A 102,210-nucleotide genomic window follows, 5' to 3' on the forward strand; every position below is an offset into this window, starting at 1 on the left:
CTCCAGTTCCTTTGGAAATGAGGTTGTGGATGAAAGGTCCGGGGCAAGGGGAGTAAAAAAAAAAAAACTGCCTTAATTGCAGCAACCTGTCCTCACTGGGAGATTGATGTGTCAGCTTTATCTCTCAGGAAACTGGTGTCGCCACCACTCCTGAACTTGCACCGGATTTTACACTCTTGGTGTGTAAAATAAGCATAACTGCCCTCCGTACATAGCACAATCCCCTCGGCCTTACTAGGTTGTCCTCCTTCTAGGAATTATGTGGTTAAAAGGAACGGTGCTTTGTGACAGGAGGCTGCTTCATTACAGCTCTCTGTTAATTGCTGTCTCTGCTAGACTGCCTTCCCATTCCTGCTGTGTGTTTTGTTCCCAGCTAGTGCCAAACACCAAAATAGATGTTTGTCGGCTTGGCCTTTCCACATTGCACTTGGCCCGGAGTTTAAAAACACAGTAAGCCTGGTTTTCACATTCCTAGTACCTGATCAGAAGCAAGTTTTCTCCGTGTGTTAATTCATCTAAATGTCTTCAGAGTGTCTAAGTAGGTTAAATTAGTACTGATTGACTTTGTTCTGGTTCAGGTTTTCTCTGCGGTACTGGTGTGCTTTTATGCTAGGCCAGGCATTCTCTGTTGCCTTGCAGCTGGCAGGAGGCCACATAAAGCTGGCATAAACTCCATTTTGGGGGTTCTGGTTAATTTTAGAAAAACTAAACTGTGTGCCCACACCTGATCTGGATCAAACTGGGCTATTGGGTGACCTAGCGTTGGTACTTGTGTAGGAGTAATTTTGGATAGCGTGAAGATGAACCTGGTATGTTCCAGCTGCGACTGTTGATGTTTTTTTTCCTCCCGTAAACAAGTCTGAAAATGTATTTTTCATGAGAAAAACCTCACATAGGATGAGATAGTTGCAACATTATATTTCTCTAGCATTATTTAAACAAAATATCTACAGACAAATGCTATGGTGATAGCACTGATTAAGTACTTTAAAGCCACCTCGTGCAGTTGTTCAGCCTTTGTCTCTGCAGAGTGTAATGTGTGCATTTTTTTTTTCTTTAAACAGAAGTTTTATCTCTAGGTTAAGTCCATTTGAAACTGTTTGAGGCATCGACACACAGCAACCACGGCAGGAGGGGTCATCTCTGGCACAATCAATGGGTTTGGACTAGGATCCTTGGGAGAAATCACAGCCTGGCACCCTTCCAGCCCTCCCTGCTCTGCTCAGCTTCAGGTTTTAAGACCTTTATCCTGAGTAAAGCCTGAGTAAAGTATGTGTAGAAAGAAAGGATTGTAGCTGACAGAGGGTAATTAAAAGGACGTAAATAGAGGATGGATTTTTCCAAATGACCTTTCTTGAAAAGCCACTCGCTGTCACTGTCTCTTTGCACTGATTTAGGCCAGTTTGCCAGTGCAAGGCTGCTATCCTCGTTAACACGGATGCTGCTTCAGGCCATCTCTGCACTCATTCGAAGCATTCTTCAGACTCCTGTGGGAGTGCAGGCAGCTTCAAAGAGTGCTTGGAGAGTGCAGGGCGGTTGTTGGTTCATTTCTAAGCTCCATGTAAGTTTGCAAGGAAGCGCGTCTTTCAGACTCATTTTAGGGAATTGTAAACATATTTTCCTCCTAAGAGTATTTTTGCATTTCTCCCATCCCAAATTTATTCTTGCTGTTTAAAGTTGGTTCTGAGTTTAATTCAAGCAGAATGCTTTCATCTAAAAATAGTTTTCCTGCATTTTTTATCCATTAGCCCAAAAAGAGGCTGCGGTGCTGTTCTCCCACCTCATCATACTGTTCTTCCTCAGAGGGCAGCAGCAGTGCCAAGCTGTAAAGATCCATTCCAGTGCTTGTATATGGCCTTGTAGAAAAGTCACACATAGTTCTGCTGGCAGTGTTAAAACAGCCTCTGGGGCTGTGATGTGGTTAAACCTATTGACAAGTCTCTGAGCTGTCTAGTGATGGTGTTTTCAGTTACTCTGTTGTGTTCATTCAGACTACTGTAAAAGCCATTGCTGTTGCAGCACCGTTTCATGGAAGTCCCTGGTAGTATTCCCTAAAGACAAACTGTGGAAGGTGGGATGTCTGGGGGAAGACTGGGAGGCAAATGCTGTAAGGAAGGAAATCAATCACTAGGAACCAAAGATACTGATGTTTGTACCGAACGAGATTTCCCAGGAGCGTTGTGACAGGTTGCCTGGAGATCAGGGAACCAGGAAACCCATACAGCAGACAGGAGAACGGATGAAGAGAATCTGGAATGCAAACGATCAGGAAGTTCGAGCAGAAAGCAAGCAAGGCAGGAGACAGGCTTGGAAGAGGGTCCTACAGAAGGGCCTACAGGGCCTGCACCTTCATGTGGTAGGCCGAGGAGTGGATGACGGCTGGTAGGTTTATTTTGTAACGGAGTAAACAACCAGTGGAGCCTGCTGACCAGTCTGTAGCTCCGCTTTGCTCTGGTCTCAGTTGATTAGGTACCTTACTACTGGGAAGTTGGTTGACAGCTTGTCAGATGCAGGGCTGGAGCCCAGGCAGACCCTGACAGAATCTGAGGACCATTTACTGTCAGTCTCAGTTCCTATTGATAAGGTGACAGCACAGACATTGCTCCAAAATTCCTGCTTTTCTGCAAAGTGATGCTCAGAGAAGTTTCATTCTTTTGAAGAACGTTTGTATTCCCTGTTGATGCAAGTTTGTCATAGGCTTACATGAGAATTCAGCTTAGGGTTTTTGAGGGGGGATTGTTCCTTTTGTTCTGCTAGCACCAAGTTTTCCAGTTATTCTCCAGTTGCTATCACTAATGTCTTGAGGAAATACTCAATTCATTGAACCCACCAATTTTTGTGCTGCTTTATTGGACATGGCTGCCAAAGTTGTACTTCATAATTTCAGCTCATGTGAACCCAGAGTCATCTTTAAATGATATCAGTAACTTAATGATTTCAGACCTTGAAATGTGAAAGCTGAGGTAGCATGAAGGGTAATTCCAAGGCAAAAGTGTCTAAACAGCTTTGGCTTTTGCCAGAGCATTTGTGTTTCATTGACTAAGGGCAGCTACAAAGGTGTTGAGCAAACCTGAGTATAAATTGACATTTACATGACTGGGGGGGGGGGGTAAATGATAGCATCAGAAGGTGGCAGAGGAATATCTTGGATGGCGACGAGATGTTGCAGGAGAAGCTTCCAATGGCCATTGCCATGTCAGGTCTGTGGCTGTGTTTCACGTGGCTACGGTCTGTAGAGTTAAGCAATCATAACTGTGGTCTTGCTAAACATGTTAGTGCAGTTGGTTGGCTTTGTTATGACTTATTCTTTTTTGTCACAGCATTGCAAAGCACCTCACCCTAATTTAAACCATATGGACTGGGATCATGTCATACTTGGAAAGAAACCAATCAAACAAGACATAAGAGGGTGGGCAGGCCTCACTTGTTTTAACAAACTTAAAGAAAACATTTCAAAGGGAATATTCCAGAAAAACATGCTTGCTTACCAAAAGGCCTTGGAACTGATGTTTCAGCACATGGATTATGCTGCTCAGATATTGTGGATCCCTCATAGGTACAACTAGCTTAGAAAAACTTTAGAATGACGTGACCTTCATGTCTTCTGTCTTTTGTTGAAGATTCCTGATTTCTGCTTCAAAATATAGGAATAATGGATAAAAATACAGGAATAAGCCTGAGCACCATAGCCTTCACACACAGTTTACAAACTATAACGTCAAACAGAGATATTGCTGTTAATTCTGTTGATGCACATGGTCTTATGCCCAGCTGGATCAGAACAAACGGAGGAGAATCCTCAGAGTTTTTCCACTGAAATCACTGAAGTAAATAGATGCAAAAAGCAGGAAATTGGTGCTGGGGGTTCTTGAAGGCCTGATAATCCCACCAGCAAAAGTGAAAAAGAGAAACAAAATATAGGCTAACGTTGTATTTACCAGGTTTAAAATCACTATTTATAGAGAACTTTCTGTATATATTATATGCAGAGGGTTTTGTGTTTTTTTGTTGTTTGTTTTTTTTGTTTTTTTTTTTTGTTTTTTTTTTTTTTCAAATCATATCCTTGTCTTTGAGGCCAAACCACTATCCAACATTTGAAAAGTCTCTTTCACCTTTTCTGAGCATTTTGCCTCGATTTGTTCTCGCATCAACTTCTTCGTCATGAAGGAATAAAACTATTTGTAAGATGCTGTAAAATTATTTATGTAATACTTGGCAAAGTGATGTCTAGCATTTGTATGTAAATATATGTATACATTTATAGGAAATGTTATTTACCATTTGACAAATAACTAGAAACATTTCACTCCTGGGAGGGACAGCAGGGAAATTCACCACCAGAAACAAATTTTATTACTTGTAGATTTCCAACTTTTTCAATGTTAATGAAATCTACCTAGTATAATAGTAGTGTTATATAAAATCGGAAACCAGTAAAATGTGCAGATATTTTTGCCATGAATTAATTATTTTTTCACTAAACTCCCAGCATACAAGCAAACCACCAGGTGGATATTATACAGTCCGGAATATGTTTTTGCATTCAAATTAACAACTTTCAAGTGTGTTTTTGCATTTATTTTATTTTTAATGCTGAGATTTTTATCTCTTACAAATTCAGCCTTTTTTTTTTTTTTCTTACCACTTCTGACTGCATCTACAATATGCCAGGTGCAATATGCCAGGTGGTTTATAGTTACATTTTCAGTCTTTTGAGCTGAATCTGCCTATCCCTTGTTATCATCTGTGTTCTTTTAATTTTGTGGGTTTACTATGTCAACTTACGACTTTGTAAGTCTTATGCCTTTCTTCTCAGGAATTATTTCCCACAAATGAGTAGCCATACCTTGATTTATGTTGAGTACTTCTTGATAATGGCTATAAAAACGCACCTTTTGGCTCACAACTTATAATTCCTAGTCTAGTATATCTGTATTTAAATCTTGAACTGATTAGAAAATATGTTTAGATATATTTTTATTTTTTAATTTTTTTCTCTTTGGGTTTTTAGACTCAAATATCTGCTCCATAGCTGTTTAATGTTGCCATTAGCTTATATGCAGGCTCTTGGTAAAATCCTTGACCGCAGCTTGATTGTCAGGAACCGCATTGGAAAGTTCTTCCTATCGTTGTCAGGTCTTTGAGTGTCTGCTTCAGCCTGAGCCTGTGCCTTATCAAACTTAGAAATACATTTGATTTCATGAAATACGATACAAGACTTCTGGTAGCACCCCAGTTTATATTAGAAGACTTGAGCTTTCCAGTCCCAACAATTCTTTCAAGTAATCAACAAAACAGAAAGGGTGATCCCATCCCAGGTGGTGGTACAGTAGCTTGAAGCATTTTTTTTGGTCCAAAGTAAAGCCTGTTTTGACTTGTTTAGATGGGTGCCAACCAAGAGGAGTTCCACTGATGTTGCTGGATTTCCATCAGCATAAACAAGGTCAGGAGGAGGCCCGTTGTGTTTTAGAACTGTCATGAGCACAAGGCATGGCACTGTAGTGCTTCTGCACTGCTGCTGCCAATTTTTAATAGCATTTCTTGGCAAGTTGGTGAAACTGGATAACACTGCAGTTCCAACAGGGACATTGTAATGGCTTTAAATGTTGCTTATATTTGATATCATCAACAGATACCAGATTCCCCAAAGTAACACGTTCAAAAATAATTTGCTATCCTGTCCAGACCTAATCACCATAGAGTCCACGTGTTTGAGCAGGAAGAGACAATAGCTCAGAGAGAGAAGCCACAGCCCTTCAGCAAAGTGTTAAGCAGCTCTACAAAGAAGTGTGTTGGTATTGTGCTCAGGCTGCACATCGTGTGGAAAACAGCTCTTGTTTCCTGGAGTCCGTTTGATATTTGTTTTTGCTTTTTTTCTGTGACTGAGTAGAGGTAATTATTCAATGTTACTCGTTCCAACAGAATGTGCATTATAAAGACCTTAAGATTATTTTTTTTCCTGGGTGAATATTAATTCCCCTTTTCCATATTTTCTAGAAGGCTTTGTTGGCAGTTCTTTTCTAGCTAGAGAGGATTCCTTGTTGAGTGTTAGCCCCAGATGTGCTCCTTGATAACCAGATTTGCCTCCCCTGAGTGCAGTGGGTGGAATGACGGACTAGTCATTGTGGTGACAGAATTGAAGAATTCTTGGTCACCTCAAATTGTTTCATGATAAACTTGCAATAAATTTTGCTGTATTCTTAAATGACCTAATCCTTTTTATGGCAAGCTCAAAGCATAAATATCTTCAACAATAAAAAGTCAAAATACTTAATTTTGTTATCCTGACCCTCCCTCCTCCTTTCCTTTGAAGATAGATTTTTCAGCCAATTTACTGTTTGCTTCTCTTTCCAGATTCAGAGTATAGAATAACTATGTAGTTTGATTAATTTTCAACTGGCAAGATTATATTTCATTTATGTATACACTTGAGTGTGCATTTTCTATTCACTTATGTCAGAGCTTGGACCAAAATGACGAGAGGTAAATTACTGTTCACAACTGTTTCAGTGCTCCTGCTGTGTATATTCACATCAATGAACCAGGAGCAGCATTGGTTTTTCCACCTCTCTCTGGGTCAAATACTCTTCCCAGTTAAACATGAGTTTAGCAAATACTTTTTTTCTCACCTTTGTGTAACAAAGCTGGTCTTAACAATGAGTCAGAGAAGATGAAGTACAAACCCAGTATTTGGTTAATTCTAAGGAAAGACTGGGTTGTTGGGATGAGCAGGTAAGAAGAAAACTTAAAATATAATTTTGAGGTCTTGCCTCTGCTGTATGTTGTCGAAAGTACATTAATTGAAAATACTTGCATGTACTTGAAGTGCAGTTGAAAGGTCACAAAGCGATTCTCACAGAAGTGGAGCTTTCACAACGTTATCTCTGCCAAAAAGTTGTTTCCCTCAAACGTTGTATGATGTGTTTTCAGTTGCCACTGTCTGCCACAGAAGTGGCTCTGTTTCAGTGGCACCATAGCAGTTTGTGAGTGTTGGAATGAAATGCTTGGTAGAAAAACACCATTCTGACACCAGGCAAATTAGTCATTGACTTGTTTGGGGATGTGGTTATTGCCAGTTCGCACTCACTCACGGTAACTGCAAAGGAACTTTATGTGCTGCCTTAACATTTCAGCAATGCTAAGCAGCTGGGGTTTGACCAGGTGGAACTAGAAGTTCTGCATCTCTTGACACACAGTTTTAGTTTTAGCAAAGCTCTTCTTATCCTGCCTTAGATAGAGGTGAAGGCGTTTTCTTTAAAAATTCTATGTTGGTTGTTTCCAGTACAGTCCGTGGAAACCTTTTGTATGTTAAACATGCACCTTCTGGCTAAAGGCAGTACTAGCACGATGGTGTGGGTGTTTATTAGTGTTGGGAGGGGGGTTATCAAGGCATTATAAGAAACCCTACCTAAGAAAGATTTTTCCTAAATCTTTTCCTTCTGTAGGTGCAGAACTTTACAGTGGGTACCTCTGCCTCCAACAGTGTTTTCCACTGCACTGTTAAAGGGTACTTATTATGTGAACATGATCCAAAAGTTTCTTCATTAAATGTTTCTTTTTGTCGTCACAGCTCTTAAAAGGATGTCTTCCTCCTATCTTTGCCCTGGCTTTAGCACGTAATGGGGACAGCATTGCTGACCACGTTCTCTTTTGTTATCGCTGTCAGTGAAGGAGTGAGAGCACACCAGCATCTCAGGTGATAATTAAGAGACATGAATGTTGTAGATGATGGTCTGTAGCTGTAAATATTTTAATGATAAATTGCCAGCAAGGTAGAGAAATTTGAAAACATATTATCTGGGTGCCAACTAATTTAAGAGGCTGTTTTCAGGCTCCATTGGAGCTGGAAAATACCAATCACCAGAGCAAGCAGTCTCTGTCACTGTTCTGTTTCCCAGCTGCTTCTCTTGGGCTGTAAATGCCAACACAGAATTTCCTTGCGAAGTCTGAAATCCAAAGCATTATCTGTCTTTCTGTGATTTCAGATCTCCTAAGGACTCAAGAGGGAAACTAATTAATTTCAGGCTACATGTCCTCATCACCTAAAAGAAAGAACCAAAATCATAGACAATTCATAGGCCAACTGCCTGTCACTAGGAGAAATCACCAGAACTTCTGAGAAGAGGCAAAAGCCATTTAATGGTTAGAAACAGCAACTGCTAAATAAAGAAGGGGAATAAAAATCTTCAAAGCCTTCTCTTCAGCTTTGTACTTGAAAGCTGCCTAACACAAGGCCACCTCCCTGGCTATCACCCTGCCCATTTCCACCTGTGCCTGGTCATTTCTACTGCAGATTAACGGAAGTTTAAGGTAATGGAAATAAACTGTACAGTACAGCTATGGAGGTTTTAATCCTGTCTGCACTCTCATTTTCTCTCTTGTGGATCTATCATATAAAAAAATCAAAGTATTTTAAGAAAAAGTAGAAAAGACAAAGTTACAAAAAAAAAAAGTTCAAACTGATACAGCTCCAAGTGGAATGAAGATACTATGCTGACAAAGGCAATAGGGTTTTATTTTGAATATTTTGTCATCCCAAGCAAAGTTTATCCTTTAAGTTGAATGACAGTGTTTCATTTTTTCATCTTTTGCTATTGTCTTCAATGGCAGTTGTGGTCTATACGTCTGCTTCTGTACGATGGGGCTCATTTGATAGGTATATTTTTTCACTGATGCCATCTTAAAAGAAAATATTCCTCTAATTTGGGCTGCTGGAGTGGAGGATATGTCAACAATTAGCATCATGGTGGTCTTTTGAGTGCTGAGAAAGCACTGAAAATGACATGGAACAGACAGATGTAGAAAAGCCACTGCTGCCATTTGGCTTTTGAACTTCATCTCATGACACAAGCACAATGCAGTGTACTGTAACTATAAATCCAGCTCTGGGCCCTTCTGATCTCTGGACAGGTCCAGCTCCAGGCTGTGCAGGTAACTCCCACTTCGTGGGACACCAAACTGAAGCTTGAAGTAAGAATCCTCAGCTGACTCTGGAGTCAGTTACTGGACCACCTCTCATTGTACATTTTCATTTAATATCTTCCTTCAAGCTGCAAAACCTTGCTAAGCCATAGCATGTGCATGGATCTTCCCCTTCTGGTTTAGCTGCAGAGCAGAATTGCTCACGTTTCAATGTTGTTGTTGACCAGTGCTATGAACTTCCTCACCTCACCTGGCAGGCTCTCAGGCGGGAGCTTTGGAGTTCGATTTTCACAGTGTATTTTGGATAAAGCAGAAAGAAGTGAAGGAATGTTCAGACATGTTGAAGCTTTGTGTCATTTGCTGAGGTGCTTGTATGCCTGATTAATTGTTGCCTAATTGTAAACCCTTGGGATCATACTTTTCACCAGTGAGAAGAAAATGTTACACAGACTGCCAAGAAATATCAGATTTTCCATCCCAGCTGTTTTCTGATTAAATGGCTACACCATGAGTTTAAAAGAGCTGTTCAGCTGCACTTTGGGATGTTTTGCCTTTTGTTTATCCCTTTAGTGCCATGCCAAACAGAACCTCTGCTTCACCTCTCTCTCTCAACAGAGGATTTTTGGTATCTAGCAGCAGCGGATAGGTACAGCTGAAAGGACGTGCTTGGCTTTCACTTTTTCCATCTCAGGATGTTGCTGTGTCCACTCCAGGGGAAGGGGTCAGAAATAAAGTAATGCTTATACTATGTAGCTAGGCAAAGGAACAGTGAATGCAGTTGCATTTCAAAACTTTTTTTTTTTTCTTTTTATCTTTGTCTTCCATTTAAAACAAAAAGAAAACTGTTCTTGGAAATAGTTCAGATGGTCAAACTAGACAGTATTTCTCCTGTTCTTAATTTCACATCTTTTCAAAAGCAAAGCAGCTCAGTCCTTGGTGTCATAGTTCACGAACACCCTACAGTCTTTTGGTGATGCGCATGTGGTTCATGGAGTGCCATTTGGGAACCACAAGTAAGACGGTAGCAGAATTACCATTAGCTGCATGAAATATGGGCACTTGCTTTGGTCGTGGCCTATGGAGACCTACGTGTTTTGGGGCCTTTGGGGACAACCTAAAGTTCAGGTTTGGTCCTTTTTGGTGTTATATTCAAGAGTGAAAAGAGGATTCAGGCTGGAGAATGAGTAGCTGAGCAGCTCTTCTGGCCTGCTGGAGGCTGAGGATGACTTCCAGCCAGCTGTCTGGCTTAATGTTACTTCTGAATGTTGCAGGTGTTGCAATCAGTATTGGCGTATCAGGGGTGAGCTAATTTGCTCTGAGACCCAGATCAGAGGCAGGTACAATAGGAGAAGATGCAAGGGAAGGGAGGGGAACAGCAGTGAGGAGTTAGCGACCAGAGCAAAGAGCAGGTGAATGTGGCTTTTGGAAGCAACACGCAACATGTGTGGGACTTGTGTGGGCCTGGATGATAGAAGCTCAAACTGCAGTTCTTGATTTGACTGCAACCTGTAGGAAGAACTGACAGAGCACTTGAAAAGGTGGAGAGAAGGTAAGAGAGATTGTGCTAAGAATTTGTGATAATAATAATAATAATAATAATAAAGTAACCCTTAAAAGCTCAGAATTCTCAATTTCTCATTGATCTCTGTTACCTTGCATTGACGCAGAAAGTACTCATGATCTGGTCTGTGAGATGTATCCAAAGTGAGGTAGCTATGAACTTGTGGTGGTGGTGTTTCCTACCACCATGTGCCTCTGTCCCAGCAGTAGAGTTTGCTATGAATACATGGAAGCTGTGAATTAATGTTTTTGTAATTAGTCTTTTTTCTATCACACACAGATTATTTTCAGTGCAAGTAGAATGTGCAGCTTAAGTGGGTTGCTGTTCTTTTCTGAAGGAAAATGCTGTTGGGTTTTATGTGGTTTTTAGGCATGTTTATGGAGGTAAAAGCAGGTTGCAAGTGATTTAGTGATTTTTCTTTAGGAAACAAAAATAGCCCAAAGAAAAGGTGGGGAGAAAACAACGCAAAAAAAAAAAAAAAAAGTAAGAATTATTTTTCTCATAGCAAAAATAAACTAACTATTGTTATTAATAGATAGCATGTGATTCCTCAACTGCAATTTAAGTATGTAGTTTGTTTATAGCTGAGTTTTACGCTTTGAAAAAAAGGAATTTCCTTTAAAGGAATAACTGTGCTAGAAATAAAATGCCACTGTAAATATCAATGCAATTACTTTTTTTTTTTTTTTATCAGAGAGTCATGACAGTGACTTGATATTTCAAGTGTGTTTTGTATGTGGCCTGCCATATCATTTGTGCTTTGTTCCAGGCATTAATTTTGTAGTGTGCTCCAGCTTTGAGGACTGGCAGGACGGAGACCAGCTTAAGGGAGGTTGTAATTGGACTGATGGATTTGTTCCCACATGGCTGTTACCACTGGATCCCACTGAGAGGGTGATAAAATGCAAAAGGGGCTGCTTACACACACAACACTGTTAGAGACTGCATCTTTTCTCCTTTTCACCAGAAAGGTGAGACATTTTTGCTGATACTCAGTTAAGAAAACATGCCAATTCCCTGTCAGTTCTCTGTGCCGTCACTTTGCCAAGCACCTTCTTTCTTGTGCTTAAATCTGGTAAGCTCTTCACGCAAAAATATTCTATCCATACTTCTACATGAGCCCTTACTCATGTATTTTTGCCTGGAACCCATTAGTGGGAGCATCGCGTGCTTGCTATGGGAGCAGAGAACAGCTCCCTCCATGTGGTTTCTGCTGCTGAGCACTGAACAGCGACAGGGAGCACGGGCAGTAGTGCCTTCTGTAAGACATTTATACATCTTCAGCCATTTCTTAACAGCTGTTTTCTCTCTTAGGCAAACTGTAAACAAAGATCCTTTTTCTGCTCCTTAACAAGTGTAAAAAGTTCAGTGCTGTCTCTAATATTTGCTCTTAATTCCCTACATCTTGTTCTGAATTTAGTCACGGTGTTGTTGGTAGCTTTTGCAATGGCATTAGGACAATCCAGGAGTATACCTGGATTTACCGGTGGGGGGGGGGGGTCATTATTCCTGGGTGAAGACTGGGTATGCTTAATCTCAAAACTGATGCAAAGGAAAATAAATCACTGAAATGAGCACTGGCATAGCTAGATTGTTCTTTTTGTTTGGCCAGTGTGATTACTATAGACTGCAAGTAAAATGATTCTGTTACAACGCCCTCTCTTTTCTTTTCCTTCTTTTTCTTTTTTGTAATATTTCAATGATTTTTTTTTCCTGAAAAGAACAGTATTTTTGTGTTAAAAGATTTTAAATTGACCTGTTCCCCAAAGGTATGAGCAATAGGCTCGTGGTTTCTTCCACATGAATTTGATACTGCAAGCTGAGCTCATCTAGAGCAAGTCCTTAGTCACAGAACAGTCTGTTTTGACAGTCCTAAATGATCCATACAAGTCACCCTTGCTGTACAAGAATTAAGTAATGTCTCTGTGTCAACACTTTGTAAGAGTATGCTGAAGTTAATTTGCACCCCAGGTCAGAGCCCAGATTCTTTCAAAAGAGTGACATGGAGCATAACTTTTTGGATTTCTGTAGACCTTGGCTAGGATCTATATTAAGATCTTGGCAGCACAATGCATGAGTGTCCTATACAAGACCAATGAGAAATCATAGCAGCTAGCTGTTCACAGACTTCGTTTTTTGACTTATGACTAGTCACAGAAATTGTCCAAATTCATTTTACTGCTGTACAAATCAGCAAGTTGAGATCTACTTAATTACTAGTGGTAATTGCCATCCCTTGTTTCTGATGCTCTGTATTCAAAAAAGTAAAGTAAAAATCCTTACCCAGAACTACATTCTTTTTCCAGTGTGCTATATGTGACAGATGAGATCCACAGTCACAGTTTTCTGGTTTCAGTGTCAACCACGTGAAGCCAGAGGCTTCGTGTAATGAGCTGAATCAAATTCTCTGCAAAAAGTAAAAATCAATGACAAACATCACTGCTGTAACCTTAGTGCAATTTTCCTGTCATTTACCCCATTATGATGCTTGGAACTAAGATGCAAACAAATACAATCTTGAAAGGAGAAAATAATTGTGCAGAGTCAAGTCTCTTATATGAATCATCTTTTAATTGCCTGCATTAAACAATTCACTTCATGTGGAAAATATTATAAGAGATTTCAAAAAGAATAGTTAGCTATATGCGCCTCCTTCCTACTGCAGTACCTGCAGTAGCCACTTCCAGCTGCCTAGATTGTAAATGTTTAAAATTTATCTAGATAAAACATAAAAACTCTGAATTGTTACTGCTACTCACCACAGAGAGAAGCTGGAGCTGATAAGAACAGGTCCACTCATATATCTAATGTGGCCTTACCTAAAAGTGAATGGGTAGATAAAAAGAGTCAAAATCAAGTACTCTTTTTCACGTCTGCCTTTGGAATAAAAGATGCTTAGAAGTAAAAATAGTTGGAAGAAAAAGGGTATTATCTTCTAGACTTATAGCATGCTTTTGGATAACTTTCCATTCTGCTTAATTGCATTGTATAAGGCAGGAGCATTAATGGCCTTCTCATTGTTCCTTCCATTATAGTTTCAGATTCTGGACACCAGCTTTTGGGTGTCTGTTCCAGATCATCTTTCTGGATCATTTCATTTGTGACCAAGTTTAACCCAGGTTTCTTTGGATGAAAAGACAGTGTTAGGTATCACAGGTTCAAAGCACGCACTTGATATTTGTTGTTCTCGATTATTTTTTTAAATTTCTAATAAATGATATTAACAATTTTCTGGATTGACACAGGTAACCACTAGTGCCAGTGGCACTGTTAAGAGCCACCTGCATTGTTACATTAGTTGAACATTCTTCAGACTTTGTATAGGATCTGTGTTGCCCAGAAGCCCTGCAAGGAAGTTAGCTACCGTTAGCTATGTTTTACAGGTGAGAAAACTGAGAGAAGGGACTTCACAAAGCCACAGTCAATAGACACGGACATCCTGTTGTGGTCAGTCACTCCCCTTCACTGATGTGAAGCTTGAAGGATTCCGCGGTCTGTTTCCAGATAGCTCTTTGTTAGGGCACTGTCATTTGGAGCTAACCACGAAAATGTACAGATGGACAGTTGCTCCTAGGCAGAACACAAAGAGGATCTTTAAGATATTTCTGTGTTTATATGAGCTTCTTTCCTTCCTCTTACTCTTCAATATCCTTTTGAGAATTTGTAGCTCTAGGATTGCAGAAAGCAGGGTGCTGAAATGGCATCAAGAGATGGCATTGCAACTGAACATGACCTTGGCGATAAAAGCATACCCTGCAAGTAATGATAGGGTGAAAACTCATCCAGCCTTGAGTAATTGGGTGTATTTGCAGCAAAAGCATGCACGTACACCGAGATCACACCTCTTAAAAGAATTCCAGCTAGTGGTATGTAACTTTCTTTCTTTTAGAGTACATTTTCTTAATGTACAAGGGGTCATAACCACTTAGTTATGGATGTCCCTTCCTTTGAAGTGTTTAAGGCTGCATTGGGTGGGGCTTTGAGCAACCTGGCGTAGTGGGAGGTGTCCCTGCCCATGGCAGGGGGATTGGAACTAGATGATTTTTTTAAGTCCCTTCCTACCTAAACCATTCTGTGATTTCAACCCCTTGTACCTATTCCTTATTGACTATTTCCATTACATTTCTTCATCATCATTCCCCAGCTTTGCTGGACTGGAACACATAAGACCAATCCATCTCGTCCTCTCCTCTTGCTGCTCAGTGATGCAAACATTCTTCTCACGGTTAGCACAGCTGTAGAAAAGAGGAGCAAAGCCAGAAAGAGAAAGGAGAAGGAAAAAAAAAAAAAAAGGCAAATAGGAAATCAATAAGATGGCAAAAGCTGACGAGTAAGGAAGAAAGACACAAATAAGCAAAATAAGATAGGTGGGGTTGAACGATCACAGAAAATAAGGGATGGGTGGAGAAGAAAACGATGGTGGTCCTAAAATATGTGCTCCATACAATATTTTCACAAAATAATTGAGTCACTGCAACCTAGGGGTGATGCTTCCATGCATGACACAAGAAACCACCCATGAGCTGAGCTGGAAAAGATGTGACCCAGGAAGAAGGTAACATTCTGGTGGCAAAGGAGAATGTTTTATTTGCAACTGGGGAGCCTTGCTGGCTCTTAGGAGTAAGGAAAAAACAGGCATGATTCATACGCGTCTCCCCACCACCAAGTACTTGCCACCCAGGTCTGGTTGTTGATGAGTTTTAGGACAAAGCAGTTCAGATGTTGTCTACGTCAAAACTCTGGAGGAGCAGTTAAGATTTTCTGAAATCAGATGGAAAACAGGCATGTTTCGTGTTTTGGGCAAAATAATACACTCTTAATAATAATGATAAAATGCACCTAGCTTACATCCCCAGTGCTTAATATCCAATACAAAAATACAAAATGTTACTTAATGAGCTTAATGTTTACTTGCCTTATATGCTTTGGAGTTATACTGTATAAAACAAGTTTAAAACATTCTAATATAATATTTAGTATTAAATAGCTCCCTGAGTTGCCAGCTCAGTGGAGTAGTAGGTCTTAGCACTATCCATCTTTTGCCCTGGAGGACCCCAGTTGACTTAACAATATTTTGTGGAATAAAACAGTGGAATAAACAATATCTTCAGGGATCCAATCAACTGTCCCTTAAACCAGTGCTTTCCTTGGTCTTTACTCAAAATTTGTCGTAAGCATAAAACTATGCCATGGTGGGCTAAGACTAGATAAAAACATACATATATATGTATGTATGCATGGCAAAAAGGAGTATGATTGTGTTGGATGTATGGGAACGTCCCTTTGGCCATCCATGATGTGTGGGCTGTTTGACCCTCAAAAGAAACAATGCAAATGCTACTGCTTGTTAGGTGGGCTGTTGTGTTTTTCTTTTATAAGCATCCATAAAGCTTTAATTACTGGGGGAAAGGGCAGGCTTTGTTATGAGAAGCAATCACAGAGACTCACTTTTTCCAAAAGGTATGTTGTACTTACTTGCAGATTGTTACACAGTGTGGTGATGAATAACACTTGGAAGCAGATGTCAAAGGCATCAGTGTTGAGTGGAAATGTTACATTTTTTCCACTTGTGTCTAGTTTAGACTATATTAAAGAGAAGGGAAAATTTTAAAAGCTGAAAACATGTTGAAACACGTTATGGTTGTGACAGAATTGACGACAGCCAGGAAATTCCAACGTAGGGTCCTCACTCCATCTCTGCTGGGCACTCAGACTAGATGTCCAACATCCAAGCTCTTGAGTTAGTGTTGGTCACAGAAGTTGTATCCTTGTTATTTGTTATTACATGTATGCTTGTCTGATGCTGGCTGATTTCCTCTCTTCTTTTGATCCTTCATAAAACTTTATAAAGTCCATGTTCTGCATCATGTGCCCTCAGACCTACTCAAAGCTGTTAGGTAACAAGGAACTTTTTAAAAAATTATTTTGAATAGTCTGCATCCCAGAAAGATCACAGAAGATTTATTCAACAGACAAGAATGAATACAAATATGAACTTATATCACTGTTTATAAAAGCATGTGATATTCATATAAACCTCACATTAAAATATTTTCTTTGCATGTGTTAGTAATAAAACCTTTTGTATTATTAGAATATGAATATTTAAATCAAGTTTTTTGTGTTTTTTGTTGTTTTTTTTTTTGCTTTTTTTTTTTTTTAACTTGAAGCTAATGCCAGATTATATTTTGCTCAAATGTTAACAACAAAAATAACTCTGACTGAGCTCCCTTGGATCCTCCTGTCTGAGATGCCCGAATGGTACAGAAGTGTGCTGCACAGACACAGTGTGGCACAACCCTGGCTACATATTAATACATAAAATATAACCATGCTAACCTTGATGCTTATGTTTTGTGTACCCTGCTTCTCTGTAGTGGCCAGATCGTGCATTTCTCCCATGTGTTAGTCTAGAGAAGGTGCTATGTCCCAGTGACCTATAGATCATAAAGATTGTAGTTAAAAGTAGGCTACTGTGCTTGTGCAGAATGACCACGGAAATTAATTCTTCGAATTGAACTAGAAGATTCCCAATCTTACAGTTCCACTGATTAAACATAGTGTATCTTCAGTTATTCCAACAGTTGGTTACCAGAGTGTCTGAATTTGCTGCTTAACTCCTGGTCCCTGTTTGTGGACTTTCTACCCAGTGGAGTTGCAAGTGTCCTTGTCTCAGACTGAAATGCTTCTGCTCTTCGATCTCTTCATTTAGGTACTTACAAAGTTAGCTCTGAATCCTCCACTTAGGAGCTACACTGGTTTAACTTCCTAAACACCTGTCCCCAAAGCATCTTTAATAGTCCTGAACCAAAGTCAGAAAGCATAAGTCAGAACGTGTAGGTGCCAACCGTGTGGTGGTGCTGGAGGCACCTGCACAGGTGTCATACCATAGGTTGATGTCGCCACATTTTCTATATTGGATGTGTTCTGGTTTTAGCCGTGCCATTGCATTTCAGAGTTCTTGTTGCACTGTTTATCCACTGAGCCCTGCACAGGATTTGGAGCCACGATGTAGCAGATGAAAGCCCCTGAAGCATGGCTGTAGACAAAATATATGACATTACCTTTGGCTGTAGTTTGGCTGAAGTTGATATTGTTGGCCAGGCTACCAAGTGATCCAGATCGCTCTTTATCAGTGACCAAGCTCTTTCCATTTTCTGCTCTCATAATGTTTTTTACATCAATCCGTGGTGAATATTGTTTTTGTTTCTTCCTAGTCACCAATACGATATTTTAACACGGTGCCAAGATCTCTTTGTGGTTATCAGCAAGCAAGTGTATTTCTGACCATCTGTTTATATGCAAAGAGTTGTCATTTAGCTAATTTTAATCCTGATATGTGTGGTGTTGACTTTTTATCTCTCTGGTTTCACAGTAAACATATATTTTTTAAGTTTGGCCAGAGTCATCTTCTGTAAGCCCATGTTGATTTGGATTAAGTATAAATGTTCTTTAATTGAGTTGAACAGGTTGAAGCCCTGTGCTTGTTGCCTTCGCTATACTTCCTTGTCTGGGAAGTGAAGCTGACCAGGCTGTATTTGGCCAGGCTGTCCAACTTATCCTTTTTAGAGAACTGGCATACCATCAGCTTTCTTTTAGTCCTCTGGAAATTCTGCTGTCTTTTAAGAATTCCAAGTATTCCAAGACTTATGATGTCGTGCGATCTCGAATCCAAACTCTCTACCACATTTCCCTTCACAAAAATAACTATGAACTTTCTAAATTCAATTTATTTCTTTAAAGCATTTCCAATGGTATAATGTTTTGTAGAAGTCTTTTATTGCAAAACCTAAATTTGAAGCTGAAAAGCTACTTTAAAAACATGTTTTTAAAAGATCCTCATTGTTCTACGCAAGCCATTGCAGTCTGCGGTGCAGTTAATTGTTAGACTATTGTGCTATAAAGCACTGCGTGAAGCATGTAAAATTCAAAGTGGGTGCATGTAGATAACTAATTTTAAGGCAAGTTGTTTCCTGAGTACACCACGGCTTGAATCTTACTGGATTTTCTATTGGAAGTAAAATCTTTATTTAGCTAAACACAAAGAACTACCGAGTAGTCAGTGAAGGAAAGTGATGAAAAATGTGCTGTGGAAGAGGTTAATTTTTGAAATACAGAGAATTTTAACATCCATGGGGTGTTTGACAGCAAGCCAAAAGTTATCAACTCCAAACTGCTGGGAGAAAAGGGAAGATCATAAAGGGCGAGGGTTAGAAAAGCCCTGGGGTCTGCTGGAGTTATTTGCTAGACCCAAAGCAAGGTTGTGGCCATTCTGAGATTTGGAGGTTAAGCGGAAGAGATTACATCTATTATGGAAAGAACACGGTCAGCGAGTTGAGGACATCCAAGTACTGTATTCTTGTGGACCAAGTTGTAGGAAAGCATGGTCGGTGGTTTTCAAGGCATGTGCAAAAGCATCTCATTTGGATCTGATCTTGTTCTCTTGTCCTCTTGATATGAATGGAAAGTATTTTAGGGCTTGAGTACCTGTCAGGCCATGGACTGCTGTTTGTCCAAGCGTGCTGATGGATCTATATGCATTTTGGCAACATGAACTGGTTTTAATGTTGGACTATCTAATGTGATTTGACAGGAAAGCTTAGGGACCACCCTTGCAGAGCATGCATCATCTCCAGATTGCACTTTGGAAGGCAGAGTTGAAAGTAAAATTGAAGAACAGTATCTACCAGCAGAAATGTTGTCTTGTGCTTGATAGCACCGTTTGTTCCACGCCCCCCACCAAAAAAAAAAAAAAAAAAAAAAGGATTTAAAAAGGATTTTAGAGATATAACAAAGGCCAGATGCTTGTTCCTAGTAACATTGGTTCATGCTCTAAGATTTTAGTCATTTTTCCAAAGTTTGATACCTTCAGTGGTGTGTTTTTTCTAAAATGTCAATATAAATTTTCACACATTAAACTAATGGTGTTTAAAAATGAAACCACCTCAGCAGAGCATATATATATATATATATATATATGGCTTATACATTTAAAGCTATTTTAAAAGCACTAACCTATTAAATACAGAAGAGTTTCGTAGCATTAGTATCACTTTCTCTGTTTTACAGCCAAGGGAAGCTGATGAATAAAATAAGCCCATGGCAGAACTGATGTGAAAGCTGTGGAGAGGAGAACATCAGGATACCTTCAAGTACCCAGTTCTTCCCCTCATGTGGCTTCTATTATTTCTAACACTTAACTTTTTTTAATCAGTGGTTTTAATTTTTATTTTTTTTTTCCTGTAAACTTCTGTTTAGCAAATGTGCTTTCTGGCATCAATCCTTTCTGCATGCAACCAAAAGCTCACAAGATTATGGCCAAGTTATAAACCCCTATGAAAACAGGCAAAACAACCACCAACAACCAAAACTATAGCCAGGCTCTGTCTTCCATGCCTCCCCCCCCCCCCATAATTTTTTTGTTAGGGAACACAGGGACAGAATGAACAAGCCCCTGGTGTGATTATCTATAGATGGTTTCCAAGATGACTTTACTCCTTTCTAGAGCAAGAAGTCTTCCCATGTAGTTCTGTAAGTATTTGCAATCCCCCAGGATAATACTCTGCACTATTACAGTGATGCATTTTTCCAGGAACCAAGTGCAAATTCAGTCAGTCAATCAATAAACAAATCTCTTTTTTGTTTTTATCTTTGGTTCTTGTAAACGCTACGGTCAAAATGCTGCCTCTATTGGAAACTTCTTTTACGAGTGCTGTAAGAGTTTGGGAAATCTGTCAAACATTGTGAGCAGCTGCTGAGCAGAGCCCTCCGATCCGTGTGTGCTTTGGCATCGGCGGGATGCACAGGAGCAAAGAGTGAGTGGAGGAACTGGGCTTTGAAGTCTGCTTGGTGATGTTATATTATTCTTGGCTCTTTGTGCTTTGGAAAATACACTACATCAAGTTCTCATCATTGCTGTAGTGCACAGTTTTTCTTGAGGCTGTGGAAGGGTGGTTTTAGCATTACGTTCAGCTATGAAACACCTCAGACGTTTCACTGCTGAGATTGTTATTTTATTAAATTCTTGTTAGTTTTTTCCTTTATATGATTGGACTGGCTCCCCGGTTTGTTTCTGGGGGTGTTTCGTGCTTTCACCACAAAACTTATGCGTACCCTCATCTGCATTTGCGATAGTTTCATAATGACTAAGTCACAGCTGAATTTCCTGCTTTGTAGTTGGATTCACCTGCACCCCACGCCCCGAAACCACAGTAATTTCCCCATGTTCCATCTTCCACCCCCAGCTGCAAGAGCTCTTTACAACCTTTAACGCTCTTGAGCTCAAAAACCCCAAACCACAATTTTGGGATACTTAAGAATTGGAACATGGGATGTTTTTGTGGATGTATCCGATCCTGATCCTGTCCACCTTTCGGAAGGCAGGAGCTTATGGGTTTTGCATGAGAAAGATGCTCTGCTACCAGTACTGTTTCTGCATTCGTGTAGGTAATAGCAACCTGTGCTTTTGGGACAGGTGCATCTTAAATGCACTGCCACCCTGCAGCTGGCTAAGTGACCTTGGTGACAGCCACTGGGCAAGGTGTTAGCTCTACTGGGCACCAGTGTTTTTCCTTCTGTTAAGATTAAATGAAGAGCAGGGAAGATTTGTTAACTAGGGGCAGGGGTGGGAGAGAGGGGAGAAAAGTTTACAGGATAAAAGCTTTTTCAACAGTGACTTGAAAACCCATATGGCTGCTCAAGAGATTCTTACTCCCTCCAGCTGCATCCAGAAGATTCATCCTTCTCTGGTACAAATAGTATAGTTTGCACTCTTAACTAGAAAAGCATGTTGATCCCAAAGTGCCAAATTCTGCTTGCCAAATATTGCTACAGATCTAGAGCTTTTTTCTTCTTCTGTTTTAAATTTTTTGTTTGCTACTCCCTGGCTTGGTAATGCTTTCCTACATGCAGACTCGCATTCAGATATGTAAAAATGCAAGTCTTTTGTCTTTTGTTGTTGTTATTTCAGTGAATGCCTTACAGCTAAATTCCTCTACACTGTAAACCGCAGCACAGAATTAGTAAGTCCATTACCTTAGCTTATGACCTGACTGAGTGGAGCAACGTATTGTCTTCAGACCCTTCTTTATGCCTCCATGCCTGAAAACAAATAATCTTATGCCTCAAATCCCAAACTAAGCTCTTGATAAACATGTTATTACCCAGAACTCAGCTTTGGTAGTGCTTTAAGACAAGTAAAATTAATAAGGGATGAAGGAATTCTTGTGGACTTGTAAATCTGTAGTAACTCTTCGATGTCAGCATAAAGCACAGCTTAATTCTAAACTTGTAGCAAAATCACAAAAAAATTTGGAAAGATTTAAACTTTGTAAAAGGCTTTACAATCTGACTGTTTAAGCATTTGAAGTGTTCCTGCAAATGAGCCATATCTAATATGAGCAAAGGGTGTTGAAGCAGGCTTTAACAGATTACTTTTTCTTTCTCTCATTTTGCCTTTTTTTTTTTTTGTCACGCATTAAAATGATCAGAATTGGTTTTCTCCCTTGAATACTGAAAATTTAATAAGTGCTGTTACTGATAATGTCCTCTATGATTGTAAAACAGGTCACCAGCTCCGTGTTGGCATTAATTGTCGTCAGAGGGAGGTTCAGCACCTGCTGGTTTGAGCTGTGACTCCAGCTGAAGGAGCCTGGGTTGGGCAGTTACCGTCCCACTGCTGCCTCGCCAGGGTTTACAGAGCTTTGCTCAGGTGAGTTTAAATAGTCCTTACTGGTGGGCAAGGAGAAAAAGAAGGAAAACAGGAAAAACAGCATGAATGAAGACCTCAGAGCAATTACAAGTTTCTCTTTGACTTTCTACTGAAATTGCTTCTTCAGTTCACTGAAGTCCAGTTGATTATTTCCTTTTCCAGAAGAGGTAGGGGCAGAAGTAGAAGGGTTCCTAGGCCTCCAGAAAGAAAGAAGTTAAGGGAAAACATGAGAAGCTTTGTGGGAGATGCTGAAGGCATCAGATCCCAAAGGCAGCAGGGCCTGGTGGGGAGGTGAAACGGACCTTGTGTTACCTCTGTCTGGGGCAGTCTCTGACCACCTGCAAGAACAGGTAGCTGTTAAATGTAGCTTTGCCGCTGGCATTGATTTTTAAATAAAGCAACTAAACTAACTTTCATGTCCTTCTAGCACTGCAGTGTCACTGCGGTGCTCTGCAGTTGCTGGTAGCTGATGGTGACACACTGTTTATTACAGCGAGGTTACATTGAGTACATTTTACAGGCACGTTGCCTATCTTTTTAGAGGAAAGAGTCAAAATAGCTACTGGATGCCAGGCACTGGAAGATATGAATGAATTTCTGTGTGCCCCTACATCCAGCAGGAGTAAAGCAAAGGAAATGTCCTTCTGATAAATACCCTTACATGTTCCATTTGCAACAACGCTTGCAAAGTCAACTGTAGAAAGGGGAGGAACTGCTAGTGGGAAGAATGCAGGTTGATACCAGGTTGCTTTTATTCGGCCAAAGCCAGCAAACAAGCATCAAACAGCTCCTTTGAACTGGCTAGCAAGCTGCAAAAGTTCTTCCATCATTGCTCTTTTAACTCCATTCTTATCAGTGGTACTTTCTTCTTGCAAGAGTGGGATGTTGTCAGAGCTCAGCATTTCTTTTAGACTGTTACACATGCTTAACGTTATACTACTTATTGAAAATGCAGTGAGGGTAATGTAGCTCCACGGGAGAGCTGCAGAATGCTTTCTCAGGTACCTGGACCTGGGCTATGTGGAGCTGACACTAATTCCAGGTACTACGTGTGCTGTCTTCACTCATACGTTACTGGATTCAATCCCTCTTTCTTCAGTCATCATTGAGCACTGGGCTCTCAGTCACTGAGATTCTACAGAAAGGAAAAAGAGAAATGAAGTTAGAAACTCTTACAGAAGGCAAATTATCACCATGTTCTTAAAATGGTTTCATTAACCTTTTAGTTCGTTATTTGAAAGACAAGCAGTGTGATATGAGGAGTTTCAATAAATGGCAGATATAAAGTGGCAAAGCAGAAAAGAGTACATGTTCCTTCTTCACCTTCTACTCGTTCATTTGAGAATTTGCTTCTGTCACTATCTGTTTCTCCTCCTGACAGAGAAGTGGCCATACCAGCATGCAGCTGATGCTGAGCTATGAGCAGAGGGCACATCTGAGTGTCTTAGACGACAGAAAATAGATGAACCAGTGCTCACAGTGGGAACACAGGTTTGCAAGTGTGCCACCAGCATCAACAGAACTGCTTTGTGTGCCACAGCATCTGGCCTTTCACCAGCACGTGCAAATGTTTCACTGGTTCCCAACGAGAGGTTACGGCCAGACTTCCTCAGCAGCCACTGGTCAGTTCCTCTGGGATTCATCCCAGCGCCCTCGTCACGTTATCCTGGTTGTCTCTGGAGCAGAGACTCATGCAGATAGCCCGCTTCTTTTAAGCTTGGTATGTGTTAGAGACTGCATCCCATCCGGCAGTGGCCCTGTGCTTTCTCAGGTCCTCTTGCAGACTGGAGCGTAACACTCCTGGAAAACCTTGCATCTCGTTAAAGTCTGCGTTTATTTCTGAAGGGCCTTTTCTGCTACTGAATGAATGCCCCTCGCTGCACAGAAACTCAGCAGATGGGGTTTGCTGCTTCAGGCAGTGAGACCGTGTAATTGAGCGTGCAGTAGCACCTCTCTCTGAGCATGTGTGCCAGGCAGCCAAAGCTCCAGAAACTCGATGCTCCACGTGAAGGACACGATGTTCACCTGGACCTCGCTGCCAAGCCTTGAACCGTGATTCTCAAGGCCAGGGCAGCCCATAAACTAGCACATTAGGCTGAGTCACTATTCTGGCAGGATAGGTCTAATTTCTCTTTCTGTAAACTTATCTCCAGAGTACTTTATCATCCTGCAGCTATTCTAACACAACAGCCTTTGAATGACTGGATGTTGCAGAAGCAATGATTTACATCAGGTAGGGGAAACAACTCTGTGGTAGGTCTTTCAAAGAAACGAAGCAAAAACAAATTAGATATTTTATTTTTGTGTTTTGTCTTAATACTCAACTCCCCTTTGGATCATTAAGATCTTTCAGTTTTCTTCACCAATTTGTCTTATCCTTCCCAAGAGCTTTGGGTCAGTTCATGTAGCTTTTAATAAAGGCTCTGTCTCTTACATAAACACACACGTACTGACACAACTCAGAAATCACCACTGGTAAACAAGAATGTTAATTGCTGGGTAATTATACTCTGCAAGGCAGAGGGGTGGGAAGCATTGAAAAGAAGCTGCAGGCTTTTCAAGACAACAATTTGTAGTTGGATTAAGCTGGAACAGACCCAGGCCCCAGAAGTGAAAAGACAGCGCTTCTAAGCCTAAAGCAACACTTCTTTGCCAGTTAGCTTTAAGTATGCACTGCCCAGTCATAGTTCCAGCCTCTCTGGAAACATTTAACACTTTAATATGAAGGGGACAGAAGCTTAACCCTCGCATTCTGTGGACCTGAATTTTATTTAATGTATATGTACAGGCCTAGAAGGGTTTTTAAAACCTTGTAACTTAACTATAACAAAAACTATTTTTCCTGTAGCATCTCACAAGCATCATTGTTAAAACCGCCACTTTTAGCAGTTAAAACAATTAAGCTGAAGTTCTTTGATTTCCCTGGAAGGGCATCCAGTCCCTATCCATCAAAGTCTTGGGCTGCAGCAGTTTTGCCAGAGGTTTTGTTCCACAGAATGATGGATGGGTGAACGCTGGTAAAACTGTTTAATGTAGGTTTTTCTAGCTATTTCTTGGTAAAAGTGCATGTTGGCTGCAGTGCTCATCTTGAAAGATGTCAGAGGAGGGCCTTATTCCGACAGGTATGTTGTCATTTTGGACGAGCAAGTGCTTTGCAGAACTTCTCTTTCCCACAGTGTTTGTACTTCCAGATCCATAGGGGATTGCTAAGGGTCAAAGTTTCAAAGAAATTAATCCCTGTTCTGGACTGTCCAAGTGTCGATGTGAAATGGCACAGACCATTTTGCAGTGCATGCTTCGTGCAGTTGGCCGGTTATCCCCTTTCTTCTTTTCTGGCTAGGAATGCAAATAGTATATGCAAATCTGAGGTTTCACAGGATTAAAAAAAAAAAAAAAAAAAAAAGTTGTCCTCACAAAACCTGGGCAAACTTTGGAAGGGAATGTCAAATAATTGGCTCTGTTGGCATAACTCAGAACTATTAGATAAATATACACAGCAAAAGTGTGTTTCAAATCAAAGACGTTTCTCTCTCTCCAGCTACAGTGCCCTGTGTAGGACTCCCTGCAGCAGCTGATGCCATTGTGGGCTCTGAAAGGAAAATACTTTGTCCCTGGTTAGTCCTTGCAAGACCCAAGGGACTTGGTGCCTCGAGGTAGCATCCTGTGATCTCCACTCAAACAGCCTGCTTAGTGCCAGGCTTCCCCATCCCCTCTTATCCCTGCTGGGGCTCAGGGCTCAGCCCTGCAGCCAGGTGTGTCGCAGGGAGGGAGCTGACCAAGGGCACACACAGGGTGGGCAGAGGAAGGTGGTACACCCTCAGCTCCTGGTTGTAAACTATTAGTGATTCCATTAGAAAGATGCAGGATAAGGCTTGGCAGAGAAGGATCTGCCTGTCTGAAGCTTTGCGTATTTATCTGAATCTGTGGGACTGTCTGCCAGGCTTTGCACACACACTTAATTTTAAGCATGTGAGTAACCAGTGGGATTGCTTAATTTTAAGCATTCCCCAAATTATGTTACTCTGTTTGTTATCTTTTTTCCATATACCCCAAAATATTCTTAGATCTATGAGGATTACTTGGGGTCTTGTTACATATTCACTTTCCAAGAAAACGAATGCAACAAATTAAATAACTTCAGGCTTAACGTATTCTGGTTTGTTTTACAGTTGTCTCAATTAAATCTGCTCAAGTTTTCCTTTAAAAATGGCAAGCTGATTAATCTTAGCTGCTTTCCCAGTTCTAGCAGCCTCTTCCAGGGTTAAAAGAAAAAGCAACAATTGCCAGATCTTTTAATTTCTGGGCCTCACTGGATGTAATGCCTGTTAACCCCTAAGGACTGCTGAAACATTTGTGCTGCGTAGGCCCTTAGCCAAGCTTAGCATGCCACAGATGAAGTAATGCCATACCTGTCCATCTGTTTGGCCTATTGCTTTACAATATTTGGAATAAAAATTTAATTTCATATAATTTTCTGTGACATTGTTTAGAAATAGACCATTTGTACGTGTCAGAATGAAATGCAAATCACCCCTTTAGCAAACGAAAGTGTGATTTCTGACTGATATTTTGTAAGGCCTGATTGTTATGATTGCTACCCAGTTGTATATCCTCGCCTTCCTCCAGAAGAAAATGTAATGGAAAACGTAACCCTAACAATTACATACAGATGGCACCATCCGCATGATTTCAGCTCTGTGTGATGGCTTATGTTTCTCTAGTACAACTGGTGTAAATTAAATTGTAGTCATCTTCTGCACATGTATTATATTGTATCTTCACCAGCACTAAGAGCAAGAACTGCACATCTGCTGGGTGAGAGGACGTGTCGGCAATATTCTGTTTATTTGGCTATTGCACATTGCTAGTGCCAGTGAGAACCCGGGGATCTAGCTGAATTTGTTGGAAACCATATTACACTTCTCAGATCACCCCATCCACAATTTATTGTCTTCTCACTGTGACAGAACGGGCTGTGGTGTAAGTTTTTCTTCATCTTCTTGCATGCTGTAAGCAGCAGCCATTTCCAGCTGGAGTTTCGGGATCTGTTAGGGGATCTGGATGTTCAGGGGGAGAAGGAGTGGGTCTGAAAGAGGAGGACGTGAGGAGGGGAGATGAGAGTATGTGCACTTTACTCACACTTGAAAATCAGTACTCTTTTTTCTTTCTCTTTCACAGACTCAAATAGGCTTCTGCAAAGAAAACAGAAAAGGCCTCATAGTTCATTCAGGCCATCATCCTTCAGAGCTGCAATTAATGTAAGTTGATAAACAGTACCCTTGTGCTTCAGTTCTTAACCACTGTCAGCAAACATGGGCACCCACAAAACCCCCGGGCTGGGCGATGCAGATGTGAGCTCTGCCCAGCCTCGGGGCTGGCTGCAGCCCAGGCAGCGTGGCCGCCTGCCCACAGAGCCACACAGGCCTGGGGAGCTCTCCTCTGCCTGCACCTGTCTGTGCAAACCTACCCTGAAATTGATGTTGCTCCCTGGGCTGGAATTGTCTTTCTGTTTTATATTTCATGCTGCACCGGCCATAGGAGAGTGCAGTGCGGCGCCGGGGTGCCTTAACTGCAGTTGGGATGCAGCTGATAGCTGTAATATGTGCTGCACTTGCCAGATGCAGTGCTGCTGTCGTTGCCCCTGTTTAAATCTGGCATAATTCTGCAACTTTAGTGGACTTAGTCTTGATTTAAGCTGAGGTAAGTGAGAACATCTTTTAGAGGCAATATAAAATGATTTAGGGGCTTGTCAGAAGAGTCAAAACATTAGCAATAGGCCCTTACCTGCTTTATTCATTGGCATTCCCAGGGCTCTTGCTGCAGTGATTCAGCTAATTAAAATTCCTTTTACCTACATTTTCCTTTACAGCTTCAGGTGGCTATAAGAACTTTCATTTCATGTCCCAAACCATTATAATGTGTAAAACAGATGCTGTGTTCCACTCTGCGGTGGCAGCATTTCAACGGTAGATCAAATGATCCTCCTGCATAATATCTATTACTGGCTTGTGCCACTAAGATTGGAGAGAGAGTTTTAATCAAATGTCTGAAAAGAATGTGAATTTTTCAGTTGTGAAGTCTCTGTGAAGTACAAAGCACTGCTTTTATTTTATCTTACCTTCTTTCCATTCCCTGTGTGTGCCGTGCGTGTGTTTGTGTGTATATATGAACAGATTAAATTAGGAGTTCTTTCTGAATATCTAGCCAGTTGATTCATGCATGAAATACAGACAATACCAAACATGTGAGTCGTTAGTTACTGTGAGATTACGGGTCCAATCTTATTCCCAGGGAAGTCAGTTTAAAGCAGGGTCTACGTCCTTAATGTTTTCTACAGAGAAGCCTGAGACAGTAACCTTAGGAGAATGAAATGTGAAACCCCCATGGCAATTTAAGTAGGGCCACAGTTGAAAAGCAATGAGAACAGGTTCCCTTTGTACTTCTCTGAGCTGCACTTGGCATCCCTTGGGGCAAATTGGGAGAGTTTCAGCCTTCAATGTCTACACAATCCCTCATTTTTCAGGAGCAAAGAGGCTTGTTACAGAAGAATGCTTTCTGTTCCTTGTAAGCCTAGAGTGGAAGGAGATCACTGATTAAAGCAGAGGCTTTTGATTAAATGATGAGGCTACTTTCAGTGATTAAACAAAAAAAAAAAAAAAAAAAAAGGTATTTTGGGGCCCGCTTTCTGCTGAAGCTAAAATAGCCATCTATTGAAGCACACAGGAGAAAGCAAGCTGCCCAGTGGTCATTTGGAGGTTGGGAAGGTGCAGAGCAAGGAAGGGGAAATAGCAATTTTGGGATTATGCTAGTATTCATCTGTAATTGGATCACTGTTTATTTTTGTTTCTTGAGATGCTGTCACAGGCATGTATTGTATTTATCTTGGTAACTCAAGACACACAATGCTCTGTCACTCATCGCAGATAAAAGGCTTCAGTGTCCTCAGATAATTATGGAAATTTTATTAGCTACAATGAGACAATCATAGAAGGTATCAGGGCTTTGATTTCATCTTTTGGACATGAGCCTATTTTTTAGTCTCTATTTTCCATTTATTTGGACAATTTTTAAAGCACTGTTAATCTTTTAAGTCAGTCAAACTACCCATTGCTTTGAAGCTTTTACCTGCGTTCCCAAGACAAGCATTTGTAATACGTGGCATTACAACACACCCACTGCAGTGAAATGATTCAGTGGCAGGCCAGGACCAAAATTTCGTATTCCTTCATCTTTGTCAGTCCACGCAGTCAAAGCCAGTCTGTTTATCCGGGGCTCTGGTTTATGTGCAACTCTGCTTTGCTTTGCATCTGCGTTCCCAGGTCTGTGCAGCTCCTATAAAAATGTGAAAAAGACTGGCCTGTTCGAATCTGTTTCTATGTATTTCACAGAGTTGCTATGCTTGCATTTTTTAGTGTTTACATGCTGCAGTCATGTAAAAAGCACAAGGTTATGTGGAAAAGGGCAGGGCTTGCTTCAAATTATCATTGAAAGAAATAAAAAAAAAAAATGCAGAGAAATGTCAGGAGATCTTGATGAACATGTTTCTGCGGGAACTGGAAAAGAGACCAAGCCACAAAATTAGGAACTAGATCCAGATTCCATATCCTTCAGCCTCACCCCTAAGGGAATGAAAAATTCAAAACTGAAATACCACAAGTTTGGATTAAGTTTTTATTTGAACCTCTCTCTCCGTAGTCTAGTTACACTGACAGTCTCTTAATAAATGTTAGTGTGAGCTATGCCCATACCTGATTGTTATACCTGAGCACACGCAATCATATGATGCATAAGTGCAATTTCTTCCTAATTTTTTTCCAGGATTTTAATGCAATGGTGGAAGCTGGCAGTTCTGCTAAATATTACTGAGCTGCCTACAAATATTGCAAGATGTTTCCTGCTTTTAAATGAAGTCTGAAAAAATCAGAGAACTTGTTTCCACTCTGGCCCTTATACTGAGAAAACGTAAATTACTGGCTGAAAGAGATGGGTAAACATGTCAACCTTTGCACTTAAGGGTTTTTTAGTTTGAAACGTGAATTTGATTCCAAACCAAGCCAACCACAAGATAATACCAGAAACTGCATTTAACTAAATAATTGAACCCTTTATCCGTGCTATTGGGATTTCTGTAGTGATTAATATTCATGTCAGAAACTTGTGATATGTCTTTTTATTTCTAAATATCACTATGATGTTATGTGAAAGCAAGTTGTAACACACCTTTCTGGGGTAACAGAGTATCTCCCCTTCTTTCCTGTGCGTTAGTACTGAAGATAAAATACTTCTTGTAAATGTAAGAGACGCTTTAATATGGTTATAATAATTGAATTAAATACATAGATATTCAGTGGCAATATATTCTGCCTGCCTTGAGTTGGCGAGAAGCACATGCACCATACAATAAGATGTGTTTATGCCAGAAGCATTTGTTTATGATACAGCGCCAGTTACCTGTTGCGTTTTAAGCAGTGTGATTAAAACAGAGTGATATAAACTTTCTTGCCCTTCAGTGTTCTTGCAAGTAAAATTTTACTCCCTCTGAGTGCTTAGAATTTTTGCTAGGTCACCTTTTAACTGTGACTTTCAAGAGCTATAGTCATTTAATTTATTATATAAAACTGTGCTAATTATTTTCACATTCAGAACGTCTCTTCCCAGTTTTCCTCTTCTGGCAGAACTCCCCTGATACAATCAAGCTGGTACATCGATTTAACTATATGATGATGACGGGAAGGCGGAGCTGCATTTATTGTTGTAAAGGCAGCCAAGATGTAAAGGCTGAGATAAAAGGAGTCATGCAGAAGGATACATTTACATCAGCCTGAATCTGGCATTCTGCCTTCTAGGGTTTTCTCACTCCTTTTGCATATTGGTACCTGCTTGTCTCTCTATTATCTTTAAGTCAGAAGTGTCGTGTCACTGTTCTGGTGTCAGCTCAGCTGTGATGAACGATTGCTTTCTTTCTGTAAAGAGAAAGTAACTGCCAAACAGGCTCATTACATATTTCAGACAAATAAATAAGATAGAGAACATTTTGATCAGAACTAGGCGGTGGTTGCTGCACAAGCTCAGTTGCTTCAACCATACCTAGTCTCAAGCATTGTAAGTGGCTTTCAGTGACTACCAGTTATTTCTACCTAAAATATGAATCCTAGTTCCTTACCTTAGCAGAGGTCAATTAGTTTATTGATTTGGCTTAGAAATATTTTAGCCTTTGAGGAAAAAATCTGACAATATTTTTGCTCTGTTCAAACTCTTCATTGAATTTAAAGGGACTGCATCATCTAGCAGATAAAAGTGATACTTAGGTAAGGTTGAACTCTTTTATGTAACGCTACCTTCTCTTCATTTGTCTGCCTCAAAAGCAGGAATACAGAACTGTCAGTGCATCGGACCAGGAGTAATTGAATTGTGAAGCATCTGAAGTTCCTCACTATCTTCAGCCTCTTTCTCTGGTTTGCCTGTGTTTCGACAGGACTCCCGCTAATATATAGAAACTCTGCCATCATAATGAAAAACAATCAGGATTTTAAAGGACTTTTTTAGTGATGTATCTTGTGGTGTTGTATTCAGTTGGAGTTGGCAGAAGTACTCAGCAGACGTAGACACGTCATTGGACTGCTGTGTTTAGAGGTTCCCTCAGACAGAACATGAGGGATGGAGGCTGTAGGCTCTGTGCAGCAAGAAGATCCCACTTGGGTTTGGCCGGGTGAAGCACCAAAGCACCTAATTAAGCTCATGAGAACCATTTAAACGATAAGGGTCTTGTGATGCCAGAAATGGCTGTTTGGGAAAGGCTGGCTCCTGCCTGCCGAGGCAGCATCCAACCATTGACCTGCATGTCACCCACCAGAAACTTCCCCTCCTTTGCAGACCGTCAGCTCTGCCACAAGTCCTTCTGGTGGCATCAGTCCCTGCCTTCTCCTTTGAGCCAGGGCCGGCGTGTGGGGAGCTGGGCTTTGGCTTGGCAGTGGCAGGCAGGAGGCGGCGAGGTGCGGTAAGCCGGGTGTGGGCAGGATGGGGCGGCCGGAGGGAAAACACGCCGGAGAGGGTCAGGGAAGACAGGATCGCTCCCCGTAGCAGCAGCCAAGAGAGAAGAGCAAGGTCCGGTTGGTGGGGCACAGGAAGGGAAACGGCTGAAGGTGTTCGGAGAGTTAAATCATCACAGCTGCCTTTTTCCATCCGCTTTTGTTTTGCCTCTTCTGAATTCCGACACCTACACAATACTCTGTCTTTTAAAAACAATGTTGGAGTTCCCGACATTGAACTCTGCAAACAAGTGTGTTCTCAATTAAGTGAAGAACTTCTCCTGCCCCCCCTCGCTTGATACGAGTGCTTGGCTCAGATGTGCTGGCCTCTAGAGGAATCACACGAGCACATTTTTCAGAAGGTTTCCCCCTCCCAAAATCCTATCGAATGGCTGTTTCTTATAAACCAATGGAGGTAATTTCATGGCTTTTCCCTTTCATGGCCACCCACCTCCTCTTCCCAGCTAGCTTTGATACAAAAAGACAAATCCTTTCCCATTCACATCAAAAGCAGGAGGGTCGCTCTGTGTCACCTACCCTGGGATTTTGACTCAAGCTATTCGGAAAAAAAAAGCTGGAAAGAGCAGCTTGGTTTTAACTCAACCGCAGTGTGTGTCACCGAGAGTTTTCAGGGTCACTGACAGATCAGTTTCATAGACCAAACAGATAAATAGGCACAAGTTATTCTTTATTATTATTGTTTATAATTTGTTCATGCCATAAGTGTGCTGAGTGTACTACAGAGGATACGAGCCCTTCCCCAGGGAACATACGGTCTAAGTTAGCCATATGTTTTGTATATTTTCAATGTGTATTCAAGCACCTCCAGCACTGGGTAGGCACTTTTAAAAACAAATTTAAAGTAATAACAATAACATGCTGAGTGATAACAACAGGCATGGGGGTGAGAGGAGGACGAGGGTTACAAAAATAAAGATCATGTGAATTGTTTTCTTTATGTCACACACGAGGCTTGGGATTTCTCTGTTTTTCTTTGAATGCTTTTGTCATTCCTTTCTCTTTGGCAACAGAAGATGACAGACTTCAGAGGCTGAGGAATTGCTGCTGGAGAAATGAGGCAGAGGAAAGGGGCTGATCCCCCCCCTTAGTACCTGAGAACCTCTGGGGCTGTTAGGGAGAAGCGTTGCTGCCCGCTAGGGGACTGACTATTAGTCCCTTAGTGGGAAGGGGAAAGAAGAAATTCTGTCCCAGCTGACCAAAATCTCTACCACCACCTCTGGTGTGTGAGGTTGTCCCTAGTACAAGGCATAACACTGATTTTCTTAGGCTAAATCCTGAAAGACCTTTCTTAATTCTTATTTCAGCTGTCTCTAATGGCAGTGGGAGTTTGTGAATTCAAGAGCAAAAAGTGAGTGAGGTTCCCAGGACTCAGCCCTTAGAGAATGAGATTTGTGGTTATAGTTTAGTTCTTGTTCTGATGTTAGCTCTCATGCACCCAGAGCCTTTCAGTGCAACTGGTCAGTGGGCTCCTCAGTGCTTGGAGCAATCACTGCCAGCAGCAGGTATTTCTGTAACACTTCAGCTCCAAAAAACTGCTTGAGCTTCCTGTTCTGAATAGGCTGGTTTCTATTAGATCTGTACCTGAGCATCCTTTCTGGTGCATCATATTGGAACCTCCCAGTTGTTACTGTTTGCTCATTAATTTGTTGGAAACTTGCTGAAGGGAAACCACAGTAGGGTTGCTGTCACACTCAGGACTTCAGGTGGTGTCTCGAGTATTACACGGCAAACAGGTTTCTAAAATTCAGCAGTGGACCTAATTTTGGTCTGTAGCAAAGAAGTTAACTTCTGAGAGTTGTTTCAGATTCAAGGCAGTGCTTCTGATATCCCAGTTTACAGTGCCTGAAAGCTCCCTGTTCTAGGGAGAATCCAAGGATCTGTAGGCTCTGCCACCCTGTGTTTGTTGTACATGGGGTCAAGAGGCTCTGAAGAGCTGCCTGCAAATTGGGGATATTCTGGGGAGCACTAATCTGCTGCATACCACCCTCTGTCCCCAGAGAGGCAGAGGGGAAAGCCCCAGATAAGCACATATTTGTGCTTACATTGCCACTTGCCCCGGTTGCTGGCACTGCTCTGGGTTATTGTACTGCCTGTTGGGGTTCGGGAGAACCTGGAGGTAGTTGGGCTCGCAGTAGGAATCTCTGGCCCTTGTCTCGAGAAGCGAGCTGTAAACCTATGATTCCTAAATCCAGAGAAAGGAACGGTTTGGCTAAACATATGAATATGGCCTCCTCGGCATTGTCAATGCCTCTTACAGTAGCCCTACAGCAAGGCTTTCATTAGCACCAGCACCTTTTCGCCTGTGTTTCATGTCCTGCAAATCCCTTCTACTAAATCCCTTCTACTCCACCGTCGTTCTACCGCCGCGTTGCCCATGCCAAGCTATGTGCCCGCTGGGAGATGTGGTCTGTACATGCTTTTGTTGCCAGTTAAGCCCTCTTCTTTCCTGGTAAGCATTTGAGAAATGCTGTGGCCTGTAGAGATAGAACAGATTTTGCATTTTGTCCATTGTGTGAGTTGTAAGTTAGTTGTTAATAAAGCCAATTCCTTTATCAGATGCTGTTTGCGAAAATATGTTACACATGCTGGAACTAATTTTTCAGCAGTTATTTGCTTCATGTGGGGATTACAATAGGCTGGGTTTCATCCGATAACTTTTGCAGCTTATTAGATGTGAATTTACTAGCTGTGAACAGTTGAATAATACGGAGCTCACAGAAAAAACGAGCTCCACCATCCACAGTACACCGAGCTTTCTAAATTAGCCCTGGCCAAAGTTCGTATTTCACAATCCACTAAATAGCTTTCTTATGGATCATAAGATGAACATATACTGAGTGATGCAACCGAGTTTATAATATCTTCAGTATAAGGTGAACACTTTCTAACAGATCATGACATTATCAAAGTGCTATTTGAAATTAGCTCCATATGCTGTAGCAAGGCTGTAAGATTTCACCCAGAATTTCATTTTCAAATGTTTTTCATTCAAGTTCACTGAGGGTAAATTGGAAACACTTGGGTATATCCCACTTACGGATCTGTTAAGACCCACTTAATTTTAACACGTGGGTGTGTGGAGAGAGAGGCAGGAGAGGAAAAGTGTAGGATGGGGTGAGTGGGAATAACTCTATCTACTGATGTCTTCTGAAAAGCCGGACAGCGTGTATTTGCTAACACTTGCACGAGTGCTGCTGTGCAATCCACACTCTCTAGTTCCAGGGCTTTTTGAGAAAGGTGAGATCTTCTCGTGGAGAGGCTGGGAGCCAGCCTTTGGTCTCTGCCGGGTTGTGGCAGGGGGTTAAGCGAAGGAGTTCGCTCTGAGCTCCGCCACGGTTCAGGAGCCAGTTGGCAGAGGCCACCGGAGAAGAGCCAACGTAGAAATACGCTGGGTCTGTGCTGTTGCTGGCAGGGCTCCTGGCTGGGTTTAAGCCTGCCTTGCCAAGCAGAGGTCTGCTCAGGAGGGCTTGCGAGCCGTGTGGGGAACTGCTCACTTCGCCTTATCGGGCTCTGCAAGAATCATAGAATCATATAAGAGAAACGTGGTGGGGTTTTGGTGTTTGCTGGGCAGTAAGTGCATCAGAAATTCTAACTGGCTTTAAATTATTTATTCTCTTTTAAAGATCCTTTATGAAGAGGATGTTGCATTGAGGAATTCATGTTTCTTCCCTCAGCAGCTTGAGCAGCTATGGGTTCAGGCTATAATATTTAATTATGGACAGAAGGACTAAGTATTATTAGCATGAAGTGTCTCGGTACCCTTCTAGTCCTATTAAATATACCCAGCTTCAGTGGTGCTGATAGTATTTTTGTAGGTTAACTAATTTCCTAAAAATTCCGGGTTTTCATCACATTATTTCTAGCCGATTTTCTGTCCTAGACAAGATATTCTCCTAAGGGGAAAATGTAGAAGAGAGCTATCGAAGGCATAATCTAGCTGTTTTAGGGAAGCACCAGGAAATGCTGTGCAACAGCTATTGCAGTTCCAACAGCACATCAACTGGCAGAAACAAGAATGTCAGGGGAGTTGATTGCATAGCTTATCCATGTCTAGAAGGATATGGTTTTCATTTCGAAAATGCTATTCATCTAAAATCTGAAATTCTCATACCCACAGCATGAGTGTTTCTGAGTTTCGCATCAGAGCCTGGAGTTAAACACACGTGTGCACCTTTACATCTGGTGCTTTTATGAATCATTTTGAGGAACTGTTACTAAGCAGCAGCAGCTATAGCGGGGCTCCATTTTATAAAGAGGAAGGGCTGTGTTACTCATTTTGTTTCCAAAAAATTCATTTGTTTTGCATTCCCAGAAGGTACTTTTATTCTCCCAGAAAGGTCAAGCAGAAACATTGATGTAAGTCCTGTTTATGGCAATCTTGTTAGATTTCCAGCAATTGCAATGGAACATATTTATAACAAGTATGTTTCCCTCTAGGGTGATACCATTAGTCAAAATATGCTTTCTCATATTTCCACTACATAAACACAAATACCTTTCAAGATTCAAACTTACTGGTCTTGAGGATTCCCACAGCCACATCTCATTAGTGGTTCAGAAGGCCGTGCTAGCCATGGTTTCAATTTGGGATGAAAAGGTTTTGTTAGGAGAAATAACTTCAACCAAACTAGAAGGTTGAAAAACAGGATAATATTCCATGTGTGGGCTGTTGTCCTGAGCAAAACAGCAACCCTGAGAAGTCTGATACTTTAAAACATACAACTCGTGATTCAACGTGCTACGGATCCAGCCAGGTTTGATGCTTCAGTCTGTTATGGTATTGTGCCATTTCCACAGCATTTAGCATCTCACAAACTTATGCTCAATGCACTGGTAATATATCTGTCATCCCTGGTGCAGCGTAGCCACTGACTCTGTATTTGGTCCTCTAGAAGCATTCCTAAATCTGTTGGTTTCCTAGCAGAAACTGTAAAGAAGCAAACTTTCCATAGATACTACAGGAACAGATTTGACAAATATAACCCAAACTGCATTACTGGGAAGACTGCAGAGTTCCTGATTAACATAGCCATGATGACGAATGAGCTCTGTGTCCCCGCTTGCATTTCATTTCTTCATTCGCAAGACTTATGTTGAAATAATGTGACAGCATTAATCTAGAGAGTGTCCAGATAGAGGCAAATACCAATTGAGATGAAATGAAATTTTAGATCTCAACATAATAATCAACTGAGTATGAGCTAATTATTGAAAGAAAAGCAACAGGCTCTTAGCCTCCTGTGAAGTCTCAGGAGGATTTGTCTACAGTGTGTTTCAGCTGTCTTCTTGCAAATTCATCTCAGTCTGAATAGAGCCGGATAGAGACACAGAAACTGTTTTGGTAAGAATTTCAGAAACAGGACACTCTGAATGCTACTTTTAAGTCAATCTCATTGATATACATGGAACAAAAGTGATTAAGACTTGGAAGTGCAAAAATGAGTTTTCTTCCTGCTGCTGCAGTTGAAGTGCAGCTGTTTGAAATGCAGACCCCCTTCTCAGGGTCTATCAGCAAGTTCATTAACTATTTGGCAGCAACAGTGCTAGCTGATCTTCGTGTCCTAGGATTGAAGGGAGTTGAAACACAATTTCAGGATGAAGTTCCAAGGAATAGCATTAAGGTCGTTGTTATGTATCACTATGTTAAAAACACTAACTATAATTCAACAGGAAAAAACTGGCAAAATACTGCCTACTTCAGTCTGCCAATATTTATAAGCACTCCTGGGGCTCATCGGCATTAGAAGAGAAGAGTGAATCTAGTGGTTATGTTATGTTCCGAAAAATTTGGGCCAAAACTTGTTTTTCACACAGCATTTCAAGAAAATTATTTTGTTTTTCCCACAGATTATAATGGACAATTGACAATAAATTGCATTTTTCTCAGGGTCATCAGCCATAATTCACAACATCCATTACATCCGTAGCAGTCAGAATGGAGACTAGGCAGAGCTTGCATAAGGCAAGAGAAAAATGATTTGGACGGTCAACAGCAGGCTTAACCGCTACACTTGTTTTTTTGTACGCTGAAGACAGAAGGTGGTAATTGTAGGTATTTTCTCATGTCCTGTTTTTAGATGGAATAGATTTGGAGATTAATGATAGGGTGAAGAGGTCATTTGACCCTGATACAGCTTTATTGCTTTCATAAAGCTGCAGCAGGACTCAGTTGTGTCCCAGTGAACAGAAGTTGCTGTAACTTTGGGCTGAAGCTACTTTCACAGAATCACAGAATTTCTAGGTTGGAAGAGACCTCAAGATCATTGAGTCCAACCTCTGACCTAACACTAACAGTCCCCACTAAACCATATCCCTAAGCTCTACATCTAAACATCTTTTAAAGACTTCCAGGGATGGTGACTCCACCACTTCCCTGGGCAGCCTGTTCCAATGTCTAACAAGACTTTGTAACTTTGGGTTGTATGCCAGTGTAGAGGAGAGAAATAGTCTCTGCTAGGAATTAAGACCTGAGTTTGAAAATGAGCTGCAGTGCAAGCAGACTTTCACCAGCACTTTGCCAGTTGAAAAAACAGGAATAAAACAATGTGGATAATGTGGTCTTTCCTTCTGATTGCTTCAACGATATTTCATCAGCTATAGACTTCTCTATACCCATAGCTTCTCCACCACCAAGTCTTTATCCAGATAATCAAAGTGAAGGAGATGTACACTGGAATTGAAGGCAACATAATAAAGAAAATGGACGTTATCTTCATAACATAAATAAAATTAATTATCTGGTAGAATACTGTGTAGAGAAAGAGCCAAAGAGCAGTGCAGTTAACTAGAGCCTGCTAAGGACATTTGGGAAGAGGTGCCTCTGGGTGCTTACCGCCAGAAAATGATGCCCTGCACGCATCGCAGTCATTGCTGGAGTATGTCTGTTACTGCTGAGGTGGCTGAGCGTTGTGAAAAGTAAAACAGTAGGGAAGAGCTCATGATTGATTGACTTTTGAAAGAGATTAAAGGATTAAATAATTATAACTTGGATAAATGACAATTAAGGAGGAAAAAGACTTCGAGAAGTAATTGCAGTTGAGCTCCGCAGAGGGAGTTAGAACTCTTCAGTATTTTCTATGGGGCTACAGGTAGGAAATTGAGAAAAGAACTTGAGGGTGGAATCAGAAATTTGGCCCTTTCCAGTCAATCTAGTTAAGGTGGCACAAACTTCATCACTGAGTCCTTTATAGTTCAATGTTGTATATTTTTTATATTGTAGAGGATGATCTGTTGCTGCCTGGCATGCAGACTAATCCTAAGGTACTTAATAGATGGGTTTTGTCTTCTGTGTGTCTGCAATGCTTTCTATGCATATGCTGCTTGTAGATGAGGAAAAAGCTCGTGGAATTGAACATTCATAAACTATGTTATGTTTTGTTTTAGGAATTATCTGATAGGTGTATTAGTAGATGCTTATGGAATTTTTCATGCATTTTCTGAATCAGGAGTTAATATAGTTATATGTTACTTAAAAGAAAGCACCACAAAATTGCTTCTAGGACCAGCTAAACTTCTGTATACCTTGGAATTGTAGTTTTAGAAAAAAAAAAAAAAGAAAACAAAACAAAACAAAAAAAGAAAAAAAAAACAAAAAACAAAAAACAAGCAATTCCGGTATCCTAGCAATGGCCACATAGCTGATTACAAATATCAGACTTCCCGGGGTATTATGGAATTCATTCTACTAATCTAATTTAATTAATTCTGTCTTCAAACTGATTTCCAGACTGACACATGTTCTGAAGCTGGGAAGAAACATCAGATGCAAATGAGGCTGGAGCCTCCTCCAGGAGATGGGTATGCATTAATGGAGAAAAGAGTAAGAAAACACATCAAGTCAGTAATTATGGTACTGATTTTTAAAAAATACCTAAAAATGAAGCTCATTTTTCTTACAAAGCCTCTCTTGGCAGTTTGTGGAGGAGGTAGCAGTATGTTTGAGAGGTTTCTACAGCACTGGCATTTATCATGTAGTTGAATGCAGTGGAAGATGTGAGGCAGCTAGCTAGGCAAGTATGTACGTTAGTGCTCAAGAGAGCTCTATCTCAGGAATAGCAAAATCTGATAAATCTTTCCAGCACAGAGGTTCACGTTGTGCTTTACTTTCACAGGTTGAATACCAGTGTGCTGCTGGGGTCACACCAGATCAGTTCTGTGGTATATCTAGGTGTTTTATCGGTATGAAACCATGAACAGGGGAGAGGGAGGAAGAGAAAAAAAAAAAAAAAAAGTGCAGTAAGACAAAATAACATAAATAGAAAAAGATAATTGCCTTTTTCATGTAACTAGTTCTGTAGACTAGAGAACATTGACTTGAGTGTTAAAAATGCCTCCCTTTCAATTCATTATAGACAGTTCCTTGCAGTGATTAGTCCAAAACAGTGTGTTCTGTGCCAGTGATCATTAATGTGCGCTCATCAGGTCATCAGACTTGAAATCCACATTGCTGGATTTCTGGCATCTCGATCCTGTGCAAGTGACTGGCTCTTCTTTAAGCCTTGACTGGTAAACATGGTGCTCTTGATGATCTTCCCCCAGACTAAGCTTTCACCAGGAGAGTAGTTACCCTAGACCAAAATAAATTTGTATTCTGTATTTTGCAAAGGAAAATACTGCAAGGCCCATGAATACTGTACTCAAGTCTATACCTTCAGTATGAACTAAAAACACAGTTGTGCTATTCTCCTTATTTACTTGAGAGTTGTCCTTTTTAACTGCCCCAGGGACAAAAGTAGTAATTTGAAATTTGCATCCATATTATCTGTTGCCTTTCCTATCCATATGCACTGTCTCCAAGAGCCCAGGGCAAAGATGCCATTATGCTCAGTCACCAACAGGCCAGGTGCAGTCAAGAGATCTAACAGAATGTTAATAAAAGACCTGATGAAGAAGAAAAAACAAACAAACCTGCTATTGTGCCTGTAAGAATTGCTGCTACCAGGAAATTAAAACATTACGCATGGCATATGCTGCCTGCCTACAGTCAGCACTGCTGTGCAGGTCTGAAATCGTGTCTGCCATGGCCAAAGATCTGCAAAACAATCAATTTGCAAAACCTGGTGAGTTTACACATTGCCTGTATCTCATTCTTGAAAGATGGTGTTGATTTAAGTTTAAAAAAAAAAAATAATAATGTTTTGCCAACGCTTCACTGCTTTCAGAAGACCCAAAACTTCACAATATTTTCTTTTAAAAGTTAAGGAAATAATTAACTGGCTACAAGTGTGTTTATCTGGTTTCAAAGCTCATCAGTGAGAGGGAAAATAGATACCAGGGGTTGACTGAAAAAGATATAAATGAAAAAATAAAACAAACACCATAAAATACAGCTATTTAAGAAGCCAGAAACTGGTGTCCTGCTACAGTACACATGTATGAACTGGGTCAACGTAAGAATCAAGGATCAAAAGGACTGTACTTCTGTTGGAGGTTCAATGACATTGTTCCCATTTCTGTCTGCACGTCCTGGAACAGAACTGGGCTCTGATTTGTAGGGCTGCTGGTTGGGATCGTGTGGGCCAACACGTTGTAAGAAGCCATGAATAAACTTCAGGAGCTTGCTCAGCATGCATCATGGCTGAGGACCGGTGAAGCCATTTGGCTTGGGAAATGCTTCTGGTTTGGTTTTGAGAACTGCACTGACACTTAACTGATTTAAGCCACCAGAAAGGAAGCTTTTCTTTTATTTGTATTCTCCTTGTGAAATTACCTGTGCTGCAACTATTACGTGCATGCCCATTTTGAAGTCCAAGGTTTGTGTAGCACCAAAGCAGGAGCACATCGTGCTCTTGGCATTGCTGGAGCTGCTGTACAACAGGTCCGTACCCGGGTTTTGTCCCCAGCCTCCCTTTCCTTCTTCTGAGGGTGCCACACAGGGCAAGGACTCCATATACTGGAAAAATGCAGAGACTTAGTCATTGTGGTGTCAAATAGTAAATGTCTGTGATAAAAGTTTATGGTTCACTTGATAATTTCAGGGGAGGAAGGAGGATGGGGATGACGGGTTTGTTGTAAGTATCTGGAATTAAATCTGTTTTGGTATTTTGCCCTTAAAAGATAAGGCATGGTATGTATTAACTGTCCTATTAAAAGGATGCTATTTAGGGTGCAAAATGAAGAACTCGAAAATAGGGAATGTCGCATTTGTAGCACTTCATGTGACTTTTTACCTAAACCTGTAGCACAAATGTGTTTATTAAGATTTCTGATCTCTCTGGGTTATCTGAAGAGAAGAGTTGAGGGGAAAATATTTCAAACGATATTTGGGCAAGGCTCTAAATGTGATACAACCAGCTTATGATTTTTCCTTGAAACCTTTCTTATGACTTATCTTTCTGTAGTCACCAGCACGGAGACCCATATCAGAGCGCTGTCTGTCCCTCTGGAGAACGAGCAGCTACAGAACTGGCTGGCCTGCAATGCAGATCGGTATCATGCGGACTCCGGCACCCTCTAATGGTGTAAGCACTCGTTCACCATATGTTCCTATATAGTTGCAGACAAGATGCCTGCACTTGTAGTAACGAGACAGATTTTGCTGCAAATGGCTGCTTTTTCACTTGGTGATCATTACGAGTTTTGTAATATTCGAAACGGCTTTGCTTGCAATCTGGGCTGATAGACCCTGTTACGTGCTCCGGATACCCTGCACGTATTTCCACATCACGTTGTGATTAAATGTTGAAGTGGTGGCTGAGGCATCTGAGAGAGCAGGAAGCTGGCGATGACTCAGAGCAACGATACCATGCAAAGGCAGGGCAGATACTGCCCTGCCAAAGGAAATTGGGAAACCTATGGGGTGTGGGGGGATTCAGTCCACTTTGGTTTTAATATTAGTGATAGGCTAGTTGTCCAAATGCCTGTTGTCCCAGAGCTGTAGAGAGAGATCTTAAGCTGGAATGTACAACCACGGCTCTACTCACTTCAGCAGAGCTTTTCAGATTTATATTAGGTGAGAACTTCCTAACAGTTTCCTTAATTTACTTTATCTACTGCAAGATAGTATCAGAATGCTATCTTATTATGTGGATAAATGTATGATGAGACCATTGTATGTGTGCACAAACTCACGTAAAATGCAGAAGTCACAGTACAGAGCTGCAGAGTCCTTCCAAATGCAATGAAAAATAGGTTTTCCCAGGATTTCCAGGAAAGGAGAGGGCATTGATACGTAAATATGACATCTTAGGACATGTGGAGAGTTCTTAGTGAATATGGCAAAGTGCATTTTTCTGGTAGACTAGTACCAATCAATTCTCATTAAACTTTAGCCCTCTCCCACTACTTAGCTAGAAAAATGGGAAAGAGAAGGGAAAGCTTTTGTAAAATGTGACTCTCTGAGAATTCACCAGTACAAGTAACAGGATCTCTTTTGAAGTCTGAAGATGATCAGTTGCGTGCAATTTTTCTTTTTAAAAGTGTTCTGTAATCCCGTCTCCTTGGCCGATTAGACCTTTGAACTTTTTCATATGACAGCAGTCGGACAGAATTGCTGAGTCCCAGCCTGTTTGCAACAAACCATGAAGGCTGCCAGGAATTTCCAACCATGGCAAAAAGCTGCTCCTGCCTTTGTGAACCATGTGAGCTGTGGTTCACGCTGCAGTAACTACACACAACAGTCTGGACAACAGCCAAAATGTTAATTAGCAGTTACAGAGCCTGTATGGGCTGGCCCTGGACCAACACTATTTTTTTTCCCTCTCTGTAATCAGCTGTTTCATTTCCATTTCTTTCTGAAAAATCCTAGTCTAACTATTCTGCGGAAGCTGGGGTGCAGCATTCCTGATATAAAGCCCAGATCAGATAGGATTGGTCTTAGTGTGCCTTGGAAGATTGATCTAGTTACTGTGGTCCATAAGTAAATGATAAAATGGGCCAGCTTTCAGGCCTGCTGGCCCTTTTCAGATCACAAGGGCAGGTGGGAATGTGGGGCTCTCAGCTGACAGCCACGGTTGTCATTGGTTCTGTTTTAAGATTGTGGATTATCACAAATTCTTGGATGTCTCTATTACTGATAAGCAATGGATAATATACCTGGATATAAATCTCTCTGACGGTAACAAACATTTTGTGTTTATTTTACACACACCAGGTCAAAAGTAGTTTCAAAAGTGAAATCTTCACAAGCCTTGGCTTATTGCTATTTATGACTGCTTTTTAGCTATCTTTCCACATACCTACAGAGCTTAAATTAGAAAGTTATGCAAGGTTTTGAAATGAACAGCAGTGGAAGTAACTTACCTGACTTTGATTTTCTGGAGTTGGGTGTCATTTTGAAATATCTACTGTAGTCTGTGCTCAATTTCATGTTCAACACTGAAAATATAAACTACAGTTTGTAGTCATGACTTTTAAAAGGGCAACACAATTAAGGATTTTCTTCCATATGTAGGTTTTCCTTGGAGCTTTTCCTCATATGAGTAACAGCCATTTTGGTGAAATTGGAACATGTAGTCCTTTAGAGTTTTCTGCAGTAGAAAAGTTAAGTTTAAAGCTGTTTTAAATTACCCTAAAGCTGCTAGTACTTGATTTTTTCATCTTCATTAGTTAGTGCTGGATTCTTTGACACTAGTTTTAAATAGTCTAGTCATGCAGGTGGATGAAATCACAGCTTTTTGAACTCTCAAGAAGTTTGCTTCCCTGTTTAGAGTTGTGTGGTGTATATTATCAGAAAACTGCTCGTGGTCAGAATGCAACTTTATAGATTAAATATAAATATGGGTTAGGATAATTCCATGTTTCCTAAACCACTCTTGTTAATCAGGCTACTTGTAGCTGTTGTAGTTGCTATGGAGCCTGATTATGCTGCACATCCAGAGAGTGCTTTCTTTACTGTATAAAATTGGCTGTAACTCAACTTCAGATTCAACACTTATTTTGAATAACATCTCTAGTGTTGATTTCTGAAAAGGGCACAAGGTAGCTTGTACCAGTTATAAGCAACTCCAGCTGGCAATTTCAAGTGGGGAGCTATTATTTGAAATACACATTAAAAAAAAAAAAAAAAAAGTATAAAAATTGCAAGATTTCAAGGTCGCATTATTATTTTTGTTTTAAAGAGCTGTATTTGGGAATCTCAAACCTCAGATGAGCTTGTGTTTATATGACTAAGTCTCCCCTGGAACCCCATGAAACAGAAGAATTTTGAAGACGATCCATGTGGATCTTAGAACACATAGAAAAACTGGCTGTTGAACAAAAAAAATAGTCTTAATTTTATTTACAGAGGTATTATCTGAAAATGTCTGCTCACTTTTACAGAGTTCCACTGCTATCTGTTGGGCAGGTTGCCTTCCTGCCTCATAAAAACAGGCATGAAAAATGAACCATGGATTTGCTGTGCCTCCCATCTATATGATCGGTAGTTCTGAGATTTAGGGAGAGGAAAGATTCAACGTGTTGTTTAAGGTAGAGATTTAGCTCACAAAAGCTGTTTTTAAGTCTTACTGTTGGAAAAATATATTGCTGGCAAAATTGTTGGCTTCTCAGTTCTGTGCAGTGTGTGGAAGGAGGAGGAGGAGGCAAGCAGGTGTTCACATCAAATGATTCAGAATCCTCAGAGCATCTTGTTTGCTTGTCCCAAATCTCCTCCTGAATGCCCTTGAAGGGGGCATTTCTCTTTCCACTGACTTTAGCTAGGACCTAGACTGTGGATCTCAGTTGTGGGATGCCTGAGATTCAGTGTTTACGGTTACAGGCAGCTCAGACCAATGAACGTTATGATCTCTTCAAATAATTTTTGATAGTAGGGATTATCCAAAAGGCTGGTTAGGCTGGACCACAATCAGAAATTTAAAACAAATACCAGAAAGTTCAGATTTGTACTGAGCACAAAGTTTTGTAGCCTGGACAAGAAAAGAATAATGACCTTATAGACTCTGAGTGGGGCAGAGAAGGAGATTAAGGTAGCTGTCACCTCATTACTGATCAAATTTTTTAACAAAGGTTGTAGGTCATCTTCATCTTAAAACATTAAAAGAAATAAATTTGAGACTACAAGTGTGGTCCAAGGATTTGTAATTGATGTTGAAAGTAGGATTTTGGCAGGAGAATGGCAAATGCAGTATCTACACTCAAAAAGAGGGAAAATTTGATAGAGACAGACTGCAAGCTTGATACCAACAATAGGCAGTCTATTCCAAGGGGGGAAAAATAAAGAGGTGACTGGAAAGTGTGGCAAATTGCACCAGGGCTTTATCAGCAGTACATTCTGTTTGATAAATCTCTCTTGATGAGAAAACTAATTTCCTTAACAGGGGCAATACAGTGGATTTAATTGACTTGAAGCATTAATTCAGAACACGTTGCTGAATGTGGAAATGACAGATTCCTATGGGAGTTCAAAGGTGGTTGTGGAACAGGCTTGGGTGAAATGTGGGGAGCTGAGATGGTGTTTTTGTTTTTTACATCAAATGCCATGTTATCAGCTTGTAGAGGGGATGCTAGTTCTGTTCCACAGGTTATCTTGAATCTCATGTTACTGTGTAATCTGGCTTTGAGCTGAGAAGTCTGAGAGTACAGAGTTGGTGGTGTCAGCATAAGGTATTCCACAAGAAAAACTAGATGAACAAGATGAACAAAGTACAAGTTGCGTAATTACCAATAAGAAGAGCTTTTACTATAAGGACTCATCCACCACAACACACAGGAACGACACCTGAGTGTATGAGGCCTATGAAGTGCCACAGGGATGCCGTGTGAAGAAAACAAGATGTACGAGGAGCTGCTGAAGGAACTGGAGGTGTTGAGCCTGCAGCAGAGGAGGCTGAGGGGACCCCTTACTGCTCTCTACAACTGCATGACAGGTGGCTGCAGCAGGAGGGTGCCGGTCTCTTTTCTCAGGTGATAAGCTATAGGACACGAGGCAATGGCCTCAGGCTGCGCCAGGGGAGGTTTAGATTGAATATGAGGAAGAATTTCTTCCCAGAGAGGGTTGTTGGGCATCAGAAGGGGTAGCCCTGGGAGGCGGTGGAGTGCCCTTTTGGAGACATGTGGATGTGGTGCTTAGGGACATGGTGTAGTGTTGGACTTGGTAGTAAAAGACATTTGGATGTAGAGCTTAGGGATATGGTTTAGTGGGGACTGTTAGCGTTAGGTCAGAGGTTGGACTCGATGATCTTGAGGTCTCTTCCAACCTAGAAATTTTGTGATTCTGTGATTCTGTAAGCTGACGGCCGGGCTTGATGTTAGGGGTCTTTTCCAAACTGAACGCTTCTGTGACTCTAGGACAGGCTGCTCTGCTTCCCGGGGCTCTCCTCACAGGCAGGGGCGAGGACATAGCGCGGGTGCGCAGACATAGCGCTCTGGGCTCCTCGTCTGGCCTTAAACTAGGGCAAAAACAATAATAATAATAATAATAATAATAATAATAATAGTGTGTGCAGCGACTCGTGTAACTCCACCAGCACCACGCGTCCCTCAGCGCCCCTCAGCGCGGGCCCGGCCGTTACCGCCGCTCCCCTCACGCCTCAGCCGCGCCGCCAGGGGGAGCCCTGGGCTTCAGCGCCCGCTGCCGCCCGCCCCGGCTGCTCGGGCGGGGAACATGGCCCTGTCGCGGGGGCTGCGCTGCTGCCAGCGGGCCTTCGCCTGGCTGCCCGTCCTCATCATCGCCCTCGTCGTGCTCTGGTCCTACTACGCCTACGTCTGCGAGCTCTGCCTGGGTGAGCCGCGCTGGGGGCGGGCGGGGCGGGGAGGGAGCGGCCCTCAGCGGGCCCCGGCCTTCGGCGGGGGGAAGGGGGGACCGAGCCGGGCTGTCAGCCGCGGGCCCGCTGTCTGTCGGTCTGTCAGTGTGTGTCTGTGTGTCTGTCGGTGTCGGGGGGCACCCCCCGCTCCTTGTCGCCTGTCCCCCGGGGGCTGCCGGCAGCGCTGCGGCCTCTGGGGGAAGCTGGGGGGATGCGGGGCGCCCTGAGGAGCCGCGGCGGTAGCACGGGGACAGCAGGGACAGGCGGAGCTGCAGCTTAACGCAGCCCTGAAGCCGCAGAGTAAGTTGTGAACTTTCTGCTGGTTCTTGCGCCCTGGCACGGGGTGGGTGCAGAAAGCCTTCCCTCGGAGGGGCTGGAAGAGGGGGAGGCAAAAAGCTGGGGGGGGGTCCCCTTGGGCAGGGCGCAGTCAGGGAATGGGGCAGAGGCTCTGGGAAGGGCACCTTGGTCTGTGTCTGGCACAGCAGCCTGGAAGGAGGTGACCACAGGGGTGGTGCTGCAGGGAGAGCTATTGTTTCTTCTCCATGGGGACAAAAAAAAAAAAAAAAAGCTTTCATCTGGTTTAATTTGCAGCTGAGAACTCCCAAGTACTCCGTGACGTTTTACTCCATCTCTAAAACTGGGGGCTTTTCCTGTTGGGAATTGACATGGAGCAATTCCTCCAAAACGCACAGCAATATCCAGCAGCTCTACAACCATTGACTAAACCACGTGACAAAAAATAAAAAAGATGCACTCCTGAAACACTGTGTAAATACAGCACTATTTAACACTGCTTAATTCCAAGTCTCAGTGCAGCCGTCAGACAAGACTGCTGAATTAAGTGGGATTTGGATTGGGATTGTGTTATTCTGAAAATACGCCTTAGACTGGCAGGAGCCCAGCTCATTGCCTAGGCTCACAGCTGGAAGTCACTGCTTTACCCACAGCTGTCTGCTTTTTTTTTTTCTTTTTTTTTTTGCCTCACCCTTCTCTCTCAGGTATTTTATTTGCATGTGGAAGAGGTTATCTATACAGAAGTCAAAATGAGTAAATTGAGTTGTAGGATTTGAACCTTAACTATTGGCATATGCAGTTACCTGAAAATCAGTGCTCAGGATGTTCCCTCCTGCCAAAATACCCAACATAAGGAAATTTATATAAGGGTTTCTCTGGTGGCTTTTCTTTTTTCCTTCAGATTCCCTTTGTGTATTGCCATTTTAGCTGTTGCAGGCATGCAAACTGCAGACACTCTGTTTTACTTCCTGATCTTCATCTTTAGCAGCGCATACTGCTGAGGGTTGAAATCAGTGCGAGGTGATGTCCTGAGATGCCTCATGGTGCTGGGATTTAAATGCTCGGTGACTGGTACAGCCAGCAGCTGACACTCCAGAGCAGGCCATGGCTGCGTGGTGGTTGGTGCCACAGTGGCCACAATGACCTCAAGTCCTGGGATAAAACTTCCGTGTAATCTTTGCTTTGGAGTTTGCTCTTTTCTCAGGAGAGCTCTGCAGCAAGTATGGTGTGAACTTCAGGAGGGAACAGAGCAGTATTTGTGAAAATCTGATGTGCTCTTTGTAGGTTGATTTGCAACAAATGAAAGGAAAACTGAGTTTTCTGACACTCTTGTTCATCTGTAATTGAGTGCAGAGAGGCACAACAAATATTTGGTCTCTTTTCATTTCCATTTTTGTATCACGAAGATTGCAGATCAAAGTTGTTTATTAGTGTGGTTTTGAGGACAGCTACTTTTATTAGTTATTATTCTGATTTACCTTTTCCAAGGTTATTTGTTTTCAAGTAGGATGACAGAGTGAGTCTTGAGGGGTAGAGTCTCTGCAGGTGCTGGCCACAGGCTAGAAATGAAAAGCTGCGATCTCAATCTTTTTTTTTTTCTCATTGGTGTTAAAAAAAAAAAAAAAAAAAAGGGTCATCACAGGTAGGTGAAAATCTTTGGGTCATTTAACAGTACCACCTTGTTTCTCTAAGATCACTATGACTCTGGGAAGTGAGCTGTGGTCACTGTGTCCTTATCATTTCTGTTAAACTTGGATGATGGCTTTCACTGACTTTGAAAATAGTCAGGATGAGTAGCTGCGGAGCAGTGCACGCGTTGCTGCTTGCTCTAGGTAGCTTTGTTAGTAGGGACTGTTAGGATTACAGTCAGGCAAGGAGGAGTTGTAAAAACTGCGAGTAGGAGCTGTGAAAACTGTTGTGTTGTTACCACGTATCCTTTGTGTCTGATAAAGCAAAGCCAAGACAACAGCTAATTTATTTTTATGCTGATGGAGAAATGAATTGGGACATGGCTTACTGTGGAGGATCAAGACCACTGAGAGATCAGTGGAAAGCAGGCTTATGAGCACATCCATACAGATGCTGCTTGGGCAGTTGCTAGATAATCTTGGCAGTATCAGGGCAACAGGACTGTCACCAGTGGATTTGTTTCTTTGTTTGTGATACTTTTAATATACAAATATACATGTGTGTGTGTTTTATATCAAGGGACATTGCAGCGTAAGTAGCAGTGAATGAACATCTTGTGGGTGTCATTTGTGAGTAAACAATTCTTATGGATACTTTGAATGCTAACCAGTAGGATTTTTTAGTCTGCTGTGTTGAATTTGAACTTTTTTTTTTTTTTTTTTAAATAAATCCAAGTTTTTATAGTTAGAAATGTCATTTGGCACAAACCTTACTGGGAATACTATTTGCTCTGTAATCAGTTTTTTTTTTTTCTTTTTCAGTGACTCTCAGCAACCCTGTGGAAAAAGGTATGTACATTTAATTTATAACGTGATATTAAGTGCTTGTGTAAAAAGATTCATGAATATTTTAAATAAAATGCCCAAAATACAGTCCAGGAATTTTTTTTCAACTTACATATTCTCGCAGTGTTTCCCTTCTGTAATTACACATCATTATGACGTATATACATCATGCGTTGTTAGAAATGCTGTAACTTTTGGATATATTGGGAAATACCCCAGTTTAGTTGCAGTATATGAACAACAACATGAAAAGGCTGTGATCTACTTAAAAAAATATATAAATAAATAAATTAATTAAAAACAACTATACACATCTGTCCCTATATGCCCACACATCTCTTCTTCCTTTCTATTTTAGGTTTCCAGAGCTGCTTTTACAAGCTAAACAAAAAAGATCAATTCTGTTCTGTGGCTTGCCTTTTTTTTTTTTCCCTTGTTTTATTTAATCTTGCATTGAAAGCTATTTCTTATGCTTTGTTTAGGGCAGCTTTTGCAAAACCAAATGTTTTTGGTTTCAGTTAGCCAATAACCATACATCAGTAGGAACATAGTAACTGAGTTACTGCCACAGGGGAGTTGGAGCAAAGGTTTCTGTGCCATTACTGCTCGACCTGTGCATTTCCCAGGTGCAGGTGGTCATGCACCCCTGAAAGCCCTGAGACAGTGTCAGGTGGTCACCAAACGCCTCGGGCAGAGCAGCAAGATTGCTTGCTGAGACCTTTTCTAGTGCTGCATTGTTGGAGGCCACAATGTGTTCTAAGGGTAAGGAGTTAGTGGCCATTTTCGTATTCATCTGCTCTCTTTGGCATTAGGCATTTGGCTCCTATCAGTGGCCTCTTACCTCCATTTCCTTTGGCATGGTTGTGAAGTGTAGCAGAAGGTGTTGCCGTTTTCAGATGGCAAACTGTTCCGTGGAGAACAGTGCCAGCTAACACTTCAAGGATCTTCTGGATTCCTGCATTAAGTAAATTCTCTTTCCACTTGAGGGCTGTCCTAGTACTTGAAACTCTTACAGAAAGTGTGATGTTAATGATTGTTCAGCAAAAAAAGTTACTAGTTGCCAAATATTTTCATGCTTCTCCAGGTCAGCTTCCTGTAATATATGCTGTTTTGCTTTATCAGTTAAACAGTTGTAAGATTTTTCCCCTTAAATACTGATTTAAAAATGATTGGGTTCCATCTACACTTAGCATGAGGATTACATCTCAAACTTAAGAGCGCAGTAATGAATTATCATTGATTCACGTGATTAGTCCCACAGCCCATCACATTCCTGTGAGGTGTACTTTGTGAGGTGTGCCATCTCTTCAGAAACTCTCAAACTATTTTCACACAGTCTGCAAAATTAGGAATTTTTTGGATTTTAGGTTTCTCTTTCCACTAGTAGTAGTTACTTTTAATCTTAGTTTGCTGAATTTGAAATTTAAAAGAAACAAGGGAAATGAAGATATTACTGTAATTACGTAGTGTGTTTAAATAAAACTGTTTGAGATGTCTTAGTGAGTCTTCACTATTAAAGAAATAAATAGTTTGTGTAGCTGAAGGATAGTTGTCCTTTCTGAATGTGACTTTCTGAACCACAATATGCCTTGCGCCTGCCCAGAGGTTTGGTATATTGAAATAAGGTTACTCTGAGGCATGCCGGATTTCATGTGGCCACGTTGTGTCCAGTGGATTACAATTGTTTCTCAGTAATCACAAGACATGTTTTCCTTATTTTGAGGGGTGTTTTCCTGTTTTATCGTATCAACTCTGACAGGCCAAAAGATGTTGAATAGGACATTTGACTTCTCTGGTAATCTAAAGCTCTGCTGGAGCATGCTATTTCTTTCAAATATTGTAAGTGGTGAAAAATGCGTTGCATGGATGAGCAGTACAGGGATAACAGGGTACTGTGAGTATAAGTGCATTCAGTAGCAACGGAACCCAAAACTTGGAGATGCTGGAGTATCGCCGTATTTAGCCTTCATGCTGCTCAGCACCAGCCAGTTCTGTTTTGCCTGTGCCCAGGATGTGGAAAAGAGGCAGGAATCCTGCAATGCCTGGTGGCAGTGTTGTCGCCTGCCCTGTGGGTTGACATCTCTCACAGCTGTGTGCTTCTCTGCCCATACAAGTGGGCTGGCTGGAGATGGGGAGGTTTGTGAGATTGGTGTCCCCTCACTGCAGCCGCAGAGCCCTCAAGTTCTACTGACCTCTTGGCCCTAAGGTTTAGCTGTGCAATAATAATGGTTGAAATACAAACCTTCTTTTTTTCCTCTTTTTTTGTCATTGTTTTGAAAGATTGGAATTGTGCCCATTGTAAATGGAACTTTTGCTTAAGAAATTATTGTTCTGCTTTTGTTTTTTTGTTGTGTTTTTTTTTTAGTGGCCTATCTTATAATATTCCATATTCTCTTTGTGCTCTTTGTGTGGACGTATTGGAAGTCTATTTTTACTCTCCCAGTGCAGCCAGGCAAAAAGGTAAGAATCCAAACACTTCGCATTCATTGTTGAGTGAAGCAGGGATACTAATGAAAACTCAAAGAAGATAACCTAGAGTTATCCATAAAAACTGAGTAGTTTACTGTTCTGAGAATCCTTTGACTCCCCAAAGAGCATGATTTAAATCAGACATGGTGTTAAGTATAAAGCTACACTTTTTTAGGTATTCCAGGAACAGGTAGGATTTTTAATGTTGAGAATAGGATTTATGATTATTACCTTACATATTTATAGTGGCTTTGATCTCTAAGCATTTAACAAGTTGGAAGTGAAATCCTGAGAACGTTGCTTAACCTAGCCAGACTGGAGTCCTGTGAGTAAGGAGCTATGGCTTTATTTTTGTCTTCCTTGAAGATGTCACAGCACAAGTAGAAACGGGTGCATTTTTAATGGCAGTGGGGTTTCTTGATCTCCACAGCTGCATTGTTGTGGTGGGAACATTCTGTGTGCTTCCAAGGCTCAGCACTGCCTGTAGCCCTTTGCTAGTTGGGAGTAGGCTTCTTTACAGCAGTTAAGCTCGTCCCATTTGTCAGACTTGTTCTTGTGACAGTGAGGAATAGAAGAATCAATTTAATTTTAAACATGATGAAATTCTGATGTGACATGGCTGTGACGGTGAGGACTGTGGCTATGTGCATAGCATATGCTAGGTGATGGATAGCTCCAGTAACCACCAGTACTTGTTACCTCCCTGGTCAACAGCATCATAAAAGATAAATACAAGAATATACTACAGTGAAGAGAAACGGGTGCACGGTGACAAAACCACATTATTTCGGAAGTTATACTTTAGCTAAGGATGTGGTATTGTTTTTTTGATGTAGATAGCTTATTTTAGGGCAAGAGTCTGATTTAGGGCACAGGACAGTCAGGTAGACATTTGCTTCTATTGTTTTTCTGCCGAATATTTACTTTTTTTCGTGGAGGTCAGATTGAACTATTTTGCATTTTGTGTTACTGCTTTATAAAATACCAATAAAACATTGTGTTTAGAGCAATGGAAAAGGTGTGTGACTCTTGAAATATTCATGGCCATAATCTAATCCAAATTACAAGAATATGAGTTTATAAATAACTAATTCCAGTGTTAGAAAAATATAGCTGGGGGACAGGTTCTTGCTCACAAGGAAAGTGCTTGAAATGTCATTATCACTGTTATTAATGCTATTTGTGAAAAAGTCGAAAGCAGTAACAGTAGTAGCAATTAGAGTATGTTGCTTTGTGATCTTAATTTCACTTCTGCATTTTTTCCTGATGTACTGTGTAGTATTCTGCCTGTCCAGCACTTACGTTCTCACTCTATCTCCTTAACCAATATATTTTCCTCTTAGATTAATCCTGTTAGAAGGAGTGTGAGATAAAAATGTTTCCAAACTTGACTAGATTTGAAAAATTCTCTCCTCTACCCATGAGTAACTGGTTCTCTCATGACTTCTGCTTTTAGTATCATATGTCCTATGCTGACAAAGAACGCTACGAAAATGAAGAAAGGCCAGAGGTGCAGAGGCAGATTCTTGCCGAAATTGCCAGGAAGTTGCCAGTGTACACAAGAACAGGGAATGGAGGTCAGCTAAGCAGAGTTTTGTTTCTCTAAAACAAGCAAATCAAGCAGCATATGCTGGTAATGCAGATTATAGTACATCCTGATGCCATTGCATACACTGCATAGCTTTTGTACTAAGAATTTTCACATCTTTCTTGTCAGGTTTTATGTTTGGGAAAACCAAAAAAAGCCTTTAACACCTGGTTCATCTTCAGTGGAGTACCAAGTTCTGGCTCTGAGTAGCAATATGTTACCCTTTGTACTTAGAGTTCAACAGCCTGCTTACATTGTCTGAGTTTAATAGTTGCAGTAGTAATAATAATATACCAAAATCTGTAGTGATTTTTACTTTAAAAAGAGTGTAGCTTACAGATGCAGGGCATACGGTCCAAACATCTGTTCATTGAATTGTTCTGTGAGTAAATGTATCCTGCAGTCCTTTCCAAGTGTTTTTCAGACTGGAAGTTCTGGCCTGTTCATTTCTGTCAGACGAACCAAAGAATTCTGAAGTAAGGAGCTGCAGTATAGCCGATTATCAACATGGAATGTACTGAAAGTCCGAGTAAATGTAGAAGCCAGAAGGAAGTGTACAGTTCCATTTTAGTTGTTTTATGCTGATCGCATGCTTTTTGCAGTGAGGAGAGTTCCCTGCGTGTACAAATCTCTAGAACTGCGAGCATTGCTTATCTGATTATGACCTGGCAGCAAATCTCAGCTGCAAATGCACTCATCTTTTACAGAGATAAAGGGAAAGAATATAGATAGTTTGAAAATGAGCAGAATATTAACAAATATGAAAAAAAAAAAACAACTATTATTTGCTATTAACGTGTCTTTAATTACAGGTATTCGATTCTGTGATAGATGCCAGCTGATAAAACCAGATCGTTGTCACCATTGTTCTGTTTGTGCTATGTAAGTTAATGGATTGTTTGTCACTGAAATGAATGTACCCTCTAAGTTATGCGAATGTGCTGGTTCTTCACGTATCTTTTTGCATACTTGGATGTAAAGGTACGCGAGTACCTCTGTTCCAGCTGCAGCCAGCAGCATATGTACATGTGTGACAGCATGAAGGTTTGCATTCTGCTCTTTGTGGCCCTGAAGTGTTTGCAGTTCCCACACCTACAAATCTGTGAGCGTTAAGGTGATAGGAAGCTTGCTGTCTGATAAAAGATTAACTGATTGCCTGTAGCAGGTTAAGTAAAGTGCAATTTTTACTTTTTAATATAGTAGGCCTTTACAAGTGGTGTTTTGCAAAAGTTTTAAGTGCTCTGGGGCGGGAACCATTTTTTTTTTTTTTATCTTGCAGAATACCAAAGACATTGGCAGATCTTGAACAAATAATAAATGTTCCATCTTAAAATTATACCTACCTTAAAAAAAAAATCAGCGAGAGTATCATCTTGAGTTTGTGTCATGTGGAAATCTGCCCAAAAAAGGGGGGGGCTTTTGCTACTGATCTGCAGTTGCCAATTATGTACCAAATATAAGTCTTCCATTTTTCCTTTTTGTCCTTTTGCAGATGTGTGCTAAAAATGGATCATCACTGTCCATGGTATGTCCTAGATTCTGGTTTGTAATTTTCTGAAAAAGGAGGCTGTTTAGATAGATTTATTCTGTAGAATAGCGTCTGTATGCCTCTTTCAGTTTACACCATATTGGGAGATTTATAAAATAATTACACTTTGAAATCGCCTGAAACATTTTTATTTTTGAAAGACAGATCGTTCATGTTTGTTCTATTAACTACATGTAAAAAGCTGTTTTATAGATGTAATTTAAAATCCATCTGCTAATTCACTGTGACTATTACTCAAATTGTAAATGGACTTCAACTAACCCCTTAATTTTGTTATGTAGTACTTTGAGCATGCAGTTGGTGGTTGCTTTCAATAATAATATTTGCATGCAATTTGTTTGTGAAATGAAGCCTGCCACCTGTGCATGGTCAAAGATACTTTGTGTAGAATGGTGCATGGAAATATTAAGCTTTATTCTTTTTGAGAATTGCTGCTACTAAATCTCTTAGAGTTCTCCTTTTTAAAAAGGGAAGATCTCAGAAATCAAAAGCAATGCAGACACTTCCCCACCTGAACACCCACGGCATTCCTAAATTTAGGGGGTTTTTCAAACATGAGTTGTGAAAGAAATGCCTATGTTTTTATCTGCACTCCCTTGTTTCATTTTAGAGTTGCCCTGTGCATGGAGAATTAGAATCAAATTTGTTTGATTTGTTTCATATGTAATCAAACAAGTGGTGAATCTGGTTTCTGAGCTGTGCTAATGAATAGAAGTAAAACAGAAATCCCAGATCTGATTACCGCTGCAGATCAGAAACAGACACGAGCAATTAGGATCTGCCTCTGTGACAAATTTACCAGAGTTACCAACTTTAAAACAGCTCTCGACAGTACAAACTGTGTTTTTACTTGGCAAAGTCTTCAAGTGAAAAGCAAAACGACTTCAGTTATATTTCGTTTAGACCACTAAGGGGAGCTGTTTATTGATGAAATTACATTGTATAATGAAGAGGGTTAATAACCTCCCCCACAATGTAGTACTTGCTGTGTTATAACTGTGCTGCGCATATCCTGATTCTAACATTGCTTTTGTTCCCTAGGGTGAATAACTGCATTGGATTCTCTAACTACAAGTTCTTCCTACTCTTCTTAGCCTATTCTTTGTTGTATTGCTTGTATATTGCTGCAACAGTCTTCAAGTACTTCATTAAGTATTGGACAGTAAGTCATGGAATCTGATTACTTTTTTGTATCTTCTGAGCTGGTGGGATTTAGGCACTCTAGTTACTTGTTTGTTTTCAGTCAGTGGAGGGTTTGTGTTTGTTCTATAAGGTGTGGGGTTTTTTTGAGCCCGTATTTGAGTGTAACTCCCAATATGTCTGAACTCCACACAGTGAGGAGAAAATAGACTTTGGGAATTTCTAATCACAGGGATAGCTTCTGAAAAACAAGTTCTTTCTTGTACAAATGTATATGAACATGTGTATCTTAGATTCTTTTGAATTTATCACAAGTTTATTAGCTTAGAAAACTCAAATATCATTCAAAATAAGATATACTTCACTGAAAGAGAGCCTAAGATTGCAGTTTACTAAAATGTTCTGGTGATTTTTCAATATACATCAGGGTATATCGTCAGCCCTATCACCAGAGTTGGAGGTGGGGTTAGACAGAGTTAGGGGTAAACATAGCCTGAGTTAGGTTAGCCTCTTCTTAGACGTAAATGTGGTTAATCTTCCCACATCAAAATACAGCTGTTGTTGGCCGGTCAGACCTCCTTATTGGGGAGGGAGAAGGACGGGTGTAAAAAGCCAACAACCACCAACTTCTACTGATTATAGAAATAGTTGTCTTCTAGGTAGAAATTCTTAGCTGTCAACATTTGATGCCTTTAAAGTGGTTGCAAGAATACCTCCTACGTAATTCTGTCTTATTACAGGAAACCATTAATTGTGGGTGGGTGTTTTTCTTTTATGTTGTTTCCTGAATTGCCTGGGCATATTTCTTTTATCTTTGTCTATATTCCTATCTTAAGGATGAGGTCCCTTGCCCATAGGGATACAGCAAGTAAAGAAAGGTGTAGACTGCAGACCTGTAGACTAAACCTGGGGTTGCCACCATACTACTCACTCTTAACTGATGGTTTCCAGCAGCTTCGTGTTTTGAAGAGTGTCAGCTCCCTTCTCTGTTCTGATATCAAAGCATAACATCCTAGCACTGATATGTACATATTTACTGAACGATGTCAAAAAAAAAAAATTTTTTTTCTAATCCCCATATGACTCCTTTCTTGATTTAAAAGTTGATGGAAATAAAACATGTTTCTTACTCAGTTATCAATGGTCATTTATATGAAGGCAATACCACCTGGCAACTAAGCTAAGGGAGACCTTATGTCTCTGGTCTTTTTTCTTTAATGTCCCCTGTGCTGTCAGCTCTACATGACAGTGTTTAAGTAACATAACTTTGCTGTGCATTAACTTATTAATTCCTCTTTAAAAAAAAAAAAAAAAAGTCTAATCACCTACAAAAAATGCCTCCTGAGATATTCATGAGACACTGGCAGGAATTATTTTTTATGCTAAGAAAGGCACAGAGACTTCAACTCTCTGCTTGCATATGTATGGTGTACAAACGCTTAGAGGAAATTTTTTTTTTTTGCTTTGGGGTCCCCACAGCCCGTCTGTAGATGTATACGTATAAGGAGGAGTTCAAGAGCTTGTGCCTGCCTGTTTCCCTGTGGACACAGGACAGTCTTGTGCCCAGGTGGGAAGACAGCATGATTTTACTGGCTCTGTCACATGTAGAAAGTTAGTAGCATACCACTCCTTCAGCTGTGGTTATGGGAGGGGAAAAGAATCAGATCACTTCTTTGTCTTTTCTTGCTTTTTATAGTAAGGTGTAACTTTTTGTATAATAGTTTGGTAACTTAAAATAAGTGTTCTAGAGGATATCTTTCTTCTCTGGGAAGAAAGAATTATCAGCTTTTATTTGTTCTTATCACTTGTTCTGTGTTTCTTCTCTTTCTAGGGAGAACTGACTAATGGACGTTCCAAATTTCACGTCCTTTTCCTTCTCTTTGTGGCGGTTATGTTCTTTGTAAGCCTTATGTTTCTGTTTGGCTACCACTGCTGGCTTGTCAGTAGAAACAGATCTACTTTAGGTAAGGCTCTCGTGTCTTGCTTAGGTGAGACACTCCATTAAGCAGTGCTGTAACAAGAAAGAGGGGAAAAAATATATTCTACTGTATGTTCTTGCTCGCTTGTGAGGGGAGGAGGATTTAAGGTCTTGGCACAGTGCTGCAGAAATTTCTTGCTGCAAATGAGCTGCATTTATTAGCTGATGTGACAAAAGCTTTGTTAGGGAAACTAGAGCTTTAAAGTGTAAGAGTCCAATTATACAAATGTTATGCATATGTGTAACTACATTTGCTGTGAAATGAGTGCAGCTTTTCAGGAATAATGGTTGTTTATTCTCATATGTTGGAGTGCATCCTAAGCCTGGTGAGGTTGGGAAAAACAATGTCCATCTTCAGTGACAAAGGCAAAGAAATTAGGACTGTAAAATTAAGCCGTTGAAATCAAAACCTGAAGCAGTATGATTTTATGGAGTGATTTCTTTTTCTTTCCTCAGATAAGCTGTTCAAATTTTAAAGATTTTTGGATAAAGTTCTATAACAAAACAGTGTCAAGAGCTTGAGCAAATACTCAGATTTTGTATAATTATTAACTTTAAAACTCAATTTCAAGGGGCATTGAAGCTCATCTAGCCCAAAACATCAGACCTCTGCAGCAGCTTAGAAGGTAGATAAAATTGTTTCTAGTGCACTCAAGGTTCTCCTCCCCTCTCTTTCTTTTTTAGTATCATTTATCACCATAACAGAGGGCCTGTCTGCGTATGTTTGTTCATTATATCATTAACGAATGAGGCAATTTAAGTCTCCAGTGCTACTTCTGCAGTATGCGTTGAAGACAGACCTACTTAATTCTGCAGGTTTTTGATTTAGAAATTTCTACCCCCTTTTTTAAACAAATTTAATTCAAAGATCTTCTAACTCTATTTTGTAGTTTAAACAGGCTGATTTTAGTTCAGTTTGATTATTCCATGAAGTTAATTTTCCAAGACCAAATTCCTGCCTTCAGTTTGAAAGTCTTTGCAGGCTTGCAAAATAAGAAACCTATTATTTTCACACTTTGTGTCTTTGTAATGCTAGCTAATAATCTGGCAAATCGTGTTGTCCTTAGATGGCTACAACATGCACAGTCCTGTTTCAGTGTATTTGGCATTGATTTTCATTTTTTCACTGAAATTGCATCTGTATGTAGAGGCTTTCTCAGCTCCAGTGTTTCAAAATGGCCCAGATAAAAACGGATTCAATCTTGGCTTTGTAAAGAATCTTCAACAAGTGTTTGGAGAAGAGAAAAAGCTGTGGTTACTGCCTATTGCCTCTAGGTAAGTAATAATCAAGTCAGTGCTAAAAGCTGATAGAATTAACTAAAGGGACTGACTTCTAAATCTCTTGTATGGCCTCACATGTTATGTCTATTACTGTGTGGCTTGGCTGCCTGCTATTGTACATCGCTGTAAATGCACCAGCAGGCACCACCTGTGTTAATCCCGTACACAAGAAGTCTGGAAGTGAAAGCTTTCTGTCAGGTAAACGCACACACAGGGTGTTTGAACTTTCTTTTTAGACTCCTGGCAACATGTGGATGGGTGTTCACTGCAAAGATGCTGATTTCTTCATCCTCAGACTCCTGTGGCTGAAATGATTTATGCTATTTAATTTAGGGGAAGGTGTCATTTTGGCACTTAGTCGACCAGCAATAAAGTATACTCCAATTAAATTCCTTTAGTTATTGCACCCAATTTAAAATAACTTCATTGCACAGCAACTTGAAACTTTTTCAAGTAGTGGTGTATAAGATCTAAGACCCAGTTGCATCCCAAGTGCCATCTGTTTTCTGCTTCTAAGAATAGTCCAAGGGAAAAGATTAGCACAGGAAGCCTTGCTGTTAATGAAAGGCAGCACAGAATGCTAGTCAGAGGCACGTTAACAAAGTGTGTAGTAATCCTAGGGACAATCAATGCCCAGGTTATTTTCCTTGGGTAAGGATAAATTCAGAAGAGAAAGGTACTTCAGCTAATTTACAGTTCCTCTGTATAGGCTGCTGGATGTTAAGAATTAAAATATGGGGCAGACCAATCTGTAACAACCTTGTTAGTTTATTTTACATGAATTTCAGTAATTTGTTTGATATCCATACACACAAACACATTTATATTTGGTAGAGTATAGGAAAAACAGCTTTCCCAGTTTTAGATTTTTTGCATGGGGTATTTTTTTCCCATGTTATTTACAGGTCTAGGTCACAGGAAAGTCGGTCTTGTCTTTCAGTACATTTGACTAAGATTGGGGCCATTTCCTGGTGGGCATCATTCAAACACTTAAGTATAATTTCTGCTCTGAAGAGTCTATGGTATAGATAAAAACTGGTAAAATTGCTCTTTCTACATGAATATTTTCCTTAGTTCCATCTCACTTCTAGCTCTCCTTAACTTTTTTTTCTGTTGTATCCAAATATCTTGATCAAGTTACACATTAAATTCTGCTAGAAATTACTTCATTCAGGATATAGGTTTTAATTTTATTCTCCAAAAAGCTTGAAGGAATTAAGGTTTGAATCTAGTAAAATTTAGTATTTCAGCTGCTACAAAAAATAAACACAGTATTTTTCAAAGCTTTAAAGCATATTAAGTAAACATTGGATATTTCAGTTTGCCTCTGCAAACAAAAAGAACATGTGTAGAAATAATAATCCTTCAGAATCACTTGCTACTTCTTTACAGCATTTTTATATCTTTGTATGCAGCCAGGGTGATGGACATTTTTTCCCAATGAGAGCTTTGTGTGAAGCTCAGAATCCTCTCCTAGCAAATGAAGAGCAGTGGGAAGATGATGGAATAGATGAAGAGCCTCATGGTAAGGTAGCCCTGAAGGAAATTAGTTGTGTCTTGAGCTACAGTGACTAATTCCTGAATTATGAGAGCTAATCAAATTTAAAAAACAGTGCGTTGGCTAAATCGCTAGGCAGCTCTGACTTGACTAATGAACACAAAAGAAAAATAAGCTCTACTTTGAAATCAGGTGTGTGTGTTTTTTTGTTGTTGGTGGTGGTTTTTTGTTTGTTTGTTTGTTTGTTTAGTAGTAGCTTTATACTTGCAAATAAATGGACTGAGAGATTGTTACAAGTTGCAGAAAGAAATTGAAATTTCCACAAACTGGACGTATTTATGTATAAACGCTGTTGTGTGCAGCGCAGTTACTGGAGACATAAAGCTGTGCCTACAAAAATAAAAAGACTAAGAGGTTTTAACATGCATTTATCCTCTGAGAGTTTGAAAATGTGCATGCAAGCACCTGCATGTAGTGTTACATTTAGGAAGCTACTTTATACTTGGTTCAGTTTTAGTACAAGAAGATAAAAGTTTATTTGGTTTTGATACTATAACACTTACAGATTAGACAGTACCTATCCAAGTGCTATCTCTAATCTTTATAAAATATATACGCTGAGAGCAATTCTGGGTGAACTGGCATGTTTGTACAATAGATTTAATCAGTTTCTGAAATGATAACGTATTTTTTATGCTATGGATGTCCTATTAGAAAAAAGACTTTATATATATATATACATTCTTTGATTTTTGTGAGATGCATCCAAAATTAGTTTAATGGTTTGTTACTACTACTATTCTCTGCTCGTACTTGAGGGTTTTTTTCTTACATATTTATCACCAGGCTTTGGTCGTTGGAGAATACAGTATGTAGCAGAATATCAGGGTTAATGTCAGGGTTCATATTTATCATGTTACCAGCATTCAGAAATCCTGCTGCTAAGTTAAGCAAGAGTTCATATTTTTTTGTTTTGTTTTTTCTGTAGACCAAGGATGTCATCCACATTTATAGTAACAGTAAAACTGACAGCAACTTTACCGCATGCTATAGGAAAGACAATTAGATTCCCTTGAAAGAAACATCATAAGCTCCCTGTTCTTTTCACTTCTACAGAATGGTGAAAGCCTGTTTAATTCTAAGGTTGCTGTAATTACCGGATCAAGCAAGTATGCTTGGAGAACCAAATACCACTGCTTTATTGTTCAGAGACGTGGTTTCCATAGTCACTTTGTTTATTGCTACAGAACAGTTTTCAGAAACTTTGCCAGTCATGTCCCCTCTCATGGCATACATTTTAACGATAGGTGCACAATGTATGTTTGAGAACACATGAGGAAGGCAGTTGTCTTGGTTAAAAGGGAAAACAAGAACTTTCCACGTGAATTTTTGTATAGGTGTGTGAAATACCATGCAATGAGCTCTTTAATCTGAGCAGCACAGTATTTGCTCTTCAGTCTCTGGTTAGGTCTTACTTGCAACCATTTGTTCCACTGCAAAATAAACAGCCTGTGTTTTTTCCAAGGCATGCTGCATGTACTGCTGGGAAAGTGTACTCTCCAGGATTTTGTGAATAGGGCTAAAGAGGCTCATTTCAGCTTTACTTCAGATTAACTGCTTTAATTAGTTAGTGTTTGTGTGGGTAGAAAACTATCTGTTCCTCCTGTTTTGTTCTATATATTTTGGCAGTGATAAGGTAACACAAATTGACTGTAAAAATAACAAAATATGGCATCTCTGTGTATTGCTTATGATGCTTAAAATAACTCCTTTAGGAATCAATCTGAAGTTGTTCCAACTTTTCCAAAGTACAAAAATTCACTGAATAAAAAATTAATTCATCACTGTCAAACATTTTCATACTTGCATGAATTTTGGCCAAGTCGGATCCCAGAATCTGAATCTGGAGCTTACATGAAGTCCCACAGTTTGTAGTGCTTATCAAATAAATGGCCTTTACTAGTCTTTCTTGGTGAAAAAAATGTTTGCAGTTTTAATCCAAGAACCTGTAAAGCTGTAACGATGGTAGAATAGAACATCTTTCTGTCTTACAAAAGCCAATCTGAGGCTGTGCACAGGGAAACACAAAAGTGAGAAAACAGGCTGAGCACTTTCCATGAGGGGATGGCTAGCTGTTAGGATATGGACCTCGGGCCACGACTGGAGAAGATTTTTTTGTTTTCTTTCTGTAGAGAGTGTGAAGTAAAGATGGGAACAAGAAATAAAACAATGCCCTAGGTAACAACAATGTGTCTTGTGTGTCTACAAACAAGTGATTTGGAGCTGGAATTCAGCTGCTAGTGCAAACATAGAGAGGAATCCACTTCCCTTATTCTTCTTACAAACAGCCAAATCCTCCTTTCACCTCTCAGTCTGAACATCTGAATTTTGCAAGATAAAATCCCTCAAGGGGATTAGGGGGAGTGCATGTGGCTGTCTCTGTCAACGATCTAGTTTCACAAGCGCAGGGATGCACAAGAGCTTTCATCAAAAAGCTCTGTAGCAGACAAGGGATGCCTGAGTCTTCACTCCATGACCACCAGGTAGGGTCGCAACTGATTCAATAACAATGCATGTAAAATACTTTAAAGTAGTTTTCTGATACATGATACATCTATCTCTTAGAGCATTTTTTCTAAACTTGTCATTGTACCATTTTGCCTGTGCAGATAACAAATGTCTCTTTATCATTTTGAGTAATGTAAAAGATTGTTGGGGGAGACATCACCTGGACATTAATCACCCACAGACAAAGCAGGAGCTGAGTAAGCATAGAAAGGCAGGTGTTTCGATCCTGCAGTTGTAGGAGATGGCACTGCCAGCTGCATCAAGAGCAGAGTAATAACTGCCCTGTTGTATTTAAGTGGGGTCTCTCTCCTCCTGGAGTTTCACCTACACTTGCTCACACACCTGTGTTATGTAGCAGGGCATAGTAACGAGGGCTCTCCTCATCAGTCATTAAGGGGACTTGGAGATTCATGAGGAGAGGACAAACCCAGCTGACAGCAAGAAGCTGAGGTAGCTTCGTCTGGGGTCCCAGGAGTGTACAGGCCACCTTCTCAGTCATCTTACCCATAAGGTTGCCCTTTTTTTCTGTGATACAGGTATTTAAATATGTGTGCCCTTACTGGTTGGATTTTATGTGTGTGTGTATATATATATATAAATATCCTGACTCGCTAAGGCTTTTAATGTTTCACTTAGGGGCAAAAAACTATTCTGAGGAACCTTTTGTTTCATTTCTTAGCCAGAAACTGAAAACATTTGCTTCCAAAGTCATGGTAAAGTGATTTTTTTTTCTTTTCCAGATTTATTAATGCTCATCCCTTATTCACAGGCATCTGTTTAATCTGTCTAGCCAGCGAGCTAGCCCAAATCACATGCTGGCAGCTTTTATAAGGTTATCAGTTTTTTCAAAGAATTCATCTATAATGCATTTGACGCGTTGGTTGCGGATGTGTCAGTACTGTGAATGCTTGTGCTCTTTGTCTCGTGGAGCCTAGGGTAGGACAGCCATTTGTGTACATTTATAGCAACGTCTGATCTCTTAGATTAATTAATAATTTAATAATATGTTTCATTTTAACTTGTACAAAAGGCTCCAGTATGAATCAAATATTTCCCCGATTGTTCTCATCTTCAAAAATTTGTCATCTGCACTAAGTAACATCTTTCCAGCAGAAACCAGCGTATCCTGAGAAATAGGGTGGAAGTTGGTGATCTCTGTTGATGTGATGAAGCTTCAGGTGTCTGAAGGCATGTGCTTGGAATTTCAATTCAGATTGGTAGGAGTCTAATTAAAGGAGCATCATGTCCTGCGATACCGGCTAATTTGGCGTAGCGGTCCTTTGAGTAGAGAAGTCATCTGTTGTGATTGTGGGGATTAAATTTCTATCCATCGAGAAATTAAAAAAGCTACTTAGATGTTGGAAGCGAGCAGAGATTGCTCAGACAGTACAATGGTGTATTGTGCAATTCAGTAAACTGAGACAAAAGACTAGATTTGCATCTCTGGATTTCAGGCGTGATATAAATGTTTAAATTGCATCTGGCAGAAGAACGATTAAGTTAAAGCAGTGCTAAACCTTGCGTCACTGACTGCATTCTGATCAGTTTTCAAACAACAGAGGGGTACCTGTGCAGGAATCCGCACCAGTTTAACCAAATGCATTGGTAAATATATTTAGTAAAACCAATATGGTTTTGTATGTGGATCAGACCTGCAGCTGCTAAATGAATTACTTGAAAAAAAGATATTCCATAAGAAGTTGGTAGTGAAATTTCAGCAAGGCACATGTCTGGGTAGCAGATCTATATATCTTTTTATCAGTTCCCTTTGGCACTTCAAACTTATTTTTTTCTAAAGGAATGCAGTATAAAAGGCTGTTGCCTGGAACTTCCCATCTGAATGAACAGATTTTGCATGATAAAATAGATACCTATGCTAATAAATATGGAAATAGCAGTGGTTCCCTGTATGCATAATAAAGAAACAAAAGGCCTAGGCAAATTTAGTTATTGTGTATGTATTGTTGAGTGTTGAGGGAGGTGTCTTTGCTGTTTGTTTTTCTTCCTTTACCTTAAGGAAGTTCTGTGCCAAGTTGATTTTTGACACTGCTCGGTGCTGCTCTTGCATTTTGACCATCATGTGTAACAGTGAGCTCTGGGTTTTAAAACTGAACAGCACCAGGTCAGTTAAGATGTCTGCAGAACAATGCAGTTTTAAAATCCTGTTTTTAACAGGCATGGGAACAATTCTGTAAGTTTCATTAGGGAACTGAATCTTTATCCTACAGCTGCTGCAGATTTTTTTTTTTGTTGGGTGTCTTTCCTTGTTTTAATAGGACAGTTTGTTTCACTTAACTGTGTTTTGCAGGTGGCGAGAAGTACAGTATGATAATCTTCTCAGGCAGGCTGTGAAGATAGATCTATGCATATAGACTGCTTTTGAGGTTCTCGTGCATTAGTGGCTGTAATAACACAGATCTACAGTTAGAGCAAAAAGTGATTGTCACCTACAATTAGCAGGATGCTATTCCCAGTAAACATGAGGTATGAGCTGCTTTTAGACTAGTTGATAAACCAGGTGTTTTAAACAGTCTGCAAGTAATTGTAGACCGCTATTACGTTGACCCTGAGTTTCCTCTTCACCACATTAAACAAGCCCAACTGCCTCAGCCTTATAGGTGTAAAGTAAAAATTTCTCTTCTGCTTACCTCTGGCTTACATCTGACCTGCACTGCTTTCAGTTTTTCAGGGTTTGCACTGTGTGTATTTATAGAAACGTGATGTTTTTATTTTGAAAGTGAAAATGTTAGGAATAAACTATTGTGAATGATGATATATTCCATATAAAAATATGTTATCATGTATTTCTACCTCTGCTGGACTAACACAAATGTATTCAGAGAACGTGATTTCCTGGTTCAGTAAGCTCTGGTGCCCTCACTCCCTTCTGACAGAAGGGTTTGGGGAGAGGTCATGGTAGACACAAATGATGATGTTTTACTTTTGCTTGTTTTCTCACCACTGCTTTTCTTGTTTTGTAAGGCATCAGTAAATGAAGCTCTAAGCTTAGAGTTTTCAGATTACATCTTGCACAATATAAGTAAACCAGTATAATTTTCTAATCAGAAGGGTCTGAAATGTTCCATTAAAACTGAAAGATCTTTATTTGTCATAGTGGCTTTACAGTTTGTGACACGGTTATGAAATAGATGAAGCCAATAATAGAGTAATCTCAGTTAAAATACTGCTGTTAAGTTACCTCTGACAAGTGGTTGTCTATTTTTGTTTGGAATGATTCTTAAAGACACGCTCCCATACTTAGTGAAAAATACATTCTTAGTGAGGAAAACAGATTCACTTATCTCTAACTACTTTGTTTTTCCTTGTATAGATTCCACTGAAGCTTCATCCCTTGCCATAGAAAGGGAGACATAGCGGTTTGAAAATGATGGCAGTACAAAGCTTGTTCAGAAAGGTCAGTATATCTTTCTTGGTTATCTTCAGAAAGCCATTCTGCAGGGAATTTGGTAGGTAATCCTGGACTGGTTTTGACTGTAACGGTGGCATATCTCACTTGACACTTGGACAGTCATTTAACATGCCAAAGTCTTCAGAGTGGCGGGGCTGTGATGGAATCATAGAATGGTTTGGGTTGGAAGGGACATTAAAATAATATAATTCCAACCCTTTGCCATGGGCAGGGACACCTCCCACAAGATCAGGTTGCCCAACACCTCATCCAGCCTGGCCTTGGGCAGTGTCAGGGATGGGGCAGCCACAGCTTACACGGGCAGCCTGTTCCTCACAGAAGGGCAAAGACCCTTCCACCAAAATGTCGTGTTGACGCAACTGAGCGTGGAAGTATTTCACCAATATTTCTCCATCTTGTCCAGAAATATGTTGTTTAGGAGAATCTAAAAGAAAATAGTGTCTCTCTAGTAGCCCTGGGCTGGACGTTTGCATGGTTTACACAAGAGCCAAAAACGCTGTTTATTAGTGGAGTATACAACCCTGGCAACTCCTCTGCTGAATGTGGCAGGAATGATTCTTGCCCCTACGCTGTTTAATTACAAGAACAAAAGTCTGTTCCATGGCTTGTGAAAGGTGAGGGGTGGTGGAGACAAGGTCTTGAAAGAAACTGAGGATGAGAACAGCCACACTGTGCTCTGTGCACTTGTGAGTAAATAGAAGTAGCTGGCAATACCCACATCACCCATTGCTCTTACTTAGTCTTCTTTCATTCTGAGGAAACTTGGGTGTGACAACAGATGATACGGTTTGCTGCTACCAGAATGTTCAGTGGTTGACAATTTGTCCTGACTTTCGTAACACGGGGGAGGTGTCCTGCACGTATATGCTTGCAATCAGCTGCACGCGGTGTCCTCTTTGGTCTCCACGAAGCCTTTTCACAGTGCAGTATTGTTGCCCAAGATTCAAGGAATATCTTCTGCTGTCCTATGTGCAGAAAGTGGAGTAATTAGATAGAACTCACTTCCCTACTGGCTCTGGATGTTGAGTAACTGTGTTGAGAATTAACGCACTGTGATCCATTGCTTAGTTTTGCACTAGAATAGAGCAACTCAAAGTTTTTATAAATGGGATTCTTGCAGATTGTACGTGTGATCCCATTTTCTGCCACTGAGGAGAAAAACCTGTGTTTCTTCTGTAGACAGTCAATGAGGACTACGTACTGCCATTCCACTGAGGGGGTGAAAAAGCAGCACTTTGCCTGTTACTCTGCATGGCTTTAAAATGATGCTCAAAGTCAAGACTAGACATGTATTTCTGATCAGATCAGTGCTTTTATACTTATACATTTTTCTTTATTTGAATTTCAGCTTTCCTCTCAGGAGTCAACATCCCTTTTCTTTGCATGGACTTCAGTTGTGAGGGGCAGAAAACAAGTGGATCTTCAAGATGAGAAAACATCATGAAGTATCATCTGATTGGAATCTGCATTCTAGAGTGCTTCTCCAGAAATCCCGCTATCCAGATGTTTCAAGGCTTTATAAGTTTAAGTTATGGAGTGAACAGAACAGTTTTATAGAGTGATTCTGGCCAATCTTCTTTGGCCTGCTCTCTTTATTTTATAAATAATATATATTTTTTATTCAAAATAGGTAAAAAGTATTGATGCGAGTGCATTTCCAAAGGCCTTTTCATTTTGCAAACATCAGGGACTTGAGTTCTCAAAATTCTTCCAAGCCATAATATTCTTGGGGATGGTATTTATATTGAGACTGATTCTCTAACCTTCTCTGACAAGTGGCATTTTCTAATATGCTTAAAGTTCTGAGTCAGTTCAACTCAATGAGAGACAGACTCATCTAGATCTGGCACTAAATTGATGGTTGGATATATGTTTGTTGAAAGACAAAGTGCTGAACATGTATATATACATGTGCAACTGTGTACAAAAACAAAATATTCACATTGCCAGTATCAAGATTCAAGAATATTGTGGCCATTGATGCTTTTTTTTTCTAGGAAAGTGTAATTACATTAGATTTTGAGTTACAGTGCCCTTTAAGCCCAATCCTACTTGCAGGTACCTAAAATGCAAATGGGTATTTTAGACATTACAATGTGCATTAATTACTAGGGCTAAAATGACAGAGTTTGCATGGTAATTAGAGCATTATCAACTCATTCCTGGATCAGTGTTTGATGGAAATTTTTTGTTCATGGAGTCAGAAAGGAAGAAAGGAAGAAGTAAATTTGAAACACAGGAGTTAGAAATGTGCACTGAATGTTTAGCTCCAACAGTAGCGTTTGGAGTTTACACTCCACAGCGGTGGTTTTAATCCCATAATGCTGAAGAGACATTTGGTAAACTCAATTATTTCAAACTTCTTCCTCAGTAAATGTATTGACTAGTATTTTAAAGGTGTTTCAGGACCAAGAGGTGATTTTTTTTTTATTATTATTATTATTTTTCCTCCATTGGCAGTCAAAGGAATGTATTGCTATTTTTACTCTGTGGAATAGAACTGAGAATTTGCTGGCAGGATGACACGCATTTTTCTAGATCCGAGATATTCTTTTATCTGCATGATTCAGACCTGGCAACTCCATCTCATGTTTGAATTAGGTGCATGTTTAATGTGTTAGTATACTGCATCTAAGATCATTTGTTAGTGTTTTCTATCCTGATTTTGTTTGTTCATCAGCCCATTTGTGTTGACTTTGACTACAGAAGCAGTTGTCAAGAGAAATTACCTGGTAAGTATCTGTTTGGTGACAAAGGCCTTGGCTACATTCTTGTCTTTTCTCCTCTATTTACTCTGCCGCTGTTACCAGCGGAAATGTGTTAGTGAGATGGAAGAGACTCTTGCAGATATTTTTGTCCATAAGAGTAGTTTAACTACCTGGTATAAACTGTGCCCTTTGGACAGATATTTTATACATCAGACTTTATACTTAGGTGTAGAAGAGGCAGTAGACTCTATAGAATGTGTTGTTATTGCTGAAGCTGAGGTCTTGGGAATTGGGGCGGGTTCTCCCAGTCGCAGTGTGGGTTACTCTGCTTCCTCCTCTGGCTGTTACCGAAGGCTCTGTGAATGTTACCACTTCTGGTGGGTGGCTCTCATCAGACAGCTGTCAACCAACAAAACTCTTTTTCCTATTAAATCTAAACCTTCATTTCTAATAGAAATCCTGTGCTGGACCTTAAGGTGTCAAAGGTGGCAATAGAATTGGTCACTTCTTGGCTGACAAAATGTATTCTAGAGGGGAAGGTAGTAGTTAAACAGAGCAGGAAATATATAGGAATTTAGCCCTATTACTTGTGTATTTGTGCCTTTAAACCACTAAATTCCTCGTTTATATAAGCAGGAGGATAAATCACTAACTCTACTTTCCATCCTGTCAACTGAAATGTGTTTTTTAAGACAGGAACATCAAAGCTGCATTTGAAGCCAAGTGGATTTACAAGAGTTTCTGAGCGGGTTCTTGTGTCCATTCTGCATTTGGTTCTGTTCACAGCCGTGCCATCCTTGCAGGGTTGTTTCTCTGCCAAACAGCAGCAGAAGAGCTGCCTAGAAGATCTGCAGGCAGATCCCCTGCCTGCTGTCTAGCTTCAGCTTTGTTCCTTAGCCAGTAAAATCTATTTTGTCTTCTAATTATTATTAAAACAGCTGTCTTTATGATAATGCAGCTTCCCAGCTCAGACTTAGAAGCAGCTTTAAAAGGTTTCCAGGTGCTTAAATGATGCTTTGACACCTTTCGTTAACATACTCATATTAAGTAATTTTTCTTGTGGTTAGTAATGGCACATTTTCCTTTTCTTAAAAGCTGCTCAACCTCGCTTAGCTAGAACAAACTCTTGTGCAGGTGGAAATGAAAAATAATTTGATAGCTGCAGAGCCATAAGTCAACATTCACACCCATCAGATTTTGAAAGCTTCAGAGTGAAACATGAAACAAATACTGAAGCGGACAAATCCTGGTGTGTCTGGGTGACTGAACAAACTCCATTTTGTTCTATTCTGCTGAGCTGGAGGAGATGCCCTTCCTACAGCCCAGTATTTGGACTGTGTATGCTGAACTCAAGCGCAGCAGAATAGTTGGGCAGGTTCCTCTGCCTCCCTGGGTTAAAGCCGAGTGCAGAAAGCTGCCGTGCAGGTAATGGTGCCCAGGAATGGAGTCTGGGGGGTGGCTGCTGAAGCCACAGTGAGCCTCTGTTCTTCAGGGCAGCCTGTCAGTGAGCAGCTGGGTCTCCCTGGGGAAGCTTGGTGTTCCTCCACATACTGCTGCTGAGATCCTTCTGCTCAGTGCATTAGTGCAGCTGATGCTTCAGACATCATTCCTGATGACCTACTAAGGGGAACACAGTGCTTTCAGCTGGCACTTCTGGCCTTTAAGAAGACTGTTAACTAGAGAGCAGGGCAGCATAAAAGCAGTCATTTTCATTGCACCCCCTGCTACCTATGGCTGGGCTCCTGTTTACTTTTTAAATTGGCTTTTTGTTTGCTTAGCTTCTAAAAGAAAATTGTATACAAAGAATGTGGTAAATGCAGGATGCATGAGGTTCTGTCAAATATACCGGGTAAATGCACTGGAACACAAATTGCTCAGGCTGCCTGTAATCACTGCTGCAGGTAACAAAACAGGTAAAGTATTCAGCTGAGTGCAATTTAGATTTTTTAACATGCAAATAAAATTTTACCCCTTTAAGGGGTAAAATCCACTGGTGCAGTCTGCAGGGTAGATATCCCTGTTCTCTGAGGATAATGCTCCAAAATAATTTCCCACTAACAGCCCCCTCCTCACCTCTCCCCGTCTCGCCCGTTTACATGCAGGTACAGTTCCTTTAGAGCAGACATCACATTGATGTCTCTGTGGATTGTATTGCGCTAAGTCCTGTCCCTGGCCAGTGAACATTGTCCAAGGAATCAGGACTTTAATAAGCATCACTGCACTGCAATTTATTTTTTTTTTCTCTTGCTGAATTGGTACTGTGTGGTTTTGGAGTAGAGTAAGATTGTATTCCTTTAAGCAAGGAGCAGTACTGTGTTTTCATAGGCCTGTACTAGTGCATGTAGTGTGCTGTAGCTGATGGAGGCCAGGAAGCTTTTTAATAGCACTGTAGCAATGAATGTTTACTTCCTGGAACAAACCAGAGATGTGATTCAGCAAAATCCATAACTGTAGGTTTTATATTCTGTATGCTGGTGTGGACTGAAAGCACAATTTAGTAGTTGTTACAAAACTCGATGCATAAAGTCTGTAACATAGTATGAATGTAAAGCGTCTGGGAAAATAGAACTTAACCTTTTCTTCCCTGTAGTTAGATGTAGAGGAAGATGTGTGGGGATGTATTCAGGGACCAGCTGCCTCCAACGTAGTCGCTAAGCCAGCAGAACAGATTTGCTGTTTGCATAGCTGGCTCATTCCTGAACGTGTTGAATTAGCAGGCTAAGGAGGTGCTGTTGACCTTGTTTATTAAGCCAGAATTAATTAACTTGGAGTCACATTTTCATTTCAGTGACTCTCCTGGTACAAATTTTTGAAATCGATCCATAGGACTTGAACATACCTGGATTTTATTGATATTTTTCCAATTCTATCAGCTTCTGTGTTGTTATAGAACGCGTGTAAAAATAAACTTGTTCTGAAGCCATCAATTAAAGCGTATTCATGGTAGGGTGGCTTCTGTCATTAAAAGTAATGGTCTGTCAAACAGTTTGGCAGTGATGAGCATTTCCAGGTTGTGGCATTATTATGTATTCCTGCTTAATGCATTAGTTCCTGTTCTGGTAATTAACACTGAGACCATACCCACTGTCGCAGTTTTATTCTTAACTGTCCTTTTTCCCTCTCCCTTTACGCTCTTCCTCCCGAACGCGTAGCTCCAATGTATCAGCTTTCAGCTGTTTGTGCTGTTTTCTTTGGATACTAACAAGACGAGTAGGTGTCATTTTAAACAGTTGGGCCATGTATTTTGTTTGTAATCAATCTTAATGTTTGTCAGGTTTCGCTTGGTGATTTTTATCGTTCGGGTTCAGCTTGCTTTGCTCAGGGCAGTGGGATCCACCTTTCTGCATTGCTTTTCTCTTTCCTATAAATCTTAATTCTTCATGTTCTAGCTTCAGTTTGAAATGTAAACCTTGTGAAGTACAACGTAAGTTTACTTTTCTGATGTGAGCATATAAGCTGGTTACGCCTTCGTGCTGCTTGATTTATTTTTTTCTGTATAAGGTTAAGATTTACAGCAGCATGTGTAAAGCTTCAATGGATAACAGCTACTGTTCAGGAAAAAAAAAAAAAAAAGGTTTGTGTTAAGGAAAAAAGGTACAAGGGGATTATCCTTGCTGCTTATTCCAATTGTGCTTAAAAAAAAAAAACAACAAAGAAACCTGATTGCATCAAACACTAATATCAAACAGCTTATGTAACACAAAGGTGTTTTACCTGATGGAATTTCTGCTATTTCAGTACTCAGTAGACTTAAACTTTTTGTTGGGGCTAAATCCCATGGGAAGCCTGGAGAGAGGAGAAAAAAAAAAAGCTTTGTCCTCCCCATCTCCGTTCTGCATTAGGGTTGTGTGTGCTGCACCTCCTCAGATCGCCATTTTCCTAAGTTTATAAGAGACACAAAAATCCAGTGGATTCTTGAAAACGTTGTTTTGTTTTATTTGTTGTGCCTGTTCCTGGAGGATCCAGGATGTGTACAAGCAGGAGGTTTTGGTGTAGGCACGTGGCATCCTGCTGATGTAACAAACCCGAGCGGGTGCAGACGTGGCTTCCACGAGGAGGAGATAAGATATTATTTCTGACTCAGAGATTGTGTGAAGAGGTAGGTGGAACGTGTGGTGCTGTTCTGAATTAACTCCGTGTGCAGGCATTATTTTGCAATAATTACATTAATGTGTAACTTTTGTTGTGCTCACTGATCATCTAGACTCGAGCTATCCCCAGTAATTCCAGATTGCATTGTTAGGAGCCAGGAGCTTCTATTGCGGCTTCCCTCTTGCTAGTGACATAAACAGAAAAGATCAGGTTGCTCTAAATTATTCTACCTGTCCAGCTGCTTTTCAGCTGAGAATCAGGCTGGTTTTGGATTAGGAAGCTCCATTTGGGAGCCGATACACTCTCTCTACAACTGGGTCAGAACTTTGACTGTAAACCACTGTAGTATAAAAAGCTTCTCATATCAAGGCAGACTGGCTTAGTGGGCTCTGTGCCAATAACTACTAAATTATTCAAAATAGTAAAATCAATTTCATTTATTATTATATTCAGTTGTGTTTCAGGAAACCAGGATGGCCTGGTGTTGGTATTTATAAACATCTTGAGTCTGCAAACTTTGCATACAGTCAACACTATTCTGCTTGGCAGAGGACATGACACCCAGTGTTGGGTTGTTTAATACTGATTTCTTATCCCTTTATTTAATAGGAAGGAAATGTTTTCCAGGGAACATTGCAAACGGTCCACTGACAACATGTGGGATGTTTAGTAGGGTTCAGGAGTTAAATGCTGTTGCCAGCATTGAGACTTTTGATATCAAATGGGTTTTTACAAAAGCTTTGGATACTTGTTTTTATCGTCTGACAAACATTGTCTTTAATATGAATGCTTTGTGTATGTTTCACTAGCATTTTCCGAGTGTTTGTATGGTTTCTACAGCTGGATATACTGTACATTCTGCTTTGTCATTTTCTATTATGGTTTATACTAGAAAGCCTGCACAGTTTATACTGTACTGCAGGCAAGGACTGCATTAAAACCATTTTTGGTTAATTTATTATACTTGTGAGTGATTATTTCCTACGACTTAACCCATGACGAGGGAAAATACTCTTTCTGGAAGCCTTACAGAACTTGAATTAATCGGAATTACTGTATAGAGTGGGGAAGGTTCTTCATCTGTACCAAAAAAATAGGTTAATTAAATCCTGCCCCCTTGTCTTACAAGGCATTGGTTGGAGCAGCCCAGGCCTTACATTCCAGCCCTTTGACAAAGAGGTAACAAGCCTGTGATGACATTGTGTAATCCTGCACTTTTTAGAATATTTAAAAAGTAATAACGGACTACATTGTCTATGTTAATTTTCCAAAAGTTAGAGTAAGGTAAGATACGAGCGAGTTTGCATATCGTGCACTTACCGGCACACGTGAAAGAAAGCGAGTATTTGGTCGTAGATTTACGCCTGGTCTGATTCAGACAATCCCTGCACCGGCTGTTTTGGAAGGGTGCAAATTAATGAGGACCGTGTTTGTCTTTTGACTTTAAGCCCTGTTGCTTTGTGAACAGAGCTAGAATTTGAGCCCAGCTTTTTGCCATTTCCTTTTCTTTACAATGGTCGGTGATACTGATTCATCCACGGAAGTTTTAAGAGGCAAAACTCAACCACGTTGTGAGCAGAATTTGTGTGGACAGCACTTCTCCCATTCTCAATTCCCAGCCCATCAGGGCACATACACTACAACAGGAAGATTCTTTCTTCAATACCATGGATCAAGATAACTGCAGATGTTCTACCATTTGAAAACAATCTATTTAGAGCAAAATTCAGAGTTATATCTTTAGTTCTTGGCCACCATCCCAAGACTGAAAATTGTGCCAGGAATGCAGTGTGGCTGCTACCGAGTGCACCTGTTGTACTGGAATTAATAAGAGTGGCTGTGCTGCCTAACCTGGAGCGATGTCAACGTCAGCACTAGAAATGAAGGACACACCTTCATGATTTAGTTGTTTTATTTTGCTTTTGCAAGCAGCCACAAAACAGGCTATGGAAGAATAAATAAATTAAAGCAGAGAGTGCAGCAGTTTATACGAGTACAACATGAAGATGCTCGACTTTGCAATGATTCAGAGTGCTTTGTTACTGCGCTTGGTTCAGTGTTCAAGCAGTAACCAACCAGAAGCAATCTAGGTCAAGTATTTCCCCCTTTGGCCAAAAAAGATTTTTTATGCCCTCAACCAACTCTGCTACAAATAATAATAAAATGTAGAAAAAACCTCGTTTGTACTATCATACAGTCACATCGCCTTGTTCCAAGTGCGTCAGTCCGTTCCAAAATACTTCTGTCCAAAGTGTGTTGGCGCAACAGGATGAACTTCTGTAGTTAAAATTGTGATCTCTGGGAATTCCTGGATGATCGATTTGGCACCTTTGGGGAGAGAGAAGAGAAATCAAAGAAATCAATGCCGCACTGCAGCCGTATTTCAGCGCCTCGTGTTACATCAAGGTAAGCAGAATTCTGCAGCTGAGTCTGCCTCTGTTCTTATGCCTCATTTCTGGCTTATCTGCTTGCATGTGAGGAAAAAATTCCAGAATTCCACATTGTTCTTCTGGGTTTTCTTACTGGGATTTTTCATTTCTTCACCATACATTTAACTTCCCAAACTAAACTATTCACTAATCCAATTATTATTTTGGTTACAGACTGCCAGGAATAACTCTCTGCACCATGGTCGATTTTTTGATAGTGATTTCGGCCATGGCCAATTTCAAAATAAAAACACAAGATCCATTTTCCTACTTAGAGAAACAGATATTCCTTTTTAGGGTCATCTTTTAAATTAAAAGATCTTTAATGTGCAGACAGTCCAGTTCTGTAGCTCATTTTACATCATGCTTTCTGTACAACTGGTGTTAGTTGGTGGCTGACCAACTCAGCATGGGCTGCTGTGCTCTGGAGCAACAGGAAGACTTAGGGTCGTTGCAGCATTTTCTTTACCTATTCCTGCTGACAAGAATGCTTCACCAGTTGCAGTTTTGCCGTGAGGGGTAACAGGCCCTTTTTGTTCTGCTAGCCTTCTCCCCTGCCCATGCCACATGTGCCAGTGTTCGCTCTCAGTTTCAAAATTCATAGAGGAAAATAAATCCTTTCTGAGCAGAGTGCTGCTGGTGTCCTTATTCGCAAGGGAAGCGCTCTTGGCAGCTGCCTGGAGTGCGGGACTGCCGGAAGCCTTCCCCGCTGGGTGGCAGAGGCACGAGCACCTCTGCCTCCCTGCACAGCCCCGCCACTTACCGTGCGGTGTGGAGAATAGGCTTAGCAGGATAATGACACTTGGTTGCACGCCGTGTTCTATAAGAACTTTGACAGCCTCGATTACAGTATTACCAGTACCTATAAGGGGAAAAAGTGAGATTTTTGTTTTCCTGCTGAAGAACTCATTCCTAAGCCAGCCGGGGCTATACCTGCACCAATCCTGGTGTGGGGCTGAGCGACAATACTGTCCTGTTCCACTGGTCGACTGTCACCTCTGCAAGCATTAATTATTGAAAATTTTTGTCTCCTGATGAAGGAATTTAATCTTTACACCCAAATAGCCGACTGCCAGGTTTTAAACACTGAAGTCAGTGGATTTTATTAAAGCCCTAAGGCAAGAAAACTCATCTAAAATAATAAGTTAGCAATTAAGAGCTCCATGTGCAGAACCAGAATTACATCTTAGACTGGAAAATTTCCTTCATCCTGACAAAGTCCTTACCACATTGATATATTTTGTGGTTTTAATTGCATTTAACTTTAAAATAATTTACTTTAGAATTATTCCTCAAAAAGTCTTTTAATAGTGAAAATACTATTTGAAGTCTTTTTTTTTTTTTTTTAAATTTGCCATCAGACTTGAACGCAGCTGCCTTTCTCACAAGTGCAGCCAAACCCAAGTGATCTGCTCTGTGTTCACACTGATGTGGGCTGACTGATGTATGTTCTGGAGCAGCCTGATCAAGTCCCTGCTACGTCACCTAAATCAAGCCAAAATCTAACAAAAACCCCGGAAATTCAGAAGCTTTAATTTAAATACAGAACAGTCACCGGAAATAATAGAGACACTTACTTAGTATTGGGTACATAAGAAGAACTTTTCTCCTGTAAATGTCTGGGGGAAACTTAGCATAGTATACTTTTGCTCTTTGAGTCTCCTCATCACTCTGTATCAGGATTTTTCCTATGCGGATCGATCTACAGCAATCCCGTAAACCTTGTTCCATTGCTTCGCCTCAAAATGAGCAGAAGAAAAAAATATTAAGTGATAACAAAGGGCACAACAACAAGACGTTACAATCAAATGGACTGTCCAAATACTGTGTTGACGAATAGTTCTTGAACAGAGCTTTTTTTTTTCTTGCTTTCAAGTTTTAAAAAGACCTTAAGCTATTTTCCTTATCTCTGTTTAGACAGAAAAACAAGCCTACTCTGTGTCATTTGGCTCCCAGGTATTTGTGTTCCCATGTTCTAGTGCTAAGCACGTTTTCAAAGGAGAGAAGTAGAAATATCAAAACAAGTAATGTCATAATTCATATGTGGTTTGAAAAACAACTCTGAGCTCTGCATAGCCACACCATGGTAAAAAACATAGTACAGGAACCTGCAGAGCCACTGGATTTTGTATCATAAAAAGCTTTACATAGTTTTGGACAAAAGAGTGCTGCCTCTAGCACCACCGAGCATGGTTTATTTGGAGAGATACCTTTGAGGAGGAAAAACTAGTGGCAAACAAGGAAGGAAAGTTGGCCTGGCCTCTCAGAGCTGTTGGTTATTAAAGAAGAGGTCAGATGAAGTCTGCTGCTGCTATTTGTCTGCTGAAATGTTGAAGAAACTTATTACTTGCTATTCTTCTTTAGGTATCCTTGATTACAGAATGTCAGCTACAGTCTGGGGGGAAACCTTTGCTGTAGGGCAGTTTGTTGCACGTTTTCAGAGGGAAGCTGGTTACTGGTTTCAAAAGCATTGAATTCACACCCATTCAACAACCAAAAGCTGCCTACCGCTTCTCATTATGCTGACTCCGCAGTTTCCCTTTTCAAATTTCACTCCTTCATACTTGTATCCTAAAAAAGGAAAGAAACCAAGGCTCAGCAGCAGTGATTGCTTCCCTCTGCCCCATCCTGTCTTAAGTGACCCTGGTGTGAAGAGAAACGAGATTCCCCCGCACAGGGACTGGTGCTGAGCTCCATGTGTCTCAGCAGGTGGCGTGGCCCCACCTGCACGCCACATCCTGCACTCCCCAAACAAGCCATGGGAACGGGACCAGAACCATGAAGGAATTTACTCCTAACGGTTACTTCAGGAGAGCAGCACAGGCATGATCCTGCCTGTAGGTTTTATAACTCAAACATTCGGGTGATTATTTTAGATGAAGGATGTTATCCAAAATAAAGGTAAATGGTACGTGCCCTAAGTAACCATGTAAATGCACTCCAGAGCTGCAGGTGAAGAGGCAGAGCCAGAGCATGACGCTACTCTAATTGCGCTCCTGATCGCTGAAGGACAGAAGTGGGTGAGGGTATGTGTTTGGAAGAGATCGCCAGCACTGCGAGCTCAAGTTCATGGATTTGAAGGCAGCCAAGCAAGGTAAGCCCACTTGTAGCTCTTCAGATCCAACCTGAACTTGCCCAGTACCACTGCAGAGAGGAACATGTGGCAGTGGTTTTTTGGGTTTTGCATATTCTGCCTGGCTGAAAAAGGTCCAAAGGCTCCTTTTAAAGGAGAGACGACATTGCATTGCATTGCTGGCCTCGAGGGATGTTCTGCTTCTGAAGGAGTACAAATTGTCTGTGCTGACAGCAGCTTCCAGATGCTCAGAGGGAAAGAGTTCAGTATAAATAAGCAACGATTCATAGGTACGTGTCTGTGTTCTCAGGGCACGCTTCCTGTTGGATGGGCGCACCTGAGGCCATTTTAGCTCCCTCCTTGGGCAGGGGTAAGGGTGAAAGGGCTGATGCTCTGATGGCAGGGCTGGCAGTGACAGCAGCCTGTGCACCACAGCAACGTGTGCCCAGAGGGGCAGGCCCAAGGCACTCATTCCCCACAGGCAGACGAGTGGCTCACTGAGAAACACCTGCAGAGCTTCGGGAGGGGACCTCCCGAAGCTGGGGACCTGCCAGACAAACTGGGTAACGCAGACAGCCGACAGCCATCAAACTGCCCGACTAACCTGGGACTGACGTGAAGCCAGGCCTCACGAAGCAGCTGCTGTTTTAGTTAAAAGCGAGCCAAGGTAAGTGACTGTGGCGCCTGAGCGCCTTCCTAAACTCCAGCTAGCTTCAGCACCAAGTGTTTTCGGGCCATCTTTTCTGTGACTATAAGTAGGGTGAAGACATACAGATGATTTATGGTGAAGGGCAGAGGGGTAGAGTGAATGAGAGGATGTACAGAGCTGCTCTCAGGCTGCAGAAAATGCCAGCAAAATCCCCAAGGGGAGGAGGACTCAGCTGGTGCCTGTCCTGCAGGGGTACTGCAGGTGCCCTGGGTGTGCTTGAGGCTCCCCAGACGTGGCTGATGCACTGAGCAGCAACTACGCTACCTCTGAGTAACCCATGCGACCTTACGTATCTTTTAAGGTTAATAGGAGCAAACCCAAAGTACTGCAGTGGGTTTCCTCTAACGTCAACACAGCCACTTTTTATTTCCTGCTTACCATCACTCACGGTTGCAACAGAGGCAGATTTATGCTGGCATGACAAAACTCCTTGTGCTGAGCACTTTTTTCTGTAACGGGCACATGAAATGTCATCAGTTTTAATTCGATGGTGTGATAGGGGCAAGTAAGGTGATCTCGCACGTACACTGCTAATGTTTTTATCACAGTTTTGCAAGACCAATTTAAAACCATAGTAAGGTAACAGCTCTATGACTGTTCTGCTCAGTCCTGTCATCACACATCTTCTAGCTTTTTTTTTTAAATACCTTGAGGGGACCTTAACTTTATACTCTAACCTGAATGTTAAGCTGTTCCAGCCTCTTGTAACAAACAGTTCCACATTGTTATATTAATTCAGCTTCCACTCCCAGTCCAACCTGGCCGAGTGGTTTCCCACGTACCTGTTGGAGTGGTCACCGTGCATTCTGTGTACGGCAGTTGGTTCAGTCCCTCTTCAACCACAAGTCTGATCTGTAGAACCAGAGAAAGGGGTTTGTTATTGAGCCAGGTAAGATACTAAATGTTAGGAGTTTCTGCAAGTACTAGGTGAACACCTAACACCCAAGAATATCCTCTTTTACTAGTAGTTAGGGATAGACTTTAAAGGCCTTTTATAGGGCAATGTGTATGTTTTGTCCACATGACAAATGAAGGCATTAAAAAACAGAACGGGTTACATCTATAAATGCCTTCGTAAAACTGGCTTAAGTTCTGTCTGGCAGATAAAGCCATCAGAGACAAATGTTTCTCATAAGTAAGTGAACCACCCATGTTAACTTCATGTTGCTGACAGAAAATATCAGTGAGAAAAGAGAAAAACTCCCCTTCTTTCAGTTCCCCATCAGCTAGGCCCTAAGGCCTGTTTTAACATCCATATTTCTAAGAAGAAGCTGCAGCAGGGCTGCCCAAACAGCTGCAGGAGCTGCAGCGCTGTAAGCACACTACCGAGTGCCCAAGGACGTGTCAGGGGATTTACAACTCTCTTTATCACCCCCTTCCTCTGGCACCTGGCAGCTCTGATTGCTCCACACGCTCTGCTCAGCCCCTGCGTGTTCACAGGGTGCAGACAGTCCAGCCGCAGTGGGGACATCCTGGAGGTGTGGCTGGCATGTCACACGTCCCTCCGGAGGGCAGGAAACCTGTGCTGTACCCCAGGCGAAGGTACGAAATGCGTTCATCTCAGCCCAGCATGACTGCCCAGGACAGATGCTCTGGGTGTTGCAGATAGACAGAATTCTCTCTGCTGGTGAGCCAAAGAGTCAAAGGCCAGGACTGCTCAAGGAAAGTTACCGCCAAGCCAAGATGAAACCTATTAAGCAAAAGTCACTGTAACGGCAGAAATGAGGTGACTGCTCCTGGGACTGAGCTCGCTTCAGACACTCCAGAAGCAGGGCAGGCTGGAAAGTTTTTCTGTTCCTCCATCCTGCCCCAGTTCCTAGCACGCACAGACTGCGTTAGGAGTTAGTGAACTAAACGTCCCTCTTTGATGAGGTTTTGGGAGGAGGGAGTGAGCTAACAATGTTAAGTTCTAGCAGGCCTAGTTAAACTGTCACGGCTCGCAGACTTCTGCTGAAGCTTTAGGTTATGCATTTAATGCTGATACGCAAAATTACATAGTCCATGTGCTCATTTATTACAGTTACATGCTTAAGGTTGCCCCTGCAGTAAGCAAGGGAAATGCTGTTTGCTTTGCACCTTCAGTAGCACGAGGTGTGTTAGAACTGCTGGGAAAAGCCACAGCTAATATGAGTCTGAGCAGCTGTAGCTAACTACCACGGAAGTGCTTTGAGGATGTTAAGATGTTGGTAACCCTACCCTTTCTCAGCCAGTTAAGCACATGGATCAAGTCTCCTTGCCACTCTCAGATACCACTGAAGAAATCAGGCTGGACCAGTCCTTCAGGGTCCATGAACAGAGCAATCAGGATAGAGACACCTGGAGAAAGCAGCTGCCAGCACTCCCGTTTACAGGAGGTGTAATCACTAACTCGGGAAAACAGAGTTTTTTTTAAAAAAACTCACACCAACGAACTAGAATGTAAATAAATTAAAAATGAATTTTTAAAGAATCACTTGGACTAGATGATCTTTGAAAGTCCCTTCCAACTTTTCTAGTCTAAATTCCAGAGTGACCGACATTATCTTCACCCTACTTGTCGGCTGAGGCCGCAGGGCAGTGCTGTGGAGATGACAAACCCCTGCCTGAGCCCAGGCTGCAAGGCAACTGTGCTGAGTCCTTGCCCAGACTCGAGGCACGCGCTGCCTGACGTCTCTCTGGGACATGTCCCCTCTTCCCGTCACTCACCTGGGCTCTGGGCCCCCAACAAGCTGCTGTGGCACCCACCCGGCTGTGTGCAGCTTGACTGAACCCAGTTTATCCAGTACTGCCTCAAGTGGGATGCCCTAAAATACTTCTCAGGCTGTCTCAGTACGAATGCTGGGGCTTGGTGAGCTCCTCACTAATTCCACAGAGGAGCTGCAGGGTGCCATCCCTGGAAGTCTCCTTTCACATGCAGGGCAGCACATGCACGAGGGCTCACCCTCAACCTTTTGCAGAGTTCTCTGCTGGGGGCTCTCAGCTTGCTCTCCCTAGCCCCTTCTGCTCCAGCTGTTCAGATATCTACCACGAGTTGTAACGATCGATCCTTTCTTGTGCTAGAGGCTTACTTGCCACGCCTGCCTCCTCTCCTTCCCAGACACAAGATGGTTTGTCACCTTATTCATGATTTCAGCCCCCCATCTTGCAGCTGCAGGACCACACCATCAGCAGTCGCTTTCAGGAACTTTCTGCTAACCTTTACCATCCCTTAACTCCTTTCTTCCACAAATATCTTTGAACATTTATTTTATCATCTCTTTCTGTGAGAAACAAGCTGTCAGATGGAAAAACTGTACCACTATCAATTCATCAAACCCCTCCTTGAACCCTCTTCCTATTGTGACCTTACGAGATATTTGCCCCTAGTAACTGCCAAACTAGTAGCAAGCTTCACTCCAGTCTCATTTTCTCTCTGCAACGAGGTTTTGCTACTCTACAACACTTGAGTTTCTTGTTTTCTGCATTTGTTTGCTTTCAGACTGCATCTTGTCATTAATCAGCTGTCTGCTAGTCAGATGAAAAACACACAGCAAGTCTTAACAATGTTTGTACATCTACTGGAGCCCACGTCCCACGTGCAACTGTGATACCACACAGAAAATGGGGCAGTCACACACTTTCTCATAATATTCCTCTCACAAAATGAAAAGCAGACCAGCAGACCACCTCCAAACAGAGTGAGAAGGTAGGTGGGGGAGGCCGTCACACTAATTAATGGTGATAAAGTGCAGCTGGGACCCGTAAGGGTTCTCCTGTCTGTGACAGAATAGCCATTATTTATCTCACTTTTAAAGTACAGAACAGGAACCTTTATTGCTTCGCTTTAGTTTGAGGAAGTTGATCGGAAGGAATGGTCCTGAGAAGATGGGAAGCTGCTACAAGGTAGAACAAGAATATTAACCAGAGAGGAGTGCTGGTGGGGAAGGGGCCTGACTCTGGACTGGAGACCTGCACCCTGTAAGTATGCGGGGTTGCTGACATTGGCTCTCTGAATCTCATCTACACATTTAAGCACGTGAAAAGCTGAAACCACCAAAAATAAAAAAATAAAAAAAAGGAAGACTGACCCACAGCTGAGCTGGTTTAGCACAGGCTGTGGATGCTTCCTGTGCTGTTCCCACTTGTCCAGCGCTGTGAAGGACGTTACGTCTGCTGAGAACTGCTGGCACAGAAAGAAGGGGGGACTGTGGCTTTCTGCCTGTCCCTGACAAAGGCAAAGAGGGACACTGCAGTCAGAAACTTGACCCAATAGTTACAGGGATGAGTTTTGTTGGCTCAGGCTTTCACTGATCCTGGAGAATGGAAGAAGCAGAAACATTCTCAGGAAGGGAAAAGCAGCGGGGAAAGTGGAACAAGCTGCAGAGATAAAAAGCACTGCAGTCACACATCAGGTCGGGGTCATATGTAAGCCCTGAGCAAGCCTGCATCAGGCATGGGTTAACACTGGGCTCATCACAGGAAACCTGGCTGGTTTAGCAAATAGTGCCGCTGACTGAGTGCTCTCTGGACTGATCTTTGTTAGAGGGAGAAGGAAAGGCTTTCCTCAGTAAGGAATCTGGAGTCGCAAATAGGAAACACCCTCTTGAATACAAGGGCGTATCCAGTACATGTGTGGTAGCAAGTGTTGTGGGCTTCTGTAAGCATTTAATTTATGTGAGATAACTGCTGCATTCCCACCAGCCTTTGTCCCGACTTACCAGGATGTGTGAAAGTTTCTAATTGCTTTGTCCCTGCTAGCAGCTACCCCATGGTTAAAGGCCCATTCCCTGGGTGGAAGCACCCAGAGCTGCTCATCTACCACGCAGTAAGTGTCGGGAGGTGCTCTGCACGCAATCAGTGGTTGACATCTAGACTGTAAGAAATTGTTGACAAGATGGAAAGTACTGTTTCAAACTAACACTAAATTATCTACAGCCTCTGTGCATCTGTTTTTAAATCGTGTTCTCATGTTGCTACTTCTCACTGTACTGAAGTATTTGACAGTAACTTAGTTTCTGGAACCCTTTGAGATGAAAACACTGTAACAAAGAACAGAATCCCGGTACAGAAAGTTGCTGTCAAACAGCAATTTCCTTTGTTTAGAAAAGTTGCCCTCACGCTAACATTATTGTAGCTCATAAGACCATTTTATAACAGAATTACACAGCACGACACCAAGAAGAAGAAATTCTTCACCTACCAGGCGATCGGCAGAAAATACGAAGTCTCCTCTACTGGCTGTCCTGAAAAAGGTAACAATTTCTATTTTAAATTGGGGAATAATTAAGAACATTGCTTAAATATAATGTTATTCAAAGGACAATATTTTCCAGAGGTGGTTTGGAGAAAGGTCTCCTGCCACGTTCCAACTTTATCCCCCAGAGATCCTACCGCGTGTTTCGTACCAGCTGAGGAAGCCTGAGCTGCAGTGAGCTCGCGCGGGGCTCTGCCTCGTACCACTGGCCACGTCGCTGCACTGCTCACTTCCAGAACACCTCAGCAGCTCTGAGCTGTGCCAGCCTGGTGGGTTCTCTGCAGCTGTAAGCAGGAGAGCTTTGCTTTGCCTGTTCTCAAACCAGTCGGAGCCCAGGACAGTGATGAAGCAGATCCCAGGCGCTGAGGCTGACCCAGTGCACCTGACAAGCAGGGTCTCCTATCTCATCAGGAATTCACTCACAGCGTGGTAAGCCTGGTGAGCCTCAGCCTAAAAATGAGCAGGGACAAGCAAGCAGTGCTACGCAAACCCCTCTCTCCTGGCTTAGTGGCTTAGGTGGAACTTTTTACTACCACGACTGCTGGCCCATCCAGCAGGCAGGAAGGGCAGGCTCGCCTCTCCCTGCTCCTTGCTGTGCAAACACGCCACGGGGACGGCTGCTGTCAGAAAGCCAGGTTGGAACAGCTGGCTTCCCGGGTCAAGACCAACTCTCACCACACAGCACCAGGACAAGCTTCCAACTAAGGAGACAACATTTCCAGTACGTTAGCCTTAAAAATCCTCAGACAAGGAATCACCATCGCAGGCAGGTCGCTTTTAGTGACACTTTCTGGTAATCACACTAGGCCTACCCCTCTCTCATCTCCAAGCTATGATACTCTGGATGTCTCTTGAAATGCCACGGATAGTTTTGCACTTAATCTCCAGGGTTCTGCAACATCTTCCGTTTACAAGAGTGGCAGTCAGGATGTTTGTCTGCCGACTCCCCGTACTGCTAGTACAACCTTGCCACATTAAGAAAATGAGGTTTTAAAAGACTGGCAGCCTAATCTGATTTCTTTCCTTGTGCTAACACCATGGTATTTGTTATTCAAAATGCTGTTTGTTTTTTGCTCTTTCTAGCAATGACAGGATACTCTTAGTGCTCTGCTACTTTGATGTTCATCAGAAAACCAGAACTGAAGAAAGCCCAAGAAACAAGCTTGCAATCACACAACCTGATTTTGCTGAGATTTTTAAAGGGATTCATACTCCCAACTGTGGTGTGTGCAAATATAAAAAAATAACAGCAAGTAGCAAAGTGTGTAGGTGGTGTATTCTTAGGTTTTTCCAGACTAGAGCGTGGCATGTCAGAAAGCTTACCCATATTTCATGAGAGGGGGGTAAGACAAACCTGACCGTGTCACAACTCTGGTTTTGATTGCAAAGCAATAAAAGTTCAGAGTGAATACTGTGGGCTATTAATACAGATTAGGAGGTTTTAAATGAACTACTCTGTCCTCGCACAGGGAGGCTGATGTTTTTACACACTGTTCACAGAAAACCCTTGGTCAGTTCTGTCTGGTTTTTAAGGGGATGGAGAACAATAGTGGTGGCATGCATAAAAATTAGAGACAAATAATAATAATATTGAAAATGACAGGCCTCGTGCACACCTTCAGCTGGAAAGCTGTGACCAGGTTTTAAGCCCCACATCACGAGAAAATTAATTTCTAAGGGGCCAGAAAAAAGGTTCATGTGAAAACACTGAAACTGCTCACCTTACGGATCAGGAGGATACAAAGCAATGATCTACAGCAGCCTACAAACTTCTTAATAAAGTAACCGGGACTGGTTCCAACCACTGCCAGGGCTGGAGGCAGGTCCTGGTCTGACACACTTCGGTAATTTCTGTTTCTCCCGCTCACCTTGCACGAGAGATTGTCCAGAGACAGCAGGGTGCTGCGCAGGCAAGGCTAGAAAAAAGCTGCTTCCGCAAACAGAATTCATAGAAGACCTTTATAAGAAGTGTAGGCACTGGAACCTGGTGCCGTTAATGGGCAGTGATGCAGCTGGGAACAGCAGCACCCTCTCTCTGAGGGAGCACCAGAGCTCTGTGTGTAAGGACTCGGGATGGGGGTGCCATGTGAAAGGGGTCCTGACCTGCCTGCAGCAAAGCCACCTCTGCTCATCAGGGCTGAGCGGCAGTCGAATCACTGCACTCTGTAGGGCAGCCAGGGCTGCGTCCTGCTGCTCCGCTGCCTGCGCTGCTCTGCTGCTCGCTCCATTCCCTGGGGAGTAAGAAGCCGCAGCAGAACACAGCATGATGATCTCCCATAAAAGACGCACCAACCCTTAAATACCTACATTTAAATCTGTTGTTAAACCGGGAGCTCCAACGGCACTACCCATCTGAGCTAATGAACTTCCTCCTGCAGAAACCAGCGCTCTGGGCTGCGGATTGCCACGCTACTCATCTCAGCTTCCAGATCGCTGCTTCCAACCTGCGCGGGCCAGACACCACTGCGAGGTCACACCCTCCTCAGAAGAGGCTCTGACTGTTTGCTCCGGGCACTCTGTACTTAAACTCATCAGTTTAAGAGAGGACTCCAGAATTCACGCCCGACAGTGTTAGCAGGCACCCGCCTGCCCGTTTGGCACAGCCGAGGCTCCAGAACTGAGCCAGCCGGGGGAAAACGCGCACAAGCTGAGGCCATCTCTCTGCCTCCCTAATTCTGGCTCCCAGACCTCATTAACTGCAGTCACAGCTACAAAAAATGCAGTTAATTATACAAACTGTAATTTCAGCCTATGAAATGCTCACCACTGACTCAGTTAGCCATCTCCGAACCTGCCACAGGATGTGGGCCCAGCAACATGAAGGTGGTTTTTGTCTTGTTTTTTACTGGACAGTTACTCCAATTGAAAGGCTGTGTTGCGTACCTCTAAATCCTGAATTCCTTTCCACATTTCTGTGTGGCTCATTCTGTGGGCAACACAGAGTCCCTAAGGTCTTCTGCACCCAGCCTGTGCATCCTTAGGCTGATGTAAAAGTGCCTGATGCGAGCTGGCACCGCACCAAGAATTTCTATTCCTTCCTCCCTGCACAGGAATCACCCCAAACTGACTGTTTTCTCCTTCTTTTGGTGTTTCTCCCAGCAGCTTGCTTCATAATTTCTGCCCTTCCCGTGATTGCTGTACCTGGAACATCTGTGATCATGAGCACTGGGGGCATTCCCAATGCCCCCCCCTTGAGCCTGCCCAGCTGTGGGGCTGCCCGTACTTTTCTAATCCAGAAACAGAGCTACACTGGTGGTATCTAACTGCCCTGCAGTGACATAGCTTTTCCCTCTTCTCCATTGTATACGAACGCAGCCTTTTGTCAGTTTAAATCAGATTTTTTTGACCAGTAACTCCTCTTAGCCATAGCGCCTTATTCATAACTATTAAACATCTGATGAGGAGCTTCTTGTAGCACTTGGTTGGAATGGCACAGTTGGACAGAGGCCTCGTAAGGCAGATTACACCTGCTCAAGGAAAGGTTACTGCAACAGTTTCTAACTCCTGCATACGAAATACATCTGTGCAGCTGAGCACACATTTTACCATCTTTCTGGACGATGGGCACTGAAGTAGTCCCATCTGAGGCCTTTTCTTCACCGAAATGCTGCTGCCTTTCTGAGCCACATTCAGAATAAAGTGCGGTGTGCTGGCACTGCAGCTGCTAGGAGCGACTCATTATTTCCAAGGCTTGCTCTACGCCTTGCCTTACTGGAGTCTTGTGCAATGGCCTGATGCAACTCTAAAAAAAAAAAATCTCCTCCAAGTTAAAATATCAGCTGCTGATTTCTGGTTAAATTCAATACACCCAGAAACTTGTTCAATATATCTGCAAGAGTTAAAAATTTACTTGCAACAATAATAAAAATACCTAAGTGGGTACAGTGACTACATTGCTAGTATTCACCTAGATATAAAAGCTAAATGTTGTTTCCTTTTCACTAACCTTAAACCCTTCTGTAGGCCATGCAACAAGCAGAATTTGGATTGCCTCGCTGTCTCTCTGCTTGGCCCAGGTAAAACTGCCCTTTCTGCTGTGCAGGAAGGCTGCCAGAAGACATTCTTACCTGCCGAGATCTTTTGTGTGGTCTTGCCACAACTGCCCTCCTTGCAGCAAGCCAGCACTAGCTCCGTGTGCTCCTGCTTGCAATGAGATCAGCTTTTTCCACACTTTGAAGAGTCAAAAATTCCTAATTTAAGGTAACAAGGCACATCTAAGCCAGTACAATTAACGTAGGTATTGTCTTTGATGGTTACTTCTACACAAAAATACATTAGTGGTATTACAGTTGCAAAGTTAAGTACTCAAGAGCTGGGAAATACCAAAACGCAGCCTATGCAGGTAGAACAGAGACGAAATAAGGGGAAGAACCAAGTTGGTTACTGCAGGTGTTAGGAAGCCCGTGTGTGGCAGGACAATAAGGGTTTATTGGGATCCTGGAACACTCCACCGACAAACTGCTCCCCACCTCTGTACCTGCTGGGGCTCCTGGCATCACAGGAGGCAAACTGTGCTTTTAAGGGATGCCCTCCACATGCGTCTGTGTTACGTCGCACGCTAAATTTATCAGGCTGTGGTATCACCTTCCACGTGCAGAACAATCGGACGCCGACAGGACGGGCGGGAGGAGAGCTCCTGACGCGTGGCGTGAGACCTGCGGTTTCCCTGTGCCTTAAGCACCTCGTGTCAGAGGTGCTCAGCGGCAGGGCCCAATCTTAAAGGCTTTTTGCCCCTAAGAGCCGCAGAAGCGGGACGACAGCTCCGTGTCCCGCCAGGTGTGGTGGCAGCACGGGCTTTTGGTGACAGCAAGCGACAAGCGCGGAAAGCAGCGCCTGCAGGAAGGGCAGCGTCCCACGGAGCTAAGGGCCCCTCAGCCAAACCCTCCTCAGCGCCACACCGCTCCCGGATCCAACCTGGGCGCTCTCCACGGCTGGATGCGGATGGTTTTTGAGGTCCCTTCCACCCCGAAACACTCTCTGACTGCACGGTCTGTCAGGGGCTGCCGGTGAGGGGGGCTCCCCTCACGTCCCGCTCCCCCCTCCCCGAGGCCGCGTCCCTCAGCCCCCCACCACCTCCCTCAGCCCCCTCACACCCCCCTCAGCCCCCAGGTGCCTCCCTCAGCCCCTCGGAGCCCCCCTTAGCGCCCCCCAGCGCCTCAGCGCGGCCGGAGCCCGCCGCCCGCCCCTCCCTCCCTCGCTCCCTGCCCGCCGGTCTCTGGGCAGGCCTCGCGGCGCTCACTTGTCCCTGATGATGGTCTGCAACTCCCGGATCTGGTCGTTCATCGGCAGCAGCTTCAGCTGCGCCCCGATCTCCGCCGCGGGGCTGCGCGCTTCCACCAGCACCCCCCCGTCGTTATTGCTGCCGCTGCTGCTGTCCGGGCTGGGGCTGCTCTCGCCGCCCTCATCGGGCTCGGCGAAGCGGATCAACCGCGAGCAGCCGCCGCCGCCCCCCCCTGTTCCCGCCGCCGCCGCCGCCGCCGCCAACACCACCGGCGGCTGCTGCTCGTCCTGCGGGCCGGGCGCGGGGCCGAGGCGCTGGTTGCGGCACGGCATCGCCTCCATGCGCCGGGCCCCGGCCCCACAGGCAGCCACGCGTGCTCAGCGCCGGCCCCCGGCTTGCGCCGCCGAAGGGCGGGCCGTGGGGGAGCGCCGCCGCCCTAATGGCCGCCCGCGCTGCCGCTCAAGCGGCGGGGAGCGGCGCGGGGGGGCGCTGCTGGCGGCGCGGCCTCGGCTGAGGCGAGCGGGGAGTCCCCTTGTCCCCCCCCCCATGGCTCCCTCACGGGGCTTTCGGTGCTTTCAGCTCACGGTCTCGGCCCTCCAGCCCCGTGTGGGGCCCCGGGAGGCCCCGCGCCGCTGCCCGGCCCTCGGGTGGGGTGGCTGTGAGGTGATGGCTGCCCCAGGAGTGGGGCTGGGGCTGCTCTGCCCCTCCGCAGCCCTGCCATTGCCTCGGGGGAGTCCTCTCTGGCCTGTCCCTGTGGCCTGTTCCGAGTGTCTAAGGGCTTTTTGGTGATTTTAACCCCAAATACGCTGGAGTAAACTCTGGTTTAGCCTCCACGTCCTTACCCAGGTGAAGCTCCATGCTGAAGATCATGAAATACCACACAAAGTAGTGCGCTTTCATAGAACTGCAGAATCACAGAATCATTAGGGTTAGAAAAGCCCTCCAAGATCATCTGGTCCAACCATCCCCTACCACCAGTGTCACCCACTAACCCACGTCCCCAGGCACCACGTCCAACCTTTCCTTGAACACCCCCAGGGACGGTGACGCCACCACCTCCCTGGGCAACCCATCCCTACATCTAACCACACTTTCTGACAGAAATTTCTCCTCATTTCCAACCTGGCACAACTTGAAGCCATTCCCTCCAGTCCTATTGCTAGTTACCTGTGAGAAGAGGCCGACCCCCAGCTCCCCACACCTTCCTTTCAGGTACTTGTAGGGAGCAATAAGGTCTCCCCTGAGCCTCCTCCAGACCAAACAACCCCAGGTCCCTCAGCTGCTCCTCATAGGACTTGTGTCCCAGGCCCTTCACCAGCTTCGTGGCCCTGCTCTGGACATGCTGCAGGGCCTCGATATCCTTCTTGTAGTGAGGGGCCCAAAGCCAAACCCAGCACTCAAGGTGTGGCCTCACTAGAGCAGAGTACAGGGGGACGATCACCTCCCTGGTCCTGCTGGCTGCACTATTCCTGATATAAGCAGTTTCCGCACCTGCCCTATATGCTGCCCATGACCTCTTATAAGTGAGGAAAATTATGAGGAATTCTGAACTAAGCTGACACAGAAATGACAGTTTGCATCATTTCATCTAGAAACACTCAGCCTAGGCTTAGTAAGCTACTTTCCAGTAGGGCAAAAACCAGCTGTGCTCATGTTTCACGTGCAAAGTTTCAGGCAGGATATTTTCTAAACAATGAATTTGTGAACTCCTGACAGTGGGGCTGGTAATGGAAGTGCTGGCAGAGCCTTAAACAAAGAGGCACAAACACACATCCTTCATTTGACTTGCACATTTTGATTCTGCAATAATTAAGGGATGTATATCAGTAATTCTGTAGGCAGATGTCTGTTAGGAGAAGAGGATTTTAAAAAAAATCAAAGCCTTGGCACATCTTAATTAACTTGTCAATCTATTTAACTGAGAACCAAACCTGCAGGAACTCTGCAGAGTTAAAACAACACTTAACAAGAACTTACTGTGGGATTGTGGCTTACTTAAAAATGTAGCACAGAGAGAACAGAAGACGAAACTGATGAGAAGGTGGAATGACTGCAGCAGTCTGTGTAGCCATCTGCTGCAATAAACATTTATGTATATTCACTTTTGCCTAATGTACCTACAAATGCGTTTCTCTGTATATCAGCGAAATTCAGTACGAAAACAGAACCTAATCTTGAATTACAGACAAAACTTTCAATTGTGGGAATCGGAGTATTAGTCTCTGTTCAGTTCACTAGGAGGTGACTGCAAGTCTTTTGACTTTATTAAAGATGAGCAACACCCCAGAGAGATAACAAGCTGAAAGACAAACTGAGGGATGGGAAACTGGAAGCTATTGTAGAAATGGATAGTTGCAGGTTCAGAGAAGAGGTATGATTTAGCCAAGTCTGAATCCGTAGCGGTGAATTTCTCCTGAACACAAAGGCCCAATTGTTAGATTTATGTGAATCTTTCTTCCTTTTTTTTTTTTTTTTCCCAGAAGTGAGGCTTCAGAAACAATTCATCCTCTTTTGTCATTTGATATATATATATATATATATATATATATATTTGGGAAATTTATGTAATTTTTTTATTCTGTTTGACAGGGGAGGAGGAGGGAAGAATTTATCTGTAGCAGCTGTTCTAGAGACAAAACCGAAAAAAATGGCAATATTTCCTGTGCTCTGGTTTCACTATTTGCCATCAAACTAAGAGGAATTGCTGCTGAAGTGTCTTGTAGCAGACCATCTAGGCTAGCAAAACACAGAGACACTAAACAAAAGGTGAGCCAGAGCAAGAAGCATTTTGCAACATGCTTGGGGGCAAATTTTAACACTTTTTGTGCTTTATTACTTAACTAAAGAGCATATCTGTTGGGAAACTACAGACTATCAAGATGATGACTTGTGGAATGAGGATATGGGCAAGAGCTAGTTGGGAGGACAGGCCACTAGTCTGAAAGCATGGGCATCATAACTGCAGAGACTCCAATACCAGCACAGGTGTCTGACACAGAGTGCTAGAACCCGTTTTAGTGCCATAAAGCTCAGAGGATGGCAGGTTCTGTGCCGGTGTCCCATCAGAGCATCTTGGCAGCTTTCCAGCAGATATATGCTAACTACATTTCTAACACCTTAAACATTTGTCCTTTTCACTATGCATGTTTTATCTCTAAATTATTATGCATAAACTTGTTAAAACAAGGATTAATGATAGTTTATTAAAACACCTGACCCACTTGGCATTCCCTCCTTCCTAGGAAGGATCTTGAATTGGTACCAGAATGCAAGTGAATTACGATACCTGCAACAATTAAAGGGCAATCACACTTACGCTGAATTCAGTGAGAAGTTCATTACCAACTTCAAGTGTGTCACGTTAGGGAGAAAATGCACAACTGGGTTCATGTCGAAGCTTGGCTGTATTTTTGATGCTAATCCCATTGCTGCCTCCTCTAGGCCAGAACCTCACGTGCCTGTACCACTGCTGTCTGAGGAAGCATTTTCTAAGATCCCGGTGCTGTGCCTGCCCTGCCTAATGAAGTTCAGAGGAAAAATAGTTGAATTCTCTTAGGTGGAGAGGGACATGTTGTAATATGGTGCTATCCAGGCCATATGTTAGTAGAAGTCAGAGATTATTTAATCGGAAGCCTGACTTAATCAGCATGTGTCTAGGCATTGAAGCAGAAACAAGCTCTATGCATTTTCCAGGAAAATCAGGAGTTGTATACCAGGCACAGTATTATTTATAAAAGGACTGTTTTATGGGATTAATAAGCTGACGTATTACATTCCATCTTCTTGACATTCATACACTCAGGTCAAGTTTGCTGTGTTTTTTTCTTTGACTTTAGGTTTGTTAACTGTCAAGACTTAAATTTCAAACACATGTAAATTGTACTGTATCCTAGTTACAGTTCTCTGAATGCTTATTTTTAACCAAGCACTGAAACTTCTAAAATTCAAACTGTTAATTAGGTGACACTGCATGGCCAGTAATTAATGTCAATATATCAGACTTTAACTATCTGCTTCGTATTTAAAGTTAATACTTCCAGTCCCCTGGGGACAAGAAAATATATTAAATGCAGGGGAAGAAAGATAACACAGAGATGGGGAGAGCTGAGAAGACAAATTCATTTATGGTATAGGCAAAACCAGCAACAATACTTCTAAATGTTTTCTCCAATACTGCCCTTAGTCTCTGAAAGTCATTTCTTAGTATGGAAGGACAAAGTGTGTAGTGTAGACTGAAAGTATATGCTTTCTTCTCAGTGATTATCATACTTGTATAGGAAGTGTACTTCTGCTGTTCCTATTTTTAATTTATGTGCCCAGTTTAATGTCACCTGGTTTGTGCGCAACTCTGCATGTGCTGATGTTGGACTTGGTATCAAAGTGATAGGAAAGGATTTGATGGGGCATGAAATATAAAAATACTTTGTATTTCTATGTTCCCTGATAAAGATAAAAAATTGGAAGGGAAATAGCACTTTCTTGAGAAATAGGAAACTATCTACCTGAAGACAGCACTTGCATCATCCCTCAGCCTTTGCTCCCTATGGCTTGAACAAGCCCCATCCTCACCTCCCAGGTCATGCTGGTGATCCTGTTGGTGATCCTTCTGGTGATCCTGCCCTCCGCAGCCCTCCGCACAAACAGGGCCGCTGATCATGCTGAACACAAGCATACCTGGTGTGTGTAAAACCTGCAGGCATTCCCACTATGACTTCGTGTCAATACAGGAACTTGCTTCTGCCCTAAGCTGTTCAGGTGTTCTTTCCTTGAGCTAGAAGAAAGTGTGCTGTTGTACCCAGATAGGTTTGTGGCTCCACAGAACTTGTTATGTTAACTGCCATCTACTGGATAGTTCTGTGATGGGGTTCATCCTGATGAGTTTAGGTCTGATTTTATCCTGACTGCACAAACAGCAAGGATAACACCTTTCTTTTTTAAGCCATTAGGTATGTTCAAGAGGAAATAAACCATCAGCGTTTGTTACCTCAGGTGTCAGTAGGTCCCAGTGGACCTTGCTGATAGGCAGCTTTTGCTTGCATCAGTTGGCTGCCTCCTCTCTCTGAAATGCTGGAATTCCCCACAGCCTTTGCCAGACACACCTTTAGCACCTGGAAATCCCCTAACATGGGATGTGCTGAGGGGTGTGATGGTGCCCCTGCTATTTCCCAGAAGCTGCAAGGATTAGAGCATCTTAGTACTCATCAAACCAGCACTGCTGGCTGTTGGCTAAATGCATGAATTAATTCGCTCCTCGATCTTTATTAGCAGCTTTCATACAGCATTCCATAGACACCACAGCCCTATTAAATTCCCTGCGACAATTACAAGAATTTGCCTTCTGGTGAGACTAATTCATGCAAGAGCTTTAATGAGTGTTTTTCCCCTCCCTGTAGATCTGTGCTTAAAAATCCTCTCTCATGCTGATACAAAAACACAGTTGCAGATTATATCTTTAAAGATACAGTTATGTTAGCATGTGTTGCAGGACTGAGTCTCTTATCAAGCTGGTAATGAATTCAGTGTTTGCTGTTAAATGAATGCTCTGATTACTTTTCAATGCATTGCATTACATACATTTGCAATTCCTTTCTCAGTGAGGCTCTATTGGAAAATGTGCTGATATGAAAAAAATTATTTTCATGTTCTATCATTTAAGAGTAAATGGAGTGTTATCTTCCATTTTTTCATTTAACACTGTAGACTAGCCATCTGCTCTAGTCACTGCTTTCAGTACTAACAAACAGGAGAATTTATTTTTAGGTTCATACAGTATATAATGTTCATATATTGATGCTGATCCTCAGTGTATGTTTAAATAATTAGCCGTTCTATATTACTTATTAAAAAAAAAAAACTATTGAAGAACAACAGAAGGAAAGCATAAACAAACTATCCTTATTTGAGGAAAATTCATGGTATTACTTTGTAAGCCTCTTTACTAACAACATCATGAAGCTGTTAATGCTTGAGGCATTTAAAGCTCAAGGAATCCTCAGAAACATGAGTGAGTCATCAAATTATTCTTCATTGCCTCTTAGCAAGCTGAAACCATCATCAGCCACATAATATTAAAGAAATACCATGCTGCTGATTATGTATGATGTTGTATATGCTGTCGGTGTGACTTCATAATATTTCATTGAGATGTGGGTTTTTTTTAATTACTAATTTTGGTTGGGTTATTTTTTTCTCGCCGGTCTTCAAGACATTGTAATGGGGTGCAATTTTTCAAGAGATTTATGCTTAGCATAACGTTAATGCTACCCAGCTCTGTTCAAGTGTTTGAATCAACAAAAATGGAAATACTTCAAATCATTAGTCACTGGTAATTAGGGTGTTTGTGGATATTAAGTGGGAAGTTAAACAATCTTTTTCAGTGGTTGGCATTCTAGTTAGGATGTTGGATAGTTCTGTAGCCCTGTGATATTTGTAACACAAATAATATGATACGTTTTAAATAACTTGTAAAACAGCCAACAATATACTAATATAACATGTGAGCTGCTTGCCATTACAAAACACAGGAGAAGTCATCGTGGAAAATCTGTTTTTGTGCTTGAGTCTGTGTAGTGATGTTAACAAAATCATATTTTTAAGAAGAAAGCTTAAAAGACAATTTTGTAATGCAATCATACCTGTCAGTATATAGTTCATTTACACTCGTTATTGGTCTGCAAAATGTAATTCACACTGCACCTCAAATGTGTGTGTAGCTGCTTAAAGGTAAGGTCTTAGGAATAATAGGAGTTAATATTTTTCAAGAAATAAGTGTAACAGTATCTCCAAATCAGGACTGCACCTTTCAGCACATATTTGTCAAAACTAATTTTGTATCAGTCTGAGGGAAGGTTTCTCTTGTCTTCCCCTCACAAACTTGTCCTATTTTCCCATTTTTTTCTCATATTTCTTCCCATTAATTTTCTCTTAATATACTTCAGTGAAGCACTCCCCTCCTTGTGTTCTTTACCTTCTCATATTGTTGATTACAAATTATGACTGAGTAGGGTATTGTCACTTTTCTATAACCTCTACCCTGACTTCTGGTTTCAGTTTGATTTCCACGACTCTGGGGACACTTTCATTTAGTTGGATGCATGCTGTAAGTGGAATCATCAATGTTCCCATTTGAAATACAGGTGTCAGTCTCCCCGTGCCATGTGGATTATTTAGCATTCAGTGTTGATTCCACCCATTTTATAGGCCCATTTAATAATTACACATCTTAGCTCAATAAATAGTCTTTATGAAATTGCGCCCCGCTTTATTACAGCTGGAAGAAATAAGTACTTGTCAATATAAGTGAAGTTTATTCCAATGTTGTAATCGTATTAAACACCTTTAAAGAGGAAAAAGTATCTGAAACCTGTTTTATTATTTAGACTTTATTAGAGGTTTTAAATTCTAACTACCATTTGTTAACAGTTCCCTGTACATAACTGACAGAGTGTAGCCGACTCCAGTGTTTTGATCGTAAGCCATAAGCTTAACCACTGCACTTGTGCATATTCACGATTCTGATATTTTATATGTAAATCTCAGGATTTCACCACCATGCATATTCCACTTCAAGTACTTCTCTGCCGTAGTGCAAATCTCCTGCGAGCGTAGCCTTGACGGATTTTTATAGATAGTTTTATTCCACTTACATGGCTAAGACATTTCATGTACGTGTGCCAAGCTGTCAAAGCTGCAAGGATCTAAATGAGGCCAGAGCTGCCACCCTTAGGAAACAGAGAACTCAGACATTTGAGGGCATAATGCTAGAGAGCTTTAATATCCTGCTGCAGTGTAGTTTAGGTTTCTTTTTATTGAGGGACTGGAATGCTTGACGAACGGCCACACATCAGAATTAACTGGAAGTTTTGAGGGTTCTTCAGGGTGAACCTGAACAAAGAGCAAAAGTGTGTCAGTTTAAGACTGCAAAACTGAAAGATGGTCGGGCATATGACAAAAGGTGCATCTCTTGTCTGAAAGAGTAAGTCCACTCATTACTAGTGCAATAGTTCATTATACAAAAGTGCTAGAAGTCCAGTTGTAAATAATGAGTTTTACCCTCTGCAGTTTCACTAATTCTCAATTGGTTCAGATTTGCTGTGATCCCTCAGCGTGCAGGCACCATCTCAGTTGCCTTGCTGAATGCTAATGAGCTTCCACTGAATTTAATCACAGAAAGACGTCTCTTCCACATCGACACCTATTACCAGCTCCCAAACTGCTTTGTGAAGCTTCATAGCGATGTGCCCATAGTGTTGGAGCTGCCTGTAAGAGCTGGAAGTCGCTCCAGGCACCGTGCAATAGAGCACTCAGGCGGACTCGAGGACCGCCATATCGTGCCCTTACCTGGGAACCACCTTACTGTTTGCCAAATACATTGAAACCATCCCTAAGGCAATAAGAAGAGAAGGTAAAAATGAAGGAAGAAAGTGCATATGGAAGTCCATATATTAACAACACAGCTCCTATATTTAGAGGCAGGCAGGAAGCAGTATATTAAGAACATGCTTTTATCTAGCTATGCTTCAGATCAGCTCTGAGCTTTTCTCTGCTTCCTCCAGCTATCCAGCTGACAGATGGTGTCATAGCTTTGTGGCTGAGATCCATAAGTGAAATGCTTGTCCTGGGTTTAGCTTTCACCAAAGGGGAGCTTCATTTGGGACATACTTATCCAAGCTGTCCCCAGCTTTTCATTCAGACCTTTCCAAGAATTTCCCGTAATTCGTAACTTTGGATTCTTAACTCATTTTAACACTCTCCTTAGGGTTTAGTGCACCTTAATCTATCTTTAGAAATGCTTTTCTCCTTGGATGCAGTAAGCTGGAGCTATCTTCTGCCTGTACAATAAATGGGATTTCTTAATTGTTCTGGTATGTCAGCAGAAAGAAGTCGCAACCCTATAGTCTACCTATTAGCAATATTCCCTCCATTTGGCTTCATTCTTCACGCAGTGAAACTCTTTTCATATAAGCATGCATATTGCCAACTCTGCTTTTTCCGAGACTATAAATAAGCATGCGGCTTGTTACTATTTCTTGATCAGGATTAAACACAGTCATAATCAAACACGTCCAGGATGAGAATGAGCTTATAAGGAATGATATCAACTTTGGCTTTGAGGATTCTGGGATAACAACAGGTGCTTCAAAAGGTCTGAATCAATATACCTGTGGGAATCATCTGAACCAATTTTATAGCTTCTTATAAAACCTTGTTTTATTGCAGTTCATTCCCTCGCTGTATTTCACAGTTCGCATCCGTCTGCAAATGTCATTTTTCGTCCATTCTGACTATATTTCCCCTCCTGTTCATCTATTTTGAAATAAATAAATTAATTCTGGTTTATTGCTTCTGAAATGTCTAGATTTTTTATGAGGCATGTAATACTTCCACAGCAGGGTTTTTGCGGTTCTGTACTATACCCTGATGTATGATTCTTGCAGGAAAAACCTAAGTACTCGCTTATGTGAGTACTTATTTATTAGCCAGATGATGCTTTCAAAGTGTTGAGAAAACATTAACAAATTAGTCTTCATGCCAACACCCGGTATGTCAGCGGTGTCTTCATTTGTTTTATCTTCAGTTTGCTGTTAGGGATACTGAGACATCCCTGATACAGCTGTACAGTGTGTTAGGGTAGAGTGAAAGTGTTCTCAAGACCTGGTTTGCTGTCTACACCATTCATGGAAAGACTGGTGGCCATGCTACAGAGTATACACAAGTACACCACAGATTAGTGTGTTATTAGTTTGCCACAGTATTTTAGCATTTATTATTTTAGAATTTTAATATTAGCAACGTAACATTTTATGGTGCTTTGGAAAGTAGTGTAGAAAAACTTCAGCTATCTTTTAGGATTCTATTCACAATTCTCCTCTGTGGTGAGTTATTGCCATTCTCGTAGCTTCCATTTCTTCTACTGAGCTTTTTCTGTCATTTATTCTGACTGCAAACTCTGGGCCAGGCATCGATTTTTTTGTCTGAGTTATACAAGGAAATCTTCTGCTTCTATAACTAAACTTTAAAAAAAAAAAAAAAAAAAAAAAGCTTACTTTTTTCATAGCAAGCTCCTTTGAACTGTTTAAGTTTATAAAAACTCTTCAGTTAGTTTTCTGTGTCTACGTCATGAGCTTTGTTATCCTGGTTAGATTACTTTGAGATGTTTCCCATCACTAAAGTATATGGCCTCTTCTTTCTGTCTCTCTGGGGGTTTGTGCAGTGAGTGCCTTGTGCAGATAGCAGTCATCATTACTGGGTTCAGAGACACAGAGTTGGAAGAGCAGAACTGCTAAAAAGACTAAAACAGTAGGGGGAGGAATTCAAAACCAACAGCCTTGGAGAGTTGTAAAGGCAGGAAGAGCAGGTAAAGGCAAAAAAAACATGCAGGGAAAATACTTTCAAAAATATTAAGTACCTTACCAGCCTTAAAAGTAGAGAAAAATATATGCATTACCACGTAAAATGGAATTTATAAATCTGCATGCTTAGTTCATAAAGATAGAATATTAAAAATATTAACTACACAATTTTCTATCAAGTAGTCATTTTATATGTATAGCCAGGTACATACATTTATGTATA

General features: G+C 41.7%; 2 protein-coding genes and 1 long non-coding RNA gene across 14 annotated transcripts; 2 read left to right on the forward strand and 1 right to left on the reverse strand.

Moving 5' to 3' along the window:
* The first annotated feature begins 10,293 nt into the window (after positions 1–10,293).
* Positions 10,294–75,954, forward strand: ZDHHC15 (zDHHC palmitoyltransferase 15). Of its 12 annotated transcripts, XM_038184184.2 has the most exons (17): positions 10,294–10,471; positions 11,253–11,454; positions 22,049–22,193; positions 25,732–25,807; positions 27,372–27,451; positions 39,969–40,039; positions 42,583–42,702; positions 50,667–50,693; positions 53,056–53,150; positions 55,560–55,629; positions 56,240–56,272; positions 57,338–57,458; positions 59,268–59,400; positions 60,563–60,689; positions 62,111–62,220; positions 68,093–68,176; positions 69,540–75,954. In XM_038184184.2, the coding sequence occupies exons 4-16, from the start codon at positions 25,768–25,770 to the stop codon at positions 68,134–68,136; spliced, it is 1,071 nt and encodes a 356-aa protein (XP_038040112.1). In that variant the 5' UTR covers positions 10,294–10,471; positions 11,253–11,454; positions 22,049–22,193; positions 25,732–25,767; the 3' UTR covers positions 68,137–68,176; positions 69,540–75,954. The 12 variants fall into 12 exon arrangements, with proteins under 12 accessions (XP_038040112.1, XP_071899042.1, XP_071899041.1 ...); XM_072042941.1 differs by lacking the exons at positions 10,294–10,471; positions 25,732–25,807; XM_072042939.1 differs by lacking the exons at positions 10,294–10,471; positions 11,253–11,454; positions 22,049–22,193; ... (2 more) ...; positions 39,969–40,039; positions 42,583–42,702 and adding exons at positions 46,872–47,083; positions 47,617–47,901 and having other exon boundaries at positions 53,134–53,150.
* Positions 75,955–76,885: 931 nt separating this feature from the next.
* On the reverse strand, positions 76,886–92,041 carry UPRT (uracil phosphoribosyltransferase homolog). The gene is made up of 7 exons (XM_027464973.3): positions 91,654–92,041; positions 86,361–86,403; positions 81,985–82,054; positions 79,929–79,991; positions 78,998–79,159; positions 78,184–78,282; positions 76,886–77,319 (listed from the first exon to the last, which is right to left on the reverse strand). The coding sequence occupies exons 1-7, from the start codon at positions 91,974–91,976 to the stop codon at positions 77,213–77,215; spliced, it is 867 nt and encodes a 288-aa protein (XP_027320774.3). The 5' UTR covers positions 91,977–92,041; the 3' UTR covers positions 76,886–77,212.
* On the forward strand, positions 84,928–88,174 carry LOC119717841 (uncharacterized). The gene is made up of 2 exons (XR_005268173.2): positions 84,928–85,138; positions 86,318–88,174. It is a non-coding gene; the product is annotated as an uncharacterized lncRNA (long non-coding RNA).
* Positions 92,042–102,210: the final 10,169 nt, after the last annotated feature.

This window comes from Anas platyrhynchos, chromosome 10 (assembly GCF_047663525.1).
Source record: "Anas platyrhynchos isolate ZD024472 breed Pekin duck chromosome 10, IASCAAS_PekinDuck_T2T, whole genome shotgun sequence".
In the NCBI taxonomy this organism is placed as follows: Eukaryota; Metazoa; Chordata; class Aves; order Anseriformes; family Anatidae; genus Anas; species Anas platyrhynchos.

Bases quoted from the DNA above. Each gene is read 5' to 3' on its own strand.
- ZDHHC15 (XM_072042938.1), top strand. From the start codon at position 46,932: ATGCCGTGTGAAGAAAACAAGATGTACGAGGAGCTGCTGAAGGAACTG. The intron at 47,902-50,666 runs GTGAGCCGCGCT...TTTCTTTTTCAG, and splicing joins CGTCTGCGAGCTCTGCCTGG to TGACTCTCAGCAACCCTGTG. The intron at 55,630-56,239 runs GTAAGTTAATGG...GTCCTTTTGCAG, and splicing joins CATTGTTCTGTTTGTGCTAT to ATGTGTGCTAAAAATGGATC.
- UPRT (XM_027464973.3), bottom strand. From the start codon at position 91,976: ATGGAGGCGATGCCGTGCCGCAACCAGCGCCTCGGCCCCGCGCCCGGC. The intron at 79,992-81,984 runs GTACGTGGGAAA...TTCCTTTTTTAG, and splicing joins CACGGTGACCACTCCAACAG to GATACAAGTATGAAGGAGTG. The intron at 78,283-78,997 runs GTAAGTGTCTCT...TTCCCCTTATAG, and splicing joins TCTTATGTACCCAATACTAA to GTACTGGTAATACTGTAATC.